The 130,719-nt window shown below is 40.3% G+C and overlaps 1 protein-coding gene across 1 annotated transcript; it reads right to left on the bottom strand.

Moving 5' to 3' along the window:
- Nucleotides 1-41,979: 41,979 nt before the first annotated feature.
- On the bottom strand, nucleotides 41,980-115,151 carry LOC126278437 (UBX domain-containing protein 1-like). The gene is made up of 7 exons (XM_049978553.1): nucleotides 114,959-115,151; nucleotides 114,732-114,785; nucleotides 75,115-75,306; nucleotides 73,381-73,632; nucleotides 56,111-56,354; nucleotides 49,412-49,592; nucleotides 41,980-42,434 (listed from the first exon to the last, which is right to left on the bottom strand). The coding sequence occupies exons 1-7, from the start codon at nucleotides 115,012-115,014 to the stop codon at nucleotides 42,388-42,390; spliced, it is 1,026 nt and encodes a 341-aa protein (XP_049834510.1). The 5' UTR covers nucleotides 115,015-115,151; the 3' UTR covers nucleotides 41,980-42,387.
- Between the last annotated feature and the right edge of the window lie 15,568 nt (nucleotides 115,152-130,719).

Below are 130,719 nucleotides of genomic sequence, written 5' to 3'. Positions count from 1 at the left end.
AACTACAAAATGAATGTCCATTTTGCAATTTCAGACTATGCACCTAGGTGTATGTAAATGCAGGCATAAAATGTCAACATCATAGACATGTTTACTGTCAGAATTAGTTATTGAAGAGGAGTAAATGGAATAACATGATACCACAAACTTGTGCATTCAGACAAGTTTCACAGACTTTTATGTTTCTAGTGTGGGATGAAGCTTTTGAGAATGTTGATTGGAATACTCTCTTTCAAATTCTAAAGGTGGCAGGGGTAAAATACAGGGAGCGAAAGGCTATTTACAATTTGTACAGAAACCAGATGGCAGTTATAAGAGTCAAGGGGCATGGAAGGGAAGCAGTGGTTGGGAAGGGAGTGAGACAGGGTTGTAGCCTCTCCCCGATGTTATTCAATCTGTATATTGAGCAAACAGTAAAGGAAACAAAAGAAAAATTCGGAGTAGGTATTAAAATCCATGGAGAAGAAATAAAAACTTTGAGGTTCGCTGATGACATTGTAATTCTGTCAGAGACAGCAAAGGACTTGGAAGAGCAGTTGAATGGAATGGACAGTGTCTTGAGAGGAGTATATAAGATGAACATCAACAAAAGCAAAATGAGGATAATGGAATGTAGTCGGCTGATGCTGAGGGAATTAGATTAGGAAATGAGACACTTAAAGTAGTAAAGGAGTTTTGGTATTTGGGGAGCAAAATAACAGATGATGGTCGAAGTAGAGAGGATATAATGTAGACTGGCAATGGCAAGGAAAGCATTTCTGAAGAAGAGAAATTTGTTAACATCGAGTATAGATTTAAGTGTCAGGAAGTCATTTCTGAAAGTATTTGTATGGAGTGTAGCCATGTATGGAAGTGAAACATGGACGATAAATAGTTTGGACAAGAAGAGAATAGAAGGTTTCGAAATGTGGTGCTACAGAAGAATGCTGATAATTAGATGGGTTGATCACATAACTAATGAGGAAGTATTGAATAGGATTGGGGAGGAGAGATGTTTGTGGCACAGCTTGACCAGAAGAAGGGATCGGTTGGTAGGACATGTTCTGAGGCATCAAGGGATCACCAATTTAGTATTGGAGGGCAGCGTGGAGGGTAAAAATCGTAGAGGGAGACCAAGAGATGAATACACTAAGCAGATTCTGAAGGATGTAGTTTGCAGTAGGTACTGGGAGAAGAAGAAGCTTGCACAGGATAGAGTAGCATGGAGAGCTGCATCAAACCAGTCTCAGGACTGAAGACCACAACAACAACAACCACAGTGTGAGATGAGATGGTGGGTAAATAATAAAAAATCCTTGCCATTTATAAGAGTCTGTAAACTATTTTTGCAGTCAGCTACAAAGTGATGGAGAACATACTGACTTCTAATTTCCAGTTGGCAAGTGTACATTACTCATTTTATTTATTGAAAGAAAATGTTCCTACTTGCTGTCACTCATCAGTATCAGGAACTATGACTATAAATAAAGGTTTTGGGTTTTAACTAATTGATATATTCAAAAAAAGTTCGTCATAATAGTAATAATAATAATAATAATAATAATAATAATAATAATAATAATATCCCTATTGGGAACAGCACTATTAGCTGTTTAGAGGCAACCTCTACGAGAAGTTCCAGGTAAAGTGGTGCATCTTCTGATTACCAAAAGTTAATTGCCTGAATCAAAAGTGGAAAATAATCTCACCACCTGCCACATGGTTCTGTCAACATTATGGGCAGCACACAAACAGTTACTTTCATGAAAACTAAGCGATCCATGATGGTGTACCATCCTCGTGAGTTCACTTCATACTTTTACCGAAAACACGTTTTTGAGCTGCCCTGCTGTGACACATCCAAGGAAGAGCACTCGCAGGCATTTGACTGACATGGCCAGATTGATACCTTGGTGCGAAGTGTCTCTTTTCACTGCCTCTCTGGCCATTTTTATGTATGGGCATAGCAGACTACTTAAAGTAGTACTTGCTATCAACAGCTCTAGGCACAGGTAGCAGCTTCTAAATGGCCCTTGTATCAGACATGTAGTAATTAATGTCTCTGATGTTCAATAATTTACAGTCTTCTTAATTTTTATATGGATGGAGTTAAGTTTGCTTTATTTACTGAAAAAGTTTTAGCTCAACAGCATTTAAACTTCGCCAGCTGGAATTTTTGGAGCAAACCAGCAGCAGAACATGACCTCTGAACTGCCTCTTTAAGATTCCTTGTAATGATTGTCATTTACACTAAAGTCTTGAAACTTGGTACAGCTGTATTATTTGATGAGTGTAATTAAGTGCTGTAATTAGAGCTTTCCATCACAGATACAAATTATACTTAACCTGTTATGAGTAAGGAAGTTTTTGTTCCAAATTTGGTTTTTAGTAAATAGCTTGAAAACTAACAGAGGTAGCTTAATGGAGTCACATACTTAATGTTTTTATATCAAACTGAGGCTACATATAAATTTTATCTTTCTGAGTCTAATATTTAGCACCTTCAATTTTTTGTAAAAATGCCAGTTTTGACCAAAATATTGCCCCGATCAAGTTGAGACTTGTAACTTTTGATTGTGACATACATTTGCACTTCTGAACAATTTTTAGCTTCATTATTTAGTGCCACTAATTTTTTTCCTAAAACAATATATTTAGTGAAACCTGTCCTTTTTTCCCCCTACGGTAAGTCTTTCCGCTCCCGGGATTGGCATGACTCCTTACCCTCTCTCTTAAAACCCACATCCTTTCGTCTTTCCCTCTCCTTCCCTCTTTCCTGAAGAAGCACCCGTTGGTTGCGAAAGCTAGAAATTTTGTGTGTTATTTTATTGTGCCTGTCTACCAGCGCTTTCCTGCTTGGTAAGTCTTGGAATCTTTGTTTTTAATATATTTAGTGAAACATATTGATTTGATCATTCTGAGACTTAATAATGTTAACATTAATGTACTGAATCATACATTGATGAAGTTTGGAAAAATTATTTTAATTTTTAGTTTCACTCTTAGATTATAGGGAAATCCAGTGTATGTTAAGCACAGTTGCATAATGGTGAAGTGGCACTAGCAGTAGTGAATAGGGGTAAGTCCTAGCACACTCTCTTGCCTTTACATCTCTCACAATGATACAGCGTTTGTTTTGCCACACTAGGTCATTGACGTTAGGGTGAAATAGGAAACTCAGAGAATCACTAAATCCGAGGGTTGTTCTGACAAAACAAAAAGTCAATAGGAACCACCTAACTCAAAGTGTACTGTACGAATGATGTTCTTGTTAACTGTTGCAAAGAATTTACTTTGCTCATGTAGATAGGGTATTGGAATGAAGGATGTGGCTCAGCTGTTATGATCAATATGCTGACAAAAAACCACTGATCATAAGATAAATGTGTGGTGTTGCGGAATGGTGCAAGCATAGTCACCGTTGATATATAGTTTAATGGCTGACCAGTCATAGTACGTAATATGGTACTCATATTGACAAGGCCTGGTGGATTCTTCATAAACAGTATCTGCCAGTGGGTGTTGTTTGCAACAATGAGACTTCTACAACGCCCCCCCCCTCCCCCCTACCCTCCACCCCTCCCCACACACCAGCCCACATTATGACAAATAGTAACTAATATTCACCAGACTAGTTAATGTTTCTCCAAAGAAGTGTAGGTAACACATTGAGTGTCCCCAGAATGGTAGAATGTTTTCAGGATGACAAATATATTACGTGATCAGTAGCTTAAACAGTTCATTTGTTAACAGTTTTTAAAAATCTGTGTCAGTACCATAAGAAGACAAATTAAAAGAAGGAAGAAAGAAGTACATTTTATGGAAATAGAGTTGTTCTACATGAGTGGCACTTACTACGCAAACTGCATATTTCAAATTATATAATAAAAACAGAGCATTTTAGACTAGCATAGACCAGAATTGTTGTGCTATCAATTGCATTGGGAGTTGTTGACATGAAGTTTTTGAGTCTACATTGGGTGGGGCGATCAGTCTAGCAATACACACATTGGGTTGTTTGGACCTCACCACAAATTGACATGTTAATCACTTTTTATAATTGCCAAGGGCTAATTCTTGTGATGATTCCATCCAGTGCTGGTTCTGTAAGTTAGTCAGATCTCCATTTTAGGCTAAATTTGTTGTTCATTTATCAATCAACTAGCAGTAGCATACAAAACTTGGGGTTTGAAACTGTAAAAATTGGCACTAGTGAGTAAGCATAGTGTTAGTTTGATTCAAGCTGCTGCCAACATGAAAGGAGAAGTAGTTATAATCAGAACAAGGAATAAAGAACAAAAAATGCAGCCAATAATGGCTGAAAAAATCATCCTGAAGCAACACTGTCATTAAGTCTATAAATACTGAAAGAATGACAAGTACCTACCCATAGTGATTTCAGTATAACCACTGCTCATGTTTTGTCGTAAAAGCAAAGAGTATCCTGAGATAACAATATGTCCATCATGCTGAGCATTGTGCTAATTTTCTATGCAGTGCTTCACAGTCAGTGCACAGTTTTATTACCTGAGTCCCTGGTGGTATCATTTATGAACTATGTCTCTGTCCTACCACAATATTCAGGTGAGAATTATCAGGGTGTAATATGAGAGTTCTAGTACTTGCAAAGACTATCTATATGCTGTTGATTCATGATGCTAAACTGTCACTATGTCGGATTATAGCTCAGACTTATTTTCTGCTTGTGAAAGAGTTGCACAGCAGTGGGTGAATAGTATCAACACCCTGGTGCCCCACACATAACACAGACCCATGATGTGGCAGTAAATAACATTGAAATGCCATATGCTTGTGTCTTTCTGGCAGCACTTTTTTTTCTTCTTTTGCAGTATACTTTCACCTCATTTTGGAAGTGATAAACAACTGTTACAATCTACGACACTATAACTCACACACACTCTGTCCCCACCCAAACACAATCACCACCCCAGATGTTTCTTAAAACTATGACACTGGATGCAGTTTTATACCTACCTTATTGGCGTCTTGTTGTCAGCATTTTTACTCTGCAGATGAAGATGTCGGGTAAATACTAATATTTTATTGTGGTGAACATCCAATGTCCCCATCCTTCCAGCTCCACCATTCAAAATGCAATGAAAATGAATGACATAAATGTGCCTATGACTGATAAACAATATTATATGAACAACTAGTATAGTGTAGCGAACTCCATCAGTCCTCTGACGATTACAAACTTGAGTGTTTCATAGGATTACTTTAGCTGATTTCATTGTGGTCATTTTTAATTAAAATAGAGGAAGAGGAAAAACATCTGGCTTTAAACATGTGATTGTAGGGCGATCTGAATGTATGGCTACAGTTGCAGCACACACAGCCAGTGAGATATCATCGAGAAAGTGAACATTCTCTCATTGCTTTAGTCTAGAGTACAGCAACAATTTCAAGCATGTTCTGCTCATTGTCAGGCATTTATGCATACTGAAGATAGATCTTGAAAGTAAATTGTCTTAGCATAGAACTGTTTCATTCACTGTTGTCACTGCAGTAGCTATTGGAATATTTGAAGGGAAGGCTGAGTTGGCATCCCTTCGCTCTCAGCTTCAGGCAGTGTTGGCTTCGGTCACACAGCTTGAGGCTGTTGCCAATGGGCATCACTGTGGGGGTCCGGATGGGGGTTTGTCGGGGATGGCCAGCTTGTCCCACGCATCCCCCGATCGGACTACGGCTGTGGCTGCCCGGGATACTGCCCACATTGAGGCTGATCCCTCACCTGCGGTAGAGTGGGAGGTCGTCTCGAGGTGTGGTAGGGGGCGAAAGACATTCCGGAGGGCTGAATGGAGGGCCTCTCCAGTTTGTCTGACGAACCGGTTTCAGGCTCTGTCTCCGGCTGATACTGATCTTCGGCCGGAGATGGCTGCTTGTCCTGTTCCAGTGCTTGCCCCCCTCAGTCTGCAAGATCCGGGCAGTCGCAGAGGGTGGGCTAACTGGTAGTTGGGAGCTCCAACGTCAGGCGCGTAATGAGGCCCCTTAGAGATACGGCAGCAAGAGAGGGGAAGAAAACCAATGTGTACTCCGTGTGCATACCGGGAGGAGTCATTCCAGATGTGGCAAGGGTCCTTTCGGATGCCATGAAGGGTACAGGGTGCACCAATCTGCAGGTGGTCGCTCATGTCAACACCAATGATGTGTGTCGCTATGGATCGGAGGAAATACTCTCTGGCTTCCGCCGGCTATCTGATTTGGTGAAGACTGCCAGTCTCGCTAGTGGGATGAAAGCAGAGCTCACCATCTGCAGCATCGTCAACAGGACTGACTGTGGACCTTTGGTACAGAGCCGAGTGGAGGGTCTGAATCAGAGGCTGAGATGGTTCTGCGACCAACCGTGTGGGCTGCAGATTCCTCAACTTGCGCCATAGGGTGGTGGGGTTTCAGGTTCCGCTGGATAGGTCAGGAGTCCACTACACGCAGCAAACGGCTACATGGATAGCAGGGGTTGTGTGGTGTGGACTGGGCGGTTTTTTAGGTTAGGTGGCCTTGGGCAAGTACATAAAGGGTAACAGCATCAAAGGGTGTGGGGCAAAGTCGGGACTTGCGGGGATCAAGCAGCAATCAGTATTGTAATTGTAAACTGTCGAAGCTGCACTGGTAAAGCACCGGAACTTCAAGCGCTGATAGAAAGCACCAAAGCTGAAATCATTATAGGTACGGAAAGCTGGCTGAAGCCAGAGATAAATTCAGCTGAAATTTTTACAAAGGCACAGACGGTGTTTAGAAAGGATAGATTGCATTCAACCGTTGGTGGCGTGTTTGTCTCTGTTAGTAGTAGTTTATCCTGTAGTGAAGTAGAAGTGGATAGTTCCTGTGAAATATTATGGGTGGAGGTTACACTCAACAACCGAGCTAGATTAATAATTGGCTCCTTTTACTGACCTCCCAACTCAGCAGCATTAGTGGCAGAACAACTGAGAGAAAATTTGGAGTACATTTCACATAAATTTTCTCAGCATATTATAGTCTTAGGTGGAGATTTCAATTTACTAGATATAGACTGGGACACTCAGATGTTTAGGACGGATGGTAGGGACAGAGCATCGAGTGACATTATACTGAGTGCACTATCCGAAAATTACCTCGTGCAATTAAACAGAGAACCGACTCGTGGAGATAACATCTTGGACCTACTGGTAACAAACAGACCCGAACTTTTTGACTCTGTAAGTGCAGAACAGGGAATCAGTGATCATAAGGCCGTTGCTGCATCCCTGAATATGGAAGTTAATAGGAATATAAGAAAAAGGGAGGATGGTTTATCTGTTTAGCAAGAGTAATAGAAGGCAGATTTCAGACTACCTAACAGATCAAAACGAAGATTTCTGTTCCGACACTGACAGTGTTGAGTGTTTATGGAAAAAGTTTACGGCAATTGTAAAATGCGTTTTAGACAGGTACGTGCCGAGTAAAACTGTGAGGGATGGGAAAAACCCACCGTGGTCCAACAACAAAGTTAGGAAACTACTGCGAAAGCAAAGAGAGCTTCACTCCAAGTTTAAATGCAGCCAAAACCTCTTAGACAAACAGAACCTAAACGATGTCAAAGTTAGCATAAGGAGGGCTGTGCATGAAGCGTTCAGTGAATTCAAAAGTAAAATTCTATGTACCGACTTGACAGAAAATCCTAGGAAGTTCTGGTCTTAGGTTAAATCTGTAAGTGGCTCGAAACAGTATATTCAGACACTCTGGGATGATGATGGCATTGAAACAGAGGATGACACACGTAAAGCTGAAATACTAAACACCTTCTTCCAAAGCTGTTTCACAGAGGAAGACCGCACTGCAGTTCCTTCTCTAAATCCTCGAAAAAACGAAAAAATGGCTGACATCGAAATAAGTGTCCAAGGAATAGAAAAGCAACTGGAATCACTCAACAAAGGAAAGTCCACTGGACCTGACGGGATACCAATTCGATTCTACACAGAGTACGCGAAAGAACTTGCCCCCCTTCTAACAGCCGTGTACCGCAAGTCTCTAGAGGAACGGAAGGGCCCAAATGATTTGAAAAGAGCACAGGTAGTCCCAGTCTTTAAGAAGGGTTATCGAGCAGATGCGCAAAGCTATAGACCTATACCTCTGATGTCGATCTGTTGTAGAATTTTAGAACATGTTTTTTGCTCGAGTATCATGTCGTTTTTGGAAACCCAGAATCGACTGCGTAGGAATCAACATGGATTCCGGAAACAGCGATCGTGTGAGACCCAACTTGCTTTATTTGTTCATGAGACCCAGAAAATATTAGATACAGGCTCCCAGGTAGATACTATTTTCCTTGACTTCCGGAAGGCGTTCGATACAGTTCCGCACTGTCGCCTGATAAACAAAGTAAGAGCCTACGGAATATCAGACCAGCTGTGTGGTTCGATTGAAGAGTTTTTAGCAAACAGAACACAGCATGTTGTTATCAATGGAGAGACGTCTACAGACGTTAAAGTAACCTCTGGTGTGCCACAGGGGAGTGTTATAGGACCATTGCTTTTCACAATATATATAAATGACCTAGTAGATAGTGTCGGAAGTTCCATGCGGCTTTTCGCGGATGATGCTGTAGTGTACAGAGAAGTTGCAGCATTAGAAAATTGTACCGAAATGCAGGAAGATCTGCAGCGGATAGGCACTTGGTGCAGGGAGTGGCAACTGACCCTTAACGTAGACAAATGTAATGTATTGCGAATACATAGACAGAAGGATCCTTTATTGTATGATTATATGATAGCGGAACAAACACTGGTAGGAGTTAATTCTGTAAAATATCTGGGAGTATGCGTGCGGAACGATTTGAAGTGGAATGATCATATAAAATTAATTTTTGGTAAGGCGGGTACCAGGTTGAGATTCATTGGGAGAGTCCTTAGAAAACGTAGTCCATCAACAAAGGAGGTGGCTTACAAAACACTTGTTCGACCTATACTTGAGTATTGCTCATCAGTGTGGGATCCGTACCAGATCAGGCTGACGGAGGAGATAGAGAAGATCCAAAGAAGAGCGACACGTTTCGTCACAGGGTTATTTGGTAACCGTGATAGCGTTACGGAGATGTTTAGCAAGCTCAAGTGGCAGACTCTGCAAGAGAGGCGCTCTGCATTGCGGTGTAGCTTGCTCGCCAGGTTTCGAGAGGGTGCGTTTCTGGATGAGGTATTGAATATATTGCTTCCCCATACTTATACCTCCCGAGGAGATCACGAATGTAAAATTAGAGAGATTTGAGCGCACACAGAGGCTTTCAGACAGTCGTTCTTCCCGCGAACCATACGCAACTGGAACAGAAAAGGGAGGTAATGACAGTGGCACGTAAAGTGCCCTCCGCCACACACCGTTGGGTAGCTTGCGGAATATAAATGTAGATGTAGATGTAGTGCCAGTGATTGGCCAGATATTGATTGCCAGTGGTGCCTTCTGTTGGTGTGGAGCTACATCTCTTCATTTGTCATGATTGAAATCTCAGTCTGTGCGGGATGCATATAGTGTTCCTCAGCTGTTGTGGTGCGATATTGGGTGATACAGTTTTTTAAAGTCAGTTGTTCACTTACATTTTTGGCATCCCACACTTCATCTGCATCCATGGCATACAGTTTTTTGAGTGCACTTTTCAGCTAATTTTGTTCTGGTACATAACATTAATCATAGCTTATAAAGCCTCTCCTTGGATGTTCATGTTTTGCAATGAAAGCTGGGCTGTCTTTTCATTTGTGTTCCTCTGTTTTGGTGATGGTGCCTATGACAGCAATCTTAAGAGAGACATTTTCAAAGTACGTAATGATCAAAAGATGTGTTAGTTTCTCATAATGTATGCAGTATAACCACTCGAGATGCTTCAGATGTGTAGATCTTGTTTGGTAAATTACCTTTTCAGTTATCAATGCATTTATGACAGAAAGACAGAACTAATTGTAACAGTTACTGATTTATGATGTTTAATCTGCAGTCGGAGCATGTGAGTATTATTAGTAATGATGCTGTAGTTCAGAAACATGAATACAATCCATTGACATATATTTCTGGTATTCAGTTCCTCATTTGCCTTGTCTTTCATGCACAAGAGGTACTCACTTCCATGCCAGGCTTCACATTGTTTGATGAAATGAATTCTTCCTGCTCGTAGTATAACTGAAACTTAGCAACAACACAGAATGTGTATGGCAATGATGTGACTGCTGAGTTACTTCCTGGATGACATATAAATGTGCTGACAAATGCACTTGATATTTCTTTGTCAATTTGATTGAATAAAATTATTTTCTAGAAAGGTGTGACATCAGCATATAATTGTTTGTTTTTGAGTCCAGGGCGGTCATTCCACATGGAAATTGCAACTAATCTTGTCTTTTACATTTCAGTTTATTAGTTCTAACCACCACTGGGACAATTAGGAAGGGTCATTCATAGCAGCACTTTAGTGGCACTGGGGTGATATGTTTGCTTCTGCAGTAAGGGCTGCTTTGGGTCTCAGTTCCAGTTTCACTGAAAGATAGGTATTTTAGTTGTTTCGTAACTGAGCTACTGGTAGTCAGATCCAAAATCAATAAATAAATTATAATTACAAAATGCCACATTTGCATACTGTTTCAGTTTAATATAGACTGTCTTGAAGTCCAGTGCGGTGGCCCGGTGTAATGTTAGGCTTTCTCTATACAGCTTAAGAGTTTTTGTGGACTTACTTGTTTTGAAGAATGACAGTTCTACTTTCTTGCAGTGGCAATGTCTTCTGCTAGCACCGGACGCTTCTCAGAAGATTTCACTGCTAGGAATAGGAAATATTCTCTCTCTCTCTCTCTCTCTCTCTCTCTCTCTCTCTCTCTCTCTCTCTCTCTCTCACACACACACACACACACACACACACACTCTCTCTTCTTATTTAAAAAATACGCTACTCTTGGAATATCATTCAATGCACCAGAACATATTTATTTCCACTTTGTACAAAAAAAAACACCTAAACTTTGTGACGTAAGCCCACACATTACCAGGCACCCAGAATCAGTTAATTACACATTTTTGAACACAATTAATACATAACCGTTTATCGTGGCTAACTATCCACGTCCAGCCACGTAAACTCAACGGCAGTTCAACGTCTACTAAACAGTCACTATCATGAGTCTCTCCATTTGTTTTTTAACAATACAATGCTACATTACTCCTTGTAGCCGGCCACGGAGCTTCCGGGCCATATTTGTTTATTCTTGGCAGGTCACGCTGAACACTTGCCAGCACCGACGAATTATCTCCCTTCCAGTTTTGCCTGCACAAACAATAAATGGGTGCAGTATACCATGCTCATCCTTATGCCCTGCTTTAAAATAACTTGTGTTCGGAACGGCTGGAACACAAGTGTCTCCAGACTTTCGTAAAATTATGGGGGCACTACATATCCCTCCCCTTAGCACGAATACTTGTTATTTTGCACACAACATATATTTTAATATTTTTTTTCTTAATACTTATCTTGTTACTTTGTACTACATAAAAGCATTAGGTACAAAAACTCTCTTCCATCTCTGGTATTTCATTAAGCTGTCGGTAATATCTTCCATAGACATAGTGGTATGATAAACTAATAGTACAACAAGTATTAGCTATTTCCAATAGATTTATCTACTCTTGCTTCCAGGATTGAGCCAAAATAAACCCCCTCTCCTTAGCCAGTTTCAAAATTCAGGCGTTATTCTGAGTCGGTTTTTCGGGTCTGAAAAGAATTAGTTGTGCGGGTGTTTTCTCTTTTTTCTATCTCCTCATGCAGGACTTGCCTTTTCTATTTAAAAAATTTTAGAATTCAAATTTACCAGGAGAAACTTTCCACTACTCTCTCAGGTCACTGCACCACCCTTTCCCTATGTATGGGTTGATACTATGGAAACATCTTCTTCTTCATCCTTGGGTAGGTACGCCCCTCCCATTTATACTAAACTATGGTACAGGTCAATCCCCATTTTGGTGCCCCTGCCCGCACAGTATAGGCCAGCCTCCTCTGGCGCTGCCTACCTGCCTCTTTTTCTCACATTTCATCTATAGCGGATGCTCCCTCCCCTGCACAATCCTATTATTCATCAGAAACTTATTTGACTTGATACCTCTGGCTTAATATCTATCTCTTTTTATCTCCATTCAGATTACTTTGTACTACTATAGCTATGAACACAGGTGGATATACACTTTGTCCCCCCTTGTTCCTTTAGCTTAAGCTTACTACACCATTTCACTTGAGATGTGCAACCGTCATTACTTAGCACATGTGCTCGAGCCCTTCCTGAGCACTACCTCCCCCATTATCTGTGACGGTTGTTACATCTCCCTGTGTATTACTTGTCTGCATCTTTGTATTTAATTGTTTGAGTGTGGAAGTTTGATCGTGTGTCCTGATTCTTCAGCCCACTAAGGTTCTTAGTCGAAGATTTTTAGAAATCACAGAAAAGAGAAGGACTTCAGCAATGGACGTATATGAATGTGGACAGAGGGAAAGATAGATTGGTACTCTTAAGAGAAGTAAGAAAGGAAATAAAAGAATTGGTTGCTAAGATCGAAGAAAGAAAGAAGACAGCCCCAAAGACAGGAAACCCTTCCCCAGGATCCCCACTTTGCTAGTACTTAAGTGATAAGCCAGAGGGGATATGATGTTCGGCGTCTCCTGCAGTACGGACATTCTCACCGTCACCTTTGAAGTCCCTGAAGAGAAGATCTTAGCAACTGGCAAATGATGAAGAACCAGTCACACTTGTTTGTGAGGGTTGTATGAAGGGCATGGTGTGTAGGTCGTGTCTGTGCCTATGCTACCCACCCCCTTTCAAAATTAGATATAAACCCTCCTCAATCACATCACACTTTACAAAAAATATAAAACATTCTATAAAAGTAGAAATTATATACACCATACTCAAATAGTTATTCAGTTAATCACTTCACTTTATATTTCATACACATGTTCAGTCCATGTCATCTAGGTATCATTCTTCCTACACAGTGCCATCATATTATATCTCCTGTTAGAATGCTACCCTGTTAGTTTTGTCTCATGCTTAGAGGTTACTGTTTATTGCGACTCCTTAAATTAGTCATAATCATGTAGTCATAATTGGTCTCTTTTAATACTAATATGATAGGATAGCTTAAGGGCTATAAATAGATTACAGGATAGTTGAAAATTTGAAGGGAGTTCGGTGTAGGAAAACTAATGTGGAAGCAACACTGAACCCAACTTAGGAACCGGTGAACATCCCTAGGGGTCTTGTACATATCATTTTATATCCTTAACATTATACATTCCCTTTTCCTCTCCCGTCAGATGATCTACTAAATATAGGGTTTTTTGGTGTACTATTGATTGAATATGATAAGGTCCCACATATTTCAGAAAAAAATTGTGTGTTTCTTTTTCAGTGCTGCACTTCGAAGGTGTTGTTTTACTAATACTATAAATTTAGGAAACTGTCTCGACAAGCCTAAATTTGATCCCCATTGCAAATCAGTTATCATGTCCTTATTTAACATAATACACTCCTGGAAATTGAAATAAGAACACCGTGAATTCATTGTCCCAGGAAGGGAAACTTTATTCACACATTCCTGGTGTCAGATACATCACATGATCACACTGACAGAACCACAGGCACATAGACACAGGCAACAGAGCATGCACAATCTGGCACTAGTACAGTGTATATCCACCTTTCGCAGCAATGCAGGCTGCTATTCTCCCATGGAGACGATCGTAGAGATGCTGGATGTAGTCCTGCCATGCCATTTCCACCGGGCACCTCAGTTGGACCAGCGTTCGTGCTGGACATGCAGACCGCGTGAGATGACGCTTCATCCAGTCCCAAACATGCTCAATGGGGGACAGATCCGGAGATCTTTCTGGCTAGGGTAGTTGACTTACACCTTCTAGAGCACGTTGGGTGGCACGGAATACATGCGGACGCGCATTGTCCTGTTGGAACAGCAAGTTCCCTTGCCGGTCTAGGAATGGTAGAACGATGGGTTCGATGACGGTTTGGATGTACCGTGCACTATTCAGTGTCCCCTCGACGATCACCAGAGGTGTACGGCCAGTGTAGGAGATCGCTCCCCACACCATGATGCCGGGTGTTGGCCCTGTGTGCCTCGGTGGTATGCAGTCCTGATTGTGGCGCTCATCTGCACGGCGCCAAACACGCATACGACCATCATTGGCACCAAGGCAGAAGCGACTCTCATCACTGAAGACGACACGTCTCCATTCGTCCCTCCAATCGCGCCTGTCGCTACACCACTGGAGGCGGGCTGCACGATGTTGGGGCGTGAGCGGAAGACAGCCTAACGGTGTGCGGGACCGTAGCCCAGCTTCATGGAGACAGTTGCGAATGGTCCTCGCCGATACCCCAGGAGCAACAGCGTCCCTAATTTGCTGGGAAGTGGCGGTGCGGTCCCCTACGGCACTGCGTAGGATCCTACGGTCTTGGCGTGCATCCGTGCGTCGCTGCGGTCTGGTCCCAGGTCGATGGGCACGTGCACCTTCTGCCGACCACTGGCGACAACATCGATGTACTGTGGAGACCTCACGCCCCACGTGTTGAGCAATCCGGCGGTACGTCCACCCGGCCTCCCGCATGCCCACTATACGCCCTCGCTCAAAGTCCATCAACTGCACATACGGTTCACGTCCACGCTGTCGCGGCATGCTACCAGTGTTAAAGACTGCGATGGAGCTCCGTATGCCACGGCAAACTGGCTGACACTGACGGCGGCGGTGCACAAATGCTGCGCAGCTAGCGCCATTCGACGGCCAACACCGCGGTTCCTGGTGTGTCCGCTGTGCCGTGCGTGTGATCATTGCTTGTACAGCCCTCTCGCAGTGTCCGGAGAAAGTATGGTGGGTCTGACACACCGGTGTCAATGTGTTCTTTTTTCCATTTCCAGTAGTATATTTTGGGAAACTGTGCCTTTCTTTAGTTTCTCCTGCATAGGCTTGAATTCTTTCCACAAAGTTTCTAAGTCTTTCTTGGTGTTATCTAAATTGGAAGTTACTATAGGCAAAGAGATATCAACACTTAGTTTCTCTTCAACCTTTCGCGCTATTAATTCTTCTACTTGTTCTTCCAAGCCATTCAAATTTATAAGGTCTGCAGTCATTAACTTGTCTTTGAAGTTCTGTTCTATGGTTTCCACCCATGATTTGACCCCTGAAATATGTGCCTGTACAAGGGGGAGCAACTTATCTTGTTTCTGGACATTGGTAGTTAATTCTTGTTCGACCACCTCAAATGTAACGTTACATACATTTTTCAAAGAGTCATATTTTTTGTTAAATAGTGTTTCCAAATTACTACATTTACATTCTACACCATATACTAATTTTTGAACTAACCCTTTTAGATTAGCTTCATTTCTTTGTTCTAAATCCTTAAATAAAATATTTGTCTGTTCACTCAAGGAATCGGAGGACAATTCTTTTTTCCATTCTTGCATCTGATTACTTAGGATATTAAATTGAACCTCTAGCTTTGTGTTTTGCAAATCTAACTTAGAGTTTAATTCTGCCTTAAGTTTGTCCTGTTTTGTGTTCTGTGATTCAAACTGCACTTTGATAAACCTCATTAATTCGCCTAAATCTGGCCCCTGTTTTTCAATTCCCATAGCCCCAACAGACTCTACGGATTGGTGTTCCTTTTCCATTGTGTTTTGTTTTGCCTTTAATCTAGTTATCAATAAATGTACATTTGCTTATTTCCACAACCCCCCAGACTTCACAAACAGTCAAAGGTCAGTAGTAGCTCACCCGGCATCGGTGGAAGTCGGTGTTGGCACCAGTGCACGGTGGCGTAAGCATTGGTGTGCGGCGGTGTCAGTGTTTGTAGACGGCGGCGTCGGTGATTTGAGACTAACTGCAGCGTTGTGTGATTTTCGTAATTACCTTAATCATTTCATCAATTGTCAACACTATATTTCTGGATAAGTATCATGGAATCGCTCTTCAGCCTCACTGTTATCGGTTGCTATGGCAACTCTCAACTGTTTTTTTCTTTTTCTTATAACTTCTTTAATATATCCCCTTCTTCCTCAGGTCCTTTCTTTACGGTCACCACGTTCTTGTGGTGGCCCAGTGTAATGTTAAGCTCTCTCTATACAGCTTAAGCGTTTTCGTGGACTTACTTGTTGAAGAATGCGGGTTCTGCTTTCTTGCAGCGCCGATGTCTTGTGCTAGCACCAGACGCTTCTCCGAAGATTTCACTGCTAGGAAGGGGAAAATTTCTCTCTCTCTCTCTCTCTCTCTCTCTCTCTCTCTCTCTCTCTCTCTCTCTCTCACACACACACACACACACACACACACACACACACACACACTTCTTATTAAAAAAATACGCTACTCTTGGAATATCGTTCAATGCACCAGAACATATTTATTTCCACTTTGTACAAAAAAACAGCTAAACTTTATGATGTAAGCCCACACATTACCAGGCACCCAGAATCAGTTAATTACACATTTTTGAACACAATTAATACGTAAGCTTTTATCACGACTATCCACGACCTGTCCACGTACTCTCAACGGCTGTTCGACATCTACTAAACAGTCACTATCTCGAGTCTCTCCATTTGTTTTTTAACAATACAATGCTACATTACTCTTTGTAGCCGGCCATAGAGCTTCCGGGCCATATTTGTTTATTCTTGGCAGGTCGCGCTGAACGCTTGCCAGCACCAACGAATTATCTCCCTTCCAGTTTCATCTGCACAGACAATAAATGGGTGCAGTATCCCATGCTCATCCTTACGCCCTGCTTTAAAATAATGTGTGTTCGAAACGACTGGAACACAAGTGTCTCCAGACTTTCGTAAAATTCTGGGGCACTACACCAGAATGAGTAATACCTTATTCATCATTCACATTGTTGTAGCCACACTTGTGTTACAGCACTTTCTTTTTCATTAGAATAGGCTTCTGTTGTAAGGTTACCGTGGTAAGCTGAATTACATTTCTTAGCTCTTGGCAACAAACACAACCCTGTGATAGATATGACCCTGGTGACAGTTTCGTAGTGCATAACATCCTTATGAGCCACCAGCTGCAAAATATTATTTTCACACTGCTCTTTGCTCAAGGAGACGTCTTCTCTTACGATTCAGGCATCAATTTCCTGTTTAGAAGTTAACACAAAGATGTCATAACTAGATACCAGCAACAATACTGCACAGGAACTCTCAATGAGCGAAATGACAATGTGAATCTTGTCTACTGAATGAAAATGGTGTACTAAAGTTAAATCATCACAGTTTATCACATATGTCAGTTATCGAGTCATTCTGAATTTAGAAAACAAGTCAAGACAATATGAATGACATTTCTTGAAACAGTAAAATCCTGCAGAGGTTTGCCCAAAGCACTTGCTCTACACACAGTGTAAGTGTTCTGAGCTGCCTTCACACCTGTTAAATCCAGAGCTAGCAATATGTTGTAGATGTTAGCCTTGTTTCCACTTGCGACTCTGTTTTACAATCCTTGAACAAGGTTAATAAGTTTCGAGCATGCAGTATCCAGTATGTAAATGTAAGATAAAAGAACTTCCAATTAGAAAATGACACACTAATCACAGTGCCGCCTTCACCTGGTTGTATTACACCTAAGTTGGCATGTGGCCAGATACCAGGAGCTGCTGTAGGGTAGGGAAACTCCCAAGGATAAACTTGGCCTCAACAGAGCCATCACTTGCGTGGCAGAAGTGTTATGAAGATTTCTGCTATTACAGTTGGGTTAGAAAGTGAAGATATTTATTTTTGATCTCCATCAAACTGACTGCTTTTCCAGACAACTAAAATGTCATTAAAAATGGAATGGGGTGGATTCGATATTGCAACTTCATGGCTACATTGCACAACATTTACCACTACATCATGAGCAGTTACAGCCTCGTAGCCTCTTTAGGAAAGGACAACACTTCCTCCAGACACTTCTACATTCTATAGTGTCGCCAGACCACACATATGACCGCACTTACAATTCTGAGGAACAAAAGAATTTATTGGCTATCTTAAGTGAATGACTCAGAGCTACAAAATACAACTGAAACATTGTGGGAGGGGGGGGGGGGGGGATGCTCTTGGCTTGCAAAATTTTTATGTAGCAAAGTGATGCTGCTGCATTTTCTAAATTTCCCCCCTTCCTTTCCTTTTTCTTTTTACAATTTACAGTTAGCGCAAAATTGGCTAACACAGTTATCAATAGATTGTAGAAAGGTAAGCAGTGTGGTCTGTTAGTAAATTGAATTTTCCCTAATGAAAATGACAGAGAGGATGAAAGTGGGGAAGGAACAGCAGGAAGAGGGAAAGGAAGGAAGGGGGGCAGGAGGGGAGGAAGGAGAGAGAGAGAGAGAGAGAGAGAGAGAGAGAGAGAGAGATGAGGATACTCTTCTTCTTCTTCTTCTTCTTCTTCTTGAGTAAGTATGTAAACCATTGCAAATTAAGTAATAAAGATTAGGACAATAAACTAAAATGAGATTCAACATTGCACAAAAAGCAGAGCAGTCATCGTTCTTTTACAAATTTATTTATTTGTTTTTCTGCTGTGTTAACTAGATACCACTTCTTGTGCAAGAACCAGTGTGTAGGGTCTGAACTTAAAAATAAGTACAAACACAAAGACTACAAGTAATAAGACAACTGCCTGAGAGTGAAATTGTTTTGGGTCATCAGCTCATTGGAATTTTCTATTGATATGAGTGCAAGCTGTTATTTTCATAGCAAACTATGAAAACCTTTTTAGTAAATAACATATTTCATCTTGTAAAACTTATTACTGTGAACATGAATCAAATAAGGTGCACATAATCATTAAAAATTTGATGGAATTAAAGACGCAAGTTCTCCTGCTGTTATGTTTTGTAAAGAGGTTAGTGGGCTAGTTTGAGCAGCGAATCCCTGATAGTTCATGGTAGTTTGCAAACTGGTTCTTCTATGCACACTTTTCTACAACAGTTTTATCATCTGCACTGCTTAAATGCTGTGTATCACAAGGGCACCCATACCTGGAGGCAAGTGGGGACCGCAGCTCCCCTAGCTCTCACACACAGGATAAAATATACTATAGTCAGGTGTTTTTCTTTCAATAAAGTGATATGCAGGATTTTAAAAGGGCTTAAACTGAAACTTTTTATGGCTATTTACAAAACACAATTCACCATCCAATATTAAAAATATGCCATATCCCCAGGTCTAGTGCCCTCACCCCACTACAAACTATTTATAGTTGCCCTTGGTGTATCACTTGGAGTACTGTTACTTAATTGGATAGATAAAAAATCTACTCACGAAGCAGTGGCTGTACACACACATAAAATACTGTTGTGATTGGCAACCTTTCAGAGCCAGTGGCTCCTTCTTCAGGCAGGAGGGTTGCAGGGGATGGAAGAAGGATGAAGGAAAAGGACTTGAAGTACTGTGAATCTGAGCTCTTGACACATTCCTCATATGATGCAGCTTTAGTTATGGCTTTTTGAATGTATTATCTCTTAATGCACATTTCTGTGTTTCAAGCAGTTTGCTGAGAATCAGCCATGAAAGATATACAGATGCAAGAATGTAAAAAGTTAAGCTAATTCGTGGAGCAAGAGCTCATATATTAAAGCTTGTTCTTTGCGAATGGTGGAAGAAATCTTTTGGTTGCTTCTTCATCATTCTTAAACATAAATATAAAAAAATATGAAGAGCACAGAAAAAGAATGAACTTTGTCTACATTAGCAAATTGTTCAAGGTAGCAATTTTAAAGGTTTGAAACCAAATTACATCGATACTAACTGACAGAGTTAATGAATGCTAAAGTCATTTGGAAGAAAATGTTACATACTTTATATTTAATATAAACTGATTCCTCAAATATTTAAATTCTAGTTTTTTTTGCAGTGTGTGTAGAGATTTTCAGGGCACGAAATTCATGACCATTTCATTATGTATTTAGTTATATTCATCACTTCTTGAAAATATGTGGGGTACGATGGAAAAAACCCTTTTTTGTGAACCTGAAAGCTGGTTGAAATGTAAGCTGAATGTAATAATTCTTATATCACTTATACTGTATGTTAGACAAATAATGGAGCTATATGTGACTTGTAGTCACCATTCATCAGATGATACAAAAACATTATAATCTCTCACTAGGATGGGCACGACTATTTTCAGATATATAAAAAAATTGTTTTAATACACAAATGTAGTGGAAATTTATAATATTCCTTAAGAAAATATAACAATTCTGAAGGTACGAAATTTATGCCACATGTACAACTTCACAGTAAAAGATTCAGTGTTTAGATAATAAACTTAAACTTGAAACTTCAACATCTAAAACTTCAGCTTCTTCTTTTGCCTTTTCTGTAATCATTCTTTTTTATTTTTAAGCTCTTTTATTTCTTGAACTGTTTTCATCAGATTTTTTCTTTTTTGGGGCATCTACTCTTTTTGACGAAGCGTTCTTCACAGCTAATATCACTGATTTTGTTATGTCCACATTCAGTTGTTTCTCACTATTAAGCAAACCATTGAAATATTATACTACATTGCAAATGCTTCTTTCTGCAACAATTGTACTTTCTCCTAAGTTTTCTACTAAAACTTCTTTGTTAATAGCAAAGCCTCTTTCAACTGCAGCATTTCCATGAAACTTGCATAACAACTTCTGCACAAACTTGATGAAGTCATGGTTTGTACTTTGCAATAAATTCACCAGAAAGTTATCAAATTTATCCTTCTTAGGATTGAATTGTTTCAGTTGTTTTTCAGAACGTTCACAAAATTTAAAGTATTCTCTCTTCACTGTGTCAGCTGTTGATGGAGTCATATGTTTTTTGACACAAATTCGCCCACACAATTGTCAGTTGAGAATTTCTCAGACTAGAGCTCTGCATAACTGTGACTCAGGGTGATAAATGTCAGCCACCTTTAACTAATTTAATTTCAAATAACTCTTCTCAACAACTTTTAGATACAGACATTGTAAAATACCTATGCACTCATTTCTGAAAATATCCACTTATAACTCAATGAAGCCACACCTCCAAATTTCTCCATCTGAACCTGCAAATCTCAATAGCAGATTTAACATGGCTTGAACAGACGGACAAATATGTCCCCTACAGACAAAACTCTTAAGAATTCTGATGAATACCAGGCGTACCTACGAAGAAGTCGAAAATTGGGTGTCTGATTGGTTTGCTTCAAAAGACAAACATTTCTATTGGCGTGGTGTCCACAAATTGCCAGAAAGGTGGTCAAAATGTATAGAAAGCAATGGTCAGTGCTTTGAATGTTTTTACTTTTCAATTCAAAATTAGTGTTTTATTTTCACAAGAAAATGCTCATTTCATACTGGTCACATGGTACATTAAAAGGACTACTGAATACAACATGTTTGGGATCAACATTAACTTACTACTCCTTTCTAGAACCACACCTGACTGACACACACACAAAACAAAATGCATGACCACCCACTCAATGTCATTACTTTCATGACTATCTGGTCATTTTCACAACTTTCATTACATGTAGACACCGTGTATTGGCATGATATGTAAAGTAACGTCTTGTGTTACAAGGGAAAAACATGCTACTCGTAAATAGTGGAATAGAAAATATTGCAGATACAAGTACATTTTTATGTTAAACATTGTGTTGTAACGTTCCCTCTTTCTGTTTATTTAGGTTTGATTGTTATTCTTTATTTCTATTATTCGGAATCTTTTTTTTTATTAAATTGAGCCTGTAACTTACGTAATAAATACTTCGCGTGAAGTACGATTTGCAGCATAAACAAAAATTAATTTCGGAAATGTAATCCACTGAATATTAAAAGTAAAGCTTTTGAACAACGCGCGTGACTGACTAGATACATTCAGAGGGTACGTACATTCGCGTGCGAGTGGTTGCGGTCTGATGAGAAATTTTCATTGTGAAATAATTTCGTCGTAACACACTCGGAGATTGCGAACGTACATTCAGAGTAGAGGCACGTACGTTCTATCATTCCCCGTGGCCTGGGTAAAAGAATGGCAATTATTTAAATCTAAGAGTATTTCTTTTGCATCGGACTAGTATTTTTATAAGAAAAAGAAGATTGCAGGTTCTGAATGTCTCGGCAAAACGAATCGGAAGTAATTTTAGCGGCCACGAAAGGAAAGTAGAGAGCACAATCACGTACCTCTATTGTTGAGCAGCGCCGTTTTGAAGATCTTCGGTTCCATCTAAAACTCGCCTTCTCTGCTTAACATAAATACTCCATAGGCATGGGAATAAGGCTTGTTGTGCGATGAAAATAATATAAAACACATCTTGCGTCTTTTAACTCATTCATTTAACACACACACACACACACACACACACACACACACACACTAGTAATTAGACAGTACGACATCCCATCAGCCCATCAGAAAAAAAAGGTAGTCGTTCATACAAGAAATAAAAAACGAAGGGCGAAATTGTTCCTATGTCTCTCAAAGATAAAAAGTTTACCAGATATTTCTCTGGTGTGTCACTGGAACAATTTTTCAGCACCTCTGCGATTAAATCACAATATTTTCAGTTCCTTTACATCGCCCCCTTGGGCGAATTGTCTGAAGAAATGTCAATTTTGCGGGCAATGAGCCCAAACACTTTGCACACTGGTAGTCCTTGACTGTTATTCACACGTAATGGGATTGCACTCTCAGTGTCTCTCTCCCGATCACTTCATTCTACAAACATGGTTTTGATGCCAGTTTTGACACATAACAATGAGGACAAAACATTTATATAAGGATACACAGAACACATGTAAAACACACATAAACTTACATACTATACACACAAAATTATTACATCGTCCTTGACACAAAATCATCACATTTGGATAATTGTTACATCCTCCTATTACCTTCTTTCTTCTCTCTTTTTTTTATTGTATACACAAAATTATTTTATTATTTCTTGGTACATCGCATTATACAAAGGTATTACATTGTTTTATACATAGTCTATCGCTATATAAACAGTCTTCTTTTACACTTGCTGCTCATAAAATTCATAATTCCTAAGTCTTTTTTTTATTAAAAAAATTTTTCAGGAAAGTCACATATTTATTAGAGTGTTCGGATCTAGATTGTGGGTTAAATAGTCGTGTCTGGGGCAGCAAGAGGCGTTAGCTCTTGCTTAGAGTTGGTTCTGCTTTCCACTGCTTCTCTCTTCTACGCCAAGATCTGCTTAGTGACATCCTTTCCGTATTTTACTATTGTCTCGTCATGGGTAATATAAACATGTAACAAACAAAAATTCACATGGATTAATACTTAGTCTAACTTAATACTAATACATATATATACATATAAACATTGGCGTTGTTCAAAGGTAACGTGGGGCGTGAATCATGAGCTGGGGTAGTCAGACTTTATTTCGGGTTTCAGGAATCTGTGTTTCTACATGTCTTGGCACTTCGTTGGGTGTCCATTTAAACGTAGATTTTGCTTTGCATTTAAATTGTCCTTCTATGTTATGCCGTTAGCCAATAATGTGTCATATGCACATAACTGCACTCGCAACAATCAGTTTGGTGGCGCGCTGCGCGCCGTGTGGAACTCGGCAGTTGCGCGGGCCCACCGCCGTAAAGCGATGCCGCGCGTCTCGGTCCAAACTTTTCAGTGTCTCGTGCAGTGTTCGCAGAGTTTGCAAAAAAACCAACCGCACTTGTTTCCACTTGCTGTACACCTTGGCTGTGGGAAGGGACCACTCGGTGCCTCCGAAGTCCACTGCACAAAGGTAAGTACTGCACTTCACTATTTGGCTAGCAACGGCACACTGTCCTATGTAGTGCACAAACACTTGTACCGCCGCAGTCTTCGTCGATTCACTATGTCTCTTTTACCTCGAAGGAAAAGGTTCGTGATATGAAACGTATTTTCACTTGTCTATTTGCATATAGCTCACAGGTCACTGACACTGAATAACATTGTCACACTGTCCTGTCCATTCAGAAACAAAACTGTAGCTCATGATATCACTAGCTTGTCTTTTATGATAAATGCCCACGTTCGTTATTTGTTCCAGCGATTTTTTACTGAACCTTGTCGGCGTACCTTTTTGCTCATAACATTTTTATTACATAAATTGGTAGGTGATTGTGTTCTCAGAAAGTACGTGCCTCTAATACTATATTTCGCGATCGTGACACTGCCTGACATCTCATAGAACATAGGAGAACACGTTTGAGAACAACAGCACTTTTTTTATTCTATGTCGTGCTACTGATGCACTTATGTATTGAAATAACAATACTAGGACATGAACGCACTATAAGTGCTTTTAGAAGTTGTCTCCAAATGAGGCAAAGTTTGTTCATTCTCTACCCGCGAGTTACTATGTGGGAGGGGGGATTCTTTCATCCTTTCGTCACCCAAGTTTGTAACAACGCATGGTACACACACATCATAAACATAAAGGAATAAAATAATAATAGGAAATGAGTAAACAGACATAAATAAATCACTATACATAAATTGCTAGGTAGTACAAACAACAGATTAATAATGAAGCTTGGCTGCTGTGCGCTACTGCCTCTAAAGTCTGTGCTCGCGTATATGGTGTTATTTTTTTTGTGTTCATATTTGTGTTACTTCTTCTCCTTCCATCAAATATCTTCCGCTCAGATTGGTCAAAATATTATAAACACATTAAAAAATATAATCAATGTACTGCATCCCTCTAAAGTCAGCGTACATCCTTCGTATTTTCATACTAAAAAAAATAGATTATTAAAATTCTTTGGCGTTACTGGGTATCACGTAGTGTGTTTCTCAGTGATCTTGGTAATGTTTTATTACGTCAATCGTCAGTCATAGTGACATTAATGTAACTTCATGACTTTTCCCCGCCGATTGAAGTCTCGCAGTATCTCGCCGAGCGCCACCTGTAAATAATTGTGTTTGTTTCGGCGTTACCTCATTTTTTTGGCTAGTTGGCTACCTGTAACTTACCTTATACATACTCCTTTATTTTTTTTATAAGGGACGGTGTTATGTGTGCTTCAGTTAACATTCACAGATTGTATCTCAACATCGTACTTGCATTCAAACATGTATATAAAGTTAAAAAAAAATTATCTGTATGACAGTAAGATCACACAAGTTGTTATTCATGTATCCTATCTTTAGGTGCACTTTTCTTAGATCAAGTTACTGTGCGTATGGTATATATATATATATATATATATATATATATATATATATATATATATATATATATATATATATATATATATATATATAGTACCCTACACTTTCATTAGCAGTTAGGAATCCTTTTTTATAATTGCAGCATACAAAAAAAATTAAGGTCGTGTTTTGTGCGATATATTTATAGATAAAAACTCGTGGTGTGGATACGTCAAAGACACAAAATACTTTCTCAGCAACCTATCGTGTACTTGCGTCACAAATTTAAACTTTGTACCTTAGGGAGTCCAATATTTTTCTTTCTAACTTCCCCTGTACCTTACTGCCTTGATACACAAGTGGCAAAAAAAAAAGAATAAATAACTTACATCTATTTTGCTGTGAGGTCTGTGCCGATTGTTCGCTCCAGATACCTCCGTACATAAACTTAAAACTAAAATACCACTGTGACCAAACAAAAAACATTCCGTCAAAACTTACAAGTACACTTCGTGTTAAACATCGCTAGTCACCAACTGACGTGTATGTCCTAGCTTACCTGTGTCTTGCGTCCACGTTCACTGACAAATGTAAACAGAAATAGTGAAATGCTCTGATTCACTTAGCTGCATAAGATGTATTTTCTTTATCCTAATCGTGCTCGTTCCTTTTTTTTACAGTAACTTATTTTATACTTGTGCATTATTAGATATGACGTATGATACTTAATTATAGTAGAATTTTCTTAAGTCTCTGTGTGCATACAGTCCTTTGATCTTACCACTGTGAGGGTATGCTAGTAAATAACAACCGTCGTGCGGAATATGTGCGATTACGTACGGACCAGTATATTTCATTTTCCACTTAGTGTTTTTCTTAGCTAGCAAGGAAGATTTCACGTGAGTTTTGAGTAACACCTTTTCTCTGATTGTAAATCTGGTAACACCATGTAGCCGTTTATCATAATGCTTCTTTCGGCATTGGGCCTGTTGTGTGATAGAGATTAATACTTGCCTTATTTTTTCATTTAGGGCGACGGGTTGTCTAGGAAAAGACGGGATAGGGTTTACCCATTCATTATTTTCCTTCACATGACTGTGGTTCTTCCTCCTTGGTCAATAAATCACGCATATCCGTTTCATCTTGGTACCTGAGCAATTTACTTTCATGACAGCATGGATCGCCCCCACGACAGTCTATGGCCAACATTGGGGAGCACAATGAGGCCATGTTTAGTTTAACGCTCCACGGTTCATATCTGTTTGTGTTTCGTTTGCGACTTCAATTATGCTTACCCCTGACGTGTTGCTCCTTAGTTGAGTATTTCTGTCATGGTTTTGCCCTGAGTTTAGCGGAATAGTGTCACCTAGCGTTTCTGATTGATAGGCTTGGCTGTTAGCAGGATATTGCCACTGCCTACTTTGATGATCTCCCGTGTGGCTGCGGCTAAATTCAGGCTGGAAATTATTATAACTATTTCCCCACTGGTTCCTATTGCCATTTCTGTACCAGTTACGTTTTCGGTCACCGGAATAACCAGAAAAATTCCTATCCCCGTTTTTTCTTTTTCTATTGTATTGCGGATGGCAGGTCTGATTGTAGCAGTTGTAATTTCCTCCCGAACTCGGGCCTGGCGTCTGTGCTGTAGGGGCGCGATCGATAAAAGCTGGTCGCGATTCAGCCGCGCACGCTACATTGTTGACGCCGTAATGCGGCTGGCACTGTATAAGCTGGTTGCTACCGCTGCCACGAAAATTGTTTTGGTAGGCTTGATTTTGCCTAGCATCTTCATTAATTAAATCGATAGAATCTAATACAGATAGGAAATATTCGAGATTGCTCTCTGGTACTTGTACTAATTTTTCTCTGATACTGATCGGTAATTTTGCCTTCAGGGTGCGCAGTACGTCTGTGTGTGTGACGGGCTCGTCCCAGAATCGCGTTTTGTTTAAGTATTTTTCAAAATACTTCCGGAGTGATCCAAATTTTGGATTGTATGGCTCCGGGTTAAACAGAACTTTTCTCAATCTCTCTTGTACACCATGGGACCAATACTTAGATAAAAATGCAGCTTCAAATTATTCTAATGTCTGACAATTTTCCGACATTTCCATTGCCCATAGGGCACCATCCCCTTGAATATATCCAGTTACATACTGTATTTTTTGCTTTTCAGACCAGGTCTTAGGCAACACATTCTTAAATGACTTTATAAAAATTACCGGGTGGACGGATTTTTTTTCTGGGATAAACACTTGAAACTGCCTGTGTTTTATAAGGCTTTCCTCTAACAGAACAGCCGACAAAGTTGGTTCGGTTGTCTGGTGTCTCTCGTTCGTCGCGGTAATGTTGATTACCGTAACGACCTTGGTTTGGTGAAAACATGGGTACATCGGGATAAAGATAACTGCTGCGTCGTCACTCTTACCTGTGCGTCTGTCATCAAATTCCTCTTCTGAATGTTGTTCTCTTTCGTTCTGTGTATGGTGTTTACTCTTTAGTTGCTCGTCTACATGTTTTTTCCAGTCAGGTAAGTCCTGTGTCAGAGTCTTTTGTAACTGAGCTAGGTCAGTTTGAAGTTTAGTTGCAGACGTGGTTTGTGTAGTGTACACCTGTTCTACAGTGTTAGTTATTGCTTTTTTCAGTTCTGTTTCTAATGTATGGTTGATATGTTTGTCTTTTTCCTCTAAAAATTCGTCAAACTGCTGTTTTTGTTGTTTCGTCATGTCATCAACTTGGTCTACAGCCTCCTGCATTTTGACACTAAGCTCGGTCTGTTGAAAACTCATAGCTTCAAAATTTTCGGTTAAGGTACGGATCTGTTCTGGCATATCCTTAACTGTGGACTTTAAGTTATCAATGTCTTGGCTCATGTAATTTAAATCTTCGCGTACTACCTCTATCACTTGATCTGCTACCTCTCTTTTTAACTGGGTCAGTTGAGTCGTCAGATTATTTTGCATGTCGGTCAGGTTCTTCACGTCATTGTCTATTTTGTCCATTTGTGTCGTTACACTGGCTATCTGGGTAGTGACAGCGTTTATCTGCGCTGTGACATTTTCTGTGTGAGCTTGCATTTGTGCTGCAACATTTTCTACTCGTGTGTTAACAGTACCTATCTGAGCTGCAACATTTTCTGTGTGAGCTTGCATTTGTGCTGCAACATTTTCTACAACTTGAGCTGCAAACTGCGACATTAAATTTGTCTGCATCTCTCTAAACATGCGTATAAGGTCTGTTTCTACTGGGTCTTGTGTATTGTCAGTATTCGTATTTGTTTCTGTAGTCGACATATTGTCGCCCGTCGCCTGCGACTGAGCACTGCCGGTCGCTGCGACTGTGTTTTCGGTATTCGCAGTACTTTCGGCCTCAAAGTTTTGTAAGGGTTGGACTATTGATTCCTCATCTGACGAACTATCCATAGTTTTTGTCTGAGATCTGAGTTTCACCATGCCGATTCACAACACAAAACAGCGTGCAGCCGAACTTCACTATCACTACAGCTCGTACTACACGTAAATAAATCACAGATGGCTTTGCACTCGTCCGTGAAAATTCACGCAGTAAAATATGTCTCTGGCAAAACAGAAGACTGATAAATGACTCTTACTTTTTTCGCGCTCAATCAATAAAAATTGTCCGCCATCTTGTGATGCATTTACATATAATAGAAAATGAACTAATGCAATTTTTACGTAAATTAAAAAGAAATGGAAAAGAATTTGGAAAAAGGAATTGATGCGTTCTACGCAGTGGGTGTCGAAAAAATGAAAAAAAAAAACTGTCCCACATTTACTTTCAACTAAAGCGGATTAGTGCTGTTGTTCTTACCTTACGTGTGTTTTCTGACGGTTTTGTAGTGAGAAGAATTAACATTAAATGGTCCAAACTTTTTTTCGAAAATTAGTAATTTCCATGTGGTTTTTCGTTTCTGGTACGTAGCTCTCATGACATGCAACAGAAACAATATGTTGTAGTGGCAATAATGGATGGCAAGAAAAAAGCTTAAATATTTCAACTAACAATTCTACTGATTTTTACTGAAATTATGGTCATGGCACTCGGTCGCCATTGTAACGTTCCCTCTTTCTGTTTATTTAGGTTCGATTTGTTTGATTGTTATTCTTTATTTCTATTATTCGGAATCTTTTTTTTTATTAAATTGAGCCTGTAACTTACGTAATAAATACTTCGCGTGAAGTACGATTTGCAGCATAAACAAAAATTAATTTCGGAAATGTAATCCACTGAATATTAAAAGTAAAGCTTTTGAACAACGCGCGTGACTGACTAGATACATTCAGAGGGTACGTACATTCGCGTGCGAGTGGTTGCGGTCTGATGAGAAATTTTCATTGTGAAATAATTTCGTCGTAACACACTCGGAGATTGCGAACGTACATTCAGAGTAGAGGCACGTACGTTCTATCATTCCCCGTGGCCTGGGTAAAAGAATGGCAATTATTTAAATCTAAGAGTATTTCTTTTGCATCGGACTAGTATTTTTATAAGAAAAAGAAGATTGCAGGTTCTGAATGTCTCGGCAAAACGAATCGGAAGTAATTTTAGCGGCCACGAAAGGAAAGTAGAGAGCACAATCACGTACCTCTATTGTTGAGCAGCGCCGTTTTGAAGATCTTCGGTTCCATCTAAAACTCGCCTTCTCTGCTTAACATAAATACTCCATAGGCATGGGAATAAGGCTTGTTGTGCGATGAAAATAATATAAAACACATCTTGCGTCTTTTAACTCATTCATTTACCACACACACACACACACACACACACACACACTAGTAATTAGACAGTACGACATCCCACCAGCCCATCAGAACAAAAGGGTAGTCGTTCATACAAGAAATAAAAAACGAAGGGCGAAATTGCTCCTATGTCTCTCAAAGATAAAAAGTTTACCAGATATTTCTCTGGTGTGTCACTGGAACAATTTTTCAGCACCTCTGCGATTAAATCACAATATTTTCAGTTCCTTTACAGTGTGTAAGATTTTTTCGCAATGAAAAACAATGTTTGAAACAAAGACATTTCTTGGAAAGCAGCTTTTATTTGCTGTTTTAACTTCATGTGATAAGTTGGTAATAGGAAGAAAATAGCATTACTTTGTTCCAACACGCGCTTCTTGACCCAATGTGAAAGGTTTGTGTAGAGCACTTTTACTTCTTGTCTGCAACAATCTTTCGAAACCTGGAGTTACTTTTTTCTTTTGATGTTACCAGAGGACTGGTAAAAACAAATTATTATTATTGTTTTATTATGTTTTACCCCTGCAAATAGAAGATTGGTATTCTCCACACTTGTTCTTCAAGTCAAAGTGAAGCTCTCACCACCAATGAAATCTGAGCTCCATTATATGTTTCTCAATGTTGGAAAAGAGGGGGATGTTTTTTTGTGATGACTACCTCTCTGACAAGCTTTGTCAGGAATGGATATTTTTCAAATATTTCTTCTTCATAAGTGACTCCCAATTTTGTATCAAATGTTAATTGACACAACATTAAATGGCTTAGGTTTACATTGAGCTGCAAATGTGATCTGCTCCCAATTATTTGGTACTTCTGCTACTGCTAATGTGTTAATCAGTCCCATATTCTTATCATACACCATAAAAGTGTCTTCTCTAATAGGAGAAGTTACTTTCACCATTTCCAAAAGTTTCAGATCACTCATAGGATAATTAAGATACCTAGGTACAATATAATTTATGCTATGGCCTGAAAACAAATCACAAAGAACTTCAAGATGTTTTATTTTCTTGTGCAATAATTTTGTCACAACGTAATTTAAAAAGAAACGACTTTACTAGCCCCTTCTTTTCCAACATTTTTAGTGTAAGTATAGAACACTTAAACTGCATCTGAAAGCTGAGTAATATTTAATGAATAAACAGACAACTGCCTTTTACACGAGATTTCGCAAGTTCTTATGCTTGATAAGTATACATTCTTTTGGTAGTACACACAGATCCTTCTGTATTTGACTTTTGGCCTCTTAAACAAACCTCTCTATTTCTGGAATAAAATTTTTTGGCTTTGACTTTGTGTGTTTTCTAGCCAATGGTTATCTTATTAATTTCTTTCAATACTCTTTTTCTTCATGTCATTGTCAAAATTTTCAGGTAACACTGAATTCTGCACTTTCACCTGAGCAGTGTGCTTATTGCAGGTTAAGCATGTATCAGTCCTTGGATAACCATGTCAAAATTTGGGTATTTTTCGTGGAACATTCCATGCAATTTTTTCATGAAACACTCCTCTGGGGGCTACACCTTCTTGATCTTGTGATTTCGATAATGACTTGACCTAAACTAAAATGAATGAATGTGATCACACACTCCACATACTGCCATGGAGACTTTTCTGTCTAAGAATGCCTCTCTTGAAGCTGTGCTTCATCTTCATTCTTTCTTGATTGCCTTCTGTGAAGTGTTGTAAGGAGGCCTGTCATATACAACGATTGTTCCAGTTTACCTTATCGCTACTTACCACCTCAAAATACTTTGTTACAGCTGTGGCCTTCTCCTAGTTTGTGTGACTGAACCCTTAATTTCTTCATGACCGAACTCATTTGTAGTTGTACTCCCCTTTTCTTAACACTATTAGAATCTTAAGGTCTCCATCTTTCATCATCCAATAAAAACTATTAAAACTGAAATGAATTTCTTACAACACTTGCATTACTAAACAGAATGTCTCAAACTAAAGCAATGGTTTTTACTAGTAACAACAATGCACAACAAAGGAAGATTCTCTATTTTTTGCTTCAACATTGTTTGCCAATCCACGAGGAATCTAAAACTTGATACACAACATTGGATAAAGCACATTTATTCCCTGTAACAAGAAACATTAGAACTCTCTTTCCATGGATGCGTAATCGAAAAATCAGTTATACTGTGTGGATTATTTATATCATTGCAATGATCGATCAGCAACATATATGACATGGAGTCCTACATCTCATGGAACACGTAACTCATTTTTGAAGAAAAGTGGACGAAGCATGTTTTTTTTCTGTATATATTCCTAACATGGTCAGTCTGGGGTGATCTGCAATGCATGGTAACAGAAGAAAACTTCATATGCCAGATAGTTAAAAAAGCATTTTATTGGATGACTGATTTCAACAGGGCCACACTGTCATCATGACACACTAACCACCAGTGTTACAAATTACTTCACATGCATATGCACTTCCCACTACCATGAAGACCTACACCACACATTAGTCACGTGAGCATAGCAGGTGTACTGGTATGAAAAGAGCGTTAAGATACAAATGTGTCAATAGGGAACATTTGTTGTGAACGAGCCTTAATTCCCCCCCCCCCCCCCCCCCCCTCGTTGGTTGGTATGACATCTGTCAAAGATATTTAGTATACATCAAGTCATGGAACAAACAACATCGTATGTTTTCATCGTGTTAACAATGTTGAATTTTGTACCAGAAAGTAATGATTTACGAAAAGCATTAATTTTTTGTTTTCATTTGAAAAAAAAGTGCTGCAGAGTCACATCGAATGCTTGTCGAGGCATATGGTGATCATGCTCTATGAGAAGTAAACATGCAAAAGATGGTTTCAACAGTTCAGAAATAATTAATTTGATGTAAGAAATGAAGAACGTGGAAGACCACCAAAAAAGATCGAAGACGCCGAATTGCAAGCAATATTGGATGACGATGATACTTTTGAGTCAGAAGCAAATGGCAGCAATGCTAAATGTTGCACAACAAACAATTTCTGACCGTTTGAAAGCTATGGGAAAGATCCAAAAGTGTCGAAAATGGGTGCCATATGAATTGAATTAAAGACAGATGGAAAACCGAAAAACCATGTGTCAAATTTTGCTTCAAAGACATGAAAGAAAATCAATTTTGCAACGATTTGTTATTGGCAATGAAAAATGGATTTATTTTAAGAATCATAAACACACAAAATCATGGGTAATGAAGACGATGCTCTGTGTATGCTCTGGTATGGGGTATCATGAGCTTCTAAAACCTGGTGAAACTGTGAATACTAATCACTACCGACGACAAATGATCAATTTGAACTATCCATTGATCGAAAAAAAGATCAGAATGGGCCAGAAGACATGGCAAAGTAATTTTTTTTACATGACAATGCACCTGCACACAAAGCAAAACTGGTTCAGGATACAATCAAAACACTTGGCTGGGAGCTGCTACCCCACCCACCATATTCACCAGACTTGGCCCCTTACGACTATCATTTGTTTTCATCAATGGGACACGCATTGGCTGAGGAACACTTCGATTCCTACGAAGAAGTCGAAAATTGGGCGTCTGATTGGTTTGCTTCAAAAAACAAACATTTCTATTGGCATTGTGTCCACAAATTGCCAGAAAGGTGGTCAAAATTTATAGAAAGCAATGGTCAGTACTTTGAATAAAATGTTTTTACTTTTCAATTCAAAATTAGTGTTTCATTTTCACAAAAGAATGCTCATTTCATACCGGTACACCGGGTACATTGAGGTCATCATGTTCACACTATTCTGTCAGTTGCCACCTATTAGTGATCATGACTAATTGCAATTGGTGCTATATAGTTACGTTTATGTTTGTACATAATACTTTTTGACACGCCAACATGAGGTGAAGAATAATATGTTGTTGTTGTTGTTGTCTTCAGTCCTGAGACTGGTTTGATGCAGCTCTCCATGCTACTCTATCCTGTGCAAGCTGCTTCATCTCCCAGTACCTGCTGCAACCTACATCCTTCTGAATCTGCTTAGTGTACTCATCTCTCGGTCTCCCTCTACGATTTTTACCCTCCACACTGCCCTCCAATGCTAAATTTGTGATCCCTTGATGCCTCAAAACATGTCCTACCAACCGATCCCTTCTTCTAGTCAAGTTGTGCCACAAACTTCTCTTCTCCCCAATCCTATTCAATACCTCCTCATTAGTTACGTGCTCTATCCACCTTATCTTCAGTATTCTTCTGTAGCACCACATTTCGAAAGCTTCTATTCTCTTCTTGTCCAAACTAGTTATCGTCCATGTTTCACTTCCATACATGGCTACACTCCAAACAAATACTTTCAGAAACGAATTCCTGATACATAAATCGATATTCGATGTTAACAAATTTCTCTTCTTCAGAAACGCTTTCCTTGCCATTGCCAGTCTACATTTTATATCCTCTCTACTTCGACCATCATCAGTTATTTTACTTCCTAAATAGCAAAACTCCTTTACTACTTTAAGTGTCTCATTTCCTAATCTAATTCCCTCAGCATCACCCGATTTAATTTGACTACATTCCATTATTCTCGTTTTGCTTTTGTTAATGTTCATCTTATATCCTCCTTTCAAGACACTGTCCATTCCATTCAACTGCTCTTCCAAGTCCTTTGCCGTCTCTGACAGAATTACAATGTCATCGGCGAACCTCAAAGTTTTTACTTCGTCTCCATGAATTTTAATACCTACTCCAAATTTTTCTTTTGTTTCCTTTACTGCTTGCTCAATATACAGATTGAATAACATCGGGGAGAGGCTACAACCCTGTCTCACTCCTTTCCCAACCACTGCTTCCCTTTCATGCCCCTCGACTCTTATGACTGCCATCTGGTTTCTGTACAAATTATAAATAGCCTTTCGCTCCCTGTATTTTACCCCTGCCACCTTTAGAATTTGAAAAAGAGTATTCCAGTCAACATTGTCAAAAGCTTTCTCTAAGTCTACAAATGCTAGAAACGTAGGTTTACCTTTTCTTAATCTTTCTTCTAAGATAAGTCGTAAGGTCAGTATTGCCTCACGTGTTCCAACATTTCGATGGAATCCAAACTGATCCTCCCCGAGGTCTGCATCTACCAGTTTTTCCATTCGTCTGTAAAGAATTCGCGTTAGTATTTTGCAGCCGTGGCTTATTAAACTGATAGTTCGGTAATTTTCACATCTGTCAGCACCTGCTTTCTTTGGGATTGGAATTATTATATTCTTCTTGAAGTCTGAGGGTATTTCGCCTGTCTCATACATCTTGCTCACCAGCTGATAGAGTTTTGTCAGGACTGGTTGTTCCAAGGCCGTCAGTAGTTCTAATGGAATGTTGTCTACTCCGGGGGCCTTGTTTCGACTCAGGTCTTTCAGTGCTCTGTCAAACTCTTCACGCAGTATCGTATCTCCCATTTCGTCTTCATCTACATCCTCTTCCATTTCCATAATATTGTCCTCAAGTACATCGCCCTTGTATAAACCTTCTATATACTCCTTCCACCTTTCTGCCTTCCCTTCTTTGCTTAGAACTGGGTTGCCATCTGAGCTCTTGATATTCATACACGTGGTTCTCTTCTCTCCAAAGGTCTCTTTAATTTTCCTGTAGGCAGTATCTATCTTACCCCTAGTGAGATAAGCTTCTACATCCTTACATTTGTCCTCTAGCCATCCCTGTTTAGCCATTTTGCACTTCCTGTCGATCTCATTTTTGAGACGTTTGTATTCCTTTTTGCCTGCTTCATTTACTGCATTTTTATATTTTCTCCTTTCATCAATTAAATTCAATATTTCTTCTGTTACCCAAGGATTTCTAGCAGCCCTCGTCTTTGTACCTACTTTATCCTCTGCTGCCTTCACTACTACATCCCTCAGAGCTACCCATTCTTCTTCTACTGTATTTTTTTCCCCTATTCCTGTCAATTGTTCCCTTATGCTCTCCCTGAAACTCTGTACAACCTCTGGTTCTTTCAGTTTATCCAGGTCCCATCTCCTTAATTTCCCACATTTTTGCAGTTTTTTCAGTTTTATTCTACAGCTCATAACCAATAGATTGTGGTCAGAGTCCACATCTGCCCCTGGAAATGTCTTGCAATTTAAAACCTGGTTCCTAAATCTCTGTCTTACCATTATATAATCTATCTGATACCTTTTAGTATCTCCAGGGTTCTTCCACGTATACAACCTTCTTTCATGATTCTTAAACCAGGTGTTAGCTATGATTAAGTTGTGCTCTGTGCAAAATTCTACTAGGCGGCTTCCTCTTTCATTTCTTAGCCCCAATCCATATTCACCTACTATGTTTCCTTCTCTCCCTTTTCCTACACTCGAATTCCAGTCACCCATTACTATTAAATTTTCGTCTCCCTTCACTATCTGAATAATTTCTTTTATTTCATCGTACATTTCTTCAATTTCTTCATCATCTGCAGAGCTAGTTGGCATATAAACTTGTACTACTGTAGTAGGTGTGGGCTTCGTATCTATCTTGGCCACAATAATGCGTTCACTATGCTGTTTGTAGTAGCTTACCCGCATTCCTATTTTCCTATTCATTATTAAACCTACTCCTGCATTACCCCTATTTGAATTCAAAAAGAATAAGATCCAATGATGACAGCACAGCCCTGTTAAAATCGCTCATCCAATAAAATGTTTTTTAGTTATCTTGGCTTCTGAAGGTTTCTTCAGTTACCAAATATAAAACAACTGGATATGTTAAATAGTTAGTGTAGGGTACACCGTCCTATTTAGAGACTAACTTTTTTTATTTTGTCAAAACTCTTTATCTGATTGTACCTCTCTTCGTATCTGCTCAACTCCACATTTACCAGGAAAATTAGTCTGTTTCTCTCTTCCTTTATTTTAGTACAACTAAAATAAAACAGTGACAATGTAAAATTCCTCATGTGAGGGGATAAAAAATAAAGGATAATTGACAAGAAAAAAAAAAAAGATGAAAATGTTACATAAAACCGCTAAACTAATGGAAAGTGTTATTTCAAAGCCAGAGGAAGAGTGATATATTACAAAAAGAAATGTATAGTCTATTATTACACATTTAAATGTGATACACTCTTTATTAAATAAGTAATTATTTAATCAAAAATTTCCATATGCAATATGGAGCTAACAGGCATTAGGAGAACTCATTTCAATAATGTCTTTCCTAATGAGATCACAAGTGAGAAACCAAATTTCTTCAGGGTTAAAAATTGTGTAGGGATAACACTGATCATCTCTTATGAGTTACATAAGCAGAATAAATGAATATTATTTTCTGGTGATTTATACCAAACAATTAATTGAGAACAGAAGTACAAACTACTTAAGAATGACACTGTCTGCATGTGTCAGCAGAGAACATGCTAAAATATTTCAAAGACAATTTGGGTTTAATTTTAGTACTGACATTTTGTATTCCAATACAGAAATTTATTGCATATGGGACTGAAATGTTATGGACTATGCACAAATGTAATTCACAGGAAAACATTTTTGACTGCTAACTTTTTGATTTCTTTTATCATTCATTAATAATAATAAACCTCTTAACTGCCAAACGTACAGTATTAACCCACTGCAGCTGTTGGCAATGAGACTGATCTCACAGTTTCACAAAATGTGTAGCTTGTGCCAAAGGAAAGGTAGAAAAATTTGTTAGTTTCATGTGTGAGTGCATTACAAGCCTATTTCTACACAGCAGTATGTGAATTATATTACACTGTACTACACAGGTGAAACTCTTAACACATGCTGCACTAAAAGTGTGAAGGTTAAGATTCTCTCAGTTATTAATAACCCAGACAAAGCCATCAGGCCATTACTTTTCACAGTATATATAAATGACCTAGTGCCTAATGTCAAAGGTCCATTACACTTTTCGTGGATGACACTGTTGTAGACAGAGAAGTTGCAATGCCGGAAAATTGTAGTAAAATGTTGGAAGACCTGGAGAGGATCTACACTTGGCACAAGGAGTGGCAACTGACCCTCAAATGTATTGCACATAAGTTTACAGAGAAAAACCATTATTGTATGACTGCAGAACAATAACTGGAAGCAGTCACATCCATGAAATATCTAGGAGTATGCATAAAGAGATATCCATAAAATTCTAGAGTATGCGTATGGAGCTATTTAAAGTGAAACAAACACATGAAACTAACTGCAGATAAGACACATGCCAAACCGAGATGCACTGGAAGAATCTTCAGAAAATGTAGTACACCCACAAACATGAGAGTTTACAAAACCCTCATTCAAACAACACCTAAATATTACTAACCATTCTGGGACCTGTGCCAGATACGACTGATTTAAGAAACAGAAGATACAAAGAAGAACAGTGTATTTTGTTAAAGGTTAATTTAGTAGGTGCAAAAGCACCACGGACATGCTCTAGCCACCCCCATGGAAGATGCTGCAAGAAATGCATTCTGCATCAAAATATGGTTTACTGTTAAAGTTTTAAAAGCATACTTTCCGAAGAAAATCAACCAATATATTACTTCCTCCAACTGATCGAAAACACTGTGAAGATGAAATCAGAGATATTTAAGCTCATGCAGAGAATGCCACCAATAGTTCTTCCCGCAAATCACTCGCAACTGTAACAGGAAAATGGGGAAATAAGAGTGGTACACAAAGTACTTTCCAGCACACACCATACGGTGGCTTGCAGAGTTTACATGTACCTTTTGTTAACAAAATTGATTGTAACATTTTAGACTTGTATTGTGAAAAAAAAAAAAATATGAAAAGAGAAGACACTCAGACAACAGGTTTAATTTGTTTTTCAGAGCACTGGTTTACAGGCAATTACATTTTCTAGCGCACATTGGCAATTTACCTCACTGATAAAACTTTACAGAATTAAATATTTTAAATGACAAAAGTTTTCAATTTTTTAACAATTGGTTCAGTTAGACTTAAAAAAAAGTGAACTGTGTAAGAAATCAAAAGAATGTATAGATGAGCTTACCTTAGCTACAGTGAGGAAGATTATCAGAAGATGAATTAATAAATTAATATTTACCAGAAGAATGCTATTGACCTGCAATAAAGCACAGAACACATCACAAAAGAGTAGCTATGTGCATGTGCCTGACTCACAGTGGGAACAAAATTCTTGGTCTTTTTGCAAATGGTCTGTTTCTAGTTTTCACACACTGATTAACAGCTTACAGTTAGAACAAGGAAGGAAGATAAGTGTTTAACACCCCGTGAACATCAAGGTCATTGGAGATGGAACACAAGTTTGGATTTAGGAAGGACAGTGAAGGAAATTGGTGTTGCCCTTTCAAAGGAATAATCCCTGCATTTGCTTAAGTTATTTAGGGAAATCACTGGAAACTTAAATCAGTGTGGCTAGATAGGGATTTGAACAGTCATCCAAATGCAAGTCCACAGTGCTAACCACTGCACTACCCTGTTAATGCTTAAAGTTAGAAGTAATCAGAATAGCTGTTCAGATTAGAGCGAGTCAATGTATCGGTTATCTGGTTGCGACAGTTGGCATTCCAAACAGTGCACTCCTTCTGGTTCCACACATAATGTCATTGAATTCCATGACGTGATACTTCTCAATCAACTTGCTGATTAGTTCTTCTAATGGCCAAACCTGCCGTTTCCTAGAAAGTTTACAATATTTTTAAACAGAAACATGCAGTTGATTCTTGCATATTTAACAGACATCCAAACAGTGAATCTTTTGTTCCCTAATTTGAGGACCAACAAATATTCACTCTTCCAATTTCATTCCCCTGGTCTCTGGGAACTTTGTTTTTAGGAACAGATGTGTACTCTCATCACCATCCACTTATTTCACAAATTCTGAATCAAACCTAGTGTGATATGTAATGGAGATGAAAAATTTTGTCAGGTTGATGAACAACAATTGCCTGTCCTGGATTGAATGACTCTCTCTATGGCTAGCTTTTCTTAGTATAATGTTTGCTTCTATCTCTGCTATTCCACGCACAAGATGCAGCACAATTTTGCACAGCGAAGATGTTATAGAAGCAGAATTGCTATCACTTGAAAATCTCCACACATGTGTCATGAATAGCCATCATATATGATACTGCATAACAGATGTGTATTCCTACAACTTTTCTTCGTACCAACTGCATGAGCTTTAGGAATGGATGGAAGATTATTTCCATTATGTAGCAAGACTCCTTTCAAGCTGATTTTTGAAGGGTCATTGAACAAATGCCAATTTTTGGGTCACTCTGTTTTATTTCACCAATGTTGTCAGTGCATTCTAAATCAAATCTTTGGTCACATTTTTGTTGTCAGTTGGAGCTGGTGTGGGCCTGTTCCATGAGGCACAGGATGAACTGCTGATTTTAGAGATGAATATTTAACTGTATGTTTAGACTTCCAACTAATTCCAGATATACTTGTCAAACAGAATCCCTAGGGTCGCACCATACCATGGGAACTGCAAAAGGTATATGAGGGGTCCATTTTTATGTTACACATTTGGCACAAAAGATTTCTGGAGGCCCAAACTTATTCTTGTCTGTTTTATTGTTAAATAAACATTTGTAAACTCTTTTAATTTGAAGAGTCAAATTTCACCTCTGTAACTTTTAAAGTGAGTTTGGCACAAACATAAGAAAAATTGTTTTAATCATCTACACATTTGCAAGACATGTTCCTCCTTTTGAAACACAATGCTTCAGAAAACATACTATTACCTGACCCTAGACTTGTCAATTCACAGCTGAAGAACACACTACATTAAACAAAGCTCATACTCCTGTGGCAACTGAGCAAAACATTTTCTGTCCATAACAAATCTTTTTGCTTATCCACTGTTGGAGCAAAGTTTCAGTGGGGTGGGAAAGCCATTATCATGAGGGAAAGTTCACTGTTACATGTTTTTGTCATTCCCGAAATCACAGACAACAACCACCTAAAGCAATTATATCAACTGTTGACACAATTAAATTCTCTCAATCACTGTTTTCAGCACCCTACACTAATAAATGAGAAAAAAGTTTTTTTAAAAATATTTCTGACTTAATTTTTGATTTGGCAGATGCAAATATACAAGATAGTTGAAATTATTTATTTAAAATTTTCATTGTCCACTAGTGTAATGCTCCAAACTTCCATTGCTTCAGTCTTGGAATAATGATTTTTTTTGTGTATTTACCATGGTTTCAGCCTTTTGGATGACAACAGTGTTACACATAATTAATGGAAGTGCATTTTTATGTCTTGATTAGAGCTAATAGTTTGCATGAAGTAAAGCTATTATCCTGACTTCATCTTCTTTATTTTAAATCCTTGGCCACTTCTTCCAACTTTTTATTCTACTTGCTTCTCCTGGTATTTTTTGTAGGTGATTAGGTCATGATCTTTTTCCTCTCTTCACATTCATATGTCCAACACTTACTTCCATTTCTTTCCCTTGGTAATTGTATCCAGTTGATCCAATTGCCTAAAGAACTTACTTTCTGAAGTCACAGCCTAATACACACATATGTCATTGATACTTGGGAAAAAATTGAATCAAATATTTTTAAGCCAGGCAGCTAAGCAGAATATTATTAGGATAACATGGAAAAATAATGTTCCTTTTCACTGCAATAATGGAAACTACATAATGTAAACAATAAAGATGAGAAAAGGTAACCATCTCTAACTGATTGACATGTCGTATATAGGCACACACACCACCACCACAGAGATTTAACTTTCTAGTTACTGCTCTTCTTGTAGTAAGGAAACTATCTCACAACCACTCTAACATTGCTGCATCTTTTGACAGCAACCTGCCCCCTCTACCATACCTCTCAGCCATACAACTTACCTTCCATCCTGACCTCAGCCCCCCTTCAAACTGCTGTTAGCCAGAGTTGATGCAGCTACAGGCGTGTGCATTAGCGAGAGTGAGTGCTTATGTGCATTTGCTCTTGACAAACAGTAGTAGCTCAAAAGCTAGTTATGTGTCTGTAAAATAGTTCAACCACCAAAAGACTGAGTGGTTACCTTTGTTGGATATATCCACAGTTAAAATATCTTTGAAATCAAACCAATATATTTACTGTATCTCACAGTTTATTGCATTTTCAGGCCTTTTCACATGTTCAGTCTCTTGCAGTAATTTATTTTATAAAAATCATAAAAGAATAACAACATTTGAAGCTCTGTTTTATAAGAAAAGATTAATTACAGCAAATGACAATACAAACATCTGTACAATTTGAAGTGGCAGGAAGATATCGTCACAACAAAGTGTACTGTAACAAGTTTTAGTGTGCCAACTACTTGTAACTTTGAAAAATTAATGACATTAAAAAATCAACCATTTTTATTTTAACTTGCCAAGACATATACAGTAACAAAATACATATTTAAAACAAATGTACAGCATTAGACCATAAATATATAATCTCCATTTATGGAATTAGCTTGAAAGAGTACAGCTGCTTGAAGATGGCTTTGGTGTTAATGCTGCACCCGTGAAACAATGACCACAGCAGAAGGCACTAGACCTAGAAATGGAATAAAATGATTTTTAGAAACATGTTATCCATGAAAATAATATGTTAATTTTTGTAGTCACTTAGTAACTGTGCTTAGATATTTCAATTAGTAGCTCCCATAATACTATTTGGATCCAATAAAGTGATTTAGAGAGGGAAAACTTCATGTTTTATGGACATTAATAAGAACAGCATGGCCTATTTGTGGACTATAGCATATTAACAACACCCACAAATATACGTGGTTGAAACAATGGAAAGACAAGCACATCCCAACACAGTGTCAAAAAGAAGCTAAAGACATATTCTGGCTCTAGTTTAGTCCGTACAGACAAATTCACGTTAATTTCTTTGTACAAATTGATGCACAAGAAGCAGGATTAGAAGAAGGCTGCATCCATAAAAGTTAGGATCCTTCCAATGCAGACCAGCAGATCACTGAACCAAGATGGCAGGCCTCTTACTGTTGTGGTGTTATGGCTAATTTACCAAGATGCTGAGTCGATCCTGGCAGTGAGAATAAATCTGAGACAATGAGGCTACATCTGAGACGAGAAAAGAAAAGAATGAATATGACACACAATTTGCCTCTCGGCTGCCCAGTTCTGAATAGGCACTAGCCAGAACACTTCGGAAAAGCACTGTATCAGGATTGGTGTCAGTCAATCTTCTTCTTCTTCTTCTTCTTCTTCTACAACCACCACCACCACCACCACCACCACCACCACCACTTGGACATTTACATGCTGTCTAGTACTTATCTTCAAGGAGAAATATCAGTACTGTCAATGGATAATGTACAAAATTACTAGGTATCAGAAACTGTAACATCTACTTTTGGCAAAAGTTTGCATTCTTTTGGGGTAAATGACTAGACACACAAATTTAAAAGTGAAGACACAAAAGCCTTTGTTATTTGAAATTGACTTTTAAAAAGAAAGTACTGATTGGGAACTTTGTGACTGGAATGTTAGCTTTTGCAAAAACTTCAACTCCTTTTTCTTCTGAAAGGCTCTTCTTTTGGCTGTATTTGAGCTTTCAAAAATGATTATTCTGTCGAATAGCAGTAACACTTTCCCACCCATTAACTGAATGCATCTCCGATTGTACATGAAATTCATTGAAATTTGACATTTTCTGTTTTCTAGTCCATAATGTATTTTGGACTTTCCTGAACATTTTGGTATATAATACATTAAAATCAGACAATTGTGAGACCTTCACATAATATTTTTAACATTGACGTGTGACTGTCAAATTTTGCGGCTACGCATATACTGCCACAGTCGAGCACCTGTATTTTGGAAACTATACAGTCTAGAAAGCTGTGAATTGCTTTGTTTTGTGCCTACTGCCACGTCTCAGAAGTTGGCATAATGAATGAACAAATCAGTCCTTTGTTTCTGATACTATTTTTCGTTGAAAGTAGTATGATTATCGGCTATTTTTGTAGTAAGCAATTGTTCTGCTTCTATTGCTTTTTATATGTAAATAAAATAACTAACCATAAAAGTAACTTCAAGAAACCCAAATTTGTGGGTAACAGATATGTGAGACCTGCATTTTCTTCTGAAGTACTTGAAAACACATGTGGTAGCAGGGAAGGAAACCACAATAATGTTTCTGAAGTGACCAAGCCCCCTTGTGCATCAAAAAGGAAAGTAACTTTAGAAATGGGTAACGGTGATAAAAGTAATGATACTATGGACACCGTCATTATTGATGTGCAAATCATTGCACAAGTTCTGTCTGAAACCGTCTCTTGCTGTCTTTGTGGTGGTGAATTAAACTTTATGAGGATATTGGAGCTAGAATTGGTGCTGTGTCTAAATTAATAATTAAATTCAGAAGTGCAAAAACGAAAAAGCATTTCATACTTCATCAATTGTTCATGTAACGCATTGTATGAAACTAATGAGAGACTGTTCTATGGCCTTAGGTGCATTGGTTCAGCTGCAAGGGCTGGTAATGTTCTCTGCACTGTGTTGAATTTGCCAAAACCACCTTCTACGTATACAAAATATGTAACAGCAACTGGAGACTGCTGTGGCTGATAATTCAATGGTTGCTGCATCAGAAGCTGTCGAACAAAATGAGGGTGACACAGACATCAGCATTGCTGTGGGTTTAGTTCTAAAAATGGTTTTACATCTGCAATAGGTATTGACACTGGAAAAGTTATGGATTTTGAAGTTCACAGTAAGTATTGCCAAGGTTGTACAGTGGACCAGGAGAACAGATTACTTCATAAGCAGCAGTGTATAAAAAATTATGATGGCACAAGTTGAGGAATGGAGGTAAAAGGAGAGTACATATTCCAGCGTTCGCAGGAGGAGAGGTGTGTCAGATATGTGAATTACTTAGGTGATGGAGACAGCAAGACTTTCATTGCAGTACAAAACAGTAAGCCATATGATGTTCCTATATAAATACTTGAGTTTTTAGGACATGTCAAAAAAAGGATGGGAACATGTCTACGTAACCTGAAAACCAAGCTGGGTAACACAAAACTGTCTGATGGCAAGACAGTAAAACATGCTGGAAGACTAGCGGACAAAGTAATTGATGAATTACAGGAATATTATGGGAAGGCCATTTGAGATAACTGTGATAATTTAGAGAAGTTGAAAAGAACTGTGTGGAGCACTTTCTTTCATTGAACATCAACCGATGAAAAGCCATGTCATGCTTTGTGTCCACCTCCACCAAACACTTGGTGTAAATATAGGCAAGCTGTATTTTCTGGCACCATGCATGAATTTACGCATAAACATTCTCTTCCTTCGGCATTAATAGAGGAAATCAAACCTATTCACAGAGATTTGGCAAATTCTGAGCTACTAAAGAAATGTTTACATGGGAAGACCCAGAATGTGAATGAGTCCTTCAAAAACAGTGTGTGGTGTCGTGTGCCTAAAAATGTATTTGTTGGCCTTATGACTCTAAAGTTAGCAGTGCCTGATGCTGTAATAATTTTTGGTGGGGACTATGAAAGAATTAAGTTCTGGAGAAGTTAGGGGGGGTAAGATTTGGACAGAACACATCTAAAGCACTGCCGGAACTGGATGAGCTTTGTGTACGAGAAGCAGAGTTATCTGCTCAGCAAATGACAAAACAAGCAAGAAAGAAAAGGAGGCGGCAAGCACTGGGCTGTTGTGTCACTGAAGAAGACACAGAAATGTAAGTCTGTAGAAGAATTTGTAATAAAAAAAGTTTAAAACTTCAATATCTTTGAACTACATTTTTTGCAATAAAAGACCCTTTTTCTAAAAAAAAAGTACTGATGGTAGAGACATGAAATTTTCACAGCATGCCAAGTGTGAGGTTCAACACTCAACTAGAATAATTAAAATATCCTGAGTTGTTTTGTTTTATGTTCATTTATTTACAAAATTGTCAAAAAAGTGTGTGTTTGAAGAAAAAAAAGGGGGGATAACATATCCCACAATACAATTTAAGTAATAATTCTAGTTCAGTGTATCTAGAAAGGTGCATTCAATAATTGTGGAAAATTGTAAATTGGTCTAAAGTTTCCAAGATAATGGGTCACAAAATTCAATAATTTAACATTGGCAGCATAGCACATACAATGTCCCCTTATAGTGTTTCTGGACATTACTTGTCTTTTGCTGCTGAATTTGATGACTACAAAATCTATAGACTATTACTTTCAACCTTTCATTGGCATTCATAGCCATCTGACTCATGTATGACAATGCCACAGATAGAACTGACAAGTCAGTTAACATAGAAGTAGAACCAAATGTATGTTAACTTTACAGATGTATATGTGGGGGAGGAGGAGGGGGGAGGACTTTTCCTGGATTTTCCGGTTAAAAACACACTTTTTCCCAAGCAAAAATTCACTTTACCCTGGGGGAAAGTAATTTTTTTCTGTGTTTAGTGACAAACTTTTCAATCCTTTGAATAGTGAAGGCTTTATATACAGCAAAGAACTTCCCGACACTTTCGGAAATGAAACCCAACAAGAAACAACACATTTTGTAAAGATCGTTGATGTACGACAAAATTTACAGTGCATATTTTCGTATTACGAAAGTACACACACATTCCACCAAATACAGCATGGCAGCTTCTGAAGCACTGAAATCTAGATTGCAACACGATTTTGTCACCCATTTTACACAATCTCACCAGCCAATGACAGCAGATATTCAGAGCAATAGGACATGTGATGAAGTCAGCCAATAGCAACACCATTGGTAAGTAGCGCAAACACACAAATAAGAAACGTTAATATGCATACATATTAGCTATAAGCAGAGCAATTAAATAGCAGCAATAGAGTATTTCTGACAAGCATGATTGTGAATTTCACTGTTGTGCACCAAACATTTCAAGGCTACCTGGGTGAATAGACGTTCTGTCAACTTTTGCATAAAAACGTGTTATGTGTGAAACTGCTCATTCGCAGTTTTTTTTTGAAGAATAATTATACTTTTGCCAATCTTTCTGCATAATTTGTAAACCATGATAGTATTAAAAGAAATGTGACAAACTAACCTTTAAATTTGGTCTTTTTAGCATTTTTTACCCTTTAAGACATGAAACACAACTGTGCCAGTAAAATTTTAAGTAATGGTATAATTGGTTGGTCTTTTGGAACCCAAAATCTTTCTAAGCACCTGTCTCTCAGTGTTAAATTTTGAATGAGAGTCTAACGCTCTGTGATTTAAGAAAGGCATCACAAATTCATCTTGTCTAAAACGAAAGTTACTTTGAAAGGTATACTTCTCAAACCACCACTTGCAATATTTTCCTGCCACTTGTTTGAAGTGTAAACAGTTGTGACATCATCCTCATCGAAACAAGGTTCACAAGAAAAACGCATAGCAATTTATTATTACAAGGTATTGCTTAGTCTGTGACACATTTTGCTGACGCCAGAAGCTTGAGTATGCACTGCATTTTTTGGATGTAAATAGTGCATTTTCTTTGCAACTGAAGTTTTATTTTGGTGTTATTCTCTCATTTATGTTTTATTGCTGCAGTATTATTCCACAGTAGTGGGCTAAAGTAAAGGTCTTTGTAACAGAATACCAGTTCTTACCTATCAAAATTACAAAAACTTGTCAGGGCGTATGCATTATTGTTCTCTTGTAAATGAACTAACAGGTACAACCACAATGAAGTTAGGAGCAATTATTATATGTTCACAATTGTTTGGGCTCATTAAGGAAATTGGGACTTTAAAGACGGCTTTCCCACATTTGATGTGCATTATTTTTATCATTGTGCTGCTTCCATGACAGTTTCTTTGCTTCCATCACAGTTTCTTGTTTCATTTTCACACAGTGTCCATACTCACGAATGAAGATGAATAGAAACATAACAAGCTGGAGTCATCAACCTGCTCATGAAACACCTTATTTGACAATAACATTATTGATGTATGTAAATATTTTCTTTTTTTATGCAAATTACAACTGAAACATTTCAAGTCACTGCAAATTCAATACGAAGCAAGTTAAGGAAATCAGTTTTGAACATGACATGATCAAAGCAATTAATTTCAGTGACACTACATCGTCATGGAGTGACAATAACTATGTGCCACCAAATCTTATCACTGAAACATTCTATTTTGATAGCTTCAGAATTTTTTTTAAAAAAGTGTTATACCTCTAGTAACATTTTAGTAAAGCAAATCTTCAGCACCTCAATTTCTCTTGTTAATGGGGAATGTGTCGAGAACAAATTCTGGATTTGTCATCCATGAAATCTAACTACTCACAGCTGTTATAAAGTATATTAGCACCTTAAATGGTGCTCATAACAAACCTAAATAAGTTGGAAAACAAACACTGGCATTTGGAATCAACTGAAAAAATATGAGGCATGTGTGAAAAGTCATGAGACTGACACCACTGTGAGCTATCGGGCAATGTTGTGTTGTTCTACTTGTGTAGACCTGTGTGTTCATCCTTACCAGATGCTCAGCCTGAGTTTCAGCTCCGTATGGCCATCATGCGATTTTTGAGAGTGCCATTAGTGAAGTTGTGTTTCTCTTGCATGTTACAAAAATGGAAAAGTGGAATTTAGAGCAACACTACGCCATCAAATTGTATGTGAAACTTAGAGAATCTGTGAGTTATACCTTTGAAAAGTTGAAACAGGCCTATGGGGAACAATCTTCATCAAGAGTAGAAGTTTGCTGGCACAAATAATTTTTGGAAGGCCGAGAGCAAATTGAAGATGAACATCACTCAGGGAGAGCTTCAACTTCAAAAACTGATGAAAATGTTGAACATGTGCGTGCTCTTCTGAGATTGTACCTCCAGGACAGACTGACGATCAAGTGTTTTACGAAGATGTTCTTAAAAGGCTCAGATAAGGGTTGAATCGAGTGAGACCAGACACTGCAGATAAGTGGATGCTGCAACATGACAATGGCCACGCCACAAGACTACTCCCATCACAGAATTTTTGCCCTCTAAAGACATCCCTGTTGGTCCACAGCCCCCCCCCCCCCCCCCCCCCGTCCACCTATTTACCTCAACTGGGTCCTTGTGACATTTTTATTTTCCCAAAATTGAAAAATGTCAAAAGGGCATCATTTTGGGACTCTGAAGAATATTCAAAAGAATATGACCAACATATTAAAAGCTCTAATAATTAAAACCTTTCAGTGTTACTAGCAAGAATGGACATGATGACTCCACTGGCAAATAGCTTCTGAAGAGAACTACTTTGAAGGGAACAAAGTTATTGTTTGAAAACAATAAAAACTTTAGTAGATAAAAGTCAGACTCATTACTTTTCTATTACACTTTGTACAGGATAGAGTAAGACAAACAAGAGCTACATTTCCTCAGCATTGCGGCCCAACTGGATAGCCAATTTAAACATCACACTATCAATCAATTAACAAGCATACAATTTATGCTAGAGATCTTAATGGATAAGTTCCGAAACATATACCACACTTATTCTCTGTAATAATAAAAATAAACTTAACACTTTACCAAGAGCTTCCAACGATTTATTGTAGTCATCATCTGTAAATATTTTCTTAGGAAAATTTGTCATTAGAGAGAATGGTCCAGCTCCATCTGTCCTGTTTAACTCAACATACAATCTAACTGCTGCCAACTGTTCTTTTGCTCCAAACGTTTGTGTGAGGGCTTGTCCATTTGTTAATCTTATCTGAAACATAAAAAGATAAACAATTTATTTTCAAAATCTGCTGAATATGAAATTCAAGTACTCAAAAAGGAATTCTCTTCTGTCTGCAAACGTCAAGTTTGGTTGTCAACTGCCAGATACAGACAGGCTAGTCTAAAAGGTGAAAACACAATGGGAAAGGTAATAGAAAATGTACATGTGGTAGCAGAAAAGAAAACTGAGGATCAAAGGATGTGAAGTGTACTAACAAATCCAGAATCTTCGTTAGGGGGTACACATGGAAGAAGTTATCAGCTTCCCTACTGGCTCAAAACATTTGTGAAAAGTGGGTCCTGGTAACATTTCATATATAATTTAGGCAACAGAACAGTAAACATTTTTAACATGAGTAAATTGTTTTAGGAGTTGATTCCGCTAAACATAATACATGTGTCCATGTAAAAGAATATATGGAACGAATACCTACAATGTTTGAAATGATCTCGATGAGAAGGCCTGGAGAATGTAGTGAACTATATAAATACCTAATTATTTCAAGTAACAAATTCTCTAAATGTTTTGTTTTAGGGTGCAAAAACAACTAGGGTCATACACGCCCATGTCAAAACTATAGAGTTAAAAATCGACTACATGTCAATCCCAATCTACATAAGACAAGATGGCTTTGCAGGGACATGCAAAAAGGTCTATAAAATACCCCATAGAGAAATGGAGATCCAAAAAACTAAATGGCCTTCACCACCTTGCTATGATGGATAAAAAGTAAAATGCGGTTAACGGCCTATGAGTCATTTGCTAAAACAGCCGATTACTCAGATGGCAAACCCAAACACGAACGTAAACAGTTAAAACTTGGGCACAAAGTGGTGGGGGAGTGCCACTTAACAAATGGTGATAGCTAAAAAGGCTGTGCCCAAGATGCAACCTAGTTAAAATGACCTCCTTGCGGCAAGAGGGCTGAGAGGAGTTTGTCCAAGTCGCCAGGAGAGGCTTAATAACCTGGAGCTTATTCCCATGAAGGGAGGACCAGTGGCAATGCCAAAATGACACCACCTCCTAACAGATGGCAATACAGAGATCATCGGAAGGAAGATAAAAACTGGTGAGCTGAGGTATAAGGACTGCAGCCTCGTTTTCTGTCAGACTGGCATTACCAGAAATCCACATAAACATCCCAGTGGCTCCATTAAGAGGGAGCAAGTGACACCTTTCCTTGACCCATTGCACTAAGGGATAGGCGATGTACAGCACACAGAGGCTTCGAAGGGTGCTCAGGGTGTCTGAGCAGAGAACACAATTGAAGAGCCTGTGGCATCAGACTACTCCGTGGCCTGATACAGGGTGAAGAGTTCTGCTGTAAATACTGAGCAGTGTGCTGTAAGCTGATACCGAAAAATGTTGGCGCCAATGACGAAGGCACACCCGATACCACGGTCAGTCCGAAAGACATCATTGTACACAAAGATACTATCACGAAGTTCCATGTGAAGGTCGTGAAACTGAAGGGGATAGAGAGCGGCTGGAGCAGTGTCCTTAAGAAGGAAATGAAGGCCAAGGAGAACACGAGTTGCCCTTGCAGGTTGCGTCAAGTTAAGCTGCCAGAACAAGAGCTGAAAGTGAACTCCTGAAGATAACAGAGAAGAGGGGCAGTCCCTATACTGGGAATCAAAGTAGTTATAGAAGGAGGCGGCATAGGATGGGTGGCCACGCATGGCAGACAAACGGCATGCTTACCTGCTGAGGAGAAATACACAGCGGTAGGGCAGTGGTAGTTCAGCAGCTTCTGCATATAGACTTTCAACCGGGCTAGTGTAAAAGGTGCCAGTGGCCAAATGGACGCCACGATGGTCGATAGTACAGAGACAACGTAAGAGGGACAGACATGAAGATGCATAAACAAAGCACTCAAATCTGGTTTCGAATGGACAAGGGACCGGTACAAATGGAGGAGGGTGGTTCGATCTGTGCCCCAGGAAGTACCATTGAGCACACGTAGGACACTGAGAGACCGCGTACAGCGGACCAAGAAACTTTCCAACTGATTATGAGGCTGAGGAACTTCGTATTTTCAACAAATGGAAGACCAACAGGCCCAAGATGCAAAGACGGAGGGAGAAACCAATTGTGTCGCCAGAAGTTCATACAGATGGTTTTGTCAGCAGAAAACCAAAAGCCAATGTTGATGTTCCATGAATAAAGACAATTGAGTCATTGCTGAAGATGCTGCTGCTCAATGAAACAACTCTGTGGAGAACTGCAACAGATGGCAAAATCGTCAACGAATCGGGAGCTGGAGATGCCCGGCGGGAGAGAGGCCATTACAGGGTTAATGGTGATAGCAAGGAGGGCAATGCTCAGGACACAATCCTGAGGCACACCGTTTTCCTGGATAAAGGTGTCCAACAAAGCAGAATCCACACATACCTTGAAAAAACAGTCTTTTAAAAATTTCCCAAGGTAACGGGGCAGGTGGCCAAGAAAGCCCCATGTGCAAAAGTACATAGGATACCAGACCTCCAGCACGTGTCTTAGGCTTTCTCCAAATTGAAACCTATGGGCACAGCCTGGGATTTCCACAGAAAACCATTCATGACATGAGTGGACAATGCGACACGATGGTCAACTGCCGAATGGTGCGCTTGAAATCCACAATGCGCAGTGGTTAGTAAATTGTGAGACTCGAGACACGATACCAGCTGGGCATGAATCATATGTTCCATCACCTTGCAAACACAGCTGGTGAGAGAGATGGGGTGGTAGCTAGAAGGAAGGTGTTTGCCCTTACCGTGCTTAGGTATGGATGTGACAGTGGCTTCATGCCAGCATCTGGGAAACACGCCCTATGCCCATATGCGGTTGTACATATTAAGCAGAAAGTGCTTGCTTGCAACAAGAGAAAGGTGTTGCAACATCTGAATGTGAACAGTGTCTGGCCCTGGGGCGGAGGATCAGAATGAAGTGAGAGAATGATCTATCTCCCTCACAGTAAAGGCAGCATTGTAGCACTCACGATTCTGAGAAGAGAAGGGTATTGCCCGAGCCTCCTCTACTCGTTTGTGATGGAGGAAGGCAGGGTGATAGTGGGAAAAGCTCAAAATTTCCACAAAATTGCGGCCCAAGGTGTTGGAGATAGCAACAGGGTACACAATGACACTGTCTGCTACTGTCAGGCCAGAAATTGGGGAATAGATATTGGTCCCAGAGAGCTGCTGGACATTGGCCAACATGACAGAGGAGGGGGTGGAACTGTTAAAAGAACTAGTGAACAAAATCCAGCTAGGTTTTTTGCTATCCCAAAGAATGCACCGACACGACAGCATGTCACTGCACGTGAATTGTGTCGTGCGTGGTATGCCTCATTCCACCAAGGAACTGGGACACGGCATGGTAAAGAGGAGGTGCAAGGAATGGAACATTCTGCAGCAATAAGGAAAACGTTTATAAGATATTCCACCTGGTTATCACAACTGGGGAAATCTTGTTTGTCAAAGGTTGCCAGGGAGGAGTAAAGCCACGAGTCGGTTTTAGTAAGTTGCCATTTGGGTGTTCACACAGGTAGGGTAGGGGTCTACAAACGGATAGCACATAGAAAATGGTCACACAAGTAGGTGTCAGAAAGCACAGACACTCAAGACGATGGGCAAGGTGGGCAGTGTAGAAGGATAGGTCCAAAGGGGAATAAGTGTGTGAGGAGTCGGAAAGGAACATCGGTGCTCCTGTGTTAAGGCAGGAGAGATTAAGTTGATTACGAAGGTTAGCCACGAGGGCACCTCTGGCAGGTTCCGGGAGTACCTCAAAGGGGATTGCGCATATTAAAGTCACCGAATAGCACAAATGTGTGAGGTAGCTGCCCAATAAACTGGAGGAAGTCTGCCCAAGTGACATCAAATGATGGAGGGATATAAATGGTACAAATGGAAAAGGTCAAGTGAGGAAGGAAAAGGCGAACTTCAACAGCTTGAAGATGGGTAGTCAGGGAGATGGGTTGACTATGAACGTCATCCCGTATGAGCAGCATCACTCCCCAATGAGACGGAATGCTGATCTCGGGAGAATGTCAAAATGGAACAGAAAGAAATGCCAAAGCTCGAAGGGTCATGAGGATGCAATTTTCTAAAATCAACCGTAAATCCTCTTTGTGGGATCGATGGCCACAAATGTTCCATTGGAGGAGAGTCATAAGGAGGAAAAAAGAAGTGGTGTCACCTTGGTGGCTGCTGAGGGCCAGCCTGTGAAGACACACTGCTACAGGGCACAGAGGCAAGAAATCGTGCTCCAAGAGGTCCACAGAAGTGTTGGCTTCTTTGTGCAGTCTGCATGTGGGAGCCAATGCAGAAAAACGGTTGGAAGTGTGCACCTGTGATGTGGAGGCCGGACAGGTGAAGGTAATTCATGGCAACACCGTTGATTAGGATCTTTAGAGTCGGTGAAGGAGATTAGAAGACTGTTTGCCTTTGTTGGACTTCTTTAAGCCTTTCTTATTAGCCCAGGAAGAGTCAGGTGTTGCTTGCCTGGGGGGACATAGGAAGTCTCGACCGGAGTATTCCTTCTGTCCTTTCCAGCCTGCCTGTTATGCAGCTGGTAACTTCGCCCCATGAGGCGAGAGTCTGATGGCCTTTTGCACAGCTGGATGAGGGGACAGCGACACTACCATGACACTGGGCAATTTCCCAACCTGAGAGGTGAGTCTGACATTGCATGTCTGTGTGGCCATGTCCTTCATGGAGCGAGATGTAGCAAGAACAGTATTGTTAAGTGCCAGACAGTAGACAGCAGGGTTTGCGACTAGCAAATAACTTGTGAGCAACTGGATAAGGAACTTTTTCCTTTACCCGGATCTCCTGGACAGCCCACTCATCGAGATACACGCGACAACCTCGAGAGGAGGCAGCATGATCAGCATTGCAGTTGATACAGCTGGGAGCAGGAGGAGGTGGACAATCGCTCTCGTGTGCATGCCTACCACAGGTCACTCATTCGGCCAGCTGTCGTCAAGACATGTGGTTGAAACAATGACACTGGTAACAGCCCATCAGGTTCAGAATGTACTGTCAGACTGTGATAAATGCATAGCATGCTTTGGTCTTGGGTGGAAGCACCACTCTATCAAAAGTGAGACAAAGAGTGCGTGTGGGCACTAAGGATGCATCTACATTTATCGCCCAATTGACGGCAATGATACAATGATCAGAGAGGTACATTTGGATTTCTGCCTCGAGTCAAACCATTGAGCAGTCTACAGTATGGGGGGGGGGGGTACAACGACCTCTAAATGTGCTGGTCATTATGTGAGGTAATATCTTTCAAAGGCTTCTATAATCATATTGGTAGGTATATAGTCATTTTTGCTGAGCTTTATCTATATATATTACTAAAAGCCCCTGCACTGTTTTTCTGTCCGTATGTGAAGGCTAATTTGAGGGATTTTAATATTGTTTTTGCTAATACAGAGGCTGATTAGTGAGGAAGGATCATGTAACTTAATACTGGACTGACAGACAAGTCATCCTGCCTTACATACTTAGTGCTACCAATGTGTAGCTGGGGCTGGTTACTAGTCGATTCTAAATTTATTCTGGATGAGGTCAAAAGAAAGTGGTTAACACCAGCTTTTTCTAGCGAGTGAGCTGTTCCGTAACACGAGATTAGTACTGACACTGTAAATTCGCATCCTCTGTTAGCAGACAATAACTTATTAATTCAAATGACAAAAAGAAAGGGTAAGAGGATAGACTTGTTAAGGAAAGGAAGGACCATCTTGATCAGAACAAGAATGAAGCAGGAAATCGGCTGTGACCCATTAAAGCAAACCATTTTGGTATTCACCTCAAGTGATTCAATTCTCAATTCAGAGAGAAGAATTTGTCAGTTGGTCACTATTTCGCCAAGTCCACAGTGGTATGCTTTCTCAAAGTATCCTGTATTTTGTGACTGGCATAGTCAAATGCCTTAGAATGATCACAAGGAAAACAAATGGAAGAAAATACTCGTGATGGGGGAGGGGAAGAGGGGGGAAGAGGAGGAGATGATTAGAAGACAGAAAATGATTTTCCTGTCCTCAGTTATAACATCAGTATTACTATGCCATTTCACTAATAATATAAAAGCTAGGGAGCCCACACTGGGTATCCACTGTTGATAGGAAAGTGAGCTAAATGTTATGAATAAAACAAAGGCTGTACCAATGCCAAGTACAAACAATCATCTCCTGGTGTCATTTGGTAGATAGCATATTAAAATATTCAATTATCTCTGAAGTTTACAAACAATGGGATGGTCAGAGGCAACTACTTAGATCAGAGACAACTACTTACAACACAGAAAAAGCACTGAGCACTGCATGCACATCACACACCCAATTGCATGGTCACACACGCGCTTCACTCATATTAATGGCATTGTTTGTAATTTATTCAGAAATTTACGTAATTATTTTGATTTTAGCTTAATTCTGATCATAAATTTCTTCATAAAAACTTTATAACAGGATATGCAGTTTCCGTCTGACAAACTCTAGTGTTATATGCATGGTCACATACCTGCAGTTTGGCTTGAGTGTAATCCTTCGGAGGTGGGGGCTGCACCTGAGATGCTGGCGTAGGCACAGGTGATGTGGTGGGAGAAGTAGCTCCAGCTTCTGGCGCTGGGCCCATTGCAAATTTTGTGCGTCTTGCAATCTTGTCCTGTTCTATCTGATCCTTGACTCTCTGCCGAGCCATTTTCTCCTCTAATTTCTCACGCTTCCGCTGTTCCACCAGCTTTTTCATTTCTTCCTCCTCAAGCCTGGTCAAAGACAACAGACATAAAAGAATATGTACAACATAAAAAGAGAAAAATAACAGTGATGAACATTAACAGAGATCCACATAGCCACAGAATAACTGTTCTATTGAAATGCACTATCTTATGATTTTACACTAATTACGATATATTCCTGAGTCACAATAAAAAATGAAAATTTTTGTAGCCGGCTTTGTTGTAGTAACAGCAGCTTGTTTGCACATGAAACATATGGGCAAAAGATGCTGACAGCCACTGCTGTTCATTCCAGACACTGTATGCAATAAACAGCATTTATAACCTCCTTTTGTGGTTCAAGGTTTCAAGTACTGAGGAAGACTTTCCCATAAGTATTGATTCACTGAATAAAGAATGTGTGTCCATTTCTCCAGCAGCATGATGAATAACCACATCTGTACTCGTGGTAAATCCATCTGATCAACAATCAATACTCTAGTTAATCCTCAGGATCTTTGATGCGGTTGCAGTTAGTCTTGAGCATCTCAGTCCAGTAATCCACCCCAGAATATGTCCTTACTTTGTAAGCAGGAATTTTGGAACACTGATGTAGAAAAAGTCCAAGTTTAAATTGTTGCTACACTATAGAATGGAAGTTATTGTCTACTATAAGTTATTGTCTACAACAAACACTATCATTTTCCAATAAAAAAAAAAAACTTACAGAAGAAGCTCAAACAAGTGAAAAAGCTCCAAGATATTGAATTACCTCTGTCACATGTCATCATCATTATAAGACAGTTACATATCAAATGGAAATGTGGTTCTGCCTTAAGCAAACAACCACAACAGGTATTTATATTTTTTTATTCATGCATTAAGACTCCTTCCACCACTCAAGACACTTATCGGTAATTCTGGACAGCAACATTGCTTTGAAAATAAGTGCTAACATCTCTTGATGGATTGTTCCTCCTTTGAGCTCCGCCCCCAACTACAACTGCTAGTCATGGAATCAGTGGTGTCTTGCCAATTATAGCTGTGATCTAACCACAGTCAGCTGAATGTCACTGTTCTTACTGAGAATATTTTCACTGTTTTAATTTTGACAGTTCTCCACAGACCTGAGTCCCATCTTGACGACTGGAAAGAAAAAAGTCTTGGCTGGACAATTCTTGCTTACTGGTTGCCCTCTTACCCTTCCATCAGCACGACTTCCTGGCTTAGCCAGTAAGATATGTGCTACGTGGAACCACACTTTCAAGTCCTTCAGGGAAGGATGTTCCTTTGCTGTCCCGTGGTGTAAGGAGACACTCTTCCTGGGAGCAGGTGCTGGATGCTTAAGCTACCCCCCCTCCAGGAAGCCCTATTGTGTGCATTCTGCACATGCAACATGCATGGCCATACCTGCTCACACATGCTAGCAGTTGGTTGTACGCTTGCTGCATGTTACCTGTTTGCCCACACCTACCCACAGACGGGCACTCAAGCTGGAACAGCAGGCCTTACGCTAAGTTTATGTAGGAGCTGTGATAGTGATAAAAACACTGAATAGAGCAGCAACTAAAGCAAAGTATGGTTCTTAGCTTTTATGAGACATTTAGTACAAAGCTTTGACAACAGCACAGAGCTGACTGGTGATAAGTGCATTCGTACTGGCTCTGGAATGGGAGCCAAGGTAGTGTTAAATTATCAGATAAAACTTTTTATTAATTTCTACATTTACATGATTACATTACAGTTCACACTTAAGTGTCTGGCAATGCTTGTTAAGAACCACTTTCAGATTATTTCTCAACCTGACTGTCCCTGTCTTGAATCGCTCATGGGCAAAATAAACATACAAATGTGTGTGTGCAACGTTCAAGTTCTCTTATTTATTTTAATCAAACGATGGAAAGTCCAGGATGGAATAATGAGAAACATCACCTATCCCACACCAAAGGCAAGGCTGCCTGTGAAACCAGTTATGTGATCTACAAGCTAAGGTGCAACCACTGCGCTGCTTTCTACATGGTCATGACAACCAAGGATAATTGCTAGGGCACAGCAAAAAGGTGTGTATGTGTGTGTGTTTTGTCTAATTCTGATGAAGGCCTGTTTGGCCGAAAGCTTTGGCTGACAAGTCTTTCTGTTGTGCCTATCTGAGAGACAGCATTTTCGCTTGATGACTCAACTATTCTTTTCATATTATTGCCTTATTTTATTATGATGGTCACTTTCCCTATGCAGACGGGAGTTAGCAAAATATTTTACGTCAGAGCAGAAAGATTGTGATCAAAGTTCCATAATGAGATCTTGCTGCAATCAAAAATGCCTTTGTTTTAATGACTGCCACCCCAACTCACTTCTCTTGTCCCTGACACTTTCTCCACTCCTTCACAGCCCAGCTGGGGAAAAAAGAAGGATGAGCGATTTACGATACTTTACTCTTGAAAAGCACAACACGTAGATACATACGAAAAAATAAAAATGCACATACTTTGCTGAATTCTGATACCCGTCTATTGGTCAATAATTTAGAGGTCTCATGTTTTCTTTTGGTGTTGATGCAACTGTTGTGAAAACTGTAATTAAAGTTTTATGACTGTCAAAATAAACACTTTAGATGTTGATGCTTTCAAACAAAAAAAGCGGATGACACCTACGATATTTAAAATTTTCCAAACTGTTCCTGCCAAGTATTAAAATTATACTTAATGATGGTGCAGATTATGTTTCCACATACCTGTAACTGAATGATAATTAATGAACATTTTTGATTTGTTGCCATATTTTGTTTTCTGTAAGTCTCCTCATCTATCCAACAAGTTCAGATTCGGTGACGGCTTGAATTGCTGGAGAGTATGACTGGTATACCCACACCAATATGCAGGTTTATGAGGAACCCCTTGAGTTTATGGCTGCAAAAGGCTAATGACATTTGTGGCATTCAATGCCTCACATATTGTCTATGATGCAACCACAATTTTGGCTGCTAATGGCAACATGAGGTGGGACTGGAGTTAGCTGTTGCTGAGCACACCACGAGACTACGGAGCATAGCTGAACTGCTTAGTTGAAGAATAACTCACAAACATTGTTTCAGTTCTAGTGGTGTTGATACAAAGCAGAGCAATGGCAATGATAAGCAAAGCAAAAACTGCATTATATCTACAACAGTTGTCGAAGTTGAAAGGAACCCAAGGAGTTTCGCATAATCATAAAGAATTAGCATATGAAATATTGGCGTTTCTGCAAGAAGAGTCAGTGGAATCTGCAGTGTTACATACATCGAGTGTGCAAATGATCGACATGAGGAGTACGATGACGACAATACGTGCTTAACAAGGGAAAATGATACTGAAACAGATGTCGAGCTATGTAGTTCATCATCCATGTCAGACAGGGAGTCACAAATTTTGTCTTTGGTGGAAAATAGTAAATGGTAATCGTTGTTCAAGGAGTTGGAAGATCATTGTGATGGATATGTGTGTGTGTGTGTGTGTGTGTGTGTGTGTGTGTGTGTGTGTGGGCGCGCGCGCGCGAGTATATACCTAACCTTTTTTCCCCCTAAGGTAAGTCTTTCCGTTCCCGGGATTGGAATGACTCCTTACCCTCTCCCTTAAAACCCACATCCTTTCATCTTTCCTTTTCCTTCCCTCTTTCCTGACGAAGCAGCCGCCGGCTGCGAAAGCTCAAATTCTGTGGTAGATTTATAATAACGATTCAAAACACCTTGCGGGACAAAATTTTCTCTCTTATATTTTGTTATTTATTCTAATTATGTGGCGTTATTTGTGAGTCTTTAGTCAATGTGGCTATTCTCCACAAAGAATCCTTTTGTGTGCATCGAAATCAGCTGGACGGGTATATTATCCATACTAAGTGAATGTGAGGATCCCAGTAGCGTATCACTTGCTTCTGCCGTTTCTCCTGCCTCCAGTTCAGTTTGTGTTGGTTCTTCTGTCTTCAGCTATGGCTTTACAAAGCCCGGTATGGGAGGGATTATTTTATGAAGATCAATCCTGAGAAAATTCAGCTTCCACAGCAACTGTTCAGGAGTCTGCCATTTCTATGCCTGTGCGTTAAGGTGAACAATTTGTGCAAGAAATGCTTAGCACTTCCACCGGTTCAGTGCTGGTTAGGTGTGGTAGACAAGCAAAGATTACTGGATATACAAGACCAGTACCTTCATCCAAAAGAGCCAAAATAGACGAACAGGTTTTAAGATTTGTTGTTAAAGAATATCTTCCATTTAATGTAGTTGAGACTGTAGAGTTCAGAAAAATGACTTATTTATTAAAAGAAAACTATGTACCTCCCAGTAGAAAAACGTTTTCCAACAGTTTACACTCTCAAGTGTTCGACAACACACTAGTGTGAGTAAGGTTTGCAGTGCAAGCTGCATCCTACATCTGCATTACGACTGATGGATGGACATCAGTGAAAAATGCGAATTATATTGCACTGACTGCTCACTTCACTGATCAAAACTGGAGTCTGTGGTGATAGTTGTTATCTAGTTTTAAATTCCATGACAAGCATACAGCTGAAAACGTTTCCAGTGAATTACAAAATGTGACTTCAGCTTGGGGTATTACCAATCAAATTGTAGCTTGCATTACAGATAGTGCTCCTAATTTGGTGTAGGCAGTGATGACGTGCAAATGGTAGCATGCGCCTTGTTTTGCACATACACTGAGTTTAATTGTGCAAGCAAGCCATGAACCAACTACAGACACAAGGGCAAAAGTTAAGTCAATAGTGAAATTTTTCAGAAGGAGTCCCCAAGCACGTTATGCACATCAAATTGCACACGACAGAGATTACAGAGATTTTAAGGGAAGCAGTGGATGATTGCAAACTTCAAAGAGTGCTGCAGATTTGGAAGACGTAAAGCAACAAGATTTAAGACAAAATGTCAACTTGATGATGCACAGCAAACTAAGGAATCAACCTGAAAAATTTGTAGACGAGATGTACAAACTTATCCCATCATTTAGTACGGAATTTGTTTTCAACTCCAACTGAATGGGATTTGAAGAGCGAACGCATATGGAAGGAACCCCGGAATAGGAGGTACCAAGAGAGTAATATCAAGATCAACTAACGTCAATGCCTAGATATACTCATAAACAACTATGCCAACTATTAATCTGGATGGTAAATTGGCTGGAAAGTTATATCAGTTCTCGAGTATGTGATCTTGCAAGGACAGTAGGAAAATTTACATCACAGCAAGCAAAAGTTGGAAAAGGGCATAAGAAAACTGGTATGAGCACTGCTTTTGGCCAATAGCTAGAGAAAATAATTTGCTTTTGCTTGATTCTTGGTCTGTGTGCAAAAACCATACTCCTTTAGAGCAAACTATCTCTCCTCAAAAGTGTGTGACAGCAATTCATACCACCTGGAACCACTGGACAAATTCAATCTCTGGATTTTTCTCCCTCCGTTCCTATAAAACATATTATCACACTACCTGCAGCAAAGCCTTAAAGGATAGCCAGTTTCATGATAAACTACAAGACAGAATGTTTCGCATTTGGATGCACGCCTTGACATTACATCACTTCTCATCACCCCATTACACCAATATGATACTATATCACGGTGTACAGGTGAACAAGATGAAAAAATTCACGTGTTTTTCACAGATTTCCTGGTTGTCCTGAAGTGATTTTCCGGTTATCCCAGTGTATTTACATCCAGCATATGCACTCTTTAAGAGTAGGTACATAAACTGAACGTCCTGCTCAGTTCGCTTTCGATCTTGATGGTACAAATCTTTGTGATCACTGCGGTACAGCATTTTTAATTTGGTGTTCATGAAGCAAGTTAATGGTTTGTTTTGAACATTTCTTGAATGTCAATGATGTCCATTTTGTGAAGTGTAGTAAATACATCCCACAGGAGGTTGATCTCTGCACTTCCTAAAAACTAATTTTCTATCACCCTCCTGATGCACATGGTGAGTAATTAGCAGCTAACATTTTTTCCGTCATAACTGTTAACACACCACTTTCAACCGAGCCTGGCTAAAGACTGAACTTGCAACTTTACACTCATGGGGTTCCTTGTTAGACATTTCTGCCATTTGTATTTTGGTTATCATCTGATTCATCACTCGAGACTATTGCAGTGTGTTATGAGGCCTTTGAACTCCTTTCGTTTACCTTCGTACTCTAATTTCTTGGAGACCCAGGGCAAGTGACTCGACTATGAACTACAAATAATATAAACAATTTAGTTCATTCTGAAAATAAAATTCGAATTTTACAACATAATGCTAAATCGACAGCAAGAAAATGATCTGCCTCTGAAGCCTGTACAAGTGTGCGTAATGCAACAAGTGTCAAACTGGCATGAATTTCACTTCATTCTTGCATATGCATAGCACAACCACACAAAGTATGTAGGTGTAACACCACTGACATTCTGACTATGTGTCAGGAAATTGACTTATTTGCAGCAACACAGCTATCCACGTGGACATTGTGATGATGCCTGGAGCAGCAATGACTGACAGGTGACATTTGTTGCAACTTCCCCTGGTGTCGCAGCAGAGAGGCGCAAGCCAACTGACAACAATGGAACCTAGAGTGGCACCACATCTTTTCAGACAAGTCCTGGTCCTGCATACAGCGTCATGATGGATGTATCCACTTCTGGAGGCTACGAGTAGAACAAATGTTACCAGACTGCTTTTGTCTCTGTCATATGGGTAAAAGTCTTGCAATTTTTGTAGTTTATATATAATATATGCATCAAAATACTTTTCAGAGATTTGTACATTATCTAATATAGGTTTTCTAAATTGAACTTGCAGTTTTGTGTTTATGATATACTCTCTCTCTCTCTCTCTCTCGAGTGTGTGTAGCTGCACTTTGCGTTATGGTATTAATAACATCGGGTAGATAAAACATTAGCCCCTAGTTTGTACAGGCAGTCCTACCTTCCAGGTATGTGACAAGCTAAACACTATTTTCAAATGTTCCTTTACAAAGGAACTGAGAAGTGTTTCAATTTAATCCTAGAAACAATTGAAAGGTTGAATGTAATAAGTATTACTGTCAGTGGTGTTGAGAAACAACTGAAATCGTTAAAATGGAACAAAGCTCCAGGGCCCGATGGAATCCCTATCAGATTCTGTACTGAATTTGTGGCCAAGTTAGCCTTTCTTCTAATTATAAACTATCATAGATCCCTTGAGCAAAAAGCTGTGCTCAGTTCTTGGAAAAAAGCACAGGTCGCACCCATCTACAATAAGGGTAGTAGAAGTGATCCACAAAACTTAACATTCAATACCCTTGACATCAATATGTTGTAGAGTCTTAGAACATATTTGGAGCTCAAACATACTGAGGTATCTCAAACAGAATGATCTCCTCTATGCCAACCAGCATGGATTCTGGACACATTGGTCATGTGAAACCCAAATCGAACTTTTCTCACATGACAAACCGAAAGCTTTGGATCAAAGCAGTTGGCAGATTGCAATATTTCTTGATTTCTGAAAAGTATTTGACTCAGTACCACACCTATGCTTAGTGCCAAAAGTATGATTATATGTGATGTCAATTGAAATTAGCAACTGGAATGAGGACTTTTTGGTAAGAAGGATGCAGCATGTCATCATAGTCAGACGTAGAAGTAATTTCAGGTGGTCCCTGGGGAAGTGTGTTGGGATCCTTTGATGTTCATGTTGCATATTAATGATCTCACAGACAATATTAATAGTAACCTTATACTTTTTGCAGATGATGCAGTTATCTACACCAAAGTACTGCCTGAAAGAAACTGCATAAATAATCAACAAAATCAAGCAATTATTTAGAGAATAATAAGATCCCATTCCTGTGATTCAAACTGACCTGCAGTCTCTCCTTAAACCCTCAAGCCCCTCACAAGGACTAACACCAACCATTTCCAAGACCGTCTTGAAATCCGTGCCCGTCCCACTTCCACCACACACCTTGCTTGTCACCACTGATGCTACCTCTCCTTATACCAACATCGCCCATATATATGGTTTGTCTGCTACTGAACACTTCCTCAGTCAGCATCCACCTGCTTCCAAACCTGTGACGTCCTTACCACTAACTTTGATCAACTTCATACTTACTAACAACTACTTCACCTTTGTGAGGCAGACATACAAACTGATCAGGGGTATGGCCATGGGAACCAAGATGGCTTCTTCCTATGCCAATCTTTTCATGGGTCATTTGGAGGGGGCTTTCCTGGGATCCGTAAGTCTTCAGCCCCTGGTTTGGTTTAGATTTGATGATGACATTTTTTACCATATGGAGCCATGGTGAGGCTGACCTGTTAATATTCCTGGACTCTTTGAATACCTTTTCCCAATTAAATTTCACATGGACCTATTCCAAATACTGTGCCACTTTCCTTGATGTTGATCTCATTCTCACTGAAAGCCAGTTACATTCTGTCTACATTCAACCTGCTAAAAACAACAGAACTTACATTTTGACAGTTGCCATTCTTTCCATTTGAAACATTTCCTCCCATACAGCCTTGGCATTTGAGGCAAACGTATTTGTTCAGATGCAGACTCTTTTACAGGAATACACCACCATTCTCACCTCAGCCTTCAGTGGACGTAATAACACCATCAGCCTCTCCCTGTGGCTAAGCCATGTCTCCTCAGTATCCTTTCTTTCAGGAGTGCTAGTTCTGCAAGGTTCGCAGGAGAGCTTCTGTAAAGTTTGGAAGGTAGGAGACGATGTACTGGCAGAAGTAAAGTTGTGTGGACCGGGCGTGAGTCGTGCTTCAGTAGCTCAGATGGTAGAGCACTTGCCTGCGAAAGGCAAAGGTCCCGAGTTCGGGTCTCGGTCGGGTACACAGTTTTAATCTGCCAGGAAGTTTCATATCAGCGCACACTCCGCTGGAGAGTGAAAATCTCATTTTGGAACCATCAGTCTAGTTCAAAAGCAGATTTCCTGGGCCATCACATCCAATTTTGATATGTTGATCCCTCCAACCAACTACTTTGGAGCACACCACTGGTCCCTCAGTATTATCGTGGTCTAGATTGTATTAATCAGCTACGTCGACGAGGCCATGACTCCCTGAAATTATGCCCTGAAACAAGATCCATTCTGTCTGAGATTTTACCCACAACACCTAGAATAGCTTTTTGCTGTCCTCCTAATCTCAGTAATATTCTTGTCAGGCCCTATGATCCTTCTGCACTCATCTCCCTACCATATGGCTCCTACCCTCGGGACTGTCCTATAGCAAGACTTGGCCTACGCACTCTCGTACCACCACCTGCACCACCCCTATAACTGGCGAAACGTCTGCTATCAAAGGGAGAGCCACATGTGAAACGACACGTCGTATACGAGCTGTTATCCTGAACCATGGACCTTGCCATTGGTGGGGAGGTTTGCGTGCCTCAGGGATACAGATAGTCATACCATAGGTACAACCACAATGGAGGGGTATCTGTTGAGAGGCCAGACGAACGTGTGGTTCCTGAAGAGGGGCAGCAGCCTTTTCAGTAGTTGCAAGGGCAACAGTCTGGATGATTGACTGATCTGGCCTTGTAACACTAACCAAAACTGCCTTGCTGTGCTGGTACTGCAAACGGCTGAAAGCAAGCGGAAACTACGGCTGTAATTTTTCCCCAGGGCATGCAGCTTTACTGTATGATTAAATGATGGCGTCCTCTTGGGTAAAATATTCCGGAGGTAAAATAGTCCCCCATTCGGATCTCCGGGAGGGGACTACTCAAGAGGATGTCGTTATCAGGAGAATGAAAACTGGCATTCTACGGATCGAAGCGTGGAATGTCAGATCCCTTAAACGGGCAGGTAGGTTAGAAAATTTAAAAAGGGAAATGTATAGGTTAAAGTTAGATATAGTGGGAATTAGTGAAGTTCAGTGGCAGGAAGAATAAGACTTCTGGTCAGGTGACTACAGGGTTATAAACACAAAATCAAATAGGGGTAATGCAGGAGTAGGTCTAATAATGAATAGGAAAATAGGAATGCGGGTAAGCTACTACAAACAGCATAGTGAACGCATTATTGTGGCAAAGATAGATACGAAGCCCACGCCTACTACAGTAGTACAAGTTTATATGCCAACTAGCTCTGCAGATGATGAAGAAATGTATGATGAAATAAAAGAAATTATTCAGATAGTGAAGGGAGATGAAAATTTAATAGTCATGGGTGACTGGAATTCGAGTGTAGGAAAAGGGAGAGAAGGAAACGTAGTAGGTGGATATGGATTGGGGCTAAGAAATGAAAGAGGAAGCTACCTGGTAGAATTTTGCACAGAGCACAACTTAATCACAGCTAACACTTGGTTTAAGAATCATGAAAGAAGGTTGTATACATGGAAGAACCCTGGAGATACTAAAAGGTATCACATAGATTATATAATGGTAAGACAGAGATTTAGGAACCAGGTTTTAAATTGTAAGACATTTCCAGGGACAGATGTGGTCTCCGACCACAATCTATTGGATATGACCTGTAGATTAAAACTGAAGAAACTGCAAAAAGGTGGGAATTTAAGGAGATGGGACTTGGATACACTGAAAGAACCAGAGGTTGTACAGAGTTTCAGAGAGAGCATAAGGGAACATTTGACAGGAATGGGGGAAAGAAATACAGTAGAAGAAGAATGGGTAGCTTTGAGGGATAACGTAGTGAAGGCAGCAGAGGATCAAGTAGGTAGAAAGACGAGGGCTAGTAGAAATCCTTGGGTGACAGAAGAAATATAGAATTTAATTGATGAAAGGAGAAAATATAAAAATGCAATAAATGAAGCAGGCAAAAAGGAATACAAACGTCTCAAAAATGAGATCGACAGGTAGTGCAAAATGGCTAAGCAGGGATGGCTAGAGGACAAATGTATGGATGTAGAGGCTTATCTCAGCAGGGGTAAAATAGATACTGCCTACAGGAAAATTAAGGAGACCTTTGGAGATAAGAGAACCACTTGTATGAACATCAAGAGCTCAGTTGGAAACCCAGTTCTAAGCAAAGAAGGGAAAGCAGAAAGGTGGAAGGAGTATATAGAGGGTCTATACAAGGGCGATGTACTTGAGGACAATATTATGGAAATGGAAGAGGATGTAGATGAAGATGAAATGGGAGATACGATACTGTGTGAAGAATTTGACAGAGCACTGAAAGACCTGAGTCGAAACAAGGCCCCCGGAGTAGACAACATTCCATTGGAACTACTGACAGCCATGGGAGAGCCAGACGTGACAAAACTCTACCATCTGGTGAGCAACATGTATGAAATGGGCGAAATACCCTCAGACTTCAAAAAGAATATAGTAATTCGAATCCCAAAGAAAGCAGGTGTTGACAGATGTGAAAATTACCAAACAATCGGTTTAACAAGCCACAGCTGCAAAATACTAACACGAATTATTTACAGACGAATGGAAAAACTAGTAGAAGCCAACCTTGGGGAAGATCAGTTTGGATTTCGTATAAATACTGGAACACGTGAGGCAATACTGACCTTACGACTTATCTTAGAAGGAAGATTAAGGAAAGGCAAACCTACGTTTCTAGCATTTGTAGACTTAGCGAAAGCTTTTGACAATGTTGACTGGAATACTCTCTTTCAAATTCTAAAGGTGGCAGGGGTAAAACACAGGGAGCGAAAGGCTATTTACAATTTGTACAGAAACCAGATGGCAGTTATAAGAGTCGAGGGGCATGAAAGGGAAGCAGTGGTTGGGAAGGGAGTAAGACAGGGTTGTAGCCTCTCCCTGATGTTATTCAATCTGTATATTGAGCAAGCAGTAAAGGAAACAAAAGAAAAATTTGGAGTAGGTATTAAAATCCATGGAGAAGAAATAAAAACTTTGAGGTTCGCTGATGACATTGTAATTCTGTCAGAGACAGAAAGGACTTGGAAGAGCAGTTGAATGGAATGGACAGTGTCTTGAGAGGAGTATATAAGATGAACATCAACAAAAGCGAAACAAGGATAATGGAATGTAGTCGGCTGATGCTGAGGGTATTAGATTAGGAAATGAGACACTTAAAGTAGTAAAGGAGTTTTGCTATTTGGGGAGCAAAATAACTGATGATGGTCGAAGTAGAGAGGATATAAAATGTAGACTGGCAATGGCAAGGAAAGCATTTCTGAAGAAGAGAAATTTGTTAACATCGAGTATAGATTTAAAGGTCGGGAAGTCGTTTCTGAAAGTATTTGTATGGAGTGTAGTCATGTATGGAAGTGAAACATGGATGATACATAGTTTGGACAAGAAGAGAATAGAAGCTTTCGAAATGTGGTGCTACAGAAGAATGCTGAAGATTATATGGGTAGATCACATAACTAATGAGGAAGTATTGAATGGGATTGGGAGAAGAGAAGTTTGTGGCACAACTTGACCAGAAGAAGGGATCAGTTGGTAGGACACGTTCTGAGGCATCAAGGGATCACCAATTTAGTACTGGAGGGCAGCGTGGAGGGTAAAAATCGCAGAGGGAGACCAAGAGATGAATACACTAAGCAGATTCAGAAGGATGTAGGTTGCAGTAGTTATTCGGAGATGAAGAACCTTGCACAGGATAGTGTTTTTCGCACCCCCTTCCACCTCTGTTATGTACAATACACTTAGTTTTTCACTCTTTATTAACTCATGAACGATGTTTAAGCAGTAATCTCTGCCTTGCATATTACTCTGCCTTTCACAATTAAGCTCTCAGATTTTCAAATCTCGTCTGATGCAGTCCTCAACAATCAGTCTTTCCTTCTCATCCCGTCTGGCAAGTCTCCCCTGACCTGATGTTCTGAGTGACTTCATGAAATCTATCCGTTTTCCTAGACCTCTCTAATCCTTTTCCTCCAGCTCTGTTCCTTGCCCTTCAATCCCTCTGCATAAAGAAGGAGCTGCTGGCTCCGAAAGCTTGCCTAATTATAACCTTCCTTTGCGTGTGTGTTCAGCCACCGCTTGGTGAGTAGATTTTTAATCTATCCAATGTTATTTTGCATAAATATTCAGTCAGACCTTAATAAGATTTCTAAGTGGTGTGCAGATTAGCAACTTCAATAAATTGTTTGGAAATGTAAAATAGTACACTTTATAAAACGAAAAAAACACAGCATCCTCTGACTATAATATCAATGAGTCACTGTTGGAACTGGCCAACTCATACAAAAACTTGTATTTAATGATTTGTAGGGATATGAAATAGAATGATCACATAGGCTCAGTCGTGGTTAACACAGGCCGTAGACTTTGTTTTATTGGCTGAATACTGGGGAAGTGCAATAAGCGTACAATGGAGACTACTGACAAATCACTAGTGCAACTGGTTCTAGAATATTGCTCAAATGTGTGAGATCTTTACCAATAGGACTAACAGGGTATACAGTAAAACCTCTTTATAACGTTCCTCCATATAATGTTTTCCTCTATGTTACGTCCGTTTTTTACGGTCCCGACTAAAGACCCATATAAACAATGTTAAATTTTCCTCTTTACTGTGTTTCCTCTATATTACAGTTTCCTCCATGTAATGCTCATGTTTTTGGAACCCAGGTCAATTATTTACCTCTTTATAGCGTTTAAGTAACTGGATATGGACGCATCGTTTTCCGTTATGTGGTTTCACAGTTTGCACTGGCTCGGAAAGCCCGGGCTCAGCGTATTTCATATGTCAGCGGCAAAACCTGGTCACGTGACATGTGATGCACATTCTGCTTGCGATCTTTTTGGCGCCATTTCAGTCGATGCTTTGTATTAGTACTTAGTAGCGTGTTGTGTTAGCTGAGCAGCAAACAGTTCGTGTGCCTAGTAAGTGTGTGTCTTCGATATAACGTTTTTTTAAAGCTTTCATCAGTGGACTTGGGTGAAAAGCGGAAGAATATTTCTCTGGAAGAGAAGGTTTCTATTATTAAAAAAGTGGAGGCATCTCCTGGCGTGAGTCGCGTGGAGCTAGCGAAGCAATTGGGACTGGCCCCTTCAACACTCAACACTATTATGAAAAAGAGATTGTCGATAATGGAAGGGTTTGAGAATTGTGGAAATTCGAAACGTATGCGTTTGAAACAATCGACTTACGACGAAATGGAGAAAGTTTTATTAACTTGGTTTCAGCAAGCACGTGCTGCAAACATTCCTATAAACGGAACTATTTTGAAGGAGAAGGCGCTTCAAATATCACTTCAATTAGGAATGGACAATTTTAAAGCGTCCAATGGATGGATTGATAAATTTCGACAGCGTCATGGTGTTGTGTACAAATCAGAATGTGGAGAAAGTAAAAGTGTAGACGAACCAACTGTAGCTCAATGGATACAGACTCTCCCTAATCTGATACAGGGCTACAAACTGCGTGACATTTATAACGCTGACGAAACCGGCATATTTTTCAATTTAATGCCGAATAAGACATTTACTTTTCGTGGGGAAAATTGCCATGGCGGTAAGAAGAGCAAGGAACGTCTTACCGTTTTGTTGTGTACAAACGCTGATGGCAGTGAAAAACTGAAACCTTTGGTTATCGGGAAGCCAAAAAATCCGAGGTGCTTCAAAAACATTTCCACGTTTCCGTGCAAATATACAAACAATGCCAAGGCATGGATGACGAGTGAAATATTTTTACGTTTTCTAAGAGAATTTGACGCCAAAATGGGGAGTGCAGCAAGAAAAGTGCTACTGTTTGTGGATGGATGTGCGGCACATCCACCAGACGTACCCTTTCTGAGAAATGTTAAAGTAATTTTCCTGCCACCCAACTGCACCAGCCGTCTGCAACCTTTAGACTTGGGCATAATACACGCCCTTAAGGTTCAATATAGGACAGCCCTTGTAAAAAAGGCCTTGAATTTGATGGACCAAAGAAAACCGGGAAGCCAGCAAAGGTCACAACTTAAACTGAACATTTTACAGGCAATAAATTTAATTGTGTACTTGTGGAGGGAAGTAAGTGCTGAAACTATTAAAAACTGTTTCACAAAAGCGGGATTCCGTGAGAATGAGATGGCAGCTCCCGTGGAAGAAGTTGCAAGTGATTTGACAGAGTTTCACCAATTAATAGGCAGTGATTCTGTCACTTTTGAGGACTTTGTGGCTGTGGATGACAACGTGGCAACCACAGGAGCACAAAGTATTGAGGAGCTGACTGCAGAGAGAAGCTTGGAGAGTAATAGTGAAAGTGACAGTGACAAGGAAGATGACCCTGTGCCCTCATATACTAAGGCAGCTGAAGCCTTTGAAACATTCAGGAGGTACATGATGGCCCATAGACTTGAGGACAGAACAGTAGTTCAACTTGCTCATTTGGAGCAAGAAATGATTGCCATAGAGTCTAGGAGAAACAGAAAACAAGCAAGCCTGCTTGAATATTTTAAAAAATCATAAGTATGTTATTTTCAGATTGCTTAGGTTCCTAGAGTTTTGTGCAAATTTAAGTTCCATTTCATAATTTAATTATTGAAGTAATTTTTTTTAATCTGTCCCATTTACTGTGTTTTTATGTAAAATTAATCACATATGCTTTCTATCATATTGTATACACACAATAAGAAAAAATTTAGTACAATAAAACTCCGTTTTTAAGTTCCCCAATTTTATGTTTTCCCACTTTTCTCATTTATTTTTGTTGGTCCTAACAGATGTCCTATTCTCTCAACACACTGCTTTCCCATCATTAATTATTCATGTAACATTTCCTGCATTTGAAGTTTTCTCTGATGTTATCACGGCCATTAATATGGATTTTCAAACAGTTTTCTGCAAAATGCACATCATACTCCTGCTCAAAGTCAGATTTGGAACTAAGCAGAAAACACACACGATATGGAAAGTTACTGATTGTTTAATGCACCATTAGTGTGGTAAGCAAGATTTTAGTTGACAGCATGTTGGGTCATGAATGGCTGTATTATAGGTTCACAGTGTTTGAAAGTCTGGAAAGTATGCTGAGTCACTGCCCTAATGATAAACACGATCTGACAATAGTTATTCTAGTAGCAACCTTCCTTCTGCTAATTGTGTTGTATTACAAAAGCTTTAATTTAATTCCATGGTCATTTATACAAATAAACACCACTTTTGAACATGGCCATCTCAATAATGGTCTTTCATGAATCATTGTTACTTCTGTGTGAAATACGCTAATCCATACTAGGTGTGCTGTCTTAGATTGGTACAACCTGATGACAGACGTAAACAATTCTCAAGATGCTGCGTAACATAACAACAATTTCTGCCCTCTTTCTGACCCGAGATGTTCCTGAACGGAGTGACCTCCTGTCAGCAACAAGCTGCAGATTTTGTATCCACTGTTCTCTGTTTACGAAGACTGGCAGCTTCAGATTTTTAACTACTATTGTGTTACAAGTTTTATTTACCATAATTTTATAATTATTATCAGTATTAAGTTTCCCATTAGAACATTAATATCATTTTAATCTGGTTTCATGAAAGACTTTTGCTTCTGTGTTTTATTTACACCATTGGAAACGACGGGAACGAAGAGGGAAACCACACACACATTTGTGTGTGTCAGCAATCAGACACTGCCTTTGTGATTATCGTGGAAACAGTGGACAAGTGCTAACATACACAAATGCGCATTTCCTTCTTCGTTCCGACCATGTACAATGGTGTAAATAGAGCGCGGAAGCAAAAATCTTTTGTGAAACTACATTAAATGACATCTGTGTTCTAATGTGAAATAATTATTAATAACCACTACAAAATTATGGTAAATACAACTTGTAACACAACATTGGTTACAACATTAAGGTTGGCAGTCTGCAAACAGAGAGCAACAGGCAAAGATTTACAGCTTATTATGTTTTCTCTCATTTCCAGTATTTCATACCTCTTTTAGGTAAGTCCACTGAAAAATGTAAAAAAAAAAAAGGGCTTTACTGTATTTGTTACACTTCCTGGTGTTGAAATTTGCGCAGTATTCAGTGTAAAATATATTATCAAGAGTTTTGTGTTAAGTGTTATACATTGGCATTAAACATTTTTTAACTTAAGAGAGTCATTATACTACTACTTCTGCTATTATTACAACAAATAAGCAACACTGTTATCCTAGTAGAAAATGATAATGACCCTTACTTCTTTCTTGCTGCAGTCATTTCTTTCCCTGAGCGAATTCTCAACCTCTCTCTTTCTAAAGCTTCTTGCTTCTCCTTTTCTTCTCGCTCTAGCCGCTTCTGTCTCATTTTTTCTTCTAGCTTCTTAAGTTGTTCTTTTTTCTCTTCCTCTGTCAATGGTTTCTTCTCTTCTGTTGATTCTGAGAAACTACTATGTCCAGACTTTGCAGCATGGTACTCTATTTCAAGCTGGGTAGAAAAAAGCTTCCCACAGCTGTAAGGGGAAAAAAAAACTCATAAATGATAAAAGTTCTCAGGTGATGACATGTTTTATATTTTCTTTTCATTTTGAGAAAGTTCTGTTATCCAAAATCATGTGCATTATCTACATCCAATAACACTACACAACAGATTAAAATCAGGGTGTATATGCGGACAAGGTAGAAAAATAGCCGGATTTTTTCCGGTGAAAAATACATTTTCTCCCAGGTGAAAACACACTTTTTCCGTGTTAAGTGACAGTATATTTTCCCTTATCAATCTTTTGAATGGTTAAGGTTTTATACAAAACGTAGAATTTCCCAGGACTTTAGAAAACGAAACTCAGAGAAAAAGACAAGTTTTGGAAATATCTTTTATGGGCAGCAACATGTATGTTGCATATTTTTGTATTACAAAAGTAAATTCCACCAAACACCACATGTTACTTTCTGAATCATTGAAATCGAGATTGCGATTCGCTTCTGTAAGCCAATCATAGCTCATGTCATGTTATCTTGGCAGCCGATGACAGCGGATATTCAGAGCATAGGACACGTGATGTAGTCAGCCAACAGCAACATCACTGTTACGTAACACAAACACACAAACAGAGAAAGTTAATAGTTTATATAAATATACACAGCGTTGCCACAAGAAAAGAAAAGCTTTCACATATAACATTGGTCTCTAAGGTTAATAAGCTGCAAGAGAAGCTAAGATTTTGCATATAATTTTGATCTTTTTTGTGTGTGTTACGCTTTAAGACATATCGCACAAATGTGCCAGCAAAATTTTATTTGCTAAATGCTAGAAGGAACATGGGTCTGGGAAGTGGTCAAAAGCAAATAAGAAATATAGAGCAATTGTAAGGGAGCAAAAGGTAGGATTTAAGAGAAAGAAAAGAGCATAAATACCCATAATATCGTAGACTTTCTGATTTGGTACATCTTTATATATTTTAATTTCTTTAATCCGCAAACACAGTGGTACAATTGATCACAAATGCATGGTCCAAATTTAAATTCACAGTGGGTCAAGTACACATGTCAGTTAAAAGCCATTACATGTGAATTTAAACAATGTGTACTTCTGTGATACTAGAAAATGATGTCATTTTCAAATAATTTGAAGCATTTGTGCAAATGTGAATTTCACTCTAGTGTCTACATGGGAGCTAAGGGGGAAGACAGACAACCATCACGTAATTGCTGGATCAATATTGGCATACATATATGGAAAGCAGGTAGAAAACATCACAAAAACTATTGACAAAACACCACCACAACACTCATTGATAACTGTACTGGTAGCAACACCATTGCAGTTACAGTTTACAAATATTCATAGGCGATGAATCTCATTTTGCAAAATGACATTGCAGTAACTGAAGGACATCTATCACTATTTCCAAATAAACTTCTTCACAAATACTGGTCCAACTTAAATACCAATAGCATATAAAATATAAAACATTATAAAATTTTGTTTAACTTACTCATTACACTTTAAAGACTTGGCTGTTTCAGAGCTGCTGGCACTTTCATTGCTTTTGGAAGGCTCCACAGAATTTTCAGTACTATCACCAATAGGTGCTGTATCTATCACAGAAGGCTGTGTTGTCTCCATTGCATCGGTGGTGGCTTCAGAAGAAGAAAATGGAATCGATTCATCTGCATGAGCAAGCAACCTGCAACCACCAGAAGTTAACCTTCAATTACTTCAGCAAACAATCCTAGACCTACTGAGTCATCAGTCTTCTATGAGAAGGTAAAACTAAATACTTAAATGGAAAACAAGACAAATTAATATTAATAAATTAAATTTAATGTAACTTTGGTGACAATTATTTCTCTACAGTCTTCAAATTCACAACTTTGTGTTTCTGGTTTATTCAGTCATCATTCCACTATAAGGTACGTATATAAGTATACATTCAGTATTTTTTCAATATCTTCTTAGACGGCACAAATCTGGATGTGACTGGAGCCAAGTGTGAAATGTGCAACACAATACATTAACAAAAACTTTTACGTATCTTGAATTTCTTTTATTTTAATTTTAATCTTTATTTGAAAATCCAAAATTCATTCACTTTTAGTAGTTTCAAAATTTAAATTCAGCCATTATTCACTTGGCTTCACTGTTCCCAGTACATGTATACATTATTTAAAACTATGCTGTGTATCAATAATCTCAATAATAAAGACAAATTGACAACCCAAGAGATGAGTAAAAAAAATGGAGATGGAAAAACAGTATTAAGCTCTAACAAGTGGAACAATCATCGTGAATCACTGTACAATATTCAATAGGTGGAAAAAAGATTTAATCTTCAGAGAAGGACTGTGGTAATGTGCACCACTGAGATGACCTGCCCGCCATGAATTCCTCTCCTGTGCCAACAGTTTCACACCAGAGCAGCACTTGTACCTATTTTCTCAATTATTTCGTGGATGTATTCCAATCTCTGCCTTCCCCTACTATTTTTACCCTCTACTGCTCTTTCTAATACCATGGAGGTTATTCCCTGTTGTGTTCGCACAAGTCCTATCATCCTGTCACTTCTTCATGTCAGTGTTTTCCATATATACCTTCCTCATCGATTCTGCAGAAAACCTCGTCATTTCTTACCTTATTGGTAAATTTAATTTTCAGCATTCCTCTGTAGCATCTCACCTCAAATACTTTGATTCTCTTCTGTTCCAGTTTTCCCACATCCCATGTTTCATTACCATAGGATACTGTGCTCCAGATGTACAAACTCAGCAATTTCTTCCTCAAATTAAGGTCTATTTTTGATACTAGTAAACTTCTCCTGGCCAGTAATGCCCTTTTTGTCAGTGTTAGTATGGTTTTTATGTCCTCTTTGTTTTGTCCATCAAGGGTTATTTTGCTGCCTACATAGCAGAATTCCTAAACTTCATCTACTTCGTAATTTCCAATTCCAATATTACGTTTCTCGTTGTTCTCATTTCTTTTGCCTTTCTTTGAATTACTCTCAATCCACATTCTGTATTCATTAGACTGCTCATTCCATTCAACACTGATATCCTTTCACCTTAAATTTTAATCCCACTCTTGAACTTTTATTTCCGTTACTGCTTCCTGTATATACACAGTGAACAGTAGGGGTGGAAAGCTACATCCCTTTCTTTCATCCTTTTTAATCTGAGCACTTTCTTCTTGGTTTTTCAGTCTTGTTGTTCCCTCTCTGTTCTTGCACATATTGTATATTACCTGCTTTTTCCTACAGCTTACCCTTCTTTTTCTCAGAATTTCAAATGTCTTGCACCATTTTACATGGTCAAACACTTTCTCCAGGTTGACAAATCCAATGAATGTGTCTTTATTTCTCTTCAATCTCCTTTCCAGTGTCAACTGCATCAGAACTGCCTCTCTTGTACATTTGCTTTTCCTAAAGCCAAATTGACCATCATCTGAGAGATCCACAATTTCCTTTCCCACTCTTCTGTATATTACCCTTGTCTGCAACTGGATGCATGAGCTATTCAGCTCATTGTGCAGTAATTCTTGCACTTGTTGGCTCTTGCTATCTTCAGAACTTCCTCCAATGATTTTAGATGGAATGTTATCTATCACTTTCGCCGTATCTGATCTAGAGTCGCCCAAAGCTCTTTCAAATTCTCACTATAATACTGGATCACTTACCTCCTCCCTGCTGTCTCCTGTTTCTTCTTCTAGCATGTCATCAGATATGCCCTCCTCCTCACAGAGGCCTTGTACTCTTTCTACCTATGCACTTTCTCCTCTGCATTTAACAGTGGAATTCCCATTGCACTCTTAATGTTAGTACTATTCCTTTTAATTTCACTGAAGTTTGATTTGACTTTTGTACACTGATGAAAAAAAAACTGCAGTACCAAAAAATAATTAAAGCAGAGTAATAAAATTTCAGAAATTCATTTGACTAGGTAATATTAAGTGATTAACAATGCAAGATCACAGATTAATGTAAATGTGAGGTAAGCCATTGAAAATGTGAAATGCCGATACATTAATAACTGGTGTAACAGTCTGCTGAATGCAAGCATGAAAAAATGCATTCCTCCTGTTGAGCACACTTAAGGTGAGGCTTTGGCGTCGGATGTTGTCTTTCAGTCTCCCTAGAGATGTCGGTCGATCACGACTGAGACTTCAGGTAACCTCAAAGCCAATAATCGCACGGACTGAGCTCTGGGGACCTGGGAGGCCAAGCATGACGAAAGTGGCGGCTGAGCACACGATCATCACCAAACGACGAGCGCAAGAGATATTTCATGCGTCTAGCAATATGGGGTGGAGCACCATCGTGCATAAACATCGTACGTTCCAGCAGGTGTTTATCAGCCAGGCTGGGGATGATGCGATTCTGTAACATATCGGCATACCTCTCACCCGTCACGGTAGCAGTTTTGCTGTCCAGCGCTATCTGTCGGACATTTCGTGAATTTTTTTGTTCTAATAAAACCCCCCTCCCCCCATGAACCATGGACATTGCCGTTGGTGGGGAGGCTTGCGTGCCTCAGCGATACAGATGGCCGTACCGTAGGTGCAACCACAACGGAGGGGTATCTGTTGAGAGGCCAGACAAACGTGTGGTTCCTGAAGAGGGGCAGCAGCCTTTTCAGTAGTTGCAGGGGCAACAGTCTGGATGATTGACTGATCTGGCCTTGCAACATTAACCAAAACGGCTTTGCTGTGCTGGTACTGCGAACGGCTGAAAGCAAGGGGAAACTACAGCCGTAATTTTTCCCGAGGACATGCAGCTTTACTGTATGATTAAATGATGATGGCATCCTCTTGGGTAAAATATTCCGGAGGTAAAATAGTCCCCCATTCGGATCTCCGGGCGGGGACTACTCAGGAGGATGTCGTTATCAGGAGAAAGAAAACTGGCGTTCTACGGATCGGAGCGTGGAATGTCAGATCCCTTAATCGGGCAGGTAGGTTAGAAAATTTAAAAAGGGAAATGGATAGGTTAAAGTTAGATATAGTGGGAATTAGTGAAGTTCGGTGTCAGGAGGAACAAGACTTCTGGTCAGGTGACTACAGGGTTATAAACACAAAATCAAATAGGGGTAATGCAGGAGTAGGTTTAATAATGAATAGGAAAATAGGAATGCGGGTAAGCTACTACAAACAGCATAGTGAACGCATTATTGTGGCCAAGATAGATACGAAGCCCACACCTACTACAGTAGTACAAGTTTATATGCCAACTAGCTCTGCAGATGAAAAAGAAATTGAAGAAGTGTACGATGAAATAAAAGAAATTATTCAGATAGTGAAGGGAGACGAAAATTTAATAGTAATGGGTGACTGGAATTCGAGTGTAGGAAAAGGGAGAGAAGGAAACATAGTAGGTGAATATGGATTGGGGCTAAGAAATGAAAGAGGAAGCCGCCTAGTAGAATTTTGCACAGAGTAGATTAAAACTGAAGAAACTGCAAAAATGTGGGAAATTAAGGAGATGGGACCTGGATAAACTGAAAGAACCAGAGGTTGTACAGAGTTTCAGAGAGAGCATAAGGGAACAATTGACAGGAATAGGGGAAAGAAATACAGTAGAAGAAGAATGGGTAGCTCTGAGGGATGTAGTAGTGAAGGCAGCAGAGGATAAAGTAGGTACAAAGACGAGGGCTGCTAGAAATCCTTGGGTAACAGAAGAAATATTGAATTTAATTGATGAAAGGAGAAAATATAAAAATGCAGTAAATGAAGCAGGCAAAAAGGAATACAAACGTCTCAAAAATGAGATCGACAGGAAGTGCAAAATGGCTAAACAGGGATGGCTAGAGGACAAATGTAAGGATGTAGAAGCTTATCTCACTAGGGGTAAGATAGATATTGCCTACAGGAAAATTAAAGAGACCTTTGGAGAGAAGAGAACCACGTGTATGAATATCAAGAGCTCAGATGGCAGCCCAGTTCTAAGCAAAGAAGGGAAGGCAAAAAGGTGGAAGGAGTATATAGAAGGTTTATACAAGAGCGATGTACTTGAGGACAATATTATGGAAATAGAAGAGGATGTAGATGAAGATGAAATGGGAGATACGATACTGCGTGAAGAGTTTGACAGAGCACTGAAAGACCTGAGTCGAAACAAGGCCCCCGGAGTAGACAACATTCCATTAGAACTACTGACGGCCTTGGGAGAGCCAGTAATGACAAAACTCTACCAGCTGGTGAGCAAGATGTATGAGACAGGCGAAATACCCTCAGACTTCAAGAAGAATATAATAATTCCAATCCCAAAGAAAGCAGGTGCTGACAGATGTGAAAATTACCGAACTATCAGTTTAATAAGCCACGGCTGCAAAATACTAACGCGAATTCTTTACAGACGAATGGAAAAACTGATAGATGCAGACCTCGGGGAAGATCAGTTTGGATTCCGTAGAAATGTTGGAACACGTGAGGCAATACTGACCTTACGACTTATCTTAGAAGAAAGATTAAGAAAAGGCAAACCTACGTTTCTAGCATTTGTAGACTTAGAGAAAGCTTTTGACAATGTTGACTGGAATACTCTTTTTCAAATTCTAAAGGTGGCAGGGGTAAAATACAGGGAGCGAAAGGCTATTTATAATTTGTACAGAAACCAGATGGCAGTAATAAGAGTCGAGGGGCATGAAAGGGAAGCAGTGGTTGGGAAAGGAGTGAGACAGGGTTGTAGCCTCTCCCCGATGTTATTCAATCTGTATATTGAGCAAGCAGTAAAGGAAACAAAAGAAAAATTTGGAGTAGGTATTAAAATTCATGGAGACGAAGTAAAAACTTTGAGGTTCGCCGATGACATTGTAATTCTGTCAGAGACGGCAAAGGACTTGGAAGAGCAGTTGAATGGAATGGACAGTGTCTTGAAAGGAGGATATAAGATGAACATTAACAAAAGCAAAACGAGGATAATGGAATGTAGTCAAATTAAATCGGGTGATGCTGAGGGAATTAGATTAGGAAATGAGGCACTTAAAGTAGTAAAGGAGTTTTGCTATTTAGGAAGTAAAATAACTGATGATGGTCGAAGTAGAGAGGATATAAAATGTAGACTGGCAATGGCAAGGAAAGCGTTTCTGAAGAAGAGAAATTTGTTAACATCGAATATAGATTTATGTATCAGGAAGTCCTTTCTGAAAGTATTTGTTTGGAGTGTAGCCATGTATGGAAGTGAAACATGGACGATAACTAGTTTGGACAAGAAGAGAATAGAAGCTTTCGAAATGTGGTGCTACAGAAGAATACTGAAGATAAGGTGGATAGATCACGTAACTAATGAGGAGGTATTGAATAGGATTGGGGAGAAGAGAAGTTTGTGGCACAACTTGACTAGAAGAAGGGATCGGTTGGTAGGACATGTTTTGAGGCATCAAGGGATCACAAATTTAGCATTGGAGGGCAGCGTGGAGGGTAAAAATCGTAGAGGGAGACCAAGAGATGAGTACACCAAGCAGATTCAGAAGGATGTAGGTTGCAGTAGGTACTGGGAGATGAAGCAGCTTGCACAGGATAGAGTAGCATGGAGAGCTGCATCAAACCAGTCTCAGGACTGAAGACAACAACAACAACAACCTGTTGAACAGGTGCCGGATGTTAGTTTGTGGGATGAAGTTCTATGCCTGTTGCCCTTTATGTCAGTCAATAAAGGATGGTTAATGCTGTCTGTGGATGTAGGACGGGTACTCAAATTTGGGGGGAAAAAAAGGGTCGCTGTGAATTCCAGGTGTGAGGAGGAAGGTGGTGTCAAAAAGCTCCTGCTAAATTCTTAGTGAATGGATTTGAGGGGGGAGGGGAGCATACCACAATAATGGCTTTTTTCCTCTCAGCTGAGCCATATACCAACCACAGGCAGTGTAACAGCAGTTTTTAAACATTGATAATTTGCATGCAATAATATTCATATATTTAATACATTTTGAAACATTTTTTATTTTTTAATTTGTGAATTTAAAATCAATAAAATTAAATTTCAATCCTAGGTTAATAATGAGGAATTCCCTCAGATTTCCCTGGTTTTTCCAGGTAAAATGTAATTCCCTGAGAACTCCATGCTCTCCAGAATAGACAGCCTGTGGATGACGCTTGAATTGTTGTCTGATGATGTCCCATATTGTTCGACTGGAGACAGATATGGCAGACATGCAGGCCAGGATTAAGCAGGCCAAATCAACATGTGGGCGCTACAGAACGTGTTGGGTAACAACAGTGGTAGGTGGGTGAGTGTTATCCTACTGGAAATCACCCCCTGGAATGCTGTTCACGAATGGGAGGCACCAAAACAGGTTGTATCACCAGACAGACATACAGTTTTGCAGTCGGGGTCACTGGCACTGAGGCAGAACCAGATTTCATCAGAAAATGCGACAGATGTCCACCCTGCCCTACAATGAGCTCTTGCTTGACACCACTGAAGTTGCACATGAAACTGGTTTGGGATCAGTGGAAGGCAAAATACAGGACTCCTGGATGAGCTGTCCTTGAAGTAACTGATTTTTAACAGTTTGTTGTGTCACTGTGGTACCAAATACTGATCAAATTACTGCTGCAGATGCAGCACGATGCCTCAGACCCACAGGCCGATTACAGTGGTCTTCCCTGCTGTTGATGCCATTTGGTCACCTGGAGACCAGCTGCAATATTGCAGAAGGGCATCCAGCACCTTGTAGCCCTATTACACTATGTCATCCAAACTTAGTGAGGTAGTCTTTGTTGCCTTAAAGGCACTCTTGACTAACATTGACGCATCACATCCAGTCTCAATGGTAACTAATGCTCACAACCGTTACATCACATATTTAAAGCAAATATGATCTGCTTCCTTGTAGTTCCGCTATTAGTGCCACTCTTATTTGACTGAACAGATGTCATCTTTCAGATTTAGAAACATGCCTACCACCTTTCGTTTATGTCACTCAACTCTTTCTTGATGTTGTGAACTTTTCCCGTCAATGTATATGCCTAGTCAAAAGCCAACAATCATTTCTTTCTTGATTCCCTCACGTTTTTCATGCGACCATTTCACCTTGGCTTCCCTGCACTTCCTGCATGTTTCATTCCCAAGTAAGCTGTATTTTTGTATTCCTGAAGTTCCCTGAACATTTTAGTACATCCTTCTTTCATCGATTAGCTGAAGTACTTTTTCTGTTACCCATGGTTTCTTTCCATTGTACCTATGTCCTTCTTTCCAGCTTCTGTGATTGTCCTTTTTAGAGATGTCCATTCCAATTCAGTTACTGCCTACTAAGCTGCTCATTATTGAAGTATCTACAGCCTCAGAGTTACTTCATGCATATCTCTTGAACCCCACTTCTTGGTGCAAATATTCTTCCTGATTAGTCTCTTAAACTTGAGCCTACTCTGCATTGTTACTAAACTGTGATCTGAGTCTACGTCTACTCCCCACATATCTCAAAACAATTCATTAAAATTACAGTGATGATATTCCAACTGCTAACGCGCTTGTACTTACTATGGCTGAGATGGAATGAACAGCTGAAGAGTTTTCTATGAGGATAAATGGCTGTGGTTGCTTACACTTACCCCAATCAGCTAAAGGGAAGAGGTAATGTTGACTGTGTTATGTATGAGGCGGGACTATGGGCCTCATGGAAAAAGGGTGACCCGGCCGATTCACGCAATTTGACTCATAGTCGGATCACAAGGGGTGGCTGAAGGCTATGCTAACTAGCGTGTCTGCAAATGAGATCTCTGAAGCTATAACAAGTGAATGATTCTTATTAATGTTGGCTGTAGAACTGGGCAGTGCACTAGCTTGTCTCGTAAGACCAGTCGAGTGGCGCTCGGTCTGCTAGTGTCGACAGAGGCAACTCGCAGGTCCGATATGTACTGACTGACTGCAGCTGATTTGAAGCCTACAATGTATCCAGTGTGGTGGCTTGCAGTGACACCACAGACTGCACGGCTGGAGCTTATGTATGATCTAGACCGTATGTTCCTGAGCGGTTATGAATTCAAACATTTTTCCCATCATTGCCAAGCATCCATGTTTTTAGTGTTCCAACTAACCACTCAATTACTAAATTTGATAGTGGGTGGAACATAGCAAGGGTCAGATGCTCGATGCCATCAAACTGACAGAATGACTGAAATGGAGATGCCATAAATTGAGGGCCATTGTTGGAGACAGTTGTGGTGTGTGCCTCATCTGTGGTGGAGAGAAAGAATGAGGCGAGGACTGTAGTCAAGATTTCTGTAGTATTTACGTATACGTTATGCAATGTGCTTGCAGCTGTTATGCAACAATTTTACTATGACGTTGTCCAGTGCATTGGTAATTTTCAAGTTTGTAATCAGTTTGATTCTGTAGTAATCATAGCAGAAAACCAGGCTGAAATACATCATGATGTGTCGTGACAAATGAGCCTCCTTTTGCAGTTGTTCTGACTTGATCTCACTTCCTGGTCATCAGGACTTCACACTATTAACTTCCTCAAAGAGTAATAAACAATTGTGGAACATAATAAAAGATGTCAGATTTAACTTGAGGACCAGTGGAATGAGCGTATTTTAAATGCATCTCCAACTTGTCATTGTTTTTTTAGGACCATACATGCTCACACTGCAAAACCAAATTTAGTTTTTCAGGGGTTTAGGGCATGGTCCTTCTACTGAAACTGTTTTTTTTTAAGTGGACTAAAAAGAGCCATTTTTGGTCCTTTTGAAAAAATCTTCAACTTTGCCTTCAATTTGTAAACTACTGGAGAGCAGTAGGAAAATGCAATTTTGTTATCTTTTATATTCTGAATCTTTCTATTGGTCAGTTATTATTTGCAAGGTTTCAGGTTCTCCTATTATTACTTCTGGACACATAAAAAAATCAAACTATAATTAGAAGAACTGACATTCCAAAAATATAACAGAATAATTTCCCCTGAAAGATCTTTGAAAATCTCCTCACATGGTCACTGATATGTAGTTTCTGATGTAAACACTTTTCTGCAATATTTCCTTCCACTACTACACTTCACGTGAGCAGTTCGGCATTATAATGTGGCTTTAAGTGAAGTGGATTTTTAATATTGCATAAATATTGTAAAACATTCAAAGTGACTACACTCAGCCATAACATTGCAACATCCCATGTAGCATAGAATTGGACAGAGGTTGCACTGAATCCAGAAATATATTTAGGTCATACTGAGTCTATGCGATGCAGCTTATAACGTATTTTTAGTTGTCATTGATACAGAGAACTTGTTTGTTCTCCCCCCTTCGCCCTCTCCTGCACTACTACCACAATGCTCCCCCCCCCCCCCCCCCTCCCCCCAAGTCAAGTAATGCATGTACTTGTTTGATCTTTCCTCTGATTTTAAATTGGTATCTCTCTTTTGCGATTCTAATATTAACATGCTTGTATTTCCTTTTCGCGAAATCACAGTACTGCATGGCAGCTAGTTATAATATATGACATAGCTCCATTCAGCAGTACTAAAGAGTCCTCCAAAGGAGTACGTTCAGTCAACAATTCAACAATTGCACATTTCAGGGAAAGCCTACAGCAGTTACACTGGGATGAGGTGCACTGTGAACCTGATGGTAATTTAAAATATAATTTATTTCATGACACTTTTGTAAATGCATTTGAAAACTGCTTCCCCAAGAAAATAGTTAAATATACTCGTAAGAAACCATGTAACAAACCATGGCTTACTAAGGGTATAAAAATATCTTTTAACTGGAAAAGGGAAATGTATCTGACAGCAAGCAAGAGTAGTGACCCAGAAACTATCAAACATTATAAAAACTACTGTGCTATATTAAGAAAAGTTATTAAAAAATCCAGAAGTATGTCTATCATGTCTGAAATCAGCAACTCAGATGATAAAATTAAAACAATTTGGAATATTATTAAAAAGAGAAACAGGTCAACCAAGAGCACAGGAAGACAGTATTACCATCAAATTGAATGAAAACTTTACGAATAAAAAGTCAGAAGTTGAAAATATTTTTAATAATCATTTTCTAAATGTTGTGGATATAGTAGGATCCAGGTGTTCATTAGAAGATGATAGGCTGTTAATGGAAGAGGCCATACCTATGCAATTTGATAAAATTGAAATCTCACCCACTTCTCCCCCTGAAATTAGGAAAATAATAAACTTGCTTAAAAGCAAAAACTCACACGGAATTGATGGCATTTTCAGCAAAATACTAAAAGCTTGTTCTCAACAGATAAGTAAGATTCTCAGCCACCTGCGTAATAGCTCTCTGGAACAGGGCATTTTCCCTGATAGGCTGAAATATGCTATTGTTATACCTTTGCATAAAAAAGGGGATAGATCTGATGTCAACAATTACCGTCTAATCGCCCTTTTCAATAGCTTTATCCAAAAATTTTGAGAAAGTAATGTATTCAAGTGTAGCTTCACATATCTGTAAAAATGAAGTACTAACAAAATGTCGGTTTGGTTTCCAGAAAGGTTTTTCAACATAAAATGCCATATATGCTTTCACCAATCAAATTTTGAATGATCTGAATAACCGAACACCACCCATTGGGATTTTTTGTGATCTCTCAAAGGCTTTTGATTGTGTAAATCATGAAATTCTGCTAGACGAGCTCAAGTATTGTGGCATGAGTGGGACAGTGCACAAATGGTTTAATTCGTACCTAGCTGGAAGAGGTCAGAAAGTTGAAATAAGTAGTTCTCATAATATCCAAAGATCAGCACATTCCACAAACTGGGGAACTATCAAGAATGGGGTTCCACAAGGGTCAGTCTTGGGCCCTTTGTTGTTCTTAATATATATTAATGACTTGCCATTCTATATTCATGAAGAGGCAAAGTTAGTTCTCTTTGCTGATGATACAAGTATAGTAATCACACCTGACAAACAAGAATTAACTGATGAAATTGTCAATAATGTCTTTCAGAAAATTACTAAGTGGTTCCTTGTAAACGGACTCTCACTCAATTTTGATAACACACAGTACATACAGTTCCGTACAGTAAAGCGTATGACGCCATTAATAAATATAGACCTTAATCAGAAGCATATAGCAAAAGTAGAATTTTCAAAATTTTTAGGTGTTTCCATTGATGAGAGATTAAATTGAAAGAAACACATTGATGATCCGCTGAAATGTTTGAGTTCAGCTACTTATGCAATAAGGGTCGTTGCAAATTTTAGTGATAAACATCTTAGCAAATTAGCTTACTACGCCTATTTTCACTCATTGCTTGCACATGGCATCATATTTTGGGGTAATTCATCACTGAGGAATAAAGTATTTACTGCACAAAAGCATGTAATCAGAATAATAGCTGGAGTCCACCCAAGATCATCCTGCAGACATTTATTTAAGGATCTAGGGATATTCACAGTAGCTTCTCAGTACATATACTCTCTTATGAAATTTGTTATTAACAACCAAACTCAATTCAAAAGCAATAGCAGTGTGCATTACTACAATACTAGGAGAGAGGATGATCTTCACTATTCAAGACTAAATCTAACTTTGGCACAGAAAGGGGTGAGCGAGATGGAACAGTTCAAGATCCTCGGCGTTTGGATAGATAGTAAGCTGTTGTGGAAAGCCCATGTTCAGGATCTTGTTCAGAAACTAAATGCCGCTTTATTTACCATTAGAGCAGTATCTGAAATAAGTGACATTTCAACATGAAAAGTAGTCTACTTCGCATATATTCATACGCTTATGTCATATGGTATTATTTTTTGTGGTAATTCTTCTGATTCAAAAAGGGTATTTTTGGCTCAAAAACGGGCTGTTCGAGCTATGTGTGGTGTAAGTTCGAAAACCTCTTGTCAACTCCTATTCAATAGTCTGGGAATTTTGACATTGCCCTCACAGAATATATTTTCATTAATGTCGTTTGTTGTTAGCAATATTAGCTTCTTCCCAAGAGTTAGCAGCTTTTACTCAGTTAATACTAGACAGAAATCAAATCTGCATGTGGAATGCACTTCCTTGACTCTTGTGCAGAAAGGAGTGCAGTATTCTGCTGCATCCATTTTCAATAAGCTACCACAAGAACTCAAAAATCTTAGCAGTAGTCCAAACACCTTTAAGTCTAAACTGAAGAGTTTCCTCATGGCTCACTCCTATTCTGTCGAGGAGCTCCTAGAAGAGCTAAAAAATTAAGCAAATTCCAGTGTTACATTCTTGGTTTTCTTTATTTAAATTAACGACTTGTCGCCTGAATATGTTTCTTATATTCATTTCATCTGTTTCTACAATCGTGTTATATTTTCATGTATTGACTCGTTCCATGACCATGGAGACTTCTCATTAATGTGGTCCCACGGAACAATAAATAAATAATTAAATAAATAAAATATACTGTCACTAAAGTCTTTGGTCACTTACGAAATAGTATCAAAAATCTGACAGATAACCAACAAGTATTTAAGAAGAAATTAAAAGAATTTCTTAATGACAACTCCTCCTACTCCATAGAGGAATTTTTAGATATAAATTAAGAAAAAAAATATTAAAAAAAAAACAAAACAAAAACAAAAGAAGTTGTTATATTAACTTAATTATGTTGTTAAATTAACTTAATTATGTCATGTATTGGAAAATTTGACTCGTTCCACATCATTACGAAATATCGTATTCATGATCCATGGAACTAGTATTAATCTAATCTAATCATGCAAAATCAGTGTCTCCTAATAGCTTTTTCTTTATTAATTTCTTTCCTGTCTTCAAGCCATTGTGCTTTTTATTTTGGTTCCAAACAGTTTGCCCTGCTTATGTTTTGCATCCAAAGTATTTTTGTATATCCTTGTTTCATTTATAAGCTAACGTATTTCTTCTTCAGGTCTTTTTTATTCCTGCCTTCCTTGTCTATATCTTGGCTGCTCGTAAATTAATTGTTTTCTGTTGTAGTGTATCCTTCTTCTGCATCACTGAATCACTATCTCAGCTTTTAGTCTGCCAGTAGTTTTTGCCTGTAAATACAAATTCCTCTAATTATTTTCTAACTTATCAGTGTCTGCTTTTCTAATGTGGTTCTCCTTTTAATTTCTTCCTTTGTTCTTCAACTTATGTTTCACTGTTACTGTCTTATCTACATCATGATTTCCTAACATATTATGTAACCTATGATCTTCAAGAACATATTTTCATCTAATTTTGACTGGTATGTCTGCTATAAGAAATTTGCATGTAATGGAAAATATGAAAACCTCACTACTTTTCACTTCTCACAAGTAATTTGTTTATTCTAGTGACACCGTTATGCCTATTTTCATCTAACAACGCTGTCACTTGATTTATATTTTCTTTAACTATTTCACCAATTGATTCATTTGGTCACTTATTTTATTTGTATTTCCATCATCTTTTACGACTTTGCTTATAAAGCACTGCAGTTCTGGCTACTGTTCTGACAATAATTATTCTACCATTAAGTTCACCTGCGGTTTAGGTAGTAGTAGTAGTAGAAGAGGGTTTTTTGGGTGCACGACAGCAAGGTCTTCAGCCCCCGTTCAGTAACATAGTGAGACGGGTGTCAAGAAAAAAACAGTTATATTAAACGGAACACAAAACACGGGGAATAATCGTTGAAAAATATGTGCTCACCCACACCGAAGCGTGGGATGAAGCAGGGTGTCAGCAGTAAAACATGGACAACACAGAAAGAAAATGGTAGAGCGAGCTAAAACAATGTAGCAGATGGAAGTGGCTGGCTGACCGCAAGGAAAAATGGGAGGAGTCAGCCACTCTGCAATACACTAAAACCTCCAGCCTAAAAGTTTAGGCCAGAGTCCAGACACATCACAAAACTTAAAAACCCTAGACACACGTCTCATCGTTAGCTAAAACACAAGGCAGATCCCCATCAACTTGTGCTTCTGCCCTTGCATCACGGTACAAAATGCAGTCTATTATTTGTGCCGGACAGAGATGTGCACACCACAAGCATCACAAAACGGAGGATCCTCCTGCTGTAATAAAAAGCTGTGTGTGAGAGGACAGTGCCTGGTCCGAAGACGTGTGAGGGCTACCTCTTCCCGCGTGAGCAGCCAGCAGGAGGAACGCCACGGCCAAGTGGTTGACTTTACCAACCGCAGTTTATTGGCCATCACCGCCAGCCATTCGTCCTCCCACAACTCCATGCACTTTCTGTGGAGTGCAGAGATGACAGACTGCAACGGGCTAAGACACTGGACGACTGTTCATTGCCCCATATTCCGACATGACCAGGCAACCAGCAGAAGGATACCTCTTTACCCCGCCGTTGGAGCAAGTACAGTTGGTTATATATCAGCTGAACCATCTCCTCAGTCGGGTACAGGTTCTGCAGTGATTGTAAGGCACTAAGAGAATCGGAGCAGAGAAGAAATCGATTGCCCGGAACACGATTCATCTGCTCCAGAGCCTTCAGGATCGCGTGCAGCTCCGCTGCGAAAACGGTATATTCAGCAGGGAGGCGAATCCGGATAACATGATCAGGGAACACCACAGAACAGCCAAGGAAATTCTCCTGTTTGGAGCCATTAGTGTAAACGACAGTGAAACCGTGATGCACATCTAAAATGTTAAAAAACAGAGATTGGAATCTAAAATCTGATGTGCTATCCTTCTTAAAATTAGTCAAATCTAAAATAAGTTTGGGTCTCCGGAGGAGCCAAGGTGGAGATCTGCTCCAACCGCGACATAAAACACGAAGACCAGCCATACGAGGGCTATGCTAAAAGTTTTTAGCAGCCCGTAAACCGTAGGGCGGAGGACAATGAGGTTGTTTTCATTTGAAAGAGCGATGTTTTTCGACCTTGGGATGTGCGCGCGCAGCCCCTGGCTAGTGGCGATCCCACCCACAGCGCGATAAGAGAGCACAGGCAGTGCTGAGTCAGAGACGGTTCAGGATGGAGCTGTCGTGCCGCGACTTTGGCACCATGATTTTTTACGATTATAAAAAAGGTTTAAGTGCCGACGAATGCCATTCCCCTTTGCTGCGTGTTTTTGGTGAAGCTTCGCCTCCTAGGGCCACAGTAGGAAATTGGTTTCGTGAGTTTTCGAGGGGTCAGGCAGTAAATTGAAGATGAACCTCTTCCCGATCGGCCAGCAACAGCTGTGGCTCCCGAAAACATTGATGCTGTGAGGAAAATGATCAAAGAAGATCCACATCTTACATTTTGCGACATTGAAGGGACCCTAAATATTGGATCAACAGCGGCACAGACCATCGTTCATAGTCACTTAAGCCTTACTAAGAGATTAGTCACTTAGGCCTTACTAAGAGATGTGCCCATTGGATGCCACATTCCCTGACAGAAAGCCAAAAGGAGGCGAGAGTGGACTGGTGTCGTTTCATGCTCGAAAAATTCTCTGGAGGGACGTCCCAAGACACCTACAATATCGTCACAGGTGATGAAATGTGGGTCTACCATTATGACCCTGAAAATAAGAGACAGTCTTCTGTGTGGTGCTTCCAGGGGTGGAACCACCCACAAAAGTTGATGGCAACTTTTTCACAAAGATTGGGCATCTCACCTCTGTGACCTTGGACACACGTCGTATAATCAATGGTACATGAACGATTGTCTTCCAAAAGTCATCGCCACATGGAAGTCACAGCTGGACAAAATTCGAGAGCAGTGGTTTTCATCAGATGAAGAGGCCATTGCAGCGTATGAGAGTGCACTAAGTGACATCCCAAAAGAAACTTGGACTGACACATTTTCTAAGTGGTTTCAGAGAATGGAAAAATTGTATACATGCTAATGGAGAGTATTTTGAAAAGTTGTAAACACTTTTTTTGCAAATAATTTTTTTTCCCCACATTCTGCTACAAACTTTCGGCATAGCCCTCGTACGACAGCGAGGTAATCCTGTGCCATGAATCCCATAGGGCTGCGTCGCATGTTGCTGGTTATGAAATAACCGTGCCAGAGGAGACTGAGCAACGGTATGGTATGCAGGTGTGTATGGTGTGGACAAAGTGGCAGTTCAACAGCCTCTGCACAGAGGCTTGGTATGGGGTTAGTTCGCAATGCCCCAGTGGCCAACCTAAGCCCTTCATGGTGCACAACGTCCAACATCTTTAAGTAAGAAGGCCTCACAGATCCATACACCGTGCACTCATAATCGAGCCGAGATCACACAAATGCCCTGTAAAACTGGAGCAGACAAGTCCTGTCAGCTCCCCATGTACTGTGGCTAAAACATTTTAAAATACTTAAATCCTGAAGCGACTGTCGTTTCAGATCTTTAAGATGAGGTAACCACGTAAGCTTTGAGTAAAAAATGAGCCTCAGAAATCTCACCATGTCTTTAAAAGTAAGAATAGTGTCCCTCATCCTCAACTCAGGAAAGTTTAAAATCGAACGAGAACGGTGAAAAAGAACACATACAGACTTCTCGGTGGAAAACTTAAAACCACTCTTCTGCACCCAGTCATCCAAATGCCTAATAGTAAGTTGCAAAACAAAGAGAAATCATCCACAAACAAGGAACACTGGACAGGACTTTTCACTATGGACGTAATGCTATTAATAGCACTGGCAAAGAGAGTCACACTTAAAACGCTACCCTGAGGGACACCGTTCTCCTGCTCAAAGCAGTCAGACAAGACGTCACCAATTCGTTATATAAAATATAGTGGCAAGAGAAAAGACTGAATAAAAAGAGAAAGACAACCACAAAAACGCCATTCATGTAGCTGCTCCAGGATGAGATGCCTCCAAGTGGTATCATAGGCCTTCTCAATGTTGAAAAATACACCTTGAAGGTGATGACGGTGTAGGAAAGTTTGTTGTATAGCCACCTCCAGGAGGGCAAGGTTTTTGAAGGTGGAACGAAACCTCCTGAACCCACACTGAAAGCAACTAAGGAGTTGCTGGGATTCTAACATCCAGACAAGGCAGTTGACCATCTGCTCCAAAGTCTTCCCCATGCAACTAGTTAGGGCAACACTACTGTAGCTACTACGGCTCGTGTGGTCTTTCCCAGGTCCAAAAAAGGAATTAAAACTGCCTCACGCCACGCGTCAGGAAAAGTGACCCGACGCCCAAATAGCATAAAAAGTGCGAGGAGGATTTCTTTGTTGCGCAGTGTGAGGTGCCATAGCATACTGTAATGGATCCTGTCGTGACCAGGGGATGTTTCACGAGCTCCAGACAATGCAGAATCCAGCTCCCACATAGAAAATGGGCAGTTGTAGACTTCATGCGAGGTGGACCGGAAGTCCAGACTACATCTCTCAGCAACCGCTCTATGGCGCTGGAAACCTAGATCCTGACTGTTTGTTGCAGTAACTGTGGCAAAATACGCTGCCATAGTCTGGGTAATGTCTCGCGGATCCGTTTGGAGAGTGCCATTATTCATTACAGCAGCTATGGGGCACCTCCCTCCTCTGCCAGAAATTCTCCTGATGGTCTCCCACACAATGGAACTTCTGGTGGAACGATTAATGGTGTTCAGGAACTTTTGCCACGACCTCTTCTTACTCTCACAAATAATGCGGCAACATCCTGTCCTCGCCACCTGAAAGGCTGCAAGATTCTCAGCAGTTGGCCGACACTGGAACCAACACAGAGCCGCACGCCTGGTCCTGATTGCAGAGTGGCATTCGGCACTCCACCAAGGGACAGGTGCCCTCTTCCGGTGGCCTGTGGAATGGATGCTGCAGCAGCGTGGTGGACCGTTTTGGTAATATGATCCACCCACGCCTCAACATTCGCACAGTGTTCGAACTGGGCCAACTGGCTATCAAATGTCCAGCCGGCTCCACCGAGCACCTATTCATCAAGTGCATCATGTGGGGGTAAGTAAAGCGAACATACAGTCAATGGATGACGCACATGCACGGACACAGCGAATGCCTGTAAAGCCGTCGTTTAGTGAGAGAGGCGAGGAGTGGTAAGTCCGTCCTGACGAAAATACCTACGCCTCCTCTAGCTCTCTCTCCACGCAGGTCGTCCTTTCTGTGGAGTGTATAGCCTCGTAGCGCAGGGGAGTAAGAGGGATGGAAATAAGTCTCCTGGAGACATAGACACAGTGGTCTACCCTGAGATAGTAGACGAAGTTCCTCCATCTACATCTACATCCGTACTCCGCAAGCCACCTGACGGTGTGTGGCGGAGGGTACCCTGAGTACCTCTATCGGTTCTCCCTTCTATTCCAGTCTCGTATTGTACGTGGAAAGAAGGATTGTCGGTATGCTTCTGTGTGGGCTCTAATCTCTCTGATTTTATCCTCATGGTCTCTTCGAGAGATATACGTAGGAGGGAGCAATATACTGCTTGACTCTTCGGTGAAAGTATGTTCTCGAAACGTCAACAAAAGCCCGTACCGAGCTACTGAGCGTCTCTCCTGCAGAATCTTCCACTGGAGTTTATCTATCATCTCCGTAACGCTTTCGCAATTACTAAATGATCCTGTAACGAAGCGCGCTGCTCTCCGTTGGATCTTCTCTATCTCTTCTATCAACCCTACCTGGTGCGGATCCCACACTGCTGAGCAGTATTCAAGCATTGGGCGAACAAGCGTACTGTAACCTACTTCCTTTGTTGTCGGATTGCATTTCCTTAGGATTCTTCCAATGAATCTCAGTCTGGCATCTGCTTTACCGACGAGCAACTTTATATGATAATTCCATTTTAAATCACTCCTAATGCGTACTCCCAGATAATTTATGGAATTAACTGCTTCCAGTTGCTGACCTGCTATTTTGTAGCTAAATGATAAGGGACCTATCTTTCTATGTATTCGCATCACATTACACTTCGCTACATTGAGATTCAATTGCCATTCCGTGCACCATGCGTCAATTCGCTGCAGATCCTCCTGCATTTCAGTACAATTTTCCATTGTTGCAACCTCTCGATACACCACAGCATCATCTGCAAAAAGCCTCAGTGAACTTCCGATGTCATCCACCAGGTCATTTATGTATATTGTGAATAGCAACGGTCCTATGACACTCCCCTGCGGCACACCTGAAATCACTCTTACTTCGGAAGACTTCTCTCCATTGAGAATGACGTGCTGCGTTCTGTTATCTAGGAACTCCTCAATCCAATCACACAATTGATCTGATAGTCTGTATGCTCTTACTTTGTTCATTAAACGACTGTGGGGGACTGTGTCAAACGCCTTGCGGAAGTCAAGAAACACGGCATCTACCTGTGAACCCGTGTCTAAGGCCCTCTGAGTCTCGTGGACGAATAGCGCGAGCTGGGTTTCACACGATCGTCTTTTTCGAAACCCATGCTGATTCCTACAGAGTAGATTTCTAGTCTCCAGAAAAGACATTATACTCGAACATAATATGTGTTCCAAAATTCTACAACTGATCGACGTTAGAGATATAGGTCTATAGTTCTGCACATCTGTTCGACGTCCCTTCTTGAGAACGGGGATGACCTGTGCCCTTTTCCAATCCTTTGGAACGCTTCGCTCTTCTAGAGACCTACGGTACACCGCTGCAAGAAGGGGGGCAAGTTCCTTCGCGTACTCTGTGTAAAATCGAACTGGTATCCCATCAGGACCAGCGGCCTTTCCTCTTTTGAGCGATTTTAATTGTTTCTCTATCCCTCTGTCGTCTACTTCGATATCTACCATTTTGTCAACTGTGCGACAATCTAGAGAAGGAAGCACAGTGCAGTCTTCCTCTGTGAAACAGCTTTGGAAGAAGACATTTAGTATTTCGGCCTTTAGTCTGTCATCCTCTGTTTCAGTACCATTTTGGTCACAGAGTGTCTGGACATTTTGTTTTGATCCACCTACCGCTTTGACATAGGACCAAAATTTCTTAGGATTTTCTGCCAAGTCAGTACATAGAACTTTACTTTCGAATTCATTGAAAGCCTCTCGCATAGCCCTCCTCACACTACATTTTGTTTTGCGTAATTTTTGTTTGTCTGCAAGGCTTTGGCTATGTTTATGTTTGCTGTGAAGTTCCCTTTGCTTTCGCAGCAGTTTTCTAACTCGGTTGTTGTACCACGGTGGCTCTTTTCCATCTCTTACGATCTTGCTTGGCACATACTCATCTAACGCATATTGTACCATGGTTTTGAACTTTGTCCACTGATCCTCAACACTATCTGCACTTGAGACAAAAGTTTTGTGTTGAGCCGTCAGGTACTCTGTAATCTGCTTTTTGTCACTTTTGCTAAACAGAAAAATCTTCCTACCTTTTTTAATATTTCTATTCACGGCTGAAATCATCGATGCAGTAACCGCTTTATGATCGCTGATTCCCTGTTCTGCATTAACTGATTCAAATAGTTCGGGTCTGTTTGTCACCAGAAGGTCTAATATATTATCGCCTCGAGTCGATTTTCTGTTTAACTGCTCAAGGTAGTTTTCAGATAAAGCACTTAAAAATATTTCACTGGATTCTTTGTCCCTGCCACCCGTTATGAACGTTTGAGTCTCCCAGTCTATATCCGGCAAATTAAAATCTCCACCCAGAACTATAACATGGTGGGGAAATCTACTCAAAATATTTTCCAAATTATCCTTCAGATGCTCAGCCACAACAGCTGCTGAGCCAGGGGGCCTATAGAGACATCCAATTACCATGTCTGAGCCTGCTTTAACCGTGACCTTCACCCAAATCATTTCACAATTCGAATCTCCGTCAATTTCCTTCGATACTATTACACTTCTTATCGCTATAAACACGCCTCCCCCTTCACTGTCCAGCCTATCTCTGCGCTATACATTCCAATCAGAGTTTAGGATTTCATTACTGTTTACGTCTGGTTTCAGTTCTGGGACCTTTCTATAGATGCTCCTGCAGTTTACTATTAGCACATTAATATTGTTATTCCTTGTTGCATTTTGCCTACTCCTGCCTTGCCGCGTCTCAGGAGGCGTCTTGTCGGGCCTAGGGAGGGAATTCTCTAACCTAAAAAAACCCCATGTGCACTCCACACGTACTCCGCTACCCTCGTAGCCGCTTCCGGCGTGTAGTGCACGCCTGACCTATTCAGGGGGACCCTACATTTCTCCATAGCGGAGGTCGAGAAATTTGCACCCCAGCTCTCCGCAGAATCGTCTGAGCCTCTGGTTTAAGCCTTCCACTCGGCTCCAAACCAGAGGACCGCGATCGGTTCTCGGAACGATACTACAAATAGTTAGCTCTGATTCCACCCCGCGAGCGAGGCTTTCCACCTTCACCAACTCCGCTAACCGCCTGTACGAACTGAGGATGACCTCTGAACCCAGATGGCAAGAGTCATTGGTGCCAACATGAGCAACAATTTGCAGTCGGGTGCACCCAGTGCTCTCTATCGCCGCCGGTAGGGCCTCCTCCACATCTCGGATGAGACCCCCCGGCAAGCAGGCAGAGTGAACACTTGCCTTCTTCCCCGACCTTTCCGCTATTTCCCTAAGGAGCTCCATCACCCGCCTAACGTTGGAGCTCCCAATAACTAATAAACCCCTCCCCCCCGTGTGCCTGCTCGGACCTTGCTGAAGGAGCAGCCACATTTCCACTCACAGGCAGAGCGGGCGATGCCACACGGCCAGCCTCCACATTGACCCTCCGCCTCGTGCGCCGCGAACCCGCCACTCCCCTTGGGGAGAGGGTGGCCCAACCGCGCCCGGTACCCGCGAAGATGTCTCGACAGCAGGGACAGTGGGTGAAGCATCTAACACCTGGGGTGCACCATGCGACGCACCAGACTCCCCATTGCCGCTACACTCCGAGGCAGCAGCCTGAAGACGGCTGACCGCGGCCATCAACACGCTCAGCTGTTCGCGAAGAGTGGCCAGCTCCTCCTGCGTCCGTACACAGCAGCCACACATCCTATCCACCCTAAGAAATCAATTTACTATAGAGTGTTAATCAACTTTTAACTAGACTGCTAATTCACTAAAGGCGGTTGATTATTGACTAAACTGTGATTGCTAACCACTTCTTGTAGAAACAAGGAAAATAGCACTACCTGTCTCTGGACGGTATTGAAAACAAACACTAGCACTACTAGCACTATGGCTGACTAAAGGGACTCTCTATGGAACACTTAATAGCACTCTACTATTAAAGCTTCCTAAAAGCAAAAAGACGCAGAAGAAGAAGTGACAAGTAAGAAAAATACAGATAATACTTAAATTAAGGTAGCTCGCTGCACAGCAGACGTGAAGCAGACGGCGGTTAGGGCGACACTGACACTACTGGCACTATGGCTGACTAAAGGGACTCTCTCTGACTGTATTCAAAACAAACACGAGATCTATGGAACACTTAATAGCACTCGACTATTAAAGCTTCCTAAAAGCAAAAACACGCAGAAGAAGAAGTGACAAGTAAGAAAAATACAGATAATACTTAAATTAAGGTAGCTCGCTGCACAGCAGACGTGAAGCAGACGGCGGTTAGGGCGACATGTGGGCTGATGTGGGAGTGGTAATGGCTGTACTGGGCTTTGGAACATCCTCAGCTGTTGGAGGCGCCAGGGGCTGGCCCAAGTTCACCACTGTACCTTTGTCTGCTGTTTGAGTAGGGGCTACTGGCTCTGAAACAATGGCTACGTTGCAAGTGCACTGACAGCTGCAGGTGTTAGTGCCAACACTCACCATCTCTGTCTGCGTTGAGGCATCGACTTTTGGAGTAGGCTTCTGAATCAGGGATGCAAAAGATGTAGCAAATGTGAGAGGTTGCATTGACTTATAGATCTTCTCGGCCCCACCATAGGGGATACTCTTGGTTGTTTTTATTTCCTGGACTTTGCATTCCTCTAAAAATATTTGGCAGTCCCTACTCCAAACAGGGTGGTTCCCAGAGCAATTGGTACATTTGGCTGGAGAGCAGCAACCAACTCCTTCATGAGCAGCCTTACCACAGTTGACAAAAGTCGCTTCACCTTTACATCCTAAGGTGGTATGCCCAAAACGCTGCCATTTAAAACAGCGCATTGGGATCGGGAAATAAGGCCTCACACTAAGGCGAAGGAAGCCAGCTTTAACATGTTCAGGAAGTTTCATGCGACTGAAGATTAGGAGTCGGATTTGACAAGATTGCCATCAACCCTCTTCATGATATGTTGGACATCAACGATACCTTCCGGAGCCCACTCACGTTGCAATTCTTCCTTGGGAATGTCAACTACATCCCAGTATGTCACAACACCTTTGCTGTAGTTCAAGGTGCTGTGCAGTTCAGTGTCTATGGCATACTCTCCAGGGCATTTAGCAGATTGGAGGTTCGTTGCTTGCTGGGAAGTGGAAGTTTCCACTAACAAGGTACCATTACGTAAGCGCTTCACCGATTTTAAGGAGCCACTGATTCCCTCAAAACCCTTTTGTATATAGAAGGGCGAAACCTTCTCGAAACTACCCTCCTTCCGTTTCACAATGAGAAACACATTCTGATTACCAGAATGCATTCTGTTACCTAAGACTGGACTTGTCAGAGAAGTGCCGGAGTCAGGGGGACTGACTGCTCGAGCCCTCTTAAGAGACTGGGTGTTAGAACCTTCCAGCGGCCCACCCTTTCCGCTGGGAGGAAGAAAAGAGGATTTCGAAGGATCCATCTCGGTCCCACGAGCAGCTAGGGAACTAGAAGTCCACCAAGACAGAGCCCCACGTACCTAGGTAAGCCTTATACAACTGAGGTGCGGCAAGTTCCCTAGAGATTGCCCGCTAACGACTGTTCCATCTCAACAGCCATGCATCTCACAAGTGCGCGGCACACCTTGAGAGTGAGGGGTTGTTTATAGAGGTTTATTCCATCTTCACGATCCGGGCGGTCAAGACAAGATCCCCATTCTCTGAGACACACAACATTCCACCGCCACGCCACATGGTGGTCGATGAAGTATGACCAGAGCTCACGGTGACAGGGGACTGGCGGTGCTTAACAGTCCCCAGTTCAGGAACCCCGGGGTCTCCAAGCCCGTACCCGGCACCTGAATGCCGAGCCCCTGGGGGCTGCGGTTTAGGGGCAGCGTCTTTGACTGGCAATCAAAACATTGTGGGCCCTATGTTTGAACCTTGCCATTCAAAATTTTGAATGAAAGTCATCAGCAATGGCGGCCATGGCCTTCTGGCTTAAAAAGTCACCCTCTTTCTGCCATCGGCCTTGTCAAAGAGGGCGGAGGAGCAGACAGAGGTTCAGGGCACCCTCTGGGTCTTATGGCAGGAAACTGCCAGTAAAAGATGGAAAATTCAGGAATGATCAACAGCACGAGGATGCAGAAGACAATGGGAAACACTGCATTAAAGAGAACAGAACAGGGTGTACCCCCTGGACATGAGGACTGTAATTGAAAAGAGTCGTGATGATCTCTTCATTGTCAAAAGATTTCATACTAGTCCCTCAATCAGATCTCCACGAAGGGACTGCCAATGGGTAGGTGACCACGAGGAAAAATTGAATGATGAACAGAAGGGCAACAATCTACAAGTCAGGGCATGGGATGTCGGAAAATCTGAAGAGGCCAATGTTGAGTATCAATCTAGATATAGTGGATGTCAGTGAAGTAAAATGGGAAGAAGAGAAGGATTTCTGGTCAGAAAAGTATAGGGTAATATCAACAGCAGCAGAATATAGTATGACAGGAGAGGGTTTCATAATGGATAGGAAGGCAGGGTAGCGGCAGTTACTTTAACTTACTTCAGTGATAGAGTTGTTCTCATCAGAATTGGCAGCAAAGCAACACCAACAACAATCATTCAGCTATACATGCTGACACCACAAGCAGAATATGAGGAGATAGAAAAGTATATGAGAAAACTGAAAGGGTAATTCAGTGCATAAAGGCAGTTGAAAATCTAATAATCATGTGTGATTGGAATGCCATTATAAGGAAGGAGTTTTCGTTAGGTGTTATTGGTTTATTGTCTGTAGTGTGGTAAGACATTTAATTTGTGTGTGTGGGTGGGGGGGGGGGGGGGGTGGGGGGGTGACCAATGTAGTTTGCAGCACCGGAATTTGTTGGTGGTAAGTAATTTCCTCCTCCCCCCCCCCCCCATTCTTCTTGAGTTGTGATGTTTGGAGTATTTATGATGTACTGAATAGGTTTTAATTTATGCAGGGATTTTTGAGGTTGTGGTTTTGGTTTTATTTTTCATAGTTGTAGGTGGTGTTTTGGTATCATCATATGTGGTTGACCTATATAGGCCAAGGGAAATGTCCGATTACAATGTTCATAATTTTATTTGAAGGTATTGGTGTTTTGGTATTGTTATCTGGGGGTGTTATGGGAGGTGTCCGATTCCTGCAGATTTTGTAGGTGTGGCGGAATGTTGTAATTTTTTATCCCTTTTCTTTTTGTTCATCATTTTGTGTTTTGGGATCATGGTTTGGTTCTTTGTACTATTGTATTTAGTTTGTCCTCACTCTAAAACCCCCAATTTCCCACGGTTGTCCCATTAGTTTGAATGGATTTTTGGAGGGAAATGTTATTGTCTACTTCCTACATATTTTCGTGTTTGTTGCCTTGTGTATGAAGTGACGTCATAGACGCCATATTGGAAACGCTTAGAATAGCCATTTCTGCCATACTGATGACATCATGGGTCAAAGCAGACGTGTGGAACTGGACACTTCTGTACTCCCAAAAATTGCAATCATTGTTGCACTTAAAACTAGTGAAATGGAGCAGCATAGAGCAAGCAAGCAATATCCTGATTGTTTTTATTATAACCAACTGATCAATGAAATGAAGGTAAACATTGTTATATGTGTCAGAAAATAAAGTCTTTGGAGCCGATCCAACAAAATTAAGCAAGATTTTTGAGTTTCAGGAAAACTGGCAAAAGCATTAAGGAAGCTGACGGTGGAAAAAGAAATACTGGTACACAAAAAAGTAAGTGTGAATAGACACTTATAGAAAAAAAAAAACATGAAAGGTTACAGATGGTTGGTTGGTTTGTGGGATTAAAGGGACCAGACTACTATGGTCATCGGTCCCTTGTTCCATAAAAACTAAAACCACCCGAAGAGAATAAAAAACGAACAACAGGAAAGACAGCAGATGAAACAGGACATGAAATACTCTGACAGAGATCAGACAAAACAAATTAAAACACACAATGTGATGGTGGTTGGCCGACCGTACAGAAAAAGAGGAAAAGTCAACCACCAAGAACACTTTAAAAACTCAGTTTAAAATCAAGGGCTAAAAGCCAGAATCAACACTTAAAAAAACACTCAGATTAAAGGATAAAAACCCCCTGCCCGAATAAAACACAAAACCAAGTCCATCATGGCAGAGTCATCTGATAAAAGAGCAGAGAGCGTGTCAGGCATTGCAAAAGTCTGCCCGAGCATGGTTAAAAGGGCGCACTGCAACAGAATATGGACCACCGTCAAGGACGCCCCACAACGACAAAGAGGGGGATCCTCACGACCCAGTAAATAACTGTGCGTGAGTCGGGTGTGGCCAATGCGGAGCCGACAAAGGACGACTGAGTCCCTGCGGTTGGCTCGCATGGATGACCGCCACACAGTCGTCGTGTCCTTGACGGCACGGAGTTTGTTAGGGGTGGTCAGACCGCGCCATTCAGCATCCCAAAACGAGAGAACTGTGCGGCGTAAGACTGCCCGCAAATCAGCCGCCAGGAGGCCAATCTCCAGAGATGGCGCACTGGTGGCCTCTTTCGCCAGGCGGTCAACAGTTTCATTGCCGGGTATACCAACATGGCCTGGGGTCCAAACAAAGACCACAGACCTGCCTCTACGGGCGAGAGTATCCAGGGACTCCTGGATAGCCATCACCAGACGAGAACGAGGGAAACACTGGTCGAGAGCTCGTAAACCGCTCATGGAATCGCTACAGATAACGAAGGACTCACCTGAGCAGGGGCGGATATACTCTAGGGCACGAAAGATGGCGACCAACTCAGCAGTGTAAACACTGCAGCCAGCCGGCAACGAACATTGTTCAGAATGGTCCCCTAGAGTTAGTGCATAACCGACACGACCAGCAACCATCGAACCGTCAGTGTAGACAACGCCAGAGCCCTGATACGTGGCCAGGATGGAATAAAAGCGGCGTCGGAAGGCCTCCGGAGGGACTGAGTCCTTCGGGCCCTGTGCCAAGTCGAGCCGAAGGCAAGGGCGAGGCACACACCACGGGGGTGTACGCAGAGGGGCCCGCAAAGGAGGTGGAACAGGGAAACACCCGAGCCAGGAAAGAAGCTGTTTGACACGTACGGCGATCGGACAACCCAACCGGGGCCGATGTTCTGGCAGATGAACGACTGACTGCGGGAAGAGGACACGAAAATTTGGATGACCGGGCAAGCTAAAAACATGGGCAGCATAAGCAGCCAGTAATTGTTGGTGTCGTAACCGCAGTGGAGGGACACTTGCCTCCACAAGTATGCTGTCCACAGGGCTGATTCGGAAGGCACCAGTGGCAAGGCGTATCCTGCTGTGGAGGATTGGATCCAGCACCCGCAACGCAGATGGGGATGCTGAGCCATAAGCCAGACTCCCGTAGTCCAGATGAGACTGGATTAATGCCTGGTAAAGCCGTAGGAGAGTAGATCGGTCGGCGCCCCACCTGGTGTGGCTCAGGCATCGCATAGCATTTAGATGCCACAAACACACCTGTTTAAGCTGCCGAATATGAGGCAGCCAAGTCAACCGGGCGTCAAAAACCATCCCCAAAAACCTATGTGACTCCACCACTTTAAGAAGCTCGCCGTCAAGATAAAGCCACGGCTCCGGGTGAACAGTGTGTCGCCGGCAGAAATGCGTAACGCAGGTCTTGGCTGCGGAAAACTGAAAACCATGCGCTACAGCCCAAGACTGCGCCTTGCGGATTGAGCCCTGTAGCTGATGTTCAGCAGCTGCAATGCCAATAGAGCTGTAGTAAAGGCAGAAGTTGTCAGCATACAGGGAAGCGGAGACAGTATTTCCCACAGCCGCAGCGAGGCAGTTAATAGCTATTAAAAACAGACACACACTGAGAACAGAACCCTGTGGTACACCGTTCTCCTGGACTTGGGAGGAACTATATGAGGCCGCGACGTGCACGCGGAAGGTACGATATGACAGAAAATTGCGGATATAGATCGGCAGAGGGCCCCGAAGACCCCATCCATGAAGCGTAGAAAGGATGTGATGACGCCATGTCGCTTTCCGCATGTCAAAAAAGACAGCAACCAGATGCTGACAGCGGGCAAAGGCAGTACAGATGGCCGACTCCAGGCTCACCAGATTGTCGGCGGTGGAGCGGCCTTTACGGAACCCACCCTGAGAAGGAGCCAGAAGGCCTCGAGACTCCAATACCCAATTCAAGCGCCGGCTCACCATCCATTCAAGCAACTTGCAAAGAACGTTGGTGAGGCTAATGGGACGGTAGCTGTCCACCTCCAAAGGGTTCTTCCCTGGTTTCAGAATGGGGACAACAAGACTTTCCCGCCATTGCGACGGAAACTCACCCTCAACCCAAATGCGGTTGTAAAGATCGTGGAGGCATCGCTGGCAGTCCACTGAAAGGTGTTTCAGCATCTGAGAGTGGATGCTATCTGGCCCAGGAGCGGTATCAGGACAAACTGCGAGGGCACTTCGAAATTCCCACTCACTGAATGGAACATTGTACAATTCAGGATGGTGAGTGCGAAAAGAAAGACTCCGACGTTCTATCCACTCCTTAATGGAGCGGAAGCCCAAGGGGTAGTTGGCAGAAGCGGAATTCATAGCAAACTGCTCTGCCAAGTGGTTTGCAATGACGTCGGAGTCAGTACAAACTGCTCCATTCAGTGAGAGCACAGGGACACTGACAAGGGTCCGATAAGCATAGAGGCGGCGAATCTTGGCCCAGACCTGCGATGGAGTGACATGGAGGCCAATGGTGGACACATACCGCTCCCAGCACTCCTGCTTGCGTTGGCAGATAATGCAGCGTGCTCGCGCACGCAGCCGTTTGAAGGCGATAAGGTGGTCGATTGAGGGATGTCGCTTGTAACGCTGGAGCGCCCGCCAGCGAGCTTTAATCGCTTCAGCGATCTCAGGCGACCACCAAGGCACAGTTCGCCGCCGAAGGGACCCAGAAGAATGGGCAAATGGCAGATTCGGCGGCAGTAACGATGCCGGTGGTGACCGATTGAACCACTGCATCAATGGCATCGTTAGAGAGAGGCTCAATAGCGGCAGTGGAGGAGAACAAGTCCCAGTCAGCCTGATTCATAGCCCATCTGCTAGGGCGCCCAGAAGACTGACGCTGTGGTAGTGACAGAAAGATCGGAAAGTGGTCACTACCACACAGGTCGTCATGCACTCTCCATTGGACAGACGGTAAGAGGCTAGGGCTACAGATGGAAAGGTCAATGGCGGAGTATGTGCCATGCGCCACACTGAAGTGTGTGAAGGCACCATCATTTAAGATCGAGAGATCGAGCTGCGCCAATAAATGCTCAACGATGGCGCCTCGACCTGTTGCCACTGACCCACCCCACAGATGGTAATGGGCGTTAAAGTCTCCCAGTAACAGGAAAGGTGGAGGCAATTGAGCTATCAGAGCAGCCAGGACATGCTGCGCGACATCACCATCTGGTGGAAGGTAAAGACTGCAGACGGTAACAGCCTGTGGCGTCCAACCACACCTGAACAGCGACAGCCTCTAAAGGTGTGTGGAGAGGTACAAACTCGCTGTGAAGAGAGTTCAGGACATAGATGCAGACGCCACCAGACGCCCCTTCATAAGCTGCCCGGTTCTTATAATAACCCCGATAACCACGGAGGGCGGGGGTTCGCATTGCCGGAAACCAAGTTTCCTGCAGAGCAATGCAGAGGAAAGGGTGAAGGCTGATAAGTTGGCGGAGCTCAGCTAGATGGCGAAAGAAACCGCTGCAGTTCCACTGGAGGATGGTGTTGTCCATGGCTGAGAAAGGCGTGACGGGACTGGGAAGGGAGATTACGCCGCTGGGTCACCTGCTGCCTCCGATTTAGCACCTGTGATAGTGCTTTCCATGGTATCTGATGGACCGGCGAGATCGAGGTCCTCAGCGGACGCCAGAATCTCCACCGCATCCTCAGACGCAGAGCTGAAAGGTTGTGGTGGAATGGCTGCCACCGCGAGTTCCTTTGGCTGAGAGCTCTTCTTGGGTTTCTCACGCCGTTCCTTGGGTCACACTGGCTGGGAGGGCTTCACCGATTCAGTCTCCGGGACGGAGGAGGATCGTGAAGCCCTACGACCAGCTGATTGCGGACACTTACGCCATTGTCGGTCGTCAGGCTTCTCGCTGGCGGAAACCTGGGAAGGGAGGGACCCAAGAGACCCCTTGCAAGCGTGAGAAGCCGAAGAAGTTGGACACTTCTCCGGCTTAGAAGTGGGGACGGACGTCCCCGATGGGTGGGATGGTGTTGCTCCTGAGGTAGGTGGCGCAGGAGCAACCCGGTGGGTAAAGTCCCCCACTGGCGAGGGGGCAGGAGGAGTTTTACTACTCGTCGATCCAGCCACAATTGGAGAAACAGACGGGGCTAGCACAGGTGTTGTAGCAGCAGTGTAGGAAGATGTCATTCTCACAGGATGGAGTCGGTCATATTTCCTCTTGGCCTCAGTATAGGTTAGTTGGCCCAGAGTCTTGTATTCCATGATTTTACGCTCTTTCTGGAAAATTTGGCAGTCTGGCGAGCAAGGTGAATTGTGCTCCCCGCAGTTGACACAGATGGGAGGCGGGGCACATGGAGTATTGGGATGTGATGGGCGTCTGCAATCTCGACATGTGAGGCTGGAAGTGCAGCGAGAAGACATATGGCCGAACTTCCAGCACTTAAAGCACCGCATCGGGGGAGGGATATAGGGCTTAACGTCACATCGGTAGACCATCACCTTGACTTTTTCCGGTAATGTATCCCCTTCGAAGGCCAAGATGAAGGCACCGGTAGCAATCTATTTTCCTTCGGACCCCGATGAACGCGCCGGACGAAATGCACACCTCGGCGCTCTAAATTGGCGCGCAGCTCTTCATCAGACTGCAAAAGAAGATCCCTATGGTAAATAACTCCCTGGACCATATTTAAACTCTTATGGGGTGTGACCGTAACAGCAACATCCCCCAACTTGTCACAAGCAAGTAACCGTCGTGACTGGGCAGAGGATGCCGTTTGTATCAGGACTGACCCAGAGCGCATTTTTGACAAGCCCTCCACCTCCCCAAACTTGTCCTCTAAATGCTCGACGAAGAACTGAGGCTTTGTGGAGAGAAAAGACTCCCCATCAACCCTCATACAAACTAAGAAGCGGGGCGAATAACTGCTACTGCCATCCTGAGACTTACATTCCTCCCACAGTGTGGCCAGGGAGGGGAACGTTTTCGGATCGTACTTCTGAGCGTTAAACTGAACCCGAGAACGCTTAGAGACTGCTGGCGGCTGGCCACCAGCGAAAGACGATGTACCACACTTCATTGCGGGTCATCCGCCCTGATGCTACCTACTCCGACGAAGGGCCCTCCCCACGGGCACCACCCAGCCACCTGGCAGGATGGCCGTTGCCGGGAGTCCCGATACCCCAGGAGGATAGGCACCTACTCCTTGGCATACGTGGGGAGTTAACGGCGCAGGCATCAGTAGAGCGATCCCTGTATTGTCAGGGGGCTACAACCAACAGGGTACATGGCGGCCCCACCACAACGGACTGGCTACCGTGCTGGATGTTAGGTAACATGTGGTCCATGGTCGCCGTCGGTGCAGAAAGAGGCACTGCACAGTGCAAGGTGTTATCTGCACGCAGAAAAAGAGTCATGCCCAAGAGATGGAGAGCGGACAGGACTGCAGTTCAACTGTGTATAAGCTGGCGAAAGGTCTGATCGCAAGATGGACACAATGCACCAAGTACACAATGCTCTTCCCCAGTCAGCGCGCTCTTCGGAAAATTTTGAGAGATGGAGGTCAAACCCAACAGGGGACCATCATACAAGGCCAAAAAGTTTGAGACTCCTTTTAGTCGCCTCTTACGACAGGCAGGAATACCGCGGGCCTATTCTAACCCCCGAACCTGCAGGGGGAAAAGGTTACAGAACTTTTTGGTAATTAAGAATGTAATGGAATTTTTTCATGCAAAAAAGACTGTTTTATTTGAGTAGACAGAAAAAAGTATTGAACAATTTGAAAATAATGACTGATGCGTAGGGAAACATAAACTGACCTGAAGTCAGATTTTCAAAATTCTATGGATGGTGTCCACATTGTTGTGTTACTGTACTGCACCACATTCAATCAGCTGGTGAGCACCTAATTTTGGTGGACATCCCAAGATAACAAGCATAATCGCCTGTAGTTTGGAATTAAAAAGGCTGTATGTTCATCACTGTGAAGAATGGCTAAGAATGGAGTCTCTGAAAAAATTTTTCAGAAAGGTGAATTCAAACTTGAAAATAATGATCCTACAGATATAATTCAATTCAAACAATGGTTGCACAATGACCAGGACACACTTGAAGCCACACAACTGGTGTGAAAGGAATTTACTGAAGACTTAGTAGCAGTTCAGGCTCTTTCTAACCATCATCATTAAAAAACAAAGCCAGCAGTAAATGGTAAAAGATGATCTAGAACTGCACCTGTTGCTTATATTGACAGAACTGCCGAAAAGAACTGCTTTATTTTATTATTTGAAAGATTAAAACCTTCTTCACGTTGAACTCTATTTATGTTGATTGTTCATGGGGGGAAGGAAGGGGGAGGGAAAGAGAGTTGTTTGAAGTTATGGCCAGAAATGAACTGATGTTTTGGTCTTTATACCAGCTCCAGTTGCAGCAGTTCATATCATTTCTGCCTGTAGCTGACCAGGGCAAGTATAAGCAACCAGAGCCACAACAAGCCTGCCTCCTGACATCGGTATGATCTCTGGTCCGAAAAATGCTTATAGTGACTGGGGAGGGATGGAGGTTGACGATGGCCAGCAATGGGAGCTAACGGAGTGGAACCACTGTCATTTTCTAAGCCACTTCCTCATGAATTGAACACAGCGATGGCAATGAATCCACATAGCAGGGAGCTGTCACTTGATATGCAGTTGCTGTCACATTTTTGTTTGAAGCAATTGTATAACGATTGGAATTCATGATATCCAGTGATTTACGGTGCTATATGACAAGTCCGTTTATTTGGATAGAAGCATATGTGGGCTGAAGATGGCATAATGAAATGCTGAAACTGCTTGATTTCAGAATAAAATAAAATAATATCTTAAAGTACACGGCTGTTGGGTAATTTAATTGACAATGACAATTTGATACAGTGCTCCAACTATTGCTGTTTATAGTTTGCTCTCTTTTCGTAGCCTTTCTAGACTGATCTACACTTCTACAACCTTGCTCTGTTTTGGATTCTGTTTATAGCCAGCCATTTATTATGTGAACTCAGTTGTCACCAAACACTTGTTACTGTCATTTATTCCAGCAGTTTACCATTTACTGTTTCATACTGAATCTTACCCTACCTATGCTGAGTAGGATAGAAAAAAAAGACAAATAAAAATTATTGTTAACAAATAATGAGCACTGAATGGGATCCATTCCTGTGGGTGTAATGCTATCACAATAGGTGAAGCTGTTTTCAGCATGAATGCTGGCTTGAACACTGCAATTCTTCACTAGCCATAGTTTTACTGGAATAAAAAATTATTGTCAGAAGTGAAAGGAAAAATCTGAAGTGTGATTGGACCTTTGAATTTGTAGTCTGGCACAAGCCCACAGAGCAACACACACCCCTAGCTCTTAAAATTTAGTCACAATTAAAACACTACAATGAGGAAAATAATTCTCTTGTATAGAAAGATTAGATGGGGCATTGTTTAATCTACAGCACTCTTATTATCTGAACTCCTGTCATCAGGATCACCAATTGTCTATATCGCTATGGGGAAAGTGAAATTTGTACTGTCTGACTAAAATTGGTTTCATTTCACAGTTATTACAGTATACAGTACAATGTACATTTCTTTGCCATTCTAAAATCAATCCACAGCAAAAGTAATAAAAGACAAAAATCTTTCAGTGAACAATGAATACAGTATGCACATTGTTGTATTTTATAATGGCTGTCATTTTGTGTGGCCTACATCAGTCTGCGTCATGACGTAAACACATACACTGATTTGTTGTTGTCTTTTGCCCATTTGTGTGTGTGTGTGTGTGTGTGTGTGTGCGTGTGTGTGTGACAAAATAAAAGTCCCAGAACAATTAGACAAAGGCACGAATGGTAAGCAGTTGCTGAGATGTTTAATGTGGGAACATCAACAAACTTTGTGTCTGTCACTGTAAATGAACATGGGAGTTTGTCAAGAAAAGCAATGAAAAAAAAAAAAAACAGAAAAAAAGAGCTGGAAGGGGCCATATTCAAATGGTTTTTGCAGCAGAGAGTACTGGAAAACCTTCTTTCAAGGACTGTCTGCAAAAAAGCAAAACATTTAGCTAAGAAAATTGACGGCAAGGAATGAGGTTCGCGAGTTAGATTTAAGAAGTGAAAAATTACCAGCTGACCCAAAGCTGCAGAAAATTTTAACGAAAAATTCAAAACTGAAGCAGAATCTTATGACCCTGAATTTTTATACAGTACAAATGAGACAGGCCTTATTTGGAACACTTGGAAACAATTTTAGCTTCTAAAAGGGAAACTACAGCTCCTGTCCATAAGGTTAGTAAAGACCATGTTACCGCACTGAGCTGTGCCAACTCTACAGGAAACCACAAAACACCCTTTCTGTTGACAGGTCTTAGTGTGTGTGTGTGTGTGTGTGTGTGTGTGTGTGTGTGTGTGTGTGTGTGTGTGTGTGTGCGCGCGCACATATACCTATCCTTTTTTCCCCCTAAGGTAAGTCTTTCTGCTCCCGGGATTGGAATGACTCCTTACCCTCTCCCTTAAAACCCACATCCTTTCGGCTTTCCCTCTTTCCTGAAGAAGCAACAGTCGGTTGCGAAAGCTAGAAATTCTCTGTGTGTGTTTGTGTGTTTTATTCATTGTGCCTATCTACCGGCGCTTTCCCGCTTGGTAAGTCTTGGAATCTTTGTTTTTAATATATATATTGTTCTGATGTGGCAGCAGGCGTGCGAAATTTTGTGAAGACAACCATACTAAGAAGAGCCGGAATAGATCGAAAGGTATTTAAAACAAGGATAAGGTACAGAAAGACAAATATGAAAAGAAGAAGGAAGAAAAGGAAGAGGAAGAAGGAGAACTGGTAGAGGACGAAATATGACTTGAGAACATACGATCCTTTTGAAAATCCCTGATCACTCCTACTGCAGTGTAGAGGATATGAGTGAGTGGCTCGCTTGTGATTCTTTGGACCTTGGATTCCAAATTCTCAGTGCCAATGAAATCATTCAAAATGTGAGAGAAGAAACTGATGGACAGGAGGATGACAATGTCAGCTGGTGAGAAGTTTCCGCATCTTGAAACTGTAGTACTCACCATCAAGCAGATAAGAGACTTGGCCACACAAAAATAATTGAAAACAGCAAAAAAACTCTGACCAAACTGACACTGCATGGAATTCCAATACTGTACAAAATTGAAACAACATTGTTTTTTTAGCCATTAAATTAATGTTACAGAAGAATGTTTATGCACGGGATAGAGTAGTCAAATCAGACTACGACCACAACATTAGTATATATATACATGAATTTAGCTCGTTTTTTTATTTGAAGAAATGACTTGTTTTCATGATTTATCCAATCATCCAGAAATTTAGTTACAAAGATGGGTCTGATCTCGAGTCAGCCAGATAATGGGAGTCATATATATAAAATAATGTCGTGGAAGGAAGAGCTGTAGATAAACTGGGAGGCATCCTGGTAACCAACACATGAAGATTTGTCGTAGGAGTTGATGCCTCGTCAAGAGTTTTTTTAAGTGTAAGAGTACAGTGTCTGGCAGCTGGTACGGCAGGGCCAGACCATCGATAGGTGAATGATTTCTCTTGAACCCATTAAAAAGCACCTTAGTTGCCGTTTCACTGTAAGGTTCAGAGCTTTGAGCATTTTGCTACAAAATGGTTACTATACAGTTAGTGCGAGCAAATGACGGTTATGTGGGCATGTCCCATCATTGTCAGATTTAAGTGGGGTAATGTCACATATTGCAATGGATTTTTATTTTTACCGATTGTTATGTTACATGCTGCAGACAAGGCCAAACCCAAAACAAGTACAGAGGAAGGGCAGTTATTAACATTACAGGTGGAATGAAGACTCATCAGCCTTCCAAAGTGCAGGATGCCGGCAGTGACTTGAGTGAAACGCTGAACAATATTTTCTCTTGCTAGTCTGGAGACATCAATCCCTCCCCTCCCCCATTATAGCATTAATATGCTAACTCCCATGAAATATTCCTGGTCACACCCTACATTTAGTGGATCAAGCACTCTTGCTACGATCTTTTCTTGCACTACTTGGTATTACTGCAATATTTTCCTTATATGGCCTGAAATACTTTGTATTTGGCCAGCTCATGAATCCACATAAAACTAACCCCCTTCCCCATTCTGTCCTTGAAATTGCACTAGACACTTCACCAGGAAGCAGTCGCTTTCTTGGTTGGTCTGAAGATGTGGAGTGGATGATTCAGCAGTTTGGTGAACTGTGTTGATATTGATCCATTTTTGCATACTGTTTGACCTGAGTTATGTGTACAGCAATTAGATTTCCCTACTAATCAGCTTCTATTTGGATGGTGATTAGCTGCCAGGTGTGCCCAGATTAGAAAGTGATGCATAGAGAGCACATCTGTACTACATCTCACCTAGCAATCTCGATGAAGGCTTGGAAGCACGTACAGAGGTCAATGATGGAGAACGGCTTCCTAGCTGTACTGAAAATCAGATTCCATCTGTATTCAAAAGACACAATATTCTGATAACAAAAAACTACACAGAGAAGAAAAAGGAGGGGCAGCTGAGTTAAGTGTTAAAGAGTCACTGTGTCCGGGCACCCTCATTTGGCAAATACAAGAAACATGAAGTATCCTTACTTCACATATGCATTGTAACAGCAATAGCTTGGTGCCAGTGGGGAGAGCAACAAGCAGCATGCATCATGAAGATGGCTACTTTTCTTTCTGTAGAGAACAAAGGGATGAGCCTATTCCAAGTGATGAAGAGTTTAAATTTTGTTGAGTTTTTTACAGAATCTATCCAAGGTACCTGCATGAACTGCCAAGTTTCATCTCCATCTGTAACTTGGTGTATGTTTAGGGCAACTTTAAAAGGGGATATTTGTTTGATTATAAAAACCCGAAGTTTGGCAAGCTACTCTTTCTGACCTAACAGTGCCAGGAACCTGCAATCTGTGATCCTCAAGAACTTTTTTAGTGTAAAACACAGAAATAATTCAAGTGAAGATCAGAAAGCAAGGGTCAACAGAGGCATCTGATCCCACCCGTTGGCTTTGACCCATGACACAAGAGTGTTATGGGGTGTGACGTCACGACGGTGCGAAGTTTCGCTTGTGAGTGTCACGTTTTTGTACATGTTGTGTTATGCTGTTGGTAGTGCTCTCTGGCAGTCATTTGGGTTAAGCTGCAGCCAATGTTACATAGCTGACAGTACTGCGTGTAGTCACTTTTGACAATTTGCGCTAACACATTATCATGTTACCAGTGCCTTCTACTCACATCGATACCTTGTTGGAATATGGCAAACATTTGTCACTGTAATATTTTCATGCAAGTTTAAGGGAAATTGTGCAATGGTAAATGATTTCTGATCTTCATTTGTTTTATTTCTGTTTTCTGGGTGAGAAAGTTTTTCCAGGAAGATTTATTACAGGTCCCTAACAGTATTGGGTCAGGAATCACTGCTGGCCAAACTTGAGGATTTATTTATGTGTTTAAGGTTCCAAAGACACTTGACCTTGTGAAAACAGCACTAGCATCTACAGCAAGTTACAAATGGAACTGATGCTCGGCAGAAGCCCTTCAAATCCTGAAGCAGATACTGTAGAAAGTTTTACCAAACTTTAACATTGTTGAGCAGGCACACTGGGTCATTTGATTTGGAATGACCCACAAATGCTTAGCAAAGGACCAACAGTATTTAAAATGTCTCTACTAGATATGCAGATGCATGGATACTTTCTGTGCACAATGCCTTTATTCCTCAATATGTTACCTGAATTCAAAAATATTGCACTATGACAAGAGAGTTAATTCAGGGATGACGCTGTGGAACCAGCAGTGCTTAAAAGTTTAGCCGAGGGGCTTGTCGCTTCGCTCAACCCGATCTCCAAGTCCAAAAACTTGAGTGTCACATCACAATTCATCAGACTACCAATTCATTGTGCCCTCTTAGTTTTGAACAAGTTGTCTGTGATCTTTTGTCCCTAAATAATTTTTTCTCACTATAATGGAGAAAATGCTAACCGTACACTGTGTTAACTTAAGTTGGGCAATTAGCTCCCTGGACTTGAACTGGAAGAAGCCAGGAGACTTTGTCTGGTAATCACTTTTGACAGCTGTGTTACCATGCTCCACTTCACTTTATATTGTACTGTTACCTTTCCAGGTGATAAGTGTACATTGTTGTTACAGTAAATAACTTTATGAAAAATGTCAATACACAAGATTATTTCAGTTTTGATTACAAACAATACCTCCTCCCCCACCCAAATGCATTTGCTAGTGTAGTGCTTAATTATTTCCTTATCTAGCTGTTGCAACAACATGGTTGAACAGAAGTGCAACCTTTGCATCTTATTGTGTCTTTAGAGCGAAAACAATTTACAGTAAGAGAATGTATGCAATTGTTTGTATGTCCAGAATTCTTTGTTAAGTTGACGTTTACCAAGCTTTTGTGTACAGTGTATTTTTTCTTACTGACGCTAATGTCGTGTCTGGTGGCTTAAACAGCCTGATTCACTACCGGTCACTGCATGACTTCTTTCACCATTTGCTGTGACTGAACAGAATGACTGATTCATGTGTAATTACATTTATCAATGGCAGTATTCAAGCTTGCAATGTGACAATATTCGAATGAAACAAAATACCTGAGAACGTTGCATGACGCCAAGAAATGTCAATCGTATAGTACCATGTATGGAGGATATTTTATAAATTAAAAAGACAGGCACTTCTCGCTACAAGTTACGTAGTGGAACCACTTGAATTTTACGTAGTTTATGCACGATATATCTATTACCACGCATTTTTCGTGATAGTTTACACCAAAGTCACAAACACTGAGCTCCATTCTTACAGCTTTATCACTCACCATTCCATTGCCGGCTCCACACCTTGATTTCCGGTAACCTCCAAAGCTCGTACCCTAAATTACACAAAAAAGAAAAGTATGTTTCAGTCGGTTCATTATTCCGTTGAAAAGAACTAATGGCAACTCATGGTACTCGATGTGTCCCAATCCTTCGTTGTTGTACACGATGAATAATCACATTATTCTTAAAGCTGAAGCTGGTCAAAAAGGGACACAATAATACTAACGCTTTTTCTTTCGGGAATCCCATATCAATTAACGTTTCAATGTCCTGGGTTGCCATTGCAATCCGATTTTTTAATATTTCTTTTTTAATAAACAATGTCCACTTCTTTCCACTCACGGTATATCAAACACATACAACGGTGAAGCACTGCCAAAAATATTACAGTGTAAGATATTCCGCTTGCCTCTTTGTTTACGTCGCGTACCAAAGGTTATCTCTGAACCCTTTCGCGGACGCATTTTATGTAGCAACCCAAGAAAGATAATTTCGTTGCTGTCCTATTAGAAATATGATCAACTGACTAAATTTCAATTTTGATAATTTTCGTTTTGTGATTTAGGACCAAAAACTATGGTGGTGCATATATCACCACGGCACCTTTTTGAGGTATTAAAACTGGTGGTAAATGAATTTTCCTCTTACCTTTCTATGCTGCTATGTGTTGCCATGACAAGTAAAAAATAATGAACAGTCTTTCCTGTTTTTATTTTATCTTTTACTTTATTCAAAAAATACTTGTTACCGGTGTTAAAATTTACTTACGACAATGTGAAAACGCCGCACCGGAAGCCGGCATTATGTGACTGAAGTTCAAGCCTGTCTGCACCGACAGATAAACAGCTGATGTTTGAGAGGAATATGATAGTTTATTCGTAGCTACAAAATTCATGTAATTTTCCTCATTTTGATCGTACACTAAACAAATTAGCGAGTATACTAAAATGGCTGCCTGCTATTTAATGGAAAAAATATGGTCCTAATTACATTTAATTACATACACAGCGGTGCTTAACAACTTTCGCCTGACATAAAGAAAAATGTGATTGCTGTTTTTGTAACACATGTGTGTGACCAAATTGCAGAAGTAGACTCAAGATTGCACGGTAGTCAACATTTGTTGTAATGCACATGTTCAAGTTAAATGTTATTGTGCATCAAATATTGAGAAATGTATTACGGTACTGAAACCTTTCCAGCAAAATTAATATAACAAGACTATACAATATACTACTGGCCCATTGGAGATTACTTTAAATACATTATTCATATATTTTAAAATTAATTATTACTCTATGCCCATAAATTACTTCAATGTTGTATAATTTTTTGTCTAGACCAAATAAAAAACGTCTCTGGTTGTTTTATTTTGCAACAGGAATGCCGTTAGTGTATAGTTTCCACTGAGACTAACACAAAGAAGAAACGTTTAACAGAAGAAAAGGTAGCGTGCAAGGAAATGTTTTTCGATTACAATGGCTCCTAACTTGCGAAGGATACAACCAATTTTAATAGCTTGCTATATGCCTGCGAGTGTGTGTCCATCATGTCAATTTAAGTTCTAGGTGTATGAATAGGCGTCTGTCTGTGTGAGCAGACTTATTCGCTCCATCACTGAGTTTGTGATGGTAAATGTAAATTGCATCAGCTTTAGTGTTATTCAAACTATGGATGTCATTTGAAAAATTATTAAGAGACCCAGTATGCTTAATATCTTTCCCATCTCACATGTGGTGTCATATTCTTGGGTGATTTGAAAACAGAATACGAAAAAAAGACATTAGAATTATACATTATGTAAACCTAGAAACTCCTGTAAGTCTCTGTTTGAGTTTAGCTGTTCTACCTTTACCTCGTATTTACTTTATGGAGACTCGTTTTTTAATACCAGCATAATAGGCCAGGAACAGCAGATTATTTAAACAGTGACAATTATCATCATAATAATGTTGTTGTTGTTGTTCTTGTGGTCTCCAGTCCAAAGAATGCTTTAATCCAGCTCTCCACACTGCGCTATATTGTGCAAGCCTTTTAATCCCCGAATAACTACTGCAATGTAAACAACTTCGAGCTTGCTTACAGTATTCATCTCTTTAACAGCATAAACTACATAAAGGAAAAGTAAATTCCAGCAGTAGATATAAAACAACAAGCGAAAAATAACAAAGAAAGCAAGACAATTGAGAATTAGGAAGCAATATGGGAGTAGACAAGCATAGCACAGTCTTAGCACTTTCAGAATGGCAGAACACACACACAGCCAGGTGTTCTCTGGAGCCAGGTCGGTATGGTCGAGTTGTCAATTTCTGGTCCAATACGTCAGTGCAGCCAGGCATTTTACTGACGCGAGACACTCCCCGTCGTCTGACGCCAGAAACTGCTTTCACAAAACACAGTCTGAATCCCTATAAAGCCTGAAAGAATGGAAGAACTCACCGAGTTTAATCTTAACTCGCTGGAGGAACCTGAGCTTTATCAAAGTTTGCAAAAATAGAATGAATAGAGCTTTCCTTTTTTTGTGAGCTAGTGGTACCAGTCTACAAAAATCATGCCTAATTAACTTGTGTGTTCATATAAAAGAATGAAAAGGCTACATCATTGTAACTTCATTATCTCCAGAATATTTCTTAGTCCTCAGTTGATTTGTGTCGTGAGTCTGTTGCAGAAAATGTAGCTGCTTATCATAAGCAGGAGATGATGCATCTACAGCTACATCAGGATAATTACTCTGCAATTCGCAATTAAATGCCTGGCAGAGGGCTCACCAAACCACCTTCAAGCTATTTCTCTACCATTCCACTTTCGAATACCTCGTGGGAAAAACGAACACTTAAATCTTTCCGTGCAAGCTCTGATTTATTCTTAATTTATTATGATGGTCATTCCATCCTATGAGGTCTGTTCAAAAAATTCCAAAACAATTGTACTCGTAATTTCGCGCCAACGATGTGTTGGAGCGAAATGCGACTGGCATCCCTGCACACGTCTGTGTTTAATGTGTAACTGCCGGAAGTTCCATTGTCGTATGTCTATTAGTTATTGTTCTGTGTTGTATTGAGCAGAACATAGTGTCGCAAAGTTTGTGAATTTAGAGATGGCAGGTTAGAGGAGCAACGCATCTGCATTAAATTTTGCGTGAAACTAAAGGAAACCTTTACAGAGACACGCCAAATGATGCAGGAAGCCTATGGCTGTGAGTGCTTAAACTGTACTCGGTATTGCAAATGGATCACACAGTTTAAAAATGGAAAGACGGAAATTAAAGACGATCCTCGTTCACGACGGCCTTCGACGTCTACTAACAATGCTCATGTCAGGAACGTCAACGAAATTTTGAGTGCCAATCGAAGACTGACTGTTCGATAGATTCTAAAAGAATGTAGCATTTCAGTTGGACCATGTCATGAAATCCTGACACATCTTGGAATGCATCGCGTTCCTGCCAAGTTCGTCCCACAGCTCAAGAGGCAGAACCAGAAAGACTTTCGCCTAGCAATTAATAAAGAGCTTTTGTATGAGAACGAGATGTTCCTCAAGAGTTATGGTGCTGAGGCCAAGTTTCAATCTTCGGAATGGGTCCGGAAATGTTTTCCAAGAGCAAAAAAAGCTCGTCAGATCAGGTCAAATATCAAAGCTATGGCGACAGTTTTCTTTGACTTTGAAAGATTAGTTCATTATGAATTAGTGCCAAGGGACAAACCATTAATTGATGGTACTATTGGGACGTGATGCAAAGCCCACGAGAAAATATGAGAAGGAAACGGCCTGAAATGTGGAGACAACTCATGGCTCTTGCATCACGATGACACACCCGCACATTCACCCCTGTTGGCACGTGACTATTGCACAAAAAACGAAATCACTGTGGTGCCTTATCTTCTGTATTCTCCAGACCTAGCCCCTGCGGACATTTTTAATTTCCAAAGTTGAACACCCCGCTGAAAGGACAAAGATTTGCAATGATAGAAGAGATGAAAGAAAATTGGCATATGGCACTTCGCGCGATTCAGCAAGAGGCGTACCAAGGCTCGTTCCGGAACTGGAAACGGCGTTAGGAACGGTGTATCAACTGTGGAGGAGAGTATTTCGATGGAGACCATGCACGACAAGTAAAAGGTAAGAGTAGAATAATTTTATGGACAAAGTTAAGCTTATTATTTGGACAGCTCTTGTATGTTTTTGTACCTTGTGGACAAAGTTGGCGATTGAAATTTCATGAAAGATCCTGCCACTACGAAAATCGCCTTTTCTCTAACGGTTTCCGCCCCACTTAGTGTATCATATGCATGACTCTCCCCCATTTCTCGATAAAGCAAAACGAGCTTCTCTTCTTTGAACTCTTTCGATGTCCTCCATCAATCCTACCTTATGCAGATTCCACACCACGGAGCAGTAGTCCAGAAGATGGCGGATAACACAGTGTAAGGAGTCTCTGTAGTAGACCTGTTGTGTTTTCGAAGTGTTCTGCCAACAAATCACAGTCTTTGGTTGGCTTCTTAAGTATTTAATTGAATTTACTGCTTTTAGGTTTGTGTATTTTATCCTTTAACCGAAATTTATACAATTCATTTCACTGCTTATGTGGATGACTTCATCGCCACTCTTCTCATAATACAGATATCTTGCCTTAATCCTTTTGCAGTTTGTTCTGATAATCTGACGACTTTAGAATAACAGCATCATCTCTAACAGTTTAAGAGGGCTGCTCAGATTGTCTCTTAAATCGTTTATGTAGATCTTGAACGACAGAGAGCCTCTAACACATCCTTGGGGGACGCCAGACATTACTTTTGTTTTACTAGATGACTTTACGTCAATTACTATGAACTGTAAGCTTTCTGACAGGAACTCTCGAATCCAATCGCGCAACTGAGAGGTCGCTTCTGAGGAATGGTGTAAAAAGCCTTCTGGAGATATAAAAGGATGGAATAAATTTGACATCTCCTGTCGAGAGCACTCATTACTTCATGAGGATAAAGATCTAGATGAGTTTCACAAGAACGATATTTTCTGAATCCTAGTTGGCTGGATGTCCGTCAATTGTTTTCTTCGAGAAAACTCATAATGTCTAATCACTGTATATGTTCCAAAATCCTACTGCAAATCGACGTTAGCGATATGGGTCTGTAATTCAGCGCATTACTTCTATTTCCTTTCTTGCTTGTTGGTATGACTTGTGCAACTTTCCAGTCTTTAGGTACAGGTCTTGCGATGAGTAAGTGATTGTATATGATTGTTAAAGTATGGAGCTATTGTATCTGCATACTCCGAAAGGAACCTGACTGGAATACAATCTGGACTGCAGGCCCTGCTTTTATTAAGTGATTTAAGCTGCTTCACTACAATGAGGATATGTACTTCTAAATTAATCATGCATAACAAGGAACTAGATACTGCAATCTGACAAGAATAAGAATATATAGATTTCAACGAAATGTAAGCAGTTCAATTATTCCCAGTTGTGGTGTGACATATTAATTGGAATGTGCCCTCCAAATACTCCAAAACGATTTAAGATCACAGTTTTTGAACACTACCACAGGGTGGCTTAGCTTGATGTGAAATTTTCAATGTAACTTGTATCATCCAAATCTGAATGGTCAAAAGCAAAGTTAGATGTGTAGTAATGGACTACAATACGTACAAATTGGCAAAAGAGCAAAATTACAAGGCATACTAAATCACCTGTTACATAATTACTCATTGTCAATGAATATTTTCAGCTCATGCATATTTTGCGATGTGTCCTCAGCTACCCTAAAATGAATTTACTTACTGTTTAACTTGTATGGGTAGATTCAGCAAGTGCACAAGAGTTGTTCCATTTTAAAACATTGAAACACAGATAGTAGCAATGGTGTTTTTCAATTCCTGGATTACCAAATTTGGAAAATCAGAATAGGTAATAACAGATCAAGAACCAGAGTTTCAGTGTAATATGTTGTAAGCATTGGCGAAGGTTTGTGGCTATAAACTGCCTAGACTACTGCATACCACTCACAGGTTAATGGAAATACTGAAATGTTTCACTGCACACTGAAGAATGTCATACAAATGTATCTACAGCTAAACTGAGTAATATATTAGCAGTGATTTTATTTGGTTTCCAAAATGAAAACAATTTTAAAATAACATAAATTTTACATGGAACTCCACTGAAATAGCCCGTGGACTTCTTCCAGTTACCACATATTGCAATAGACGTTGACCTTGTAATTTTTGTCATTAACTGAAGTTAATTGCATGTTAAATTTTTTGCGAATATTTTTAAAGGTACTGAGGAAGTTAGAATAAGACATTTCAGCCAGTGTCTTTTAAAAAACAGACACATATTCGTATTTTTTATGTGCCAACAGGAGCTTTTTTCTGCTGGTTTTCTTCTTTCCCATATTGCAGCAGGGCATATTACTCATACGAGAAGAAATACATTCGTCAGTAAAGTTTAGACAATTTACTTATCTGAAACTGAAACAATGCAAAACCAATTTAACATCCCAAACCCGTTTTTACGTGCAAAGAAATTTTGCATGTGCTTCAGTACTACAACATAAGGTTCCCCAATGATGACGGATGTACTTTACAGAGTATTTCTCCACGCCAAGTCACTTTATAAACTACGTTTTCGCCTCACACCGGATTTATGTGTGTCTTTTATATGTACAGGTTGAGTAAATTTGAACCTATGTACCTCAGAAATGGATAAAGATATGAAGAAAATTTTCAAAGTTGTTTGATATCGGGATCTTAGCAATATATTATAAAAATTACAGCTATTTATTGTGCATAGTCATCTGGGAATCTTCGACTGGGCTTTGGTACCCAAAAAACAAAGTATTGGGGAGTGTCTCTCAATAACGAATAAATATTTTTGAAAAGAGGGACATGGCTCTTCCAGATAAGTGCCTAAAGAATAAACCATTAAAATCTGAGCAATTTGGTACAGTTATTTATTATTTACATGTGGCTTCACACCGAATTTTACGTGTAGAAGTAGGATAACTTTGAACCTCCGTAGTTTGGAAATTAATAGAGATATCAAAAAATTTCATGGTTGCTTTGAGATGGGGATCTTAGGAGTATATCATAAAATTTCAGGCGTTTGCTTTGAACCTTCAGCTGGGTTTTGGTCCGCTAGTGAAGGAGAAAATATAGTAAAAAAACCGTTTTTGGGTATTTCCGACGAACCGGCCATGAACTAATGCTACCTCCACAAGTTCCATCAGTACCACCACAGACGACATCAAATGCAAAAACAACCAGCCAATTTGCTCCATTTGCCTAAGCATGAGGAAGAGAACAAAATTCATACTTTGAACCTGTACTGTGTAACAGTGCCACTAAGGTAATCCTTTTGTTATGTATAGAAATGGCTCCTAGCCCAAGGCCTATCCAGAACACTGTACCTTACCTTTGTATCATCAATGGAACATGAGGTATGAGCACCAGAAAATCCGTTTTTATGCATGGCATTTAGGAACATATTAGGAACACATACTGTTGCATGCATACCGATGCGCTCAGGTTGTCCTCTAAAGAAAGATAGAACTTAAAAGGAGTAGCATAATCGAAAAGTCAAAGTAACAAGTTTTAAACAAGGAAACTTGTAATAGTTGTGGTAATTCGTGGTAAGTTGAAAGTACCTGATGGATAAATGTAAAAATTTTTCAGTTACCTAAATGGCGAGAAGTATACTGGTATCCAAAGTCTATGTAAGTCATTAGGGCAAAAAATGTAGAGAAGCTAGAAATGTAGACTGCAAGACAAAAATGAGTTAAAAATAGTATATTCACTTTTTGTCAGAGAAAGGAAAATGAGAGTTGGAATCTAAGAAAAGCAAATCAGTAATTGTTTTCCAAAACAGAAGAATCTAAGCAAAAGGTTATTTGTGAAGTATTTATAAACTCTATTTTCGAAATAATATATTGGTGTTTATTAATGTACTGAGTTTTCACCTGGTAGTGTGATGCCACACTGGTTTCATCATAGTAGAGCAGGGAGTTTGTTAACCTTCTGATTCTTCTGTTGTGGGTTTATCATAGTAGAGTAGGAAGTTGGTAACCTTCTTATTCTTCTGTAGCAGGTTTTGGATTTTCTGTTTTCTGAGTAATGCGAGTATGTCTTCAGTCATAATAGTGGGCTATCCAATTGTCGTTGCACTATGAACCATCATATATGATTGATCTTTCAGAAGTTTTATTTACTCTGTCACAAACACCCTATTCATCTCTTTTTTTTCTTAACTTTTTGCTGTAGTGGATTCTATATGTTTCTGTTCAAAACACAACATATTGTCCATTTCTCACTAATTTGTATTAAGTATTTGTGACACTTTTTGACATCATAGTTTTGAAGAAAATATTTTCCTGGGCTGAGGGTCAGTTGATTGGACCCCTAGCCAGAAAAAGAAATTGGAGTTGTGCTGGAAGAAAAGAAATATTATTAATAACAATGGAATTCATGAAAAATCTTAAGCTTTGTGCAATAAATGACAAGAAGATGACAAACTACAGATGTACACGCTTTTTCACATCTCTGTAAGGTGCCTGAGGATGTAACCATTTGACTTCAAAGTTGGCAGTATGTAAATCTGAAAACAATAAATAAAGTTGTGTGATCATTTTCTGCTGGGTGGGTCCCACAGTCTCAATAAATTTGAAAAAGATATTATTCCACCTGGCTGTGTTTCAGAATATTTTATTTGCAATACTATTTTCAAACACTGACTATTCTCAAGTGCTTTTAAAAGTGTACAACATACCATAATAAAAGGAAACAGCAAAAACGTGAAAGTCATATAATTACATTGGATTTAAACACACATACTATTTATCTGTGGTAACAAAATGTAGACAAATCATGCCAATTCGCAAAAAAAAAAAAAATCGTGTGGCATGTATATTTCTGCACCGTGTGGTCGTTAACAGTGATCTTCTAAAATACAAGGTACATGACATGAAAATGCTTTTGAGAACAATAACATAACTGCTATTAAAATGTCGCATCTGAATGACACTTAAAATTTTTCCACACAGTCATGCACATGTGATAGTTATATGAACGAGTGTATATAATGTGATATGTAGTAAATATTACGGGGTCTGTTTTTGTGGTGTTTTTGGCTAGAAGTGACACTTAAATAGTGTCATAATGTTATAGTTCTTGAAAGCACTTTCATGTCATGCACCTTGTATTTTAGAAGAGGGCAGTTGGTGAGCACTTGCACAAATACACAAAGCAGGCAATTTTTGAACAAATTTACCTGACATATCCACGCCTATTACCACAGGTAACTACTACCTTTGCTTAACTCTACATCTAATGTAGTTACAAGACTTTCGTGTTTTTGCTCTTTTGTTTATTATGGTGAATTGTATGTTGTTTAGATGCACATGAGAATGGACAGTGTCCAATACTAGTAGTGCAAATAAAATAATTAAAAACATAGCATGGTGAGATGATGCCATTTTTCAATGTTGGGTGAATAAAGAAAGGGTCAAAAAATGGAAGTATTTTGTAGTTCACATCTTCTCCATCTCTATCAACAAGGAAACAAGTTTACAATCAGTGTGTTCCCAGTTTTGACACATAGCAGTGAGACATGAACTTTTAATGTGAAAGCCATTCTAAAACTGTTCTTGCTTGGCAAGAATTTAAGAGGTGGGTGCTGGGAATTGTTGGGAGGGACTGAAAATGAATCAATTGATCAAGGAATAGGCTGGAGTGGAAAACATAATTATAAATGGAATAAAACAAAGTTATAGTATATGAGACATGCAGTTGGTCTAATGGATTGTAGATGGACCAAGAAGGTTGTTTACTATATTTCAAGACGAAAGAAAATATCGAGTCAACATACTGAAGGAAGATGAGGAAACAGCATTACAAAATATGAAGTGGCAATGTGAATAACCGTAGCTAAGGATTGTTTGGAAAAGCCTAGAACAGGCCTTAGTGTAGTAGTGGCTGTCAAATGGCAGATGATGTACATTACACACCATGTAACTCAATTTAGCAAATGTAACTTGGAACAGGTTTTGGAATCTTCTTGTAGGTTATCTTACAATATGAATTACTAAATCACCTATATTAATGCCTACTGCAGAAGTTCCATATATCTGACAAACTGTCATACTGAATCAGATTTCAAGCACAGTTTCATTCATTTTATACACACAATTATTAAAATAAAAAGTTACAAGTCAAGAAACAGTACCTAGTATAACTTTTGGTTATGTGGCTTTTGTATCTCATCCTAGGACCATGATTGCTTTCTTCTTCTGTCTCTTTCAAAAGTTTTTAGTTTCTTTGTGGTTGCAGATGTAGACATGGTCATCACATTCAGAGACAAAATTGTTGTTATGCCCTTTTTAGAATCGTTGTCCTTCTTGACTTATGGAAGATAAGTCCTTTAGTGGTCGTGAAATTGAATAAACGCTTTTGTATTGGAGATAAGACTTCAAATTTTATTTGTTGTGGCAATCACATCTACCCCAATTGTTTTGCTGAGATTTTGGGATTAATCTTTTAAGATTAACGTTCTTTAAATGGAATTTTGAGGGACACTGTCACCAGCTACTTTCCAAAAACTGTTAGGTGAAGGACTCAGAAGACTGAAATCGATACAGTGTATGTTTTATATTTATTACATAATTGTATTTTCTAAAGACATGTAAGAACATTTACAACAACTAGAGGAGATGTTCCAGGCGCTATGTACAACATGTTTGGCACTCAGTGTTGATAAATATCACTTTGCAGCAACAGAGGCGAATTGTGTCTGCCATGTAGGTAGTCAGGAGGATGTGAAACTGATACATGTCTGTTGTATGTGACCACCACATATTACAAAGCAGCTACTATCATTCCTAGTATTATGCAAATTATTACAGATCATTTGTTAAGGATTTGTCAAAATTGTTAAACCATTTGTTAAGGAAAGGAGCGAAATTTCAGTAATCTGCTGACTGTGAGACTGAATTGAGAATTTAAGGCAAACATTGATAATGACTCTGGTATTGGTGTTTCCAGATTTTAAGGAAGGGTTTGTTTTATAGTGTGATGTAAGCAGTCTGGCCACTGGATGAAGTCTCTTCCAAAATATGGATGGCAAGGAATCCACAGTGACATACACATGAGATAGTTAAATAAAGCAGAGTGGAATTATTCCACAACAGAAAAGGAGATACTGGATGTCATCTGTAGTATTACATATTTTTATTGTTACCTGTAAAGGAGAAAACTTAAAGTTGTAAAAGACCATGCTGTACTGATAAGGTTGCTAGAACTAAAGGCTCCTTAAAGCTGGCTAGCGTGATGGGCTCTGAAATTAAGTGAATATGATTATGTTGTAGTACATAAACTATGCGAAAAGGATAGCAATGCCGATGGCTCGAGTATGAAGTTTGGAGTCTTGCAAGTGCCAGGTAAAAGCTGTGCTGAGTGACAAGAAGCACAGGCTGCTGACGCTGACAGACAGGGATTTAGGGCATCGCTGTAGTTTAGCACACAGGAGAGCTTGTTGTACAGAATGACAAAGTGCAGACCATGTGCAACGATAACTGGAGCTTTGAAGAATAGAGTGTTACAGCAAGCACATGACCATATTCTAGTGGATCATGGAGGTCACAGAACAACTGATCGATGGGTAACAAAAAAGTTTTGGTGGAGAACTAGGAGACAGGATACTAAGCAGTATGCCAAGAATGCTGTAAGTGCACACACTGTGCTGACCGTAACTATCAAGAGGTGCTATTACAAAGGTTTCCAGAAGCATTCAAACCATTTGATATGGTGGGAATGAATATTATATGGCCTTTCAATCGAACACCAGTGGGTAAACATAACATATTGACCATTATGGATCAATTTCATATTTTCTCACAATGGTTGCAGTTCCATGTAAACATGTGGGTACAGTGGCCATAACCATGGTGGACAACTAGTTGCCAAAGTTTGGCATTCCCAACGTGATATCCACAGATGAGGACACCAATTTTTTATCTGATATGAAGCAAGAGATGTGCCATCTACTAGAGATTAGATTAGATTAGTTTAGTTTTTTGTTCCGTAGATCCATGCTGAGGAGATCCTTGTGGATGTGGAACATGTCAATATTTTTTTAAAGCTCAAATAACAATACTAATGGTATGAATATATGTAACACATCATTTGTTTCTATTAAAAAATTCGTCAATGGAGTAGAAGGAGTTGGCTACTAGTAAGTCTTTCAGGTTCCTTTTAAACTGATCTTTATTTGTAGCTAAATTCTTTATGTTTGTTGGCAAATTATTGAAGATGAGTGTTCCTGAGTAGTGGACCCCTTTTTGAACTAAGGTAAGTGCTGTTAAGTCCTTGTGCAGATCATTTTTGTTCCTTGTATTGTATGTATGAACTGAGCTGTTTGTTGAAAAAAGAGATATATTATTTAGGACAAATTTAATTAAGGAGTAAATATACTGAGAGGTTCTAGTTAGTATACCCAGTTCTTTGAAGATGTTTCTACAGGACGTCTCTGAATTTACTCCACAAATAATGTGTATTACACGCTTTTGGACTCTGAAAACTTTTGTTTGACTTGAAGAGTTACCCCAAAATATTATACCATATGACATTATGGAAAAAAATAGGAAAAGTATGCAAGCTTTTTCATTTTTATGTCGCTTATGTCATCTAACACTCGAATTGCGAATACAGACTTGTTAAGGTGTTTCTGCAGTTCTGTGGTGTGTTCCTCCCAACTGAATTTATTATCAAGTTGTAATCCCAGGAATGTAAGACTGTCAACCTCGACTATCTGCTCTTCTTCATACTTTTTGCGTATGCTGAGTGGAAACCTCTTACAGGTTCTGAATTACACATAGTGAGTCTTTTCGAAGTTTAATGTCAGTGAGTTGGCTTTAAACCATTTATTAATATCGATGAAAATATCATTAGCAGATCTTTCTAGAACTGCACTCAACATACTATTTATTGCTATACTTGTGTCATCTATAAACAAAAGGAACTCTACTTCTGGCAATGTAACTGATGAGAGATCATTAATGTACACAAGAAAAAGCAATGGCCCTAAGATGGATCCTTGTGGGACACCACATGTAATTTCTTCCCATTCTGATGATGAATGATGACTTAATTCACTAGTCCCTTGCACTGACACCCTTTGTTTCCTGTTAGCGAGGTATGATTTGAACCATTTTGCAGCACTGCCAGTGACACCATAGAATTCTAATTAATTTAAAAGGATGTTGTGGTTCACACAATCAAATGCCTTTGACAAATCACAGAAAATACCTGCTGCTTGTAATATGTTATTTAATGATTTAAGTAGATTTTCACTGTAGGTGTAAATAGCCTTCTCGATATCAGAACCCTTCAGAAGTCCAAACTGTGTTCTTGATAATATGTTTTTTGTGATCAGATGGTTGAGAAGCTGCCTGTACATTACTTTCTCTAAAATATTTGAGAATGCTGGCAAAAGTAAAATCGGTAAGTAGTTTGATGGTATCTCCTTATCCCCTTTCTTGAACAGAGGCTTAACATTTGCATATTTTAGCCTATCAGGAAATGTCCCAGTTATAATTGACTGGTTACACAAGTAACTTTGAATTGTACTAATCTCACAAGAACTTGCCTTAATTAAAATTGTTGATATTTCATTGCAACCACTAGCATGCTTTGTTTTTGAAGATTTTATTATGGAACCTATTTCTTTTGGTGAAGTGAGTGAAATACCCATGTACCTGAAGCTATTTGTAAAGGCTAGTTTCAGATATTCAAGGGCACTGTTTACTGATCCTGACAATCCCATTTTATCAATAACAGATATAAAGTACTTGTTAAATAGTTTTGCCACACTGTGCCCATCGGTTACTAATGTGTCATCTACCCTTAATGCTATTTGCTCCTGTTCCTTTCTGGTTCTACCGGTCTCCTCTTTCACTATATCCCATATTGTTTTTATTTTTTTCCCTGACATTGCTATCTTCTTCTCGTAGTGCATTTGTTTAGATATCTGATTACTTTTTTTAAATATTTTACAGTATTCCTTGTATTTAGCTTAATCATCAGCATTGGAGCTATTCTTGGTCGACAGATACATTTTCCTTTTTGTCTTACAGGAAATCTTTATTTCTTGTGAAATCCATGGTTTTCTTCTATTTAATTTGAGTAACTTTTAGAGCCTTGTTTTTGCAGGTTGTGCGATTGACGCAGCGAACTGTAAGCGGAAGGGTAGTTTGATATTCATCTGGAGAACAAGCTATGCCCGCACACCCACCGTCGTCGCGACTGCACAGATATCTCTTCGCTCTTCTCCCTCCCCCTACCCTCCCTCCCCCCTCCGGCAGCGGAGCTGATCTCAAAAGTTTGTGTAAATAGGGTGTCGATTGATAGTGACCGGGGCAAATATCTCACGAAATAAGCATCAAACGAAAAAACTACAAAGAACAAAACTCGTCTAACGTGAAGGGGGAAACCAGATGGCGCTATGGTTGGCCTGCTAGATGTCGGTGCCATAGGTCAAACGGATATCAACTGCGATTTTTAAAAATAGGAACACCCATTTTTTAATACATATTCGTGTAGTATGTAAAGAAATATGAATGTTTTAGTTGGAGCACTTTTTTTGCTTGGTGATACATGGCGCTGTAATAGTCACAAATGTATAAGTACGTGGTATCACCTAACATTCCGATCTCCTTATGTATGTATCATTTTGTTCTTGTTTTAGTTGTTGTGTCACTCAGCTGAAGAGCGGCGGATTGTGCCGCTGACAGCCCTCCCCTGCCCATATGGGGCAGGGGAATGAAATCACAATAAAGAAAAAAAATAACATTCCGCCAGTGCAGACGATATTTTCTTTGTAATATGTTACCCGTGTTAAAATGGACCGTTTACCAACTGAAGAAAAAGTCGATATCGTGTTGATGTGTGGCTATTGTGATCAGAATGCCCAGTGGGCTTGTGCTGTGTATGCTGCTCTGTATCCTGGACGACGTCATCCAAGTGTACGGACCGTTCGCCAGATAGTTACGTTATTTGAAGAAGCAGGAAGTGTTCATCCACATGTGAAACGTCAACCACGACCTGCAACAAATGATGATGCCCAAGTAGGTGTTTTAGCTGCTGTCACAGATAATCCGCACATCAGTGGCAGACAAATTGCGCGAGAATCGGGAATCTCAAAAACCTCGGTGTTGAGAATGCTACATCAACATCGATTGCACCCGTACCATATTTCTATGCACCAGGAATTGTATGGCGACGACTTTGAATGAAGCGTCATTCACCAACAGTGGTAATGTAATCCGGCATAATATGCACTATCGGACAACGGAAAATACATGATTGCTGAACAGATGGAACATGAGTGACCTTGGCTGGTTAATGTATGGTGCGGCATTATGCCATTTTATCGATGGCAATCTAAATGGTGCAATGTGCGCTGATTTCATACATAATGTTCTACCGATGTTACTACAAGATGTTTCACTGCATGACAGAAAGGCAATCTACTTCCAACAGGATGGATATCCGGCACATAGATCGCATGTGGTTGAAGCAACATTAAGTAGCATATTTCATGACAGGTGGATTGGTCGTCGAAGCAATATACCATGGCACTCACGTTCACCAGATCTGATGTCCCCGGATTTCCTTCTGTGGGGAAAGTTGAAGGATATTTGCTATCGTGATCCACCGACAGTGCCTGACAACATGCGTCAGCGCATCGTCAATACATGTGCTAACATTACGGAAGGCGAATTGCTCGCTGTTGAGAGGAATGTCGCCACACGTATTGCCAAATGTATTGAGATTCACAGACATAATTTTCAGTATTTATTGCATTAATGTGGTATTTACAGGTAATCACGCTGTAACAGCATGCGTTCTCAGAAATGACAAGTTCACAAAGTTACATGTATGAAATTGGAACAACCGAAATAAAATGTTCAAACGTACCTACGTTCTGTATTTTAATTTAGA

The sequence above is a fragment of the Schistocerca gregaria genome, chromosome 6 (assembly GCF_023897955.1).
Source record: "Schistocerca gregaria isolate iqSchGreg1 chromosome 6, iqSchGreg1.2, whole genome shotgun sequence".
Taxonomy (NCBI): domain Eukaryota; kingdom Metazoa; phylum Arthropoda; class Insecta; order Orthoptera; family Acrididae; genus Schistocerca; species Schistocerca gregaria.
The sequence above is the reverse complement of the archived record's forward strand: the minus strand, read 5'-3'. Positions and strand labels throughout refer to the sequence as shown.

Excerpts from the sequence above, each read along its gene's own strand:
- LOC126278437 (XM_049978553.1), bottom strand. The coding sequence starts at position 115,014 with ATGGCAACCCAGGACATTGAAACGTTAATTGATATGGGATTCCCGAAA. Across the intron at positions 56,355-73,380 it reads ATGACTGCAGCAAGAAAGAA|GCTTGAGGAGGAAGAAATGA; the intron begins GTAAGGGTCATT and ends GTCTTTGACCAG. Across the intron at positions 49,593-56,110 it reads ACACTCAAGCCAAACTGCAG|ATAAGATTAACAAATGGACA; the intron begins GTATGTGACCAT and ends TTTATGTTTCAG.